We start from the raw sequence: 140,797 nt of genomic DNA, 5'->3' as shown, positions 1-140,797 counted from the left end.
TGTATGTAGATAGAATAAGAAATGTGCAGAATATGACAGTTTAATGGTGGGGGTACACACATATTGATAGATTACATTACATTACATTACATTTAGCTGACGCTTTTATCCAAAGCGACTTACAATAAGTGCGTTCGACCAACAAAATACAAACTTGAAGAAAACAGAATCATATAAGTACATCAGGTTTCATAGAGCAAAAACATTTCAAGTGCTACTCAACTGGCTTTAGATAAGCCAGTCCTTTATTAGTATATAAGTGCTTTGTTAATAGTTCTATTGCTCGAAGTGGAGTCGAAAGAGATTAGTTTTCAGTCTGCGCCGGAAGGTGTGTAAGCTTTCTGCTGTCCTGATTTCAATGGGGAGCTCATTCCACCATTTTGGAGCCAGGATAGCAAATCCACGTGTTTTTGCTGATGGGAACTTGGGTCCCCTTCGCAGCGAGGGTGCAGCGAGCCGTTTGGTTGATGCAGAGCGGAGTGCACGTGCTGGGGTGTACGGTTTAACCATGTCCTGGATGTAGGAAGGGCCAGATCCATTCGCAGCATGGTACGCAAGTACCATTGTCTTGAAGTGGATTCTAGCAGTTACCGGAAGCCAGTGGAGGGAGCGGAGGAGCGGCGTGGTGTGGGAGAATTTAGGAAGGTTGAAGACCATATGAGCCGCTGCATTCTGGATGAGCTGCAGAGGTCGGATGGCACATGCAGGTAGACCAGCCAGGAGGGAATTGCAGTAGTCTAGGCGTGAGATGACGAGAGCCTGGACCAGAACCTGCGTCGCTTTCTGGGTCAGCTGGGGACGTATCTTCCTGATGTTGTAAAGCGTTGATAGATGTCTTGTAATGCACTGTTGAGGAACCTGTGACCCAAGTGTTTCATTCATTGCATAACTACACCGTAGTTGTGTATATGATATGTCAATAAACCTTTGAAAATCTTGAAAGGGATGTGCAAAATAGCCATAATATACAGTCTTTAATTAACTATTAGTAGAGAATAACGAGTAATGAATATACTTTATTACTCGTTTCCATTCACGTCAATTGCAGATAAATGTTTAGTCTTCTCAAGCACCAACTATCAAATATCTCTCCTGATTGTTGGCACTTGATAATCACCTTACCTGAATTTTACTCGGGTGTAACTAAAGTCTGATTTAAGGGTTGTTTATATTTCACATAATTAATCAGAATCTGCAAAGTAACTCAAATAAATGCAGTGGAGTAAAAATACCAGGTTAACCTCTGAATTGTAGTGGAGTAGAATTACAAAGTAACAATGAGCTGTCATGTGGGTATTAATGCTGCGCATTATGGACACAAGCGATTTTCACCCATTTATTAATTATATGTTTTACATTTGATAACACCAATGTGTTTAATACTGGCAACTTCTAATTGTGGGAAAAACGAAAACGTTCAGTAGAGACGTCCCATCGAACATTTTGCCAAACACAATAGCCAGCATGTGTAGTTCTGGGGGGGGCGTTCAATTCCAGTTTTGGATAGTCTGGCTTGGTTTCGTTCCATTTCACACAGCTGTTTGACGCTCTGCGTAACCTTACGGGGACTGTAGTCCTAAACGATAGCTGGGGATTATGGGTAGTGTAGTGTCTTCGGCCATCCTAAACTCAGAAATGTTGACAATCGCAATGATGCTCGAAATGTCCCTTATAGGCCTACGTCTGTTTCCGGTTATTTTTATTTTGAAATTCAGTTCCTGACGGACGCCAAAAAAGCCAGAGATTATGGAATTAAACCAATAAATAAAAGCAAGGATAATTGTGTGTTATTGGTGAGTAAATAACAGTGTGTTATTTTGAAAAGAATATCGAATTAGAAGGAAACAAAATATTTAAAAATACAGATTTCCGTATTCTGAGGCTCTGAGCCCCATTTATTTTCCTCACAGACGGGAACAAAAGTCAGAAATTATACGATTTCAAATAAAAGCAATAATTGTGGCTTGATATTGAGTAAGAACATGTTTTTATGAAACACACAGCTTCCGGTCTTCCACGACCCGACCGGAGAAAAAGACGTGCTGCAGGCAGTAGAAATACATTGCTTTTAAAATCGTGCTGTGCAACACGAAAAAAAGGGGCAAATCGTGTTGGTGAACACGAATCAATAGATTAAAAATCGTGTTGGTGAACACGAAATGCCGTGAGACTGGGTTGGGGAGTGAGGATGTGTTGATTTCAGCTATTGGGATGTCCTTCAACATGGCGTGTCTTAATCGATTTCCGGGTCAAGTCCCGGAGGAGGGGAAGAGAGGAGTCGAGGAGGGGTATTGGGATGAGGCTCGTGTATCCTCCCTTTCGTCTCCTCCCGCACCCCTTTTCCCGCACCTCTCCTCGACTCCTCGGCATTTCAGCTATTGGGACGTCCATCAAAATGGCGTGTCTTGATCAATTTCCGGGTCAAGTCCCGGAGGAGGGGAAGAGAGGAGTCGAGGACAGGTATTGGGATGAGGCTTAGGACTTTGAATGGGACAGGTTTATATGGTCAGATAAGACCAAAATAGAGGTTTTTGGCAACAAACGTCAAAGGTGGGTTTGGTGTAGACCCCAATGTGAAGTATGGTGGTGGAACTTTGATTAGGTGGGGCTGTTTTTCTTCCAAAGGCCCTGGACATCTTGTTAGGATATGGGCCCTTTCTCATTTCACTAATTTCCCCTCCTCGAATCCTCGGTCCTCCGGTAGTGACCCGGAAATGCATTTCAGCGTGCCATGTTGAAGGACATCTAATTTCTCTAAATGCACTTCGAGGATCGAGCATCGAGGAGGCTCTCTGGAGGAGCTATAATCGAGGATACACATGATGGGTCCTCCGCGCCAGTCCGCGGATCCTCCACGGATTTATTTCCGGCAACAGAGAAGTTGTGACGCACGGCCGGACTTATCTCAGCCAATGACAGCTCTGCATGCATCCCCTGGATATTATTTTATTAACTGCTTTCATCGCGACGCGGTGTTTCCAGTGAGAACAGCTGTGAGGTCCGTGCAGAAAGCAGAGCAGTGTGTATAATATATCACTCAGTATAACAGCAGGCATACATTACTCTCTTTATTTGTATGCTTTAGTTTAGTATCTACAAACAAAGAGTCGATATTTTTCTAAAATAATTTAGTGCTTCACATAATAAAATACACAACGGCTGTATCCTGATTATATGCTTTAGGAGCTGTAGGTGTGTGTTGTACAGTGTGTAGCTGTGTGTGTGTGTGTGTGTGTGTGTGTGTGTGTGTGTGTGTGTGTGTGTGTGTGTGTGTGTGTGTGTGTGTGTGTGTGTGTGTGTGTGTGTGTGTGTGTGTGTGTGTGTGTGTGTGTGTGTGTGTGTGTGTGTGTGTGGTACAGTGTGTAGGTGTGTTGTACAGTGTGTAGATGCGGCAGACAGACGGGTCTCAGTTGGTTTGGTGTCCTCTGCTTACTTTTTAATACTGCCCGTAATTTCATTTCCTCATTGTAGCGACCAGAGCGGGTGGGGGGGGGATATATCCAGTCTCTGATAGTGTTATGTTAGGTTTCTCAATACTCTAATTTCCCCTCCTCGACTCCTATCCTCGACTCCTATCCTCGAGACTTAGTCCCGCCCACAGGAGATGCGAGCGGAGGATTGAGGAGGGGAAGCAGCAGGCGGTTAGAGAAATGAGAACTCCTCTCCTCTGAGCGGTCATTTTAAAGAGACGTCCATTAATGATGACAGGAGGCACAGCAGCCCTCTAGAGGTTTCTCAATTCTTAAATGTCCCCTCCTCGACTCCCCTCCTCGACTCCTATCCTCGATACTTACCCCCTGATCCCACCGGAAGCGTCTGCGCTGCGGCTGGGCCGCGCTGCGACCTCCTCCTGCGTCATAACCCACCAGGCGCGTTTCAAAACGTTGCGGAAGCGGAGCGTCGTGTGTGCAGCCTCGCAGTATTCCACCAGACCCGCTGCGCTTCGCCGCGCTGCGCCGCGCTGCGCAGCGTCAAAAATAGGATTCATCCTATATTTTAGAAATTCCTTGCTGCGAGGAGCTTCTGTGACACTTCGAGCCGCGGCGCAGCGCGGCGCCGCGGGTCTGGTGGAATAGCACCCATTGACTAGAGTGGCCGCGATCGCTAAAAACGCCGCAGCCGCAGCGCAGCGCAGACGCTCCTGGTGGGATTATGGGGTTAGTCCCGCCCACAGGAGATGCGAGCGGAGGACTGAGGAGGGGAACCAAGGAGAGAGGAGGGGAAGCAGCAGGCAGTTAAGAAATGAGAACTCCTCTCCTCTGAGTGGTCATTTTAAAGAGACGTCCATTAATGATGACAGGAGGCACAGCAGCCCACTGTCTGATGGACAGATGTGTTCATGATGACTTGTATATTTACTTTGATTCATTGACATTGCGGTATAATGAGACAATAACAGGCTACATATGCGGGGACACACACACACACACACACATATATTTATATAAATATATACAATTTCAGAATCAAACAAGTATGAGAGCACTCTCATAATAACGTAACACAATCAGAGACTGGATATATCCCCCCCTCTGGTCGCTGAAATGGGGAATTGAAGTTATGGGCCAAAAGTTGTATTTACAAGTATTAAAAGTAAGCATGACACCAAACCAACTGAGACCCGTCTGTCCGCCACATCTACACACTGTACCACACACACACACACACACACACACACACACACACACACACACACACACACACACACACACACACACACACACACACACACACACACACACACACACACACACCTCTCCTAAAGCATAATCAGGCTACAGCCGTTGTGTATTTTATTATGTGAAGCACTAAATGGTCTTAGAAAAATATTGACTCTTTGTTTGTAGATATCTACTAAACTACAGCATACAAATACAGAGAGTAATGTAGGCCTGTTGAGTCATATGCTATTATACACACTGCTCTGCTTTCTGCACGGACCTCACAACTGTTCTCACAGTAAACATCGCGTCGCGATGAAAGCAGTTACTAAAATAATATCCAGGGGATGCATGCAGAGCTGTCATTGGCTGAGATAAGTCCGGCCATGCGTAACGCCTCCACCGTTCCCGGAAATGCGTCCTCGGAGGAGCCGTGGAGGACCCATCAGTGTCTCCTCGGTTAGAGCTCCTCCAGAGAGCATCCTCGATTGCTCGATGCTCGGTCCTCCGCTGAAATCCATTTCCGGGTCACTACCGGAGGACCCAGGAGTTGAGGAGTCGAGGAGTCGAGGAGTCGAGGAGGGGAAATTAGAGTATTGAGAAACCTCTATAGAGAACCACGTGTCCTAAAACCCGGAAGTAAGTTAGCATGTTTACCACTTCCGGTTCCTTCGACAAAAAGCAATGCAATTTCTCCATACGATTTTGGAAAATAGCTCCAAATAAGGTTTGTGTTTGACACAAATTGAAGAGACAGATCATGTTTGGTTCTACGACATTAAATACATCAGCAGTGACCCCACTGGTGATTTTTGAAGAGTTTACTGTACGTGTCTGAAAAACGATGGTTGTTAACATGTGGCTGAATAGTCTGTGAAAGCCGCTCTGCAGTTTAATGCAGGGCCGTAGCTACGTTTTTAACGGGCCTAAAATTATATTTAAAATGATTCACTTTTAATTAATGTAATGCTTGTTTCGCTGCTTGAGAAGCTTGTGGACATAGTGTAGATTTGTTTCTACAAGTACAGTTTTAGGGAAACAAAAGTTAGGGGGGCAGCTGGGGGGGCAAGGCTTTACAGTCGGGGAGAAGCTGCCCCCCCTTGCCCCCCCCCGTAGGGAGAGAGCTTTTACCGGGAGAGAGCATACCAGGGGAACCCCCCCCCCCCCCCCCCCCTCTCTCTGCAGTTTGCTCCCTCTCCGCCAGTGTCTTTATGCTCAAAAAACAGGATAGTAAAACCTAAAGACACCTCCTCCATACCCATATTTGTGGAAACTGGGCATGGCCTCTGATGTACAGGACTGGACATGACCAGACATATTCTATGGCTATGTCATAAGACACACCCTCCCAGGCTTATGTAACAAAAGTTCATGACCTCGAGTGTGCAGAACTAAAACATTATTCTCGGCTATGGCAAAAACACCTTTTTGGGGCCTCAGTTTATTTCACCAACAAGTCAGGAGCCCCCCTCCCTGTGTACTGCTGTGAGGGGAGAGGGAAGAAACGGCCTTCTCTCTTATCAGTGACACCCATAAACCATTATAGGCCTTACACTCAACTTAACAAACCACTTTGTTTATACTGTAAATATAGAAAAACCTAAAATATGAATATTTTCATTGTGGGTTATACAAGATTGATTATATATGATTAAAATTAACTTTCGTTTTAAGTATTGTAAGTGCAGCCTTTACATGTTCATAATTTAACTGTAATATGTATTTTCTAAGTGTAATAATAATTATTGTTGTAATATTTCATGCGTGCAATATTTAGTCTTTTATTTTGAAGTCCAAGCTCACGTCTCGTTATGCTGTTCTCGCGTGAGTTAGAGAGCGAGAACATGAGAAGCACCCTCAGAGTAAGATGCACGGATACTTACAGCGCTGTTAGTTTTGTATTCTTATACATAGAAGTTGTTAAGAGAACTGAAGAAAACTTCCCTCTGTTTTCAGAGCATGCAGCCCAACGAGGTATGTTGTTGTGTTTGTATTACTTTTATGTTTATTACCTTGCTAGTCATCTCACATGCTGTGCATGTTATTGTGTGTCTAACACAAAACTATGTTTGTCATTTATACTGTTTGTTTGTGTAGTTTTCATGGTGGATTCAGAGGAATGAACCCGTTATGAGAAAGCCACTTGTGTCTGATGTGCTTCTAGGGAATTACAAGTATTCATCCTAATATGAAGATCTCAACACTTTCCATTAGAGTGAAAGAAAACATGGAAGCAAAATAGACCAAAATTACTAAATACTAAGACCATTGTCTCTGTGTTAACTGATTATTTTGTAGAATTATGTTGAGTATTAAACAATTGTGTGAGTGTATTCAAATACATTGGTCAGTAAGTCAGAGATGTGCAACTATATTTAACTTTTTGTTTTAAATTCTTTTTTTATAAATGATTATGGAAGGTGCCCTTTTTCTCACTTGAGCTCCTGCCCCCCAACATGTCTGTGCACGTCCCTGGCTGAAGCTCATTGGTTGCCGGAGAGCTGGTTTCTGTGGGGGGGGGAGTCTGCTACGAGGGCACATCTGTGGTTGGGAGCAGATATTTACCCACCTTTTATTGGTTTGTTACTGTTATATATTTTTGTCACGATTACTTTCCTGTTAGTCGAGGGGCTCGTGTGTGTGATGTGTGTTCCGGCCGGCAGTGCACACGCGCACAGTTTGAACCCATTTTAACTTTCTCTCCGGGAAAGCCCTCGGGATTACGCGTAGCCAGAACTTTCCACACGAAGATAAGAATGTCTGTGTGCCTGTCACAACGCTGAGAGATGTGAAGGGATTCCGAGAGAAGTAGAGGAGAAGACGCGCTCTCTGGTGTGGAATTTTATTAGCTCTTTTTGGTGCTCATTGCTTGCACATGGACACCTAAACGGGGCGCCTGGATGTTGATGGACACCTGCTGGAATGGAACCCGTAACCTTTTAGCCCAATACATGAATCTGCCACTAAAACAGCCTGTATCACATTTACAATATGGATTATGGTAGGCTACGTTTCAGAAATCAATTAACGAACTTTTCTCGAGGAATGGATTTAATTCGGTGGAAACTGATACCTTTCTTGTTATGACTTTCATCTTTACGCGCGTTGCACACACACATCTGGCTGTTTAGTGTTATTTTTTCTATTAAGATTGTTACATTCTCCGTACATTTAAAGAGTTGTAGCCTGAAATCTCGTCGGCTCTCATGGGACTGAGGCACTCGTCGCGGTGTTTGCTGCTGCGGCGGAAGATGGCGGAGGCGGACAGCTCGGAGGTATGGAGCTCGTGCTGTCCTGCTCCCGGCTATAGCGGGACCGGGACACTCACTATACTTGTTTTAGTAGGGAGCGATATATTTGATATGTTATGTATGCATCTTGTGTTTTTCCTAGCCTATCATTGTCGTATCCACGCTTAGAATCAATGTTGCACCATCGCGTGCGTGCAAAGCAAAGTGCATGGTCCTGCAGATGTTGGGGCGGGGAGGTTTAAGTAGACCACTACTATTGATAGCAATACTAGTGATAATGCACGCAGAGGCTTTGCAGGGGGGATACATGACGGTTTTGGATGCATTGAGTAACTGTCCTTGGTGCTGAAACGGTACCTGCACCCAGGCACGTGCAGCGGATGTTAGAGAGGAACGGGCTCAAATGCATAAAGGACACACCGGTGATTTTTATAACTAATTTAATACAAAATATGTCTGGAATTACAATGTTTGTGACAATGTCAAAGTAATATTAAAATGTAGCTATTTCAAACAAATCCACGATTAAGGTTACACACTGCTGCATGACAGTCGTTTAAAAATTAATCCAGATAAATGAAATAATTTAATTGATTTCAGATCATTTTGACATAAAAGGAAAGCAAACACAATACATACAGTGTAACTTGGCACAATTGTACTGTATGTCTTTTCATTTTAAATCTGATTCACTACACCTGATATTAAATACATAACAAAACACATTTTGATCAGAGTTAAAAATAGGTCAGTTGCTTCAGCTTCATAACACTGCAATTAAACCCTCTATGCAATGATTTTATACTCTCCTAAGTGAAATAAAGGTATCCAACCTTTAAAAGGCTTAGGAACTCCAACCCTTTGTGAACTAGGTAACCTGCACAAACATTATAAATGACATTTGAAAAAGGGCACTTCTCAAATAGCAGGGCAAAGGGCAGGTGCTACCCAATGTCTATCTGAGCACGTGCCTGCCTGCATCTTTTACCGGTCCTATTAGAGTCTCCTATTTGAATGTGAATTATAGACTGCTTATTATAAGAATCCCCCTTTACTTGTAATGCATTAACCCATATTAGCCCATACTGTAGTTTCTAAATCCTGATACAAACTATTTTCTTTCCTTTCTCTTCCTTAACAGAGGCAACAGTCGGTCACGTCCCCCAACTCTGAATCTGCCCAGCCCTCCCCACTGCCTAAACCAGTGCCTACTGCCCACCATGTGCCCTGCGGCCCCCCCGCGCCTCATGTAGCAGCCCTGGCTACTTGTCCTGGTCGAGGCAAGATTGCCAAGTTCCTGAGCCCGGAGGAAATGACATCACGGGACTACTACTTCGACTCCTATGCCCACTTTGGCATCCATGAGGTAGGCTGACAGACGGCAGCTTGGTATGTATGAGCAGGGGAAAATACTGACACCAAATGTCTAACCTGAACTCGCCAAGGAATTTCAACCCCGTTAGTCTGGCTTTCTGTCGGCAGGTGTGGTGTATGTCAAACACCACGGCTGGTTTAATCCCATTGACAGATAGGCAGTAGTATTACTTAAACCAAACACTTTTGTGAATATGACAAAACATATCTCAGAAGTCAACATATGAAGCAGCTTAGAGCACATCCAGTAGAAAATACACACATGTAACTTAATGATTCCCCTAAATAAGACAAAAACTCGAACATGAACCTCAAACGGAGCTGTCCACCTACAATTTTGTGAGGAGAGTGTGTCTTAGCTGACAAAAGACAAGGCTTTTCCACCACCAACTCACATTAAATAAACCAGAAGCAAGATAATAGTCCATGTGAAGTATTCCAGAAATGAAAACAAGCTGTTTACAGCCAGTGAATCGCTGTATATTTGGAAAGCTATACCAGTGGTTCTCAAATGGGGGTACGCGGACCCCTAGGGGTACGTTGGAGTACTGCAGGGGGTACGTGAGATTTATTTTTATGTTAATGACAACAACAAAAAATACCAATTTTAGGAAATGTAACGAAGTTTGAGCAGTGTGGGTTTTATATTAACAGTTACACATATTTCAAAACGCGAAGTGTAATAACTGCAGTGGCCTTCCTGTCACTGAGAATAATAAAGATCCTCAGTGAAGCACAAGCCCATGTTTCTCACTACATTGTAAGTACAACTTATTAAAAAGATCAGTTCAATGCAACTAATGTCGTCTTAGTGTTATTGCATAATGTTAAAAATGGTTTGCCATGAATTTAGTAATAGATTGTAAACATTTGAAATGTAGCATTTAAGTGTTTCTCAGTTACAAGGTTGTTGTTTTAATAAATCAGACACCGATGGTGCAGCGCTGTACTGTACCTCTTTATATAGGCATTTCTTCCATAACAAATTGTTTTTGCGCTGATCAGGGGGTATATGGCTGCATTTTTTTTTCAAAGGGGAAAATAAAAAATAAAAGTTTGAGAATCACTGAGCTATACCAAAGATAACGACCTTGATTTGCAAAAGGAGTGGTGGTGGAAAAGTTTGGGGACGTATAAACCTGTTTAAACTTAGCATGTGGGTCAGCTTTTTGTCGTCTTGCACACAAAGAGAATGTCCTGATTAGAGCAGTGCAGAGCCCGGAAAGTGGGATGTGTGAATGGGTTCAGGGATATGGATATCAGCCGTCCCCAAAGGCTTTGTGTTGTACTCCTGTCTATTTCAAGAACCACTGCCACTGTCACACAGGCTCTTGGCCTAAATACTGCCTCATTTATCTCTTTATACATGTAATAATAACAGCTATTCACATGAGGAAAATATGTATGACACTCTAGCTCATTATGTTCTTTGTATTCCTTTGAGCATTTATGAGTCACACTATTCTTTAGGCAGTCTATACCAGTTCAATATAGAAGGATAGTACTTTGCTTGTTATTAAAGGTCTCCTATCATGGAAAATGCACTTTTATATGTCTTTTATACATATGTGTCCCCGGTGTGTCAGGGAACTCACAAAGTGTCAGAACATAAAACCCTCTCTCTTTTCCTCCGTACCCAAATCTCTAAAAACGGGGCTACAACGGAGCTGATCCAGATTTGCGTCCGATATAACGTAATATCGAAAACGTGGGCTGGCTTTAAGCCCATGGCCCTATCAGAAACGTTGCTATCAGAAACAATGCACAACGTTTTGGAAGTGTTATGGTCTTTGTTTACATTTGCAAGCATCGCTAACACTGCACTGGAGAGTATTTGTAAAAAAGCAGCAAATAAAAAGGAACTCACCTTGTGGTAAACCTGTGAGAGAAAAAGCATTTGAGCTCCATACTGTTTCAGAAATAATCCTTGATGTGGTTTGGAACATGATATGGCATTTAGCTGTATCTGGGTAGAATTCTCCTGATCAGATACTCAGCATAAGCTCCCCCCCTCTTTTTTTTTTTTTTTAAAGCTAAGGACCCAGAATCAGCACTTCTCTAACAGGGCTGAAATAGAGGGGTATGAGGCATGGCTAGGATGGGAGATCTGTTTGGTATTTTGAGCAGAACACTTCATAGACATGTTTCTTATACTTTTTTATATATCAGAGACCTATAATATATGCCTAAAAATAGCTTAACAGGAGACCTTTAAAGACTGCATGTCCTTCATGGCTCTTCATTTGACCTCTAATCTAAACAGGAGATGCTGAAGGACGAGGTGCGGACGCTGACCTACAGGAATGCAATGTACCACAACAAGCATGTGTTCAAAGATAAAATCGTCCTGGATGTGGGTAGCGGAACAGGGATCCTCTGTATGTTTGCCGCTAACGCCGGCGCCAAACACGTCTATGGGGTGAGACAGATACACAGTTTGACCACAGACTCCACAGTTTATATTCTTCATTTAGAATCCTCCAACCGTACTACTCAGGCTTTATGAGAGAGACCCTTTTAGTGTCAAAAATAATAGCCGACTGTCACAGTATCTCTCATCCGTATCCTTTTTTTTTGCATATGAAACAGTAAGACATTTATTTCTAAGGGCCAGTTTCTAGTGTTCCTCTGAGAGACTGTGAATCTGTTTCAAACAATCTTAGGCAAGGAGAGGCATCTGGCTGTAAATCACAGGTTACACATTGCCGGCAGAGTCTCTGACACTTATGTATGATTCATATAGTGTATTACACTTATGGATGGGAGAGAAGAATGATGTATTCATTTTCATGCTGCACAGGGTCTGAGATGAGCGATCAGGGACATTAGTGTGAGGACGGATCGGCATGGTTTGATTACATTTGCCCTTCTGATATCACCCCAAAGGTTACCCCACAGTATATAGGGAATGGGGCGGAAATATGGTAGTTTACACCCCTGACCACGAAATAATCTTTTTCCCAACTAACATATTTTCCCACAAATTAACATAAATGTGTTATTTCTTTGACTAGAAAATGTAGATATTGCAGCAAACATTCAACACTTTCTTGTGTCCTTGTGCCTACAGATTGAATGCTCAAGCATATCAGAATATTCAGAGAAGATCATAAAGTCCAATCACCTACACAATGGTAAGTCAAAGAGGTTTTCCCTTGCTATTATGTTTCCTATATCCATTTGTCTAAATGCAGTGCATATTTCCATCGTGACCGCCACACTCGACACTTTTGGACACAGTTCTGATGGTTAACTCGCCTCTGTCAGAAGTCCCTTACTGGTGGTGATTACCATTGTAAAAGACCACACTCAACTTCACAGAGTGGCAACCCAATCTAGTGGGCTTCATTTCATCAGGCTTTTCTTTTTGATTAATCTTTCCTGTTCTAAAGAATTAAAACCTCATTGTCAGTATTAACTATATAATTAGTTTACTTGCCAGCAGTGTGAACCTGGAGATGTTGAATACGCAAAAGTGTTAATAGCTAAAAAAAAATGGCTTGGCCGATTTGGAAAATGGAAAATGTTGGTGTGGTATTGGAGACGTATTGAGGATGTTGAATTCATTTCTGCCATTATGAGTCCCCTAAAAGTTTAAAATCAACAAAAAAATCCATGGTAATCAGCCCAACAGGACTTGTAAGGCCACCTCTGGCTTAAACTGCCATTTCTTATCCTCTGTAATTGTCCGAATCTGCCAAGCCATTCTTTAGCTTTTGTCTGAATATGCTAATTCATGTAACTCGTGCTAATTGTGCAAATTGCCCAACATATGCAAGTTAGCATCTGGCAGTTTCTATGTGCTGGGGACCCCTACAATACATATCTAACATACAACTTTGGGGTACTCCACATTTCCGGGTTCACAACAGGACCCTCTGTCCTTAGACCCTCACATCGTACAGGGAAAAACTTCCAGAGAAAACCCACAGTTTAAAGGGGAACATGGGAGAAACCTCAGGGAGAGCAACAGAGGAGGGATCCCTCTCCCAGGACGGACAGACGTGCAATAGATGTCGTGTGTAAATCGAAGAGATAATACATTTTACAACATAGGTAGACCAAATGTTTGGAAATGCATGTGTCTGTAATAAGAAGACGAATCCACGAAGATGGCAACAATCCTGTGGGAGCCATCAGGGAAGTAGTATCAAATCAAATCAAGTTTTATTTATATAGCACATTTTTAAAACGATTTTTGGTCGAGCCAAAGTGCTGTACATATAATAATGACCTTACGGTAAGGACACTATACAGTATGATGAGAGTCAGGCAGGACTGTCGGCCATGTTCTCCTTTTAAAAATAGATCTCTTTGCATTAATGTTATAGAGATGCGCTGAAGTCATTTGTTTGTTGCCTGCTGTTTCTGTGTCTCTCTACTCGGCAGTCATCACCATCTTCAAGGGAAAGGTGGAGGAGGTGGAGCTGCCCGTGGAGAAGGTGGACATCATCATCTCCGAGTGGATGGGCTACTGCCTCTTCTACGAGTCCATGCTTAACACCGTCATCTTCGCCAGGGACAAGTGGCTGGTATGATGCTGCTGGGTTGAAGAATAATAAAGCTTTATTTGTACAGCACTTTTCATATAGCAGGTGCAGCTCAAAGTGCTTTAAGAACATGGCACACATCACAAATGAAACAGAACAAGAATTTCACATCAGGCCAGACGTTGAAACCTTTTAGCACATATGCCCCATAGCGATATGATATAACAGTTTAAGAGTTTAACAGACACAGGAGGCAAAATATATTACGTTTAAAAAACACAATAAAACAAATAAATGTGGTGAAATAAATGAAGACAAAAAAAATCTAAAAACCTATAAAATAACAAATAAAACAAAATAAAGTAACAATAATAAAAACAAAAATAAATACTAAGAATAATAAAGGTCGCTCAGAAAATTGTAAAATAAATAAAAAAAGTAAAAAGCTATAAAGAAAATAAAACAATACAAAGATAATACAAATTAAAAGACCATTTATGTCGCTAATAAAAAGCTAATCTAAAAAGAAGTGTCTTTAGCTGTCGTTTAAAAATGTCCACTGAGTTTAGTGTGTGTAGCTGGCTGGAGATATGAAAGGCCTTTGACTCATAAACACAGCAGAGATGAAGTAGAGGATTTACTGCCCAGATGTTGAGGTCGCACATGACTGATGTGGTTCTAACCTCAGGCTTTAAACTTGACACCAGATCTTACAGTACATGCCAGCAGGTGTGTGAACCATAGAGGCGATTAATGGCCTTTCTGTGTGTGTGTGTGTGTGTGTGTGTGTGTGTGTGTGTGTGTGTGTGTGTGTGTGTGTGTGTGTGTGTGTGTGTGTGTGTGTGTGTGTGTGTGTGTGTGTGTGTGTGTGGTGTGTGTGTGTGTGTGTGTGTGTGTGTGTGTGTGTGGTGTGTGTGTTGTGTGTGTGTGTGTGTGTGTGTGTGTGTGTGTGTGTGTGTGTGTGTGTGTGTGTGTGTGTGTGTGTGTGTGTGTGTATTAATACCTTGAGTTTTCTCTCGTTCAGAAACCCGGAGGTCTGATGTTTCCCGACAGGGCGACTCTCTACGTGGTGGCCATCGAAGACCGGCAGTACAAGGACTTCAAGATTCATTGTGAGTAATTATGGAAGATTTGCTCTCAAGTTGTTTCCCTCTCCGCCTCACGCTCAGCGCTGCAGTGCATTATTAATGACCGCTGTGCGAGTGAAATCAAAACAAACTCAAGTTAGATATCCATTTCCTCATAAGGCACTTAAAGCTGTATCTAAAAGATTGGTGAAAAATGAGGCTGCAGACCATGAGGAATGCATAACTCACTGCAAAAAGCTCATAGGTTGATCAATATGCTCAGCCAGGTATTAATGATAACTATGTTTACCTTGTAATTATCAGGTTTGGGTTTGAACTGTTTATAAAATATTGATAATTGGATTTTGGTCTTCAGCACTTTTAAATACTCAAGGTCAACATTTCTGGCTATGTTGACTTAAGTAAGCTGAAGACACAAAGCAAGTTATGCTAGTATATACAATCATTTTGCACAATCTTGCAAAGAAAATTATATATACAACTGCAAATAAACAATACAAACCATTTATGAACCATTAATAAAGCCAGTAGTTTCAAAATGACAAGCCCGGTGACAGATTTGCCGTATTTAGAAGCAGTACTGGCAGTATTTACCCCATCAGGTGTCTTGAGTACAGTACAACCTCTGCTCTGAACTCACTCCATGTGTTCTGATATCTCTCACAGCAGGAGTGGAGGCTTAACATTGCGATCCAGATCAAAGCACCAATATTAAAGGTGCCATGTACTTAGGCATGGAACAAAAACTCCTGCTGAGTTTCCTTTGACTGCACAGGTGGCATCCTTTCTTCTACACACACATTCATGCTTTCACATAAATCCCAAAAGAATTCAGTCTACCCAAACTCTTGCGCTCTTATTTTTAGTCTCTCTGTGCGTCGGTGCCATTTTCCACCTTCTCATTGTTCAGATTTAGCACTGGCCCTGTGACAAGGCAAGGTGGAGTGGAGGGACAGAGGGACTGGGGGAGGGAGAGCCTTCTCAGTCCCAAATTATAATAAAACACAGCCTGCCAGACATGGTGGAGGAGGCGGAAGACGTCTATTTTCAGGCCCTGTCATCTTCCACACAGGGGCCGGACAGAAAGACAGACAGTACTGGGACTGCTTTCTGCTTTGTTTTATTTGTTCTCCTACTTGTTTTGCCCTGACTGCAGGGCCGGCCCTTGGCACAGGCAGTATAGGTGAATGCTAAGGGGGCATCAACCCATCGGGGGTGCCGAAAATTGGGGAGAAAAAAAAAAAAAAGTTAGACATTTAAAAAAAAAAAAATGTTTTGGAAATTTCATAACAAAGCAATTTCCCGATTTTGGATCAACAAAGTACATCTTATTATCTTATACTAACATAACAACGCCTATATTGCGTACAGCACCCATAAACTATGGCACACCTCCCCCCCCAAAATCAAGTTGAACTGCCCCAGCCCCAGTCAAAACCAGAGGTTTTTGTGAAAATGTTATTTTTTTGAAATAATGGTTTTAGTGTGCAATTATACGTTTTAATTTTGTATTTGTGTTCATTTAAAAGAAATCAAACTCCCAAAAAACGTATACAGCTTCTGAGTGCTTTTATTAACATTGGAATTTACTGTGTAAGCGGCCGCGGGGGGGAGAGCTTTAGAGAGCTCTCTCCTGAAAGACTGAGCGGCTCTGATAACCTCAGCTCAGTCAGGTAAAGGTATGATCATTATAGTTATAAAAAAATAAGAGAATAGGTGAAAAACAGGTATAAAATACTATATGACAGTAAAAGTTGTTATAGCCAGCTAAAATCTTGCCTAGGGCAGCAAATTGGTCAGGGCCGGCCCTGCCTGACTGCTTGTCAAGAAGTGGCAAAATAGCTTTGCAAGTGATTTAAAGTTACAAAGTAACAAAATACTGTGTTTTGTACACATAGGGTGGGAAAACGTGTACGGGTTCGACATGAGCTGCATTCGCAACGTGGCCATCAAAGAGCCCCTGGTGGATATGGTAGATTCCAAGCAGGTGGTGACTAACGCCTGCCTCCTGAAGGTTAGTCTACTGTATGTCTCTGTGTGTATAATGCACGGTGACTGAGTGTGAATATTTCTCAAGCATTTGTCCCCCTCATCGTTCGAGTCCTTGCAAAGCCTGTATGTTTGAGACATTTATCGTTTTTTGTTCTGCCACTAACTACATGGATCCTAAATTAAGTCAGAAAAAGCGATCAATCCCGATCAGTCTGCTGAGACTGTTTTCTAGAAGTTTCCAGGGAGCTGTAATAGTCTGCAGATCTGTTTTCCAACAGTTGCTTGTTTTTCATCTCACAAATGAAAAAGTAAATTAGCCTTTTTTTGGTTTGTTTGTCCCTTTTACCTTTCATCTTATTTCTTTCCATCTTTCGCTGTTATTTCTCTCTATGGCTGGGTGTTATGAAGTAAATAAACTTTCAAAAATATTTCTGGTAAAATCCCTTTATCTCGATATAGCAACGATATGGTAGGGTTGATCGTTGGTGCTTTCACAAAATATTTTATAAAAACTATTTTTCAAGTAATAGGCATCACTAATGTGAAGATAATGGCTACATACTGTAGGTAGAAACCAATTATAGAGCAGTTTGAATGGTTTGGTATGTTCAGAAAAATGTCATCCAGTTAATGTAATGAATCCTTTAAAACCAAGAAAAGAGTCTTTACGACATCAACAATCTAAGACCATACTCTCATATCACATAACTGTTGTAATATCTATATATTTCCTCATCCTTTTTCTCTCTGCTTTATATTGCATTATATTTCCATTTTGAGTATATCACATATCTGTATTCCTCTCTCACATCATTTGGTGCGCTTAGTGCTCGCTATACTTTCAGTGCTGTAAAGTCATTCAGTACATTTAATCATGTACTCTACTTAAGTACACATTTGAGTTACTTGTGCTTTACTTGAGTATTTCCATGTTATGCTACTGTGTACTTCTACTCCACTACAATTCAGAGGTAAATGGTGTACTTTTACTCCACTACATTTATTTTAATATCTTTAGTTACTTTACAGATTTGTATTAATGATGTGAAATATAATCAAGTCTTAAATCAGACTTTAGTTACACCTGGATTCAATTCACAATATAGACGCAGTATACAAAGTCATTCAAACTAGCTGCACCTTCACCAGCTGTGATTAGAGGTTAAAGAAGAAGTCCTATATTCAAATTGTGCATAAGTAAAAGTACAAAAGTATTAGCAAATCAAAGATATCAGAATAAACTTAAAGCTCCGAAAGTAAAAGTACTCATTTTGCAGGTTGGGCTGTTAAAGCACCAAATATTTTAATAATTGTATTATAATTGTTGAATTAATATGTTCAACACTGTAATGTTGCACTTACTCAAAGGTGGGGTTTATTTGAATTACTTTATATACTTCTGGATAACTCAACCTATAGCCTAATAATATATAATTATGTATTAGTTGATTTATATTTTGTATTAATAAAGTAGTTAGTAACTATACCTGTCAAATAAATGTATTGGGGTGATAGTATAAAGTAGCGTAATGTGAAAATAAAGTAAAATTACCTAAAAATGTTTACAGTACTTAAACAAATATACTTTGTTACATTACACCGCTGACTTTGATAAGACTATGCATCAATAAGTATAATCAAAACATATCATATTATTCTCGGGCCAATCAGCATAACAATTTTTGGGGGTATTTTAAGTATATGTTGATGCCAATACTCTTGTGCTTTTACTTATAACAGAGTATTCCTACACCCTGGTACTTTGACTTAGTTCACACCTGCCTTGTATAGTCCGGTTGACTCGAACCCTGGTGCGTTTAGCCAACCCAGTCTCACAAAAAAACGTGTAATAACTACGTTGGTCCACAACGTAGGACGTAGTATTTCTACAAAAACGCCTCTGAAATTGTAAGATCCCTACGTTTTTTTTCACAATTAATTCCAATGGCTGGCGTCTACAGTATGTCACGTGATCTTCAAATTTCTCCCTGCAGAAAAAAGAAACATGGCCGAACTTCGTTTTATTCTCGGTGGAAAATGCCTATTTTAAAGTTAGTTTGGCCATTAAAATGCGTTTTGATGTCATTTGATGCGAGAAATATGAGTTTTTATTTCAGATTATGTGTGCAGTGGATGCACATGATCTTTAGTTTGCTAGTTATTATGAAGATTACTTCAGGAAATTGTGTCTATACAACGTTTTCATTGTCACCAAGGTGGTTGCTAGGGATGCTGCTATCAATATTATTTCTGTTATACGTTATTTTCCCCTGTGCAATTCTCCATTTACTCAACAATAACACATAATTATCCTTGTGTTTATTTATTTAACTGTCCTGAGAGTGGAGGTCTGCAGGCACAGGCAGGCTCCCATGGTCAGGACCGAGGGTCGGAGCAGCTCATTTGCTTTACAGAATATTACACCCGGAAATAAGTATTCTCTCCGCTTCGCTTGACAAACCCCGTGATAGTCCTCAAGCTCTGTGATTGGAGAGTGTGCCGAGTGTCGAACAGCACTTGAAATGGGATGGAACCACGGCAGACTGTCCAAAACTGGATTTGAACGGGTCCACCCCGTCCCCCCCCTCCCCCACCCCGTCCCCAGAACTACACATGCTGGCTATTGTGTTTCGCAACCTTCGCAACATGCTCTATGGCACTCCTCTACTGGGAGTTGTAGTTTTAAAAGACGTTTTCGTATTTCCCATAATAAGAAGTGGCCAGTATTAAACTGTGTCCATCCCTGGAGGTTTAGGGGATAGGAAACACTCAAATGTAAAACATATAATTAATAAATGGGTGAAAATTGCTTGTCCATAATGGGCAGCATTACCCACATGCCAGCTAAGGTCAGAAGAGCTTTATTTAACAGCTGGTCTTATGTCTGTGACCCCTCCTGTTGTTTATTGATGAGCCTGAAACATGCACTTGTCAAGGTTCAGAGGCACATTTTGCAAATATGGCAGTAGCCATCAATCATCTTAAGATAAGACATACTTTATTGATCCCAAGTTGGAAACATTTGCGTTACATCAGCATGTGTAACAGTTGTAAATATGCAGTGGTGTTTATTTGTAAATCATTTAGTATAATCACACAAATTCTGTGTTTGATATTTAATAATTCTGTGTTCTATATTTATTGATTGTTCAATACCTGACAAGGCCGGAGATTAAAAACTTTGGTCGCAGATTCCTCAACAGTGCATTACAAGACATCTGATCAATATGTGTGTACCTCTACCATTAAACTGTCGTATTCTGCACATTTCTTATACTATCTATATACATCTTATATAAGAGTATAATACATATGTATAATATCAGTTAAAATAAGTGCTTCAACATAGTTAACATTGCTGGAGGTATACACAAAGTTTTTCATTCACTACACCGTTTGTGTATATGATATGTCAATAAACCTTAGAAAATCTTGAAAGGGATGTGCAAAATAGTCATTATATACAGTGTTTAATTAACTATTAGTAGAGAATAACGAGTAATGAATATACTTTATAGGGATCCTATTAATATCTAATAATAAAAATAATGAAATTCAATAACATGCTTTAACCACTAGGTGTCCCTTTATATCAGCTGTGCACCTTATGGTGTAAATACAGCCTATCTACCAATTGGATCAAATATAAAAGTCAGCCGAATTAGTGTTGATACTGCAAGGAGACGTATTGTGTGAAAAGAAATGTAAGATGTTGTTTAATGGCTGATATATTTATGATCCACGTCACGTTTTCAGTTCCTCATGTTTGTCTAGAAGTCTTCTCATCAGGGCTCTATAAATAGAGAACTACGGCAGATATGTAATATGTAATGCAGCCGAACCGTGTATTACAATGCCGGTATGTGATGACCTCCAAAGAGAAAAGCAAGCACACTCGGAATAAAGTGTTTTCGGTCTGTTTCCGGTATTTGTTTATGACGATGTGCTGTGAGATGTGAGACTGGAATTGCACAGGGGAAAATAACGTATCTATGCCACCATTTTAGATGCGGATTTTGTTCAACTAATACGTTTGCGCTGTGGACCAACACTATACATTGACGGGGAAGGGGGTAGCAATAAAGATTACACCATTAAACTGTTACACAACATAACAGAAATAATATCGATAGCAGCATCCCGAGCAACCACCTTGGTGACAATGAAAACGTTGTATAGACACAATTTCCTGAAGTAATCTTCGTAATAACTACCAAACTAAAGATCATGTACATCCACTGCACACATAATCTGAAATAAAAACTCATATTTCTCGCATCAAATGACATCAAAACGCATTTTAATGGCCAAACTAACTTTAAAATAGGCATTTTACACCGAGAATAAAACGAAGTTCGGCCATGTTTTTTTTTTCTGCAGGGAGAAATGTGAAGATCACGTGACATAGACGCCAGCCATTGGAATGAATGGTGAAAAAAAACGTAGGGATCTTACAATTTCAGAGGCGTTTTTGTAGAAATACTACATCCTACGTTGTGGACCAACGTAAGTATTACACGTTTTTTTATGAGACTGGGTTGGTTTAGCCGCTTGTTGCGGTTCATTTGGGTCGGTGTGAACACAGTCCGAGACCTCTTAAGTGAACTAAACAACCGGACTCTGGTCCGCTAAAATAGGTGGTCTCCGAGCGCTTGCTTGCGAACTCTGGAGCGGTTCATTGCTGGTGTGAACGCAGTCCGCACCAAAACATAGGAAGCGTAGTATTTACGTGTCACAAGAACGCGGGTATCTTCAAAAATCTTTAGCGAATGAGTCTTTCAAGACATCCGCGGTTGTTTAGTTAAAGAGTGAAGCAGAATTAAGTGTTGAACAGTGTCGTGTAAAGTCAAAATTCTCCGTCAGCTACATACAATTAAGAACACCTGTCGTCGGTGAAACGCCCCTCCTTACTGCAGAACGTCTCTCATTATATGTGTTATAATGTTTTTTAACGGACGTTGTCTGATTATATAATCATATGCGCGGGCCGCTAGAGTCTGTTGATCTCCAGATTAACAGCAGCATGAGAATAACCTCCCGAAAGTGCCGATGCTCCATGGCGGAGGCTCCGGTAGAAATTGCCGGGATTTGCGTTTTTACCCCCTTAATGTCTGACCAATGGTTGAACAGCATTTCCGTGCACATGACTTGTGTTTAAAGTTTATAGTCCGTTTGAGTTTTGCCTGTGTGAACCATGGGGTGTGAACCATGTGTGAACGCAAACCGAACCTTCTGAAAAATGAAACAATGTAACAAACTGTCGTCTGGTGCGCACCAGAAAACGGACTATTAGGTGTGAATCATAGGTGTGAATGCACCCTAACAAGATCTGAGTACCTTCCCCACCTGGGTGCTTTACATGTCCGGTTAGAGGGCGGTTAGTTAGTTAATATAATTTCTACTGTTTGTAACTCTTTCACATGAATATATACCCCCCCCACACACACACACCCACCTCCCCACTGCCAGCCACTTCACCCCCTCTTAATTCAAACTGTCACTCATTCCTCACACGCTAAAATTACAGAATCTTTCCCGGAGACTTCTTCTCTCGCCTGCTACAATTTGCTCTGTATGACACGGCCTGGTGTCACTGGAAAGGACGGCGGTGTTAAATCTGTCATGCTGATGCCACATGGCCCAGCGATCTGTGTAACCACCCCCCCTCCCCTTTAATTCAACATCATTACATGCATAAGTCCAATCCTTTTTTTGAGGCCACAATGAAGCCTGCCAGGTAACACCATGGGACTTTACTGTGGGGCAATATTCATGAGGCAGTGCTTGATATAGACACACACACACACACACACACATACACGCACCCACGCAACACATGTCACGCACAGACACAGACAGACATAACACACACACACACCCACACCCTCCCTCCATTGCACACTCGAGGGAGGACACCCACTCAGCATGTATACTGTGAGCAGGCTCAGTTTGCCAGCCGTGATTCAACCTGTGGGCTTTCACACACACAAACATACACACATACTCACACACAAACAATGGTGAATAATCATGAGGGTTTGACATATAAATGTACTACATGTGGGTGAGAGATGGCAAGTGGGGGTGTGTCTGTGCTCGTACCTGAGGAGCGCTGTTTTATTGCGATATAGCATTTCATGAATTGTAAAATACGGACAAAATAAGCAATAATAAATGATTGTTTGCCTTTTTTCTGCAGGAAGTGGACATCTACACCGTGAAGCCCGAGGACCTGTCCTTCACCTCAGCCTTCCGTCTGCAGATCCACCGCAACGATTACGTCCACGCCCTGGTCACCTATTTCAACATCGAGTTCACCAAGTGTCACAAGAAGACCGGCTTCTCCACAGGTGATATCTGTTCACACTGTTCAGAGGAGAGGGAAAGGAGAACAAAGAGAGTCATTGGATTGTGTGAAAGCATCAATGAGAATTTGTCCAATTATAATATTAGAGATAAACTCTTGCCATATCTTACCTTTGGCAGCACTGTCCAAGTCTTTTTAGAGTTTTCCAATAAATAGTCCTAAACAATGCCAGAGCCCGTCTGTCTTCTGCTGGACATTTTTCTAACCTCCCTCTTTCTCTCCCTTGATCCTCCCTAGCAACAGTAATTGTTTTGCTTAGCAGCTGTGTGTTATCGAGTATTAACTATCTGAAATGTCCGAATTGATCAATCAGCATCAAGTATTCATCTAAGCCGTGTTATAATGTTTTTTTCAAAATGCCTAGGTATCAGAAGACTTTGAGGCAGTTAGACAGGCAGCATTATCTTTGCAGAAAATGTCCTAACTCTTGACAATTCACAGAATATGCTTCGGTCAGTTTTTTATCAGAACTACTTTCGACCAAATAAATGGTATAGGAAACTGTTAAAAATGGTAAGGCATAAATCCCAAAACCAATGGACAGACAACATTATAGCTAATTTAAAAATAAATGTTCTTCATCGCACCAGTTAAGCAACGGTGTAAGCTTGACGTCCACATAATTATTTAAGAGTGCCACCAGTACATTCAGTTTTCTCCTCCCCTAGTGAATTATCCGGCCAATATTCCAAATGTCCTTCGAAATATATAAGCATTTTATATTACTTCACAGCATCTTAGCTCTTGGCCACACTGCAGGTGTTACATTTGCACCGCAAAGCGCTCCTGGTGCCATGGCGCCAAGGACACCCATTATAGAGTTGCTAAGCTGTTATGTAAGCTTATACATTTATGCATCCAGTTCTTACATAATATTGTGTAGAGGAGGTTCTATGTTTGGCCGAGTCTGTTGGGCCTGAGGCTGAGCGTTACTGAAGGAGTTCTCTCCTGTCAGCCTCTGTATGTCTCCCACCGGGTGAGCCATTTTCAGCTGCCTTGCCCAAGGGAGCCGAGTGCCCAATGGAACCAGTTTTTTAAAAGTCCTTATATATATAAGCCCTTTATATCTCTTTCTTCTTCTCTCTGCCTCTCCATTCTGCTCTACTTGTTTCCCTCTTTTCTCCTATGCATATATTCCTCCTCCGGTCCTCTCCTCAGCTCCAGATGCTGCCACCACACACTGGAAGCAGACAGTGTTCTACCTAGAGGACTACTTGACTGTCAAGAAGGGAGAGGAGATTTTTGGCAGTATCGCTCTCAGGCCAAATGAGAAGAATGTGGTAAGACTCGGAAAAAACGAAAATCTCAGTCGTAAATACACATTTCTCTACTATCTTTGACTGTATGTGTGGCATCTTCATTATTTGTAACCTAACTAGTACCTACAGTAATAGTCTAGTTGTGAACGCAGAAATGTGGAGTACCCCAACGTTTTATGTTAGAAATGTATAGTAAGGGTCCCCATCACATAGAACTTGCCGGATTCTAATGTGCATAATTATGTTGGGCAATTTGCACAATTAGCATAAATTGTGTTCATTTAAATTATAGCCCATGCAGACAATAGTTACAATTTTGGAGTGGTTTTGAGGGATGCTGAAACCAGGAATGTACAGAATCCAAAATGGCAGTTTTAACTAGAAAGTGGCCATATTTGTACTCCCGGTGGGCTGATTTTGACTACCAGGAGTAGTGTTGCGACCATTGGATATAGAGAGCACAAGATGAAAAATATTTCCTCTACTGTGGAAAATAATTTTTGAAATGAGTCCCCTAAACCCTCCAAATTGACCCAAAATGTATCAAAATCAGCCCACCGGGAATACAAAACTGGCCATTGTTTACCCTATAAATGTCATACATAGATTAAGCTTCCTCAATAACCCCCATAACCACTCACAAATTGTCCAAATATGCCAAGCCATTTTTAAACAATTGTAAACAAAAGATACAATGCTAATTTATATTAACGCAACTTATGCTAATTGCCCAAATATGCAAGTTAGCATGCGGCAATAGGACTCTATGAGCTGGCAAACAGACTGTTAAGTAAAGGTGAGTGCATTTTTTGGTCTTAGGAAATGTTTGTACACTTTTATGGATATTTAAATTGATAATTTCTACATTAATCAACTCAAAATGTTTTTATGTTTGTAGCGTGACCTGGAGTTCACCCTGGAGCTGGACTTCAAAGGGCAGCTCTGCGAGGCGGCCATTTCCCACGACTATAAAATGCGTTGACCAACCGACTACCCTCAGCACCCCCCCTCCTCAAAGACTCGGAGAGGGGGGGACGGCACACGCTCTCCAACAACGATTCCAGTTGGCCAGCCAGGGCGAACACACGCATCTGATTGGATGCCGTATTGCCAGCGCCCAAGTGATGTCATCAGAGCAGTTTCTATCAGCAATAGTGCCGTCGGCTGTACCAACGCGATAAGCTCGGGCACACTGAATGTAACATCCTAACTGAACTTGATCCTTTTTTTGGGTATTATTTTAGCTATAAGATAAAAAAAACATTTGAGTCTTTCTATAGTTAGTGCAGCTTATTGACAAGTTTTGAGGGTAACTGATTTATTATGCCGTGTGAAGTTGTATAGAAGCAGCAAATAATTGTGTTTTATTCTGTTATTCTTGATTTGCAAGTAAAAGATGTTTGCTTCATTCATTTTGGAAAAGGTGCCAAATGTAATTTTCTTTATTTCTTTAATTAAGGATAGTTCAGAGCAAAATGTACTTTGGTGCCAGAATAAAACGGAACAACACAGAAAAAACAAAGATGCAATATGACATGTTCCACTTTGTTTAGATCGGACGAACGAACAAAAAAAACACGACGATGAATAAAGTGTGAAAGAATCTGACTTTTTACGTGATTTTCATTGAAACAGTTATAATGAATTACAAATGATTTACTTCATTTTGATAGTCAACATTAAATAAAACTACATTAATATATTGGGTAAAGATTAAAAGTGATTATTATACAGAATATATTTCCATTTTAAACCTTATAGACAGCACTACTGTGATTAGGCAGCACAGCATTATTTACAGGAAATAGAAGCACCTTATTATCAATTAAGTCTTCCTCTGATCATCATTAAAACAGCAGTTCTTCATGTTTGCACCAAAAAGACTGCTTGTTAGAAGACCTTCTACGATAAAGTCCAACAATGATTTCATTGCTGTCTTACAACACTGCAAAAAGTGATGTAGCACTTGGCAGATTGAGTGTCCCCTTCACTTGCAGCAGGCCTTCTTCTTCACGGGCTGAGCACTCAGAACCACCGTGGTGTCTCTCACCCTGTCCTCCTGCTCCATCAGCACTCTGAGGGAAGACACACACACACACACACACACACACACACAACACACACACACACACACACACACACACACACACACACACACACACACACACACACACACACACACACACACACACACACACACACACACACACACACACACACACACACACACACACACACACACACACACACACACACACACACACACACACACACACACACCGTCTGTTTATCATGAGCAGAGTGGGAAGTAACCAAGTACATTTACTCAACTACAATTTTGAGGTGAATAAAAAAAAAACTGAAATGTTGACTTTAATTAAATGTATTATGTCAACAGATTTCACATAACTGTATTAGGTTAGTTGAAAGCAATACTATTAAGTTGAACCTACATATTGTTTATTTAAACTTAACAGTATTGCTAACCTAATACAGTTATGTGGAATCTGTTGACATAATACATTTAATTAAAGTCAACATTTCAGTTGTTTCAGAGTGTTTCCATTTACTGCTACTTTATGCCTCAGCTCCACTTCATTTAAAAAGGGAAATTATATCATTTTATTCCACCACATGTCATGAGTTTAAAGCTTGAGCTATTTTTAACAAAATGCATCTCTACGCACTCGTGGATACGCGTGGACTCTCTTTAAGTCACAAAAGAGTCAAATTATTTAAATATTTTACTAAAAGTCAATCAGAACTTTGTTTGTCTTCAACAGTTAAATGCTACTAGATGTAACAATATTATCTAGAAATGTCACTTATATAAATATAATTATATATACACATAAAGACTTATACTTGTTATACTTTAAATGATGCTTGCTGGTAATACTTTTGCAGTGGTGGGAAGTAACTAAATTTACTCAAGTACTGTACTTGTGTAAAAATATGAGGTACTTGTACTTTACTTGATTGTTTTCATGTAATGCTACATTATACTTCTACTCCACTACATTTATTAAACAGCTTCAGCTACTTCTAACAAAAAACATCTTTAAAAATTAAACTAGTGGACTAAATCTTTAGGTCACAAAAAACATTATTTAAATATTTTACTCAAAGTCATCAGAACTTTGTTTGTCTCCAACAGTAAAGTGCTACTTGCTGCAGCAATATTATCTAGAAATGTCAAGTATAATTACATACACACATATTGGTACTTTTACTCAAGTAAAGCATCTGAGTACTTCTTCCACCTCTGGTGTATAAGTGATTCACAGTCTGCCTCTTACCTGGCCAGGTGCGTCAGGGACTCTGTCACGTTCTTAGAAGTGTACGCGCTGACCTCAAAGAACATCACCTTGTTTTCCTACGCGGGGATCAAAACAGAAAAATGGTTTTGAGTGAGCACGTAAACTAGAATGATTGACAAGCTTGGAAATAAACTCACGAAGGCCAGTTGCTCGGCTTCTTTGAAGGACACCTCCCTCTCTGCATCCATGTCCATCTTATTGCCCAAAAGGAGGATGGGGATCCCTTCTTCTGCTGCCTCCTGAAAAAAGAGGAGTGCAGTGATTTAGCACAGGAGCCATGTTCAGAATCTTTCTTACATGTATGGATGGTACAATTGTTTAACTACTGGAGACACACGCACGAATAAGGAATAGTACAACCTGCAAATGATAAAAACACTTAAACCAAATCATTTTAGCTCAGGGGCCACACAGCCACATTTGGACAATTAAATCGTAGCATAATAACGACAACTCCAAATGCATCCCTTTGTTTATATTGAAAATGTTCACATTGAATGAACTATCGTTTTAAAAACATTATGAGCAACCTCATTTCTTAAAAAGTGCAATTTCAACAATTGAGTGCCTCAGTTTATCATTTACACACGCGCATTACGACTTACAGGTCACAGTGTTTCGAAAAAAGGCAGACACATTTAGTCACCGGTATCTGGAACTGGACAATATATAAATGTACTTTAGGATCATAACAACTTGTCTAGATCTAGAAATTATTGTTGTGTCTCGTCAAATGTGTTTTGTTTATGTATTTTGTCTGTAATTTCCTGTTTTATTTTGTATTTACCTCTTGTCTTTCATTTCAGGTGTGTTTTCCCGCCTTCATCAGCGTCTGCCCCGCCCCTGATTGTTTCCACCTTTTCTCACTCACCTCTTGTTTAAATAGTCCTGTCTCTCCCCTGTCCTGTGTCAGTTTGTCTTGTTTGTTTCCCCGAATGGTCGTGCCAAGCCTCAGCTCTGAAAGGATCGCTTTTCACTCATGTCAGGTTTTGTTATTTTTTTATTTTGTTGGCTTAATTTTTTATTAAATCCTCTTTTTGTTATGCTAGTTTTTTCCTCCTTGTGAGCGCCTTTTGTTATTTCCACCGCCTACTCTGTTAAGAGGGAGCAATTAAGGAAGAAGGTTAAGTTATCCCCCTGCGATCTACATTTATAAAATGTGTATATACAAAACATTTTAAATTAAGATAAAATGTTCTTTATTGGTCCTAATTTGGGATTATTTTTTCATCACAAAATAGAAACATCTTAATAGAAAATAAAACGGAACTAAAAGTTAAATACATACATGTTGACACTTGACAGTGAGGTCCGCATTTTAAAGTAGGATATTATTAACATTAAGCGTAAGGAATAGCATATTCAATTCAATAAAAACATTATTTCTACTCTTTGCAAGTGCACCCTAGACTTAAACACTGAAAAGAATTAGGTAATATAAATCAGTGTATCATTACTAAACCACCATAATCTTAGCGTTACAGGGGACTGTGCTGGGTCAAGGGTCAAGGGTCAAAGGTCAAAGGTCAAACCTGGACATTGGTGAGCCAGGGTTTGACGGCCTTGAAGCTCTCCTGCACCGTCACGTCGAACATCACCACCACCCCGTCTGCCTTCCTGAAGAACTGCTTGGTGATGCTGCGGTACCTGGGCCAATCACATGGCAGTCACCACACTGATCCACTCAACACATGTATGACTATCTGAAGCTCCCTAGACACGACTACTGGACTGTATTGAAAGTACATCTTGAAATGTGCAACAAAAGTGATTTCCTTCAGTCAATCAATAAAGCATTCTGCATAATAGTACACGAAAATCTACTATAAATTGTGCATATATTTCAACTCATATTTTAAATGTATATACTAATTGTACACTGATATTTGTTGATTTGTACTTTACTAATGAAAAACACACCTAAAGTTTATTCAAATATATTTATTTCTTTAGGTTTACTGTAAGTGAACATCAGTTTACATAATTTTAACCTGGGATTAAAGAAATACTGCCATTTATATGTCCAAAAACTGTCAGGACTTTATAAGTATTTATACTTTTATATAGTATTTGGGTGTGTAGCTACTAGTGAATTATAATAATTGAAATACCATATTGATTATGTTGTGAAATTCACTTTATTTCCTCTATAAACTTCAGGAAAAATGCAAGATATGTTTAAGCTGAACATATTCAAGTTTTTGTTCTCTATTACAACTGTCAGTATTAGCAAGTTATTTGGTTTCTTTTTTTTCTCTTTCTGAGAAACTACAATAAGGGATCACAATAACAAAAATATAAAGAATATTAAAAAAAAGAAAACATCCCATGGCTGCACTTGTTTCCTATCTCAAATATATAAGAATAAACTCACCTCTCCTGCCCTGCCGTGTCCCAAAGCTGCATGGCCACCTGCATGTTGTCCAGAGTCAGGGTCTTCACACTGTAGTCAACCCCTGACCGAGACACAACAAACACCAGAAGGATGTCACACAAAGTCATCCGAGTAGAAGTTTAATACAGAACAGCCACACTTCTAAACTAAGTACATTTACTCAAGTAGTGTAAGCACAATTTTGAGATATTTGTACTTTACTTGAGTATTTCCATTTTACGCTACTTTTTGTGTCTATTCCAATACAGTTCAGAGGTCAATGGTGTACTTTCACTCCACTACATGTATGTAATACCTTTAGTTACTTTTCAGATGTGGATGAATGATGTGAAATCTAATCAAGTGTTAAATCAGACTCTAGTTCCACCTGGAGTAAATTCACAAGCTACCCTGCAGTATACAAAGTCATTCAAACTAGCTGCACCTTTACCAGCTTTGAGAACACTTTAATGATCAATCATTATAAAACACATCATATATATTATTCTGAAATGGACCAATCTGCACAATGACTACTTTTACTGTCGGTAAGTCGGTAAGTATATTTTGATGATAATACTTTATATTTTACTTGTAACAGAGTATTCCTACAGTCTGGTACTTCTACTTTTACTTAAGTACTACAATCTGAGTACTTCTCCCACCTCTGATTTAACTTACATTTGTCAATTTGTATTGTTTTTTGACAGAGCGAAAAACACAGAAATGGCCACTAGGGGGTCTGGAGCGTCGGGATACTTACTGTTCCTCATTCCAGAGAAACTGGGGAGAAGGGGGGTTTTGGGTATGGAGGACGGAACATGACTTAAGTATAAATAAATAAATGTATGAAGAAATACAGGAATAAATAAATAAATACGTAAATACAGGAATAAATAAATAAATACGTAAATAAATAAATAAATACAGGAATAAATAAATGACGAAATAAATACAGAAATAAATAAATGTTGAAATGAATACACAAATAAATAAATAAAAGAATAAATGCATAAATAAATATGGAAATAAATACATCAATGTATAAATAAATAAATGTCGAAAATAAAACAGAACACACGTTATTATTATATATCTTTCATTTATTTCTACATTTACGCGACATACATTTATTTATTTATGTATTTATGTGTCCGTATGCTAATGAGGTGGGCGGTCCTAACCTCAGTCTGAAGCAGGATTCGCCAATTGTTGGAGCCAGGCAGAAGCAATAGATTTGTGGCAAGTCACATCATGTCGAGCTGAGCCAAGTCCTCTATACATCGTTCCACACGAAACTGGACATAGTCTTTTGGTTCTCCGTTCTCTAAATGGTCCGCTAATGATCGTAAATGATCTCCAATGGCTCTTAAATCAATATCCATAAATAAACCTTACAACTGTGGATAAACCATGGATGTATAAAGATAAGGGCTAAACAGTACAGCTCCTGCATTCGAATCAGCGCGGTTATCCAGGCGTTAGTAGTAGAGCCCTCTGCCAGAAATGATCACACACTCCTGTAACCAATCCTGCTTCAGACTGAGGTTAGGACCGCCCACCTCATTAGCATACGGACACATAAATACATAAATAAATAAATGTATGTTGCGTAAATGTAGAAATAAATGAAAGATATATAATAACGTGTGTTCTGTTTTATTTTCGACTTTTATTTATTTATTTATACATTGATGTATTTATTTCCATATTTATTTATGCATTTATTTATGCATTTATTCTTTTATTTATTTATTTGTGTATTAATTTCAACATTTATTTATTTCTGTATTTATTTCGTCATTTATTTATTCCTGTATTTATTTATTCCTGTATTTATTTATTTATTTACGTATTTATTTATTTATTCCTGTATTTCTTCATACATTTATTTATTTATACTTAAGTCATGTTCCGTCCTCCATATTTGGGAGGGCAAAGTGAAGATAACAAGGCTCGAGGGAGGATTTGGGAAACATGAAAGCAAGAGGAAAGATTTATCACAAGTGACATAATCTGCAGTACAATGTGTGCCAGGCAGTGTGACTCTACAAGCCCCTCCATGTGATGCAGGTCAGAGGTCACCCCTCCCCCCATGAACAATATCATCACGATGCTTCTCTTCTCACCCACAGTTGCAGTGGTGGAGGGGTGGAAGCGGCCCTCACAGAAGGAGCGGAGCAGGGACGTCTTGCCAACACTAGAGTTCCCCACCAGGACCACTTTAAACAGGCGGTCCGGGACAAACAGGGGGGCTTCATGGGTATTCTGGAGCAGATAAAAGAGGCAGGGGCAGATACTCAGTGGTGAAGAGTAACTAAGTACATTTGCTGTCTTTTTATGTTCCTTTATACTTCTACTCCAATACATTTATTTGACAACATAAGTTACTTTTGCAGGTTTTTATTATTAATACAAAAATGTAATAAACTAATACACTAAGATGTATTATAATGGAAGTACCTGGCAGTATAACAAGTTATTAATGTTATCTAATAAATTCAATGGACACATGAATGCATCACTAATTATAAACAAGCGAACAACCAACTTTTTTTTCAGAAAATTAAAATGTCACTGTGAGTGCCGTGTGCATAACATAAGATAAGAGGTACTTTATTGATCCACAATTGGGAATTTAAACAAAACAAGGCATTGCATATAAGTAGAATGTATGTGTGACAATTAAAGAGGGTTTCATCCTCCTCTCTGTAATACTATTGTACTTTTACTTAAGTAATATTCTGAATGCAGGACATTTACGGAGTATTTTTAGATTGTGGTACTGTAACATTTACTTAAGTGAAGTATAAGATCTGAGTACTCGTTCCACCTCTGCAGATTCTAATGTTTTATCTGGGTCATTATCTCTGTGGTAATAACAGGGTTGCTGTTTTGTAATCGAATGTAATGCTTTTTAAGACCACAACTGAGAAAATGTCATATTGTCTCCACAGATTTGTCTGTCTCTAACTGAGCTTAATCTGCTCTGTTTCATGTTACTTTCTTTAGTACAGGTCACATACTGTAAGGAGAACCAATTAAAACATTACAGGAAAAAAAAAGAACTGGACGAAGCCCAAAACCTACTATAAATCTAAAGACGAGCCAAAGTATGAGCTTAAATTCAAAAATAGCAACTTTAAGACTTTTCAAGATGTTTAAAGGGGTAAAGTAGTGAAGTGGACATACTTGCTGGGTCTCCTTCCCCACAGGCTGTCCTCTTGGAGACATTGGCGTCTTTTTGGCGCGGATAAAGCGGGATTTCCTCACTGATGCTACTGCTGACACAGGATTTGAGGATGGGCTGGCGGAGAGGTCTTCTCCTATGACAACACTAGTTTCAATGTCACTCTGAGGTTCCTCATCCTCATCCTCCTCGTCCTCTTCCTCACTGAGCTGGTGCAGTAAAGGTTGAGGCCCCCCGAGGAGCAGGTGGGGCAGGTGGTCCTCCTCGATGGAGATGACCCTCCGGAGGGGCCACCCGTCCGGGGGGGCGTCCAAAGCCTCGTCCTCCATCCCCGTCTTCTTCTTGATGTCCACTCTCTTTGCTCTTTCCCTCTCTTTCCCCGTAACTCGCTTTGTGGCGGCCATCTTGCCGGGTGATTTTTTGGCCTTTGCCTTCACGTCGTGTGCTTTGGGTGGAGCGGGGTGGGCGTAACCGTTAGCTAAGCCAACGTTTTTCCTCCCTGCGGGGCGTTGAAATGTTGAGGTGCTTACAGTGGAAGGGGGGGGTGGGGGTGTCGTCCTCGCTACAGGAGGAGGAAGCAACAAACACGATTTGAAGGAGCTCTATAGGCAAGGCCTCCAGAGACTGGTAGGACCCGTCCACAAACAGTGGGGCTCTTCGGAGAACAGAGGAGAAACAGAGGGTATGCTGGGTCAATATACGGAGGCCAAAGCACTCATGTTTCGGATTGTAGTCACAGAACAGTTACTTCAGATGATGAGGTACGGAATCCTCTGTTTTTCCTCTTTAGATTTAGGCATACACAATCAAATAAACACAGATAGATGCATACATTAACAATTTAGAAATTAGGTTAAAAAAACAAAACATAAATAGTAATTAACTTATAAGATATAGCTTAAACATAATGGATACAACATTAATACTCATACGTACATTCATTGGCAGATCTTACCACCTGGTCATTATAAATGTTTTCTAATCATTTCCCCATCTTTCGTCAAAGATATGAACTTGGTTTCTGATTCTCATGGTGATTTTACTAAACTATTCCATAGTGAGTTATTAAGTTATTATCTTTTTGCCAATTCCTTGTAATTTGTTTAATAATTGCCATTGTTATCGTCTTTTTTTAAATTCAAGAATTTCACATCCCACTGAGGCGGGAATTTCTTCTTTGTCCCAGATGATTAGTGTTAGAGTGTTTGGAAGATAAATGAATCACCTTTTGGGCGGCTGGCTGCTGTCATCGAACATATTGTTGAGGCCCGCTCTCTGTTTCTGCTTCTTTCTGAGGGATGTTCGAGGCTTATTGAAACAAATGGGAAATATCTTGGTGTTAGATTTTATCCATCAGGCGTTGCCATGACAGATGAAGCAGCAATGCAATACAATTCCATGAAATGTATACTCACCACGCCTCGGCATATGTCTCGCTCATCTTTTAAATGTTTGTTCATCTCTCTGTGAAGATTGAAAAGAGAAATGAATGAGAACAATTAAACCTGCTGTGCAAAGTATGCATAAACCTTTGTTTCTGAAAAACTTGCTTTAACCAAATGCAACAAAGTGAAAGTAGAACCCAGATGTGTTCATGGGATGAAGTGATTATACCTGAGGAGGTCAAGCTGCTTCATGAGGCTCTGCTTCTCTCTCTGCAGTCCCTCAGTTACTCTGTACATTTCCCTGAAACAAGAAATAACAACAAACTTTATATGTTGTAGAAGTACGTGTGGGTTTATAGACTTAGAAATAAGATGATCTAGGGCAGTGTTTCTCAAACTTTTTCATACCAAGGACCACTTAACCAATAAAAAAAACACTCTCGGACCACCTAACTCCACAAATGTCCAAAATCACATCGTTTTTCTAGAACAGATTACAAATCGCTTGAAAATGGGACAAACAGGTGGCAACATGTGTGACGAAGGTGTTGCGCTGGGCTATATCATGCAATTTAAAGTGCAACTTAAGCTCGCTCCATTCCGAAGATATTCCCGCGAGAGTGCGGAAAACTTAATTAATTAATTTATGTAAAATGTGAAATGTTACCAATATACTCACGGACCACTAGGGGGCGCTCACGGACCACCAGTGGTCCGCGGACCACACTTTGAGAAGCACAGATCTAAGGAAACACTTTTTAAAGCACAATATGACATGTTCTGCCACTAGGGGGCTCAACATCAAAACAATAACAAAAGATAGCATTTGGTAGCGTCGTGAAGTAGCGTGGGATCATGGGAGTTTTTCTCTTTAGACCCATGTTTCCTCAATTTAATAATCTGATAAGTTAAAACACTAAATAGAGCAGTTTTAAGTTAAGAAGAATCAATGTCTCCTGTGCACGCTGCTAGCCATCCGCTAATGTTAGCTCTGCTTGTTTCTCTGATAACTGGTGACCTAAAACCCTTCATCTGGTTATGATGAAAACAACCAAGATCTAAACATCGGTTGTAGAAACGTGGCTTCAAACTGGTTATAAGGGCCATTTTTACTATGTTTGACTGTCCTAACTTTCTCACTTATTTGTATTTTGTTGCTTTAAATTAGCTTTAGAAAAAGTGCTATTTTTTGCTAGGTATTATTCTTTCTGTGTCTTTGTATGCACCATTTAAAGCAAATTCTTCACACGTGTAAAACTAATTGGTAATAAAACCAATTCTGATTTAGATTTGATGACAGCTTCTGGCATTAAAAACCACGAAACTGACACAAGCTCAGAAGGGGATACGATGCCATTGCAGGTGACCAAACATGTGAAAACATAGGTCTAATGTGAACATGCAACATATTAGACCTTTAAATGAATGTTAAAAACGATACTCAGTCATGTGTTGGAGGTGTACCCACATCTCCTTCTCCTGCTGCAGCTGGGCGGCCTGCTCCTGCAGCAGGCCCAGCTGATCCTGGGCCAGCCCCAGCTCCTGGCTGGTGTTCTCTAGCGCTCGGGACAGCTCGTCGTTGGTCATCTTCAGCTTGACGTTCTCCACGTGGCTCTCCTGCTTCTCGCTGTTCAGCTCTCGGCACTGGAGCTCTAACTGAGAGAGGGAGAGGGGAATGTTCACAGGAATAAAATGCACTAATGCCGGGTGAGAGTACTTAGAGAGTGTCTGCAGAGGAGAGGGAACCGTGTGGCGGCTCTTTAAATCCCTCCCTGCAGCACATGTTAGCTGGAGGGAAGGATTAATGCCATTCAGTACACTGTAGCAAAACCACAGACCTGTTTTATGTATTTTATTTCGTTGTATTTGTATTTCACATTCTATCATGTCTTTTATCATTTTCTTGTCATTTTAATTATCTCTCACATAATGTTTGTTATATGAATAAACTTTGTTTTGATTTATGGAAAAATATTTATTTAAAATTCCTTATTTTACAAAGTATCAGAAATATTGGCAGTAAATACACACTGCATCTTGGTCATTTGAAACTAAAAACATGTGCCATATGTTTAATATTAATTTTAAACTTCTTCTCCAGAGGTTTTTCTTTTATATCATTATTTATTAACATTAACATATTTGTTTTCCTCTTTAAGAGAAAATGATAACTTTTCCATGAAACATATTTCATATTATATTTGATATAATCTATCCTTTCATGTTTTTAAGTTTGAAAGTATATGAAATATTTGAAAAAAGTTTGTTTTCGCAAGAATAGAATCCATCTTTTTTTCTCTTAATTATTTATATTGGACATAATTCCAAAGGTCTGTTTAACGAGCCCTTTGAAGAGATGCTATCCTGATCTATCTTGACTCATGGGTTAAAACCATGAACTCACCCTTTTCTGCTTCTGGAAAATATGTTCCAGCTCTTTCTCTTTTGAAGACAGCTGGTGCTCCAGGTCGACGCTGCGCAGCTGAAGACGCTCAGAGTCCTGCTCGACCAGAGGAAGAAAGGTTAAAGGTCATATGGTGATGAGAAGTGACATGAGTAAAATACCCTTCACAAATAAATCATTCCGCAGTGTGAAGGCCAAGGAATCAAGTGAAGAAACAATAAAGAAAACACATTTTTGAGTGGAGTGGGACTTTAAATATCTGCTATTGTGTTCTATTGTTGCTAAAAGAGGTGTGTGTGTGTGTGTGTGTGTGTGTGTGTGTGTGTGTGTGTGTGTGTGTGTGTGTGTGTGTGTGTGTGTGTGTGTGTGTGTGTGTGTGTGTGTGTGTGTGTGTGTGTGTGTGTGTGTGTGTGTGTGTGTGTGTGTGTGTGTGTGTGTGTGTGTGTGTGTGTGTGTGTGTGTGTGTGTGTGTGTGTGTGTGTGGTGTGTGTGTGTGTGTGTGTGTGTGTGGTGTGTGTGTGTGTGTGTCGGAGCTCTGTACCTTCAGTATCAGCCTGTCCTTCTCATTTTTTATCTGCGCCTCCATCTCTTCGTATAAATACCGGATCTCACTGTCATGTGTTGCAGACTTCCTGCACGGGACAGTAAAGACATTACAATTATAACATTGAATAAATGACATAATACAATATCTAGGAACAGAGCGCCATTGTTGTCTCAGGCCGGCTTACGTGTAAATACTCAACACACAAACCTGCAGCAACTTAGCTTCATTTTCAGAAGAACACGGAGAGGTGTTTACTTCACTCTAACAGTTGCTAAGACCCAAACAGCTAATTAGTCTAGAGGAATAACAAGCTGTTGTGCCAGGGGGAAAGTATGCAGGTTGTAGAAATCACATATTCTTAGCACACTGCAGTTTGCAAATGTTGTATAATGCTTTCCAAAATGCTGCTGGTGAATCTATATTAAAAAAATAAAATGCGTATCACTTTAAATTTCCTCTAATGCACAGTCTGAATGGATTTGCCCAGCAGCAGGAGGTGGGGGGACTTCAGAGCGGGCCCCCAGATTACTGGTCATTTGACATGGATAAAAGGGTTGTACTACATTTACCAAGTCCAGGAAAATGTTGCATGCAGGCTGCAGGACCAACGTGGGGTAGGGGTAGGGATACACACACACACACACACACACACACACACACACACACACACACACACACACACACACACACACACACACACACACACACACACACACACACACACACACACACACACACACACACACACACACACACACACACACACACACACACACACACACAGATTATTTTGGCAACTAGAAGAATGTTAGCTTCACATGGTACATAAAGTACAGTACTTAAACACTTAAGAGTGTGGGAACCAATTGAGAAATGTGGACTTTTCAACCCAGAATCCTCACTGCTGCGGTAAATACACTACACAATTGTATCCCAGTGTTTCCATTCTCTCTTTCCTGCATAACCTTTTTCCTTCTGCCCCTCCACAGCTGAAGGGAATTCTCTCTCCTTTTGAGCTACAAGTACAAGTGTGTACTGCCCAGTGGTGTGAGAAGTACTCCAGATTTGACTTAAGTAAAAGTACTTACTGTTCATAATGCCCCATTTTAGAATCAGATATATTAATGATTGGATATTTAATTTTGATGCATTGATGTGATAATCACAGCTGTTAGGTGGAACTAGTTTTAATCAATTTAAATAATTATATATCATAGTTTATTTGTTAATTTATTATTTAGTTTTAGCTAATAATCTAAATCTGTAAAGTAACAAGTAACTCATTTTGTCAAATAAATGTAGTGGAGTAAAAAGTACAATATTGGCTTTCAAATTGTAGTGGAGTATAAGTAGCATAAAATAAAAATACTCAAGTAAAGTACTCCAAATCCTACTCAAGTACAATACTTAAAAAAATGTACACCACTGGCACTACCTCTGCAGGGCGCTCTCCATCTCCTTCTTCTCCTGGTGGGCTTCTTTGATCTGGTGTGTGACCCTGGTCAGGAACTCCTCGAAATTGGACAGAAGGTGAGGCTCGTCCCGCCGGAGCTGAGCCCAGAGACTGCGCACCTCACCTGGACTGGGGGGGGGGATTCATGTGTCAAGAAGGAATTATCTTTGCTGAAACACACCAAAGAAAACCACACAGGGATTGCACTCACTCCTCAAATACGTTACTGGCCCCCAGGCTCTCCAGCAGCATACAGAAGTGTCCCTCCTCCTCACTATCGACCCCCGACAGCTTGGCTTCCCATTGACTCTGATAGAGGGCTTCTTTGGCCCTAATGCCGTGGCCGGGGGCCGGATTCTGCTCATCAGTCACAGAGATCCTCCGGCCATGCAGGAACTGACCTGAGAGAAACCCACAGAGGATGTATTAATGTGTTGCAGCAGTATGGGAAACAGCATGTCTTTTCCTCTGAGAGCGACCTTCTGAGTTACTTTCTGGACTCATATTTGATTGTCATTTGAAAGATAATAATAAAGCTTTATTTGTATAGTATATTTCTCAACATGGCACACAAATCAAAGCAAAACACAAGAAATGAACTTCAGGTCAAACAGTAAAATCTTTTTGCATGCATGCAGCATGACATCATATTATAATAGATAGACAGGGACTTTAGGATTATTTAAAAAGCCATTTGAAGAGGACCTCAGGGCGACCTCATACAACTAGAGTGAATCGGTGAGATATGAGGGTGCCGAAGCATTAAGAGCTCAAATAGTGTAAGATCAAAGTAAGCTGTATACAGATAGAAGCGTTAGAGGGCAGGAGACCTACTGAATCCAGAGGAGAATGCCTCCAGCGTGAGGTAACCCGTGTGGTCCGTATCCAGAGAGTCGAACACGTCCTCCAGCTCCTCTGCAGACAGAGGCAGCTGTCTGTGGAGCCTCTGCAGGAACACACACACACACACACACACACACACACACACACACACACACACACACACACACACACACACACACACACACACACACACACACACACACACACACACACACACACACACACACACACACACACACACACACACACACACACACACACACACACACACACACACACACACACACACACACACACACACACACACACACACACACACACACACACACACACACACACACACACACACACACACACACACACACACACACACACACACACACACACACACACAGGATGTTCAAATGCTGCCATACTAAACTCAGCAGGGAGTATCAGCAGCTCAAATATTGAGTTGGACGTGGTTGGGAGTTAGATTCAATAAATGTCACCTATAAACAGTAGTGTAAAGTAACTAGGTAGACTTACTTAAGTACTGAACTTAGGTACAATTTTGAGGTACATGTGTTTACTTGAGTATTTCCATTTTTCGCTACTTTGTACTTCTACTCCACTACATTTCAGAGGTAAATTGTGTACTTTTACTCCACTACATTTATTTAATACCTTTAGTTACTTCACAGATGTGGATGAATGATGTGAAATATAATCAAGTGTTAAATCAGACTTTAGTTCCACCTGGAGTAAATCCACAAGCTACCCTGCAGTATACAAAGTCATTCAAACTAGCTGCACCTTTACCAGCTTTGAGAACACTTTAATGATCAATCATTATAAAACATATCATATATATTATTCTGAAATGGACCAATCTGCACAACGACTACTTTTACTGTCGCTACTTTAACTATATTATGATGCTAATACTTTTGTACTTTTACTTGAGTAACTGTGAATATAGGACTTTTACTTTTTAACAGAGTATTCCTACACTCTGGTACTTCTACTTTCACTCACAGTAAGTACAAGATCTGAGTGCTTCTCCTGTAAAAGTGATTGCAATCCTCCAGCTCTGTTTTGATATTCCTCATACAGCGAGCGCAGAGTGAACACTGGAGCAGAGTTGTTTTTGACGTGTCACTGAAGAGAGCTCTTCTTAGAAACCCTGAACACAAACAACAGCAACAAAAGGCCTGACGCTAACAAGGGCCCTGTCCTATTCAACTGACAGCTCGGACACTGTTAGCGCTTTGAAGAGGCGCGTGTGTGTTGTTACCACCAGTAAGATGATTTGTGTGTGTGAGAGAGGGAATGAGGTGAACCTAAACATTTCCATCAATGGTGCTTCTCTGCCACTGTTCATGTGTTCGTGGGTGAAGTGCTCCTTTAGCAAAGGTTAGGAACAAAACAACCAGAATTGAGTGAGGACGGCACAGTGAGTGTTTCCTGCTTCCCGTTCACTGTCATTACAGCACCACTGGACACTGAACTAGGCCCAGGTAAATGTCTCCTTGACCTATTGTTCTTCCTAATGGAGGCTTAATGCTAAATGCTTGTAGCACTTCGGGATCTGAACTCAGATATGAAGTGCGTTATAAATTAAACCCATTATTATTATTATGAATGCATTCGCAGAGCAGCATTACATTTTCAAAAAAGAACGAGAGACTTTAAAGGTTGAGTGTGACACTGAAAACAAACTTCCATAAACAAATAGTTTGTGCTTTAAAGGAAATATAAAATCAGTAACGAAAGTGTCCAGCAGATTTATCTTGAAGAATATAATCCTGTGTTGCACCTTGGAAATCATGCCATCAATATCTCTCCTGATGAACTAGAAAGCTTAGACTTGCAATAGCGACGACTAGTAGATTAGTCAGATCAACAGATTTACTATTTGATAATCCTTCACGGAATTCTTCATGTAAAAATGTCAGAAAACACAGTTTTAAGCCTCTGAAATATGTAGAGGTCTTGCTTTTCTGTTTTTGAACAGACAACATTTTGACTTTGATAAACTGGGATGGATTTTTTTGATGTCCTTTTATGGGCATTATAATAATACATTATAATAAAGATTCCTGCATTCCAAATCTTACTTAAGTAAAAGTAAAAAAGTATGATCAGGGCAATGTACGTATTCAAAGTAAAATAACCTCAAAGTTGTACTTAAGTGCAGTACTTGAACAAATGGACTTCCCAACTCTGATTTACATGTTTTAACTTGAGTCTCTCCATCCCAACCTCAAGCTGACACACACACTTTAACAACACACACAGCCTGATCTCTAACCCTCATGTCTGTGCGGCTGATGAAGCCTTTGCCCTCCACGTCGCAGGTCTGGAAGAACTCCTTGGTCTTGTCCAGCAGGGCGATGCTGCCCCAGTCCGAGCGCCTCCTCCCTGGGCTCAGGCCGAAGCCGTTCACCCGGCCCTCCTCCTCCCCCATGTCTGGATCTTTAGGGAGCAGCGCGGGGTGTACGCAGCATGTATTTCACTGGCAGTCACAAGGGGAACCAGACATCAGGCCTCCTCACTGGCCCTGTATACAAAGCTGTGGGGCTTGCACAGTCGCCATGACGACGGAGGCAGGAAGTAGCATCAGATGGTGAGATCACTGATAACTGTGTGGTTTAATCTGAGAACTGGCTCCTGTGAGAGAACAGCAGAAATACAGAAGACATTTTTGAGACACAAGTGATCAGAACAGGAATGCAATAGTACATCACTTGTTACACCTATACGTACTTCCCTTTTCTTATAAACCAGGAACAACTCACAAAGGTATGTAAACACAGTGTAAAGGATTATGTTAAGACCCCGCCATACAGAACACATGACAGCATAATGCCTGCAGGAGCGGCTGAATTTAGAGCTGTAATGTACCACACAACACACGCCATTCTTGTTTTCCCACCACAATTGCACCGCTGTACTCTTTTCTGCAGTGTTAAGAGTCGGGGTAAGAAACAGACATGTTATTTTGAAGGCAAAATATGTTTTCTTAATTGTGGTGATGGGAAAGTGTTTTTTACTTTCTAATAAGACATTGTTTTTCAGCTTTTCGGAGAATAAAAAATAAAGTTAAAGACCTGTAAATTGAACATAAGAACCATACACTCCCCTTTGTATCCTCAAAAGACTTCTTGAAAAATAATAAAGCACAGATCTCAAGTATTTGACCCTCTGCTGTTTAAGATTACCGTTCAAATCTGTTATACTCCGCTAAATATGTCATTTTAAAACATAAAAGGTTGCAACCTTTCTTTAAAACAATACCTGTGGGAAACGCTTTCTGCTCCAAACCTCTCAACTTAACTACATATGCAGCTTTTAAAATACTTAGCGGTTACCTACAAATGGCGTCTTCAAATAAACCAGAAACAGAAGAAGCCTTACCTTTTGACAAATGAGGAGCAGAAGTGAGCTCTGTCTGAGTGTCAACAGAGCAGCGGCTGCGCTCCGTGTTTAGGAAGTCTTGCCTCAGATGAACGTTAGAGAAGTCACTCTGTGACCATGTGATGTCATGAGGAAGCTGCTGGAGGCTTTTCAGCCTGCGTCCCACAGCGAGAGAGAGAGGGGGGGGATCTCTCAGTGGGCTACATGTATGCGACAGGTTTGTGTCTGTAAACATGACAATAGCAGTCTAATAACACTAAGTTTAATTGTTTATACAGGATTTATGACTACTGTAAAAGCAGCCACTTGCAGCTTACTGAAGTTGAGGATGGATTTACATTTTTAAAGGTTAAACCTAAATGACTGATAAGTGAATGATGATTTTACGTCATGGTAAAAGCTACAACTGAAATGTCTTTGCCATATGAAAGTAACAACACGTTACAGAAAGATAAAACATTTATTGTGTAATAATATCTTACATAAGCACATTTCCCCTTCTCCTCAGGTTTCACAATGCCACCTTGTGGTCTGATATTACAAATGAACAGTTTTTCCTGGGGCAAAATACTGAACAAAGAACAGAACACCACTCTAAACATAAATCAGCATTGAAAAGAGATATTTGTGTGAAAAGTTCAATCCAAGTCGTCCACGGGTAATCTCTGGGTTTTTTTTAATCGCGCAATCGAATAGAGGCAGGGTCCCATATATTCTTCGTTGAGACTCATTTCCCAGCTCCTTGAGTGATCTTTTGAAGCAAATACTCCATTTGTAAGTTCAGATTGGGTTGTCCTTTTTTGGTCTTTTTGTTAAGTATCTGAAAAGTCTCCTCCTTTTTCTGTTTGTACTTCTTGATGGCTTCGTCTCTCTGCTGCTTGTCTGTCAGGAACTCCTGGAATACATAGAAAAGAAGAAGAAATGAGAAGAAGAAATGAGAAGAAGAAGAAGACAACCCATCAGTAGAACGTCAGACTGCTTTTGAATTGAAGTCATAAAAAACTAAAATACTTAAACTATGTTGAGTCATTATTAACATAAAACTTCTTTCACCTCTTTCTTCTTTTTACGTTTTTCTTCCACTGACTCAAATTCCTCTTTTGTTTTCTCGTAGGACGTCTTTTTCTGCATTTTCTTCCTCATGCGGTTGCTCATTGGAAGACTGAAACAGATCATAAAGGCACATTTAGTGTCAAATACTGTTAAAGGTCCCATGTCATGGCCATTTCTACTGATCATAACTCCGATGTTGAGGCTAGAATAGATTTACATTGTTCAATGTTCCAAACTCTCATTGCTTTCTCAAACGGCATCTCTGTAAACTACGTGTATTCACTAGGGATGTTAAGATTCACCGATTCGCATCGGTGCACCGGCATAAACGTTCAAGATGCGAGTGCACCGGTTGAGAGAGTGCACATCGGCTACAGTTTGGGTTGAATGCATCGATTGTAGCGTCTTTGCATCGGTAAAAAAAACGATTCATTCATATAATATCCCCTCATCCTGTCAGCACTCACAGAGACGATCTTTGATCTTTGCTTCGCACTACGGAGGCCGAGAGTCTCAGTTATCAACCCACATGGAAGTCGAGGAGAAAGAGAAACACAGCGCACCGAAAAATACCTACAAATCAAACGTTTGGCAACACTTCGGATTTTTCAAGAAAGACGGATAACTTGAAAAATCGCTCGCAAATTGTTAACGATGCCGTGCGGCTTTAAAGTACACAAGTAGTACGAGGAACTTAGCGACGCACATAAAGAGGCGACATGGGGTCTGCGGCTGAAAAGAGAAACCTCAAAGTTAGACGTATGAGTGAAATCACTCAGTGAGGTGTTCTGTCAGAGAGAGTGGTGTTTAGTTTACAGCAGCCTGTGACGGCCAATAATAATTTAAATGTCTTCCTCACTGTAAGCAGTTATGAAAGAGCTGTTTGTGAAAGGTTATTTGTATTATTTATTGTTCATATAGAAACCACTGCTTTCTGCTCACTGGTGAGTTAGCCTATGAATGAGTGTTAAGCACATCAGGCTGGCAGCTGTATGGGCATTGCTCTATGGTAGCTGTTATTTGCACATTGTTAATCATGAGCAATGCATCCTTACATTGTTTAACTGGGAGGTGTTATACAATTGTACTCTGGAGAGCTTTTAAAGGTAAAAAAGAAGCCGCATGATGGGATGTGCAGTACTAGTAGAGAGAACCAAATATGTAAAGCACTTTCTTGTTCATTTATGATTTGCTGCATATAAGGAATAAAACAAAATCCTCTGTCGTACCATATTGAAGTATCATTATTTTGCATCGTGTTGAACCGCATCGTATCGAACTGTATCGCAACAGGGGTGAATCGTATGCATCGCCTGGTGTTTCAAATGTATCGTTAATGTATTGTATTGTATTGCATCGCATCAGCCTCAGTGATGGAGATGCACATCCATATTCACTGGCCGTTTCTCAATCGCGAGGATACTGGCTTCCAAGCCAATATTTCAAGGATACTACGTCATCGAGTGCCGCCGAAGGACTGTTCCAATCTCCAGCATACTTGGAATTGCACCGAGGCCGCGTCCTTGGTTTGGGGGTAATTTCTAGGCTGCACATGGGTAGACTTTGCGTCCTTCAAATCCCAACAATGCTTTACGCGCGGGCCAATTTCCCCAAATCTGTGGTGGCAAATGTAAGGCTGTGACGCACACTTGCTCGCCTGTTCCACTCTTCGTTTTCCGAATGCCAGGAAGGATTCTTGCCTAGCTTCTGAAGGAAGTGACTCGGAAGACATGTGCTACCAAGCAAGCATCCTCACGATTGAGAAACGGCCCCTCTCTCTCCTAAACAGCTTGTTGGAGCTCCTGTGAGCCCACTGTGCTCTGATTGGTCAGCTCGCCCACTCTGTTCTGATGAATCCACCACCGTTACAGTGGAACATCAGTGATTATGTTTTACAATGGAGTTTGTTAGCAACCAGGAAATGACTCCAGTAATGACAAACGGATGAGAATGCTGCGTGGGGTCTGGGTGCCGTGTTGGCGGGACGTTGCGAGGCTCGCTGCTGCGAGGAACGGAAGATGACTGGAGTGGTTTCCTGGTTGCTGCGTGGGGTCGGCGAGACAGCACAGACTCAAAGCCTCGCCGCGTCCCGCCGTCTCGGGCTGAAAAATCCGCGGAGTGTGAGGAAGTCCGCGGATTGGTCCAAATTGGTTCCCGGAAGAAACAAATGGAAAAAGAGAAATCTCCAACGAGGCGTTCTGGGGCAGCATAGACAGGTCTTTTCTGTGTTACGCTGCGTCCACACTACAGCGTCGACAGCTTCAAAAACAGTTTCCAACGCGTCTGCCCATTCACTTTGAATGGGGTGACGTCACGTTGCCTCGCTTTTTGCCGAACTGAATTGTGGGTAGCATAGCGGTCCGTCTCCGCCGTAGCCAGCGCCAGCCAATCAAATCCCGTTTCTGAAAATCTGACAGATCAAGCCGTAGCCAATCAAACCGTGTCTAAGCTGGGAGAGATATCCCGACGTTCATTTCTACATTTCAAAAAAAGATGGAGGAGAAACTAATTATCGCCGTAGCAAATCACCCGGTTTTGTATGACCAGACCCTCTTCACCTACCCGGGATACAAACCGGAGGAACCAGACATGGAGGGAGGTGGCAGAGACAGTGGGTGAAACTGGTAGGTTTTCGCCTGTTTGGGGAGTTTATATATATATTGCTCCCATAAAATCCCCGGGGGTTTTTGCTTTGTATGTCGGGGGCGGGAGATTCATGTGATTGGTTGTTGGTCGCGTTGCTCGAATAAAATCCCCAAGCTTCAGACACGCCCAGCTCCAAGATTTTTTTGAAGCTGTATTGTGGACGCTCCGTTAGAGTTGTACTCGCTACAGGGTGTACTTTGAGGGTCTGTGACTCTGCAGACCGTTTACATGCAGAAAAAGCTACATAACACAAGGGGACGGGTAATAACCGGGACATGGGACCTTTAACTACTTATTACTGCTCACTTCATGTCAGCACTATGCATTAAGAAAAGATAGTACTTTATTGATCCCAATTTGGGAAATGTTTGTGTTGCAGCAGCATAACAAGACATGGCATTGTACAATACAAATGAAAAGACAAGAAATAAACAAGAAAGTAGAAAATACACATGTTGAATTAACAAATGAGCAATAACAAGATATAAAGCAAGGTATTTTATATACATAAGTATGTGACAGATGGAATATTAAATATTAAACTGAAAATATAAATCTAAAATGTACAGTGTGATTTTATTCCAAGAGAAACTATGGAGCAGAGAGTTCTCTGCCAGTCAGAGGTGATGTGTTGTAGAGCTGAGTGGTCAGATGTTTTCTTACCAGTCTTTCTCTGAGGATGCTGCTGGTTCAGAGTTCACAGGTCCAGCATCTGTCTGCTCAGATCCACCAGCATCTGTCTGCTCAGATCCACCAGCATCTGTCTGCTCAGATCCACCAGCATCTGTCTGCTCAGATCCACCAGCATCTGTCTGCTCAGATCCACCAGCATCTTCTGGAACTGGTTCAGCAGCTTCAGCAGGAGCATCATCTTCAGCTGTCTCTTCTCTTTTCTCCTGCCCTAACAGTCTCTGCTTGGTCCTGTTAAGGCGATGGGTCCAGGCCTCGTTCCTCAGTTTCTCTGCCTCGGCCACGTATAGATGCCGGAGGTGTTCGGGGTACTCCTCCTTGTAGAGAGCTTTGGACGCAGGGGTCCTCCTTTTCTCCTTACGCAGCAGTTTGTTGTACTCATGTCTGACTTTTTCCTTTCTTTTTAAAGCAAACCCTTGTCCTGGAGACAAAAGGCATAGCAAGAATTATTAAGATGACAATTTATTTAAATGGGGAGTGGTGAGATTTATTTTAATTCAAATTAAACAATTGAATTTATAATGAATATATTGGACATAATATCCAAACATTTTAAGAATATGAAAGACTATGTTTCTCTAAAAACATATCCATGTGTAGTGTTTGCATTTGGGTGAATTAACTAAACCCCCAATAATGATCTCATTACTGTCTCTTTCTACCTGTAAGTGTACTAGCTAAAAGCGTACCTTCTTTAACACTGCCTTCAAATACTTTGTTGTCGGGGACCCATTTCCTCTTGTTGACACCATGTAGGGTATTTTGTGGTTTCTTCCAGTTACCAGCTTTCGCCACAAACTTATGATCCTTTTTTTTGTTATCAGTCGGTGCCATTTCAGTTAGAACTTGCCAGGAAAAGTAAAATGTTTACAAAACTCATGCGGGTTAAGATTAGGCTGCATGCGATTTGTGTTAAAGACGCGATGTGATGACGTACCCGTGCCAGTCATGAACAATCAATCTCGGAGAATTCGATTTCGATCCAAAATATCTTGATTCTTGAGGTGATTCATTTAATATTAGGACATTTCTATGTTTGTTACATGATGGGAAAATGTACTCAACATGTTTTTACCGAACGGGCTGACATGCTTGAATATAATTAGTTTTAAAGTTAAATCAATAACATTGTGTTAATAACATGCCAATTGAGGGTATTCGTTATTTTAATTTGTATAACGTGCCGCTTGGCTTGACTAAAATTGCAACATATTGTGCAAACGTTAAATGTATTCCCTTTTATGTTTGCTCGTCATATTTTAAAAAGGGTTATAGTTCACATTTTATTATAAAACCATCGAAGAGTATTTTCTACTACTTTTGCCTGTGAGGTACATGCAGGAACACTTCATGCTTCACTCGGGCTATCTTTAGAGAGCTTTTTAACATGTCATCCTCCTCATACTGCCTCACGGAAATACAACGTCGTATAGATGAAGTTAAGCAGTTTCTATCTATAACTCTGAACATCGCTAATGCTCACACTGTGGAGTTTTACACTCAGGACGCGTGGAACCGATTCACGGCCGTGCCACCTCAGGAGGTCCTGTCAACATTTAGCTCCTGTAATGACGGCAGTGACCAGCAGAGGGAGCCACAACACAGAGCAAAGGGTAAACAAATACACTTCTTCATATTAAGCTTGTAGAGAATCATTATGGAGGCCAATATCTCATAAGTCATCATGTATACAGGTTTTGAAAGTTGTAACAAATTAAATCACTAATAGTGGTTGATAAATGATTTACTACTGATTTAACTTAAGTTTTGGGTTGCCAGGTTATTCATCCTATCCTACTGTATAATTTCTCAAATGATGAATTGCATTAGGGGTGTTTCTTAAAACCCTAACTATCCTATAATATTACATTTATTTCTGTGTCTGTCTTCCTTGATAGATCACTCCAAGACCACATTCGGGTTCTGCAATGAAACAGACCGGCTGGTGGATGCTTGTGAACTGTTGCGGGCCGCCAGAGCTCACTCCCTCCCTGGCCTTGGAGTGTGTATGAGCAGGGACGAGCTGCTGCAGGCCCTCAGAGAGAGCAGGGCTGAGTCCAGAGCTCCAGCAGCAGCCATGGGTATGTCTGAACACATTGTTTCATGTCATGACAATTATTTAGGAAACATTTTGGGTATGTATGGCTAAAAAACATTTGTTCTTCCTAACCTAGGTGCTGAGATGGAGACAGATGAGTTTATGAATTCCAAGAAATCTCATGAAGTCCAATCCATGTCTGAGGTGGTGGCCTGTCTGGCCCAGCACTGTGGAGTGAAACAGGTGAAGTTACATTTTAAACGTTTAAATGAATGAATAAAAAAACTTTTTAATGTCTTTTATACATAAATATGTGTCCCCAGTGTGTAAGGGAACTCACAAAGTGAAAATAAAACCTTCTCTCTTTTCCTCCATACCCAAATCTCTAAAAACGGGGGTACAACGGAGCTGATCCAGATTTGCTGCAGATATGACGTAATATCTGAAATATGGGCTGGCTTTACGCCCACGGCCCTATCAGAAACGTTGCTATCAGAAACAATGCGCAACATGTTTTGGACATAATATGGTCTGTGTTTAGGTTAGCAAGCATCGCTAACACTCAGAGCCAACCTGTACTGGAGAGAGTATGTGTAAAAAAGCCATACATTTAAAAAAAGGAACTCACCTTGTGGTAAACCCGCAAGAGAAAAAGCATTTGAGCTCCATACTGTTTCAGAAATAATCCTTGACGTGTTGGATCATGATATGGCGTTTAATCACGGCAGCGTTTAGATGCATCTGAGCAGAGCAGACAGCTCGTCACAAAACTCACAATGTGCCTTGCCGTGCTCAAAACGGGGCGGGGCCAGCAGATAATCAGCCAGGGCTTAAACAGAGGGATTTGAGGGATGTCTAAAACGCATGATCTGTTTGGTATTTTGTGCAAAACACATCATAGATATGTTTTTTATATATTTGTATATATCTGAGACCCATAATATGTGCCTAAAATTAGCATGATAGGAGATCTTTAAGGACAGACTTGAACCCTCAACAGGAAGAAGTTTATCTTAGTAGCCTGAGCTTTGCTCATATTTCTTCTTCCATTGTTCCTCTCCCCCCAGGTGATAGATGTAGGCTCAGGGAAAGGCTACCTGAGCTCCTTCCTCTCCCTGCAGTATGGCTTCCACGTCTACGGCATCGACTCCTCCAGCTCCAACACCCACGGAGCCCAGGAGAGGAACAGGAAGCTGAAGAAGTTCTCCAGGGCGTACCAGAAACACAACAAGGCAGTGAGGGCACAAGGAAAGGCTGCACATTCACCTCAGGAGGAGTCAGAAGAAATAAAACCTGGAGTGGAGGGAGACGATGATTTTTCACACGGGGTAGGGTTGTCACAAGAGGAGGAAAAAGAAAGGGAATCAGAGCCAAACCCAGAACAGGACTTCTTCCTTAGTGCCCCATCAGTGGATGTGATGCAGCCTTCATCCCCCAGAGTTCCCTCCAGCCAGCTCACTGATGAGGAGAGGGAGAGGAGGAAGAGGGAGAGCCTGGAGAGGAAAGCTCAGAACAGAACCAGTGCCAACGAGATGTTTTCCCCTCTCACTTCTTATGTTACTGCGGAAACTGAGCTCCGAGAGCTAATCGACGAGCTGGAGGTGAGCAAATCCAAAGTATAAAAAAAGATCCGAAAATATTTAGTGGTTGCATATAGCTGCACGATTCCCACTGGCGCTCATGAAATTACGAGTCTACCACAGCAGCTGGAATTTGCATTGCTGGAACAAGTGTGGGGCGTTATCTCGGTGCCAAATCCGCAGCGCGTCATCATCAATAAACTTAACCATCGATCACCACCCCTCCCCTCTTTTTCTGTTCTCCCCTTTCCCTGCGTGCTTTCTTCAAATTCCAGGATGCGGTCATGGTCGGCCTGCACACGTGTGGCGACTTGGCTCCCAGCACCCTGAGGATGTTCGTGGCTAAACCGGAGCTGTCCGCAGTCTGTAGCGTGGGCTGCTGCTATCACCTGCTGTCTGAGGAGTTTGACCCTGCCGGACAAGGTAACACACACACACACCACACACACACACACACACCACACACACACACACACACACACACACACACACACACACACACACCACACACACACACACACACACACACACACACACAACCACACACACACACACACACACACACACACACACACACACACACACACACACACACACACACACACACACACACACACACACACACACACACACACACATAGAGGAGAGGGCTGAGCACGCAGCCTTGAGGGGCTCCGGTGTTGAGGATCAGGGTGGAGGATGTGATGTTTCCCACCCGCACTGCCTGAGGTCTGCCCGTCAGGAAGTTCAGGATCCAGTCACAGAGGGCGCTGTTGAGCCGAGGTCTCTGAGCTTGATGACCAGCTTGGAGGGCACAATGGTGTTGAAGGCTGAACTGTAGTCAATGAACAGCATTCTCCCATATGTGTTCCTCTGGTCCAGGTGTGAGAGGGCAGTGTGGATGGTGAGGGCTATGGCGTCGTCTGTGGACCTGTTTGCTCTGTAGGCAAACTGCAGGGGGTCCAGAGAGTCAGGGAGAGAGGAGGTGATGAATGTTTTGACTCACCGCTCAAAGCACTTCATTATGATGGAGGTGAGTGCTACTGGGCTGGTGATTTTTGTCTTTTTGGGGACAGGAACGATGGTGGAGTGTTTAAAAAATCTGGTTTCCATTGTACGTATATCTTAGCCTTTCTCTCTATTTTTCTCTCTTTCTCCCACACATGTCCCATAAACCCATCTCAGACATCTGCAGAGCTCATTCTATATCTCTGATCCAATCTGAAATGAAATATTAGCTTCCCACATAAACACTAATAGCCATATCTTATAGTAAACAAGTCCACTCCACTGAGAGCCTGGAGACTCAGCCAAGTTACACTTCTGGAGATTGAGTTGGGCTCTGTTAAAGCCATTAGTGTGGATTTATGTAATAAGGATGGCTGTTTATGCCTGCTGAAAATTAGCTTTTTTTTAAACTTTGATTTATTCTGAAACCAGCATGTTGTATACTCTTAGTTATTTAACTCCTTTCAAACTGAGGAGATGGTATGTCATCCTCTACACCTGAGGTTAATTCAGGTGACAAAACACAGGATCATACATTGATGTCATCCTCTCTTCTTCACCGCTGAGTTTAACGGGGTATGAAATTGTCTACATGTGTCCTCATGCTGTGACTGCAGCCTCTGTAAATCCTTAGGGAGAGCCGTCACTACAGTGGATACGGTGTCCCGTCATCTCTTGTTAACGGCGTGACCTTCGATCCTCACATCATCTCGGCCCGACGCAGCTTCAGCCAAGAGCCAGCGGAAAATGATATCACGACAGCTGATTGAAAACACTCCCATCCATGCTCGTTTCTCAAGTTACGGCTTTATGCTTTAAAGAAGTGAACAAATGGCAATCACACTGACACACACTTCCTCTCCCCTTACAGTGCAGTCTGGGATGCTGGCCAGCTCCTGTGGTGGCTACCTCACTCTCAAAAAGAGCTGCAGAGCTGAAAAGCTTCATTATAGAAAGCTACAATTATGTGATCTACTCACTTCGGTATCATCAAGTCGCTATTCTAGACCAATTTTACTGGGGGGGGCGCGCTGGGGCCAGTTATTTTATGAGAGGAGCACATTTAACGCGCTATAAAGACAAAATTGCCATGTAACGTTCGAATCGTGATTAAGTATAAAGTCAGAGCCCAAAGAAAAACAATAAATACAATCATGTGTGGGGTTTTTTGTAAGAGAACTTTAGTCAATGTCTAAGTTACATTTTATTTTATTATAACTATCAAAAATTGCATTATCATAATTATTTCTTTTGGAGGGGAGCCACAGGGGGGTCCCAGCTCAGTGTTATAGGGGGCACTGGCCCTTGTTGCCTCCCCCCCCCAGAACCTACCCATGGTATCATCCTTAAATGCATCCTTGTTTAATACCTTATGTGGAATCAGGACTCCAAAAATGATTCTGTTGACATCAACATCTTAAGCACATTCAGGCGTCTACGGTCTGGAGCCAGAATGTCTCTACACAAAGTGTACAATCGAACACAAGGACTTTAGAAATATTTGCCTTTTTGAATGGGGGTGCATGTATGTGGCCACTTCAGATGTGAACACGAGACCAGCTTCTATAAACATCTCTGTGTACGTTCTGTAATCAGCAGGAGGAAAGGCCTGTCCACTTTAATTGCCTCCGAGGGTAAACTCTGTGTCAGCAGGCCATGTGCCGCTGCAGAAGGGAAGCTAACATGATTGCTAACATGTTAGCGTGTCCCAGGCTGTTTGCTAGCAGCTGCACATGTTATTACTGCTTCCTTTGACCGTGTCCCTCTGGATTCACTGCGCCTTGGCCTCAGCCACTGACCCCTTTAGAAATGACATGAAAAGGATGGCTGGCTGTCAATAAGTCACACTCAGTACCCTCCCAAAGGGATTTTGTGTGTGTGTGTGTGTGTGTGTGTGTGTGTGTGTGTGTGTGCAGGGTATATGCAGGAATCCTGAAGTCAAATGTAATACCTTTTAAGACCTTTTTTAAGACCCTTTCCATACATTTTAAGACCTCATCGCAACTTCGAGTTCTAACCGGTTACATTGGCGACACACTTTACCTCACATTTACTATATTGATTGTAAGATAGCACAACTAAACAGAGTGCAGACAGACTACTGACGCCTCCTCTCCACATGAACTTCAACCTCTCTGTGAAGGTCAGGTTTAATGCAGTATGCTGCTTTGTTGCTTCTGTACTCTGTGCTCTTTCATTCCAGTAGAACTCCTCAGAAACCATTAGAAACCAGTATTTGACCAATAAACAAAACAATTGACAAAACTTTGAACTATGAAATATATTAAACTTTGGTGAGCTTCAGCGGGGTAATGCCATATAGGAGCTCCCTCACAAATACCCAGGGGTTAAATTGGGCTGGGGCTGTCCGGGGCTAAGCCCGGCACATAGGACGATGCTCTGACGTCATCACCCTCACACATTTGTCATATGTTTACAAAAAACGATATATATGTTAAGACTTTTCTCGTTCTTAATATAGACTATATTTCAGTGGCGTTTTCTCCTGGAGGCCAAGGGAAGCCAGGCTTCCCCTGTTTTTTCGAATTGTAGTTATAATTTTAATAAATAAATAAAAACACTTAGTTTAGTTTCAGAAATTCTTTGTTGTTTGTTGCTGCCGGCCCGTCTCTCCCCCATTCTCATTGAGTATTTTACAAAGAGTGAAACAGCGCCCCTCTAGATGTTATGGTGAAACAGTAGATTGCACTCACTGTTGCGAGAGGAGGCCAGCCGAAATTGGCTTCCCTTGGTGAAAAAAAATGGAGGGATTGTCCAATCAGACAAGGCTCACGTGATGCCCCTGCCAACCTGTGATTAGTCAGGGCCATGGCAAGGGAAGCCAGAGGCGGCTGGCTTCCCTTGCCTCACAATCCAATCAAATCAACTTAGTGTTTCAGTGACGCGTCCTAAAACCCGGAAGTAAGCTGCGCTTGGTTTCCCTCGACAAAAAAGCAATGGAATTTCTCCATAGGATTTTGGAAAATAGCTCGAAATAAGGTCAGTGGAAAACGAACCTGTTAGATAAATGCACGTGGTGTTCAGTCGGATAATATCCACATGTCTACCCTACTTTTATAATTTTCGAATCATAACTCTAATCGATATAAGATAGATAGCGTCACTGCATCACTCTCACCGCCGTTAGAAAGTAGCAAGCAACTGAAGCAAGTGCAATTATGGAGGGTGGAGATTTGGAGTATTTACTCAAAAATAATTGTACTAAACTTCCGTTACAGCAGCAACAACAAATACAATCTGATGACAGGCCAATGCCCAAACTGGAGCTGTGTACAGCGAGGAAAAAAGGAGCGAATCGGACGTAAAACGTTAAAGGTGTCCTGATTTAGTTTGTGAATGAATGCTTATTAGAGTTTGGGATGGAGAGTGCGTGCGGACCTGTCGGTTAGATAACAGGCGTGTGTAAGTTCTGCATCTGTATGATACAAATGTGTGTAAAATGATACTGGGTGCTGTAATCACACATCTGGTTACGTTATTACATTGACCACCACACCCCGACCCAAAAGAAAGGACGTATTATTGGCTTCCCCTAATTTTCTCCCCACGCCACGCTACTGCTATATTTAGGGTCGATATGTGTTGACCTTACTTTAAAATAGCAGATCTCTGTGACCGGATATAGTTTGCCTTAGACCCCGGCCCCACGAGGACGCATACAGTAAAACGCATACGCAAACGCAAAAAAGTCTTCCGTTCACACGCATTCGATTCATTAACGTGTCCGTTCACACTAGACCGCTGGAAATGCTGGAAACGCTGTAGTACATATGCCAGGCCTGTAAGTGGCGCTTTTGCCGCCACAAAATACACCAAAAGCAGCATGGTTGTCATGGTTGCCCTTCTGTTTATTCTCCGCGGTGGACGGCGTGTTCTCCTGCTGTATATCTCTCAGGTAGTCCACCTAGGGTGGCCATACGTCCGGTTTTAGGTCGGACAGTCCGGTTTTCAATGTCTGTGTCCGTCTGCCGGCGCAGCCTTGAGCCGGACGCTCATTTGTCCTCCTTTTGAGGTCATCCCTATTTTATACTTTTAGGGTATTAAAAAAAATAGACAATTATACAAAGAAATACAAATAATAAGTTATGTGTAAGTATATACCCCCGTAAGACTTGTGGTCTTACAAATTATTGGCTGAATGCGATGTCAAATAAATATCTTGTATTTCATTGGTTCATAAACGTAAACAATTAGCATGTGCTTCTTGACGTCACGTTCACGGCAGGGCACTGTGGCAGAGAGTGACGTTAGCGCTAGCCGACTAGCTCATGAGCCAACTCCACCTAGTTAGCGGTAGGGTTAAACCGCAGAAATGCCGAAACGAAAGACTTAATTTAATCCTGAATGGTCGAAAGAGCATGGATTCCTCACAAAAAGCCGAAAGGACGACTTCCATGCTTTTTGCACGTTGTGTCGTTGCGATGTGGACGTAAGCAGCAAAGGAAAAGGTGCTGTCGACAGACATGCTAACACAGATAAGCACAAAAGCAACGATCAAAGCGCAGGTGCCTCTTCACTTTTATCGTTTTTCCGTGAAGCTTCATCGCCTCAAGATGACAAAATCTCTGCTGCAGAACTTTGTAAAGTTTATCATGCCGTCAAGCATCACCAGTCATACAGGAGTGTAGACTGTGGAATACAAGTTGATCGCACAATCTACAACGACTCATCAATAGCAGAAGGGATGACCTGTGGAAAAACAAAGGCCAAAGCTTTGTGCGAAAATGTCCTAGCACCCTATACTCTGTCCAGACGCATGTGGATTATATAAAATAAAATGAACTGCATTATTCAGTGGCAAGTGATGCATCAAACAAAGGTACGATCAAGTGTTTCCCCATTGTACTGAGATATTTTCACTTTGAGGAGGGCGTGAAACATGCACTGTTGGATTTTTACAGTGATAGCAACGAAAAGTCAGAAGCTACAACAAATCAGCTGCTATCTAAACTGGAGATGTCTGGACTAGATGTGAAAAAAATGTCAGCATATGCAGCAGACAACGCCAGCGTTAACTATGGAAAACACAATGTTTATCAGAAACTGAAACTGGCTCAAAAAGACGTGCTCGCTGCAAACTGTTTAGCCCATATTCTGCACAATGCAACAACATATGCAGCAAGCAACTTGGATATTGACATTGAAAATGTTGTGCTTAAGGTGTATAGCCATTTTAGCATCTCAGCTAGCAGAACGGCGCAGTTGAAGGAATTCTGCGCGTTTGTGGAAGTGGAGGAATGCAATCTGCTACGGCACGTTGTCACGAGATGGTTGTCTCTGCTGCCATCTATTGACAGAATTCTGAAGTGTTGGAGACCCCTGACCAGCTACTTTCAGAGTCTAGGTGAGGAGGAATGCTCCAAGATGTTGTGGAAATGCTTTGGAGAGGATGGTAACGAAGTATCTGAGATGTATTTTCTCTTCCTCAGTCACATTCTGAAAGTGTTTTCAGACTGCATTGAAGCACTTGAGGCCAAATCATTCAGCATAACCTCTGTGTTTAAGGTAATGACTGAACTGAAAGGGAAACTTGAGAGAAGGTTAAAGGACACATTTTTTGGCTTTGCTGTGAACAACAAACTCAAGCAGCTAATCCCTGATCTCGCAAAGAAATGTGAGGCTGATTTTCTTGTTTTCTATGAAAGAGCCAAGAAATACGTGAGTGAAAGGTATGACTTCTCTGAGAACAGCTTTCATAGTAAAGTGTCAAAGCTTGGCCTCACAACTGCTGTGTCCTATGGAGAATACAGTGATGCAGTCCAAGCCTGCAGCCTGAAAAACATTGACATGGATGGACTCTGAGGAATATGGCATGGTGGAAGCTATTCTCAGCTCTTCAGCAATGGAAGGATGCCACAGTGAGGAGCGGTATCTCAAACTGTTTTCCAAAGCAGAAGTCCCACTTGTGAATCTGAGGAAGGTCAGCGCCTATATCTTCTCCATCCCATGTAGCAATGCCCATACAGAACGTGTGTTCTCAATGATGACCTCAGCATGGAGAAATGAGAGAAATCGTCTGGGTGTGGACAGTGTCAAGGCAGAGCTGCAAATTTGTGTCAACTTCACATTTGAGTGCACAGACATGTACCAGAGACTCCTTACAAACAAAAAACTCTTGGAAGCAGCCAGGAAAGGGCAAAAGTATCGAACATAGACATTCAACTTGTGGTTAGTACACTAGTCTCATTGTGTTTTGAGTGTGAAGGATTCTGTGAAGCCAGGATAAAAACTAAAAGATAATCCCAAAGTGTCCTCCTTTTTGGTGTTATGGAAATGGCCACCCTAAATCCACCAGCAGATAACCCCCCTCCCCCCCCCCCCACAGAGCGGAGCAAGGCAACGAAACTTAAAATAAGAAGCAGCATTTTATGGCACGCTATGCATGGGGCCACTTTGAGGGGGTTTCCCGACATGTTGTTTCAGTAAATTAAAGGGTGTTTCATGTTGTCGTTGCTGTGGACCTTCTTAATACCTTGGAAAATGCCGTTTAATACTTTTTAATAGCCTTAATTTTCGCTAAATTGATTTATCAACTTGTAATACTTTTTAAGACCCCGCGGACACCCTGGTGTGTGTGTGTGTGTGTGTGTGTTTTTTGCCTTCAGCTCTGCTATGGTTAGAAAGGTGCTTCACATTTGCTCCTTACAACAGCATTTAGGTATTCAAACTTTTAAAGTGTTTTTAAGGAGAGATGAGTTTTATCCTATAGAGAGGTTCTAACCATAGTACACTTTAAGCATATTAAAGAAGAAACTTGAGATTCTGGGAAAAACGTTAGCCAGGAGACAGTTAGCGTAGCCTAGCACGAATAATATAAACAAGGGGAAACGGCTAGACTGGTGGATTTAGCTAACCGTTTCCCCTGTTGTTCCAAATGTTATGCTAGGCTGCCTAAATCTACTAATTTAGGGATAATCCACTGACATCCTTTAATACACATGTTAATTTGAATCAGATGTACTGATAATATCCGCAATATACATCTTTAAACTTCTTCTTACCTTTAAAAGTCCGTCACGAACGGTCTATTATGCTGCAACTCTATAGCTCTGCTAGCCTTGGCGCTAACTTCCAGGGAACGATTGAGAGGCTCCACGATCCGCCATTGCTGTAAAAAAGTGGTCCATTGGAGTGAACGGAGATGACATAACTCTCAGTCTATATGGCGCTGGGTAACTGTTTCCTGGCTAACAGCAGCTTCAGATTACACAGACAAATATGAAAGTGGTATCAATCTCCTTTTTCATTTACCTCTGCGCAAGAACATTTCCTTTTAAGCGCCTTTTTGACACATAAACAAGTTAAAAACCTCAATAGTTTTGATTCCAGTTTAGAGCCCTTTAAGACAGTCGCAGTGAAAGAAAAGGATAGATAGAAGTCTTTATGAATTAATGTGTTTCCTACTCCTGCTCTCGTTTTCAGTAGCCAGGCAAATATTTAAAATGCAAACCCACTGATTGCTGTTGTTTGATAAGCTGATCTGTCATTTCAGTGCTATTATCTCTGTGTTCCCTCCCAGAGTGTTTGCACGGTGTGTGTGGCTTCCCTCTGAGTCAGTACCTCCGCCAAGGCTCCTGGTTCTGCGGCAGAAACGCCAGGATGTCAGCGTGTTTGGTGAGTTTTGATGACAGCACAAAAAATGTGCACCACAGCAGCTTTCCTAGAGAAACATGTGATCTCCAGACAGTCTTTTTAGTCACTGTAAGGCTTGTGGATTAGAGTTTTTTTCTTTTTATTACTGTGGCTATAGCTCAGTTTTTCCCTATACATATTTTTGTTTTAACGCTTCACAATTGTCTCCGAAAACAGGCCCTCGAAAGAGTTTCACTCGGCCAAGGGGTAAGTAGGACATCCGTATTTATTAAATATATAAAATAAAAGTCATCATCGCACAACAATGAGGCTCAAATCTCTTTCTATTCTCACTCCCCACCCATCAAAACAAATCCATCACATTATTTAAAATATCAAATATGGGTGTTCGCAATCACTCTGTGACTGTGTTATCTTCATAATGATCTAAAACAATCAGCACATTGATTCTGCTGTTATTTTAAGTCTGTGATTGACTGCAGTTTATTTATTTCAAATGGAGCTCAGGGTAAAACGCTTGCTACATGATACCACCACCCATTAATATGGAATGTTTATAAATATTAATGCAATCACTAGATTGATTTCTTGTTGGAACTGGGGTCTGAATCTGGCTTGATTGCCTGCTAGTCTTGCATCAGGCTTGGAAAGTGTCAGGAGTATTTATCAACTGTTCATACACACACTGAGTGAATCGCAAGGGGAATTTAAAGTAAACTGCATGATGTTGAATCAAGTTATCTTTGATCTTGTGTGCAGATTCAGATGGAGTCTCTGTTTTACCGAGCCGTCCTTCATGTTATTCTGAGGGATCACTACAGCTCCTTCAAAAGGTAACAACGGTTTACATCTGCCATCACTTTCATGTGAAAAATGACAGCAAGTGTAAAGCTATTAAACATTGTATGGGTATTATTTCACAGTGTCCACATAGTTTAGTTAATTAGGGTTGTTTTAAACTTATACAGCTAAAATAAACATGATATTGTTCAAATTGTAACAGACCAAAGGAAATGTATTAAGTACGTCACAGATTTATTTTTTATTTTCTCTGAACCAGAAAGGGAATGTTTCTTCTTGGTGTTTTTAAGGTTATAAACCAACCATAAAGGCTCACTTCTTTATATTTTATAGACTGAAAACCAAATAAGGAAAATGGGCACATTATTCGATAATGTAAAAAACATTAATTGCACCCTTTCAAGGCTTTTATATTTATAAAATCTATATTTTTCTGGTAATATAGTACCTTTTTAAAAATAAGAAATAAATGGCAGATGAGGCTCCTTGGTGGTTAACACACAAACATCGTTAGTTGTCGGGTCGTTAGCTTTTATTTTGATTCCTTATTTTCAGGCATTTTAGTTGAATTTGTTGACGGATTATGATCATGCTGTCCTCTTATTAAGTGAAGTGAACTAAAGAAGTATCTCAGATTCCACTTAACCTTTATCGAATGTGCTCAGTGACCACAGTGTAATGACTAGATCAGATCAGGATGGAATATCCATTACTTTTCTCTAATAGTGCTTATTCATCACTGTTCACTCCTTTTAGAAGTGTTACATTCTGATAAAAAAAATGCAAACGACATGTAAAGGAGTGGAAGTTGTTTACTTCACTGAGACGTTCAGGGACTGGTAAATGGTAAATGTACGACTTGTTTGCTCTGCAGTGAAAAGCGAGTTGGGAATGTCTACTCCAAGGCGAAGTCCTTCGTGGACTATGTTCACCGAGCTCTACTCAGACTGGAATTGGATGAATCAAAGGTCAGGACAAAAGTATTTTTGTCTTACAACACCTTCTAGAAACAAATTGTAGAAAAACACTGCACTCCGGGAGAAATGTTCCATATTTTGGCTGGATAGAGAGAATATATTTCCTCATTGGTGTTTACCCATCAATTCATATATATTCATATAAATTGTGTAAACTTAAGGAACTCCACAGGTGGTGGGATTAAGATGTTGCCAGAAACCAGGATGTTGAGCTCATCTGGCAGAGCTGCGTATCCATGGGAATAAGGATGATGTATTTCTGTCTGTGCGCCGTCACATACAACTCCAAAAGTCATAAACCTCTTTCTCTCCTACTTGAACTCCTTTTTCAAATGTTCCCTACATGTCTCACTTTTATTCCCCTTTTTATATGCCCTTATATTCTGACTCACTTGCACAATACTCTCTTTCTCACAGCTCTCAGACAGGGACATCCAGGATTACCACGACACATACAAACCGCGAATGGGCGAAATGCATGCTTTTAATTTGGTAAGTCATCGATAACATTTTAACTGGACTGGTAGGCACGGAAATCAGTTAGTCTTGTGAAATAGGATGAATAATGCCAAGAAGCATTAAGTGAGATCATTGTAGTCTGCGAGGATGATTGTACAGAATGGGACCAGCCTGTGGTTTCAGATGAGATGAGGCCACTAATGGTGGTGTCACCCAACATACCAATTTTCTTTCATGAAATAAAGCAGTAAAACATGTTTTTTGGGGATTGCCCACCAGCTACTGGCAAGACACTCGTCATGGTGGGTTTGTAGTCTCAAATTTGGGAGTATAAAAATAAGCAGTTTTGTAACAGACAGACTTATAACCTTGTCAAAAGCACTGATGTGAAATGAAATCAACCAATTTATATTCAAAGTCATCTCATGTCATTGTTTCTGTGCAGTTGAAGGTGACCCTGGCTCCATGTATTGAAGGTCTGATTCTCCTTGACCGCCTCTGCTACCTGAAAGAACAGGTAAACTCAATCGGGACACTCTCATAAATCATTCAAAAATAATAGGAATTCATTTTAAAGGTGCTCCCATGTTTGACTCTCCTTAAGCACAACCTGGAATTCTAGAGTAAGACTCTAAAAGGAAGTCATACTGAATAAACACAAAGCCAAGAAGAGGCAGGGGAGGTTAGAAATAAAAAAATAAAGGTGTGTCTTCAAAATGCTTGTTTAAAAAAAGGAACTCTTTCCAGCAAATCCAAACAAATCTGGTTTAAAATAACAATTATTTTGATCTCAAAATTGCTTTTATTTAGTGGAAATAGCCAAGCCATAAGTGGAAATCTTTTATTTTGTATACGTTTTATCACTTCAAATCTTAAAGGTCCCATGTCATGCTTTTTTGGTTATTACCCGTCCCCTTGTGTGTTATGTAGCTTTTTATGCATGTAAACTGTCTGCAGAGTCACAAACCCTCAAAGTACACCCTGTAGCGAGTACAACTCTAACACAGAAAATACCTCTCTGTGCTGCCCCAGAACGCCTCGTTGGACATTTTTCTTTTTCCATTTTTTTCTTCCTGGGTACAGTGACGTAACCATACCCAAAATGACCAATCCGCGGAGCCGTTACATTACGTCCGCGGAGCCGTTACATTAAGTCCGCGGATTGGTCCAAATGGACTTCCTCACACACACACACACACACACACACACACACACACACACACACACACACACACACACACACACACACACACACACACACACACACACACACACACACACACACACACACACACACACACACACACTCAATCTTTTCTTAGCTGCAGCTCCGCGGATTTCTCAGCCTGAGACGGCGGGACGCGGCGAGTGAGTCTGTGAGCACACACACAGACTCACAGCCATGGCTGCGGGTGTGTGTGTGTGCTCGGGCTGGTTTCGGGATGGGTTTCGCTGTGTCTCGCTGTCTCGCCGACCCCACGCAGCAACCAGGAAACCACATCTAGTAAGCCAGCTCACACTGTCCGTTCCTCGCAGCAGCGAGCCTCGCAACGTCCCGCCAACACGGCACCCAGACCCCACGCAGCATTCTCATCTGTTTGTCATTACTGGTGTCATTTTCTGGTTGCTAACAAACGCCATTGTAAAACATAATCACTGATGTTCCACTGTAACGGTGGTTGACTCATCAGAACAGAGTGGGCGAGCTGACCAATCAGAGCACAGTGGGCTCATAGGGAGGGGAGGGGGGGGTAGGAGCTCCAACAAGCCGTGTAGGACAGAGAGTGAATACACATATACTTTACAGAGATGCTGTATGAGAAACCAATGTGAGTTTGGAACATTGAACAATGTAAATCTATTCTAGTAGACCTCAACAATGGAATTATGATCAGTAGAAATGGCCATGTCATGGGACCTTTAAACTGACTCTGAGAAAACAAATTAAAATTGAACAAACTAGAAAAAAACAAGTAACATTGAGTCATAATTGAACTAACAGTGATTTTCACAAGCACCCTAGGGACACGCATTCCTCACTCACTCTCTTTGTTCATCTGGAATCATCTTTAAAATGTGCTCGTACAGTTCTTTGATTAGGATTAAAAACTTCTTCAGATGATGAAAGCGAAGACGCAGAAATCTCAGCTGAGATCTCCCAACTTTTTTAAAAATTAAACTCCACCAACAATAATATAGGTGTCGGCTAAATTAAAGCCAGCTTGAAATGTAACGTCTTGTGCATCTGCAGCCAAACTCAACATCCTAATCTGTTGCCTGAGTCACTGTGATGAGATATGTACAAGCTTTGAACCTGTGATTACATGCATGGCTGTGTGTCAGATGGACTTCCTTACTAGGGTCATGTAATCAAATGATATAACGTACAAAGTGCTGGTCAGCCTTGAGGGATCTCCCTCAAGGAGGAGCAGAGGGGGAAAAGGAGGTGATAGATGTATGTGAATATGATCCATGTGATGATAAGTGTGCTGAAGCATGTTCAGCCTTAAAGGATATAAACACACACTGGTTAAGTTCTGAGCCGTGATTATTATCCAGAAACATACTGTATATTTCTGTATGTTTTCATAAAGTCTTCAGGCCCTAGGTGAAGTGTTGAAAGTCAAACACTGATGCACTTATTAAGCAAGTCTTCACTGTGACGGGATGTCTGCTGAAAAGTAAAAGCACCAAACAGTATATATTAAAATAGGGAATATCTTGCAAGGGTATGACACCACTGTGTTGTTTATTTGCTTTACCCTGCCATTGCAACACTGAAAATAAATTGAAACCTTGACTTAAAAAATGTATTATGGCAACACATTAATCATAATTGTATTATTTGAAAGCAATAATATTACATTTGAATACAAAATAATAGGGTTCAACGTAATACTAATGCTTTCAACTAACCTGATACAATTATCTGTTGACATAATACATTTAAGCAAAGTCATTGTTACATTTTTTCAGTGAACTCGGGACAGAACAATGCGTGTTACAACATGGACCGTAATCACAGAGGTCCAAAAAGCACTAGTTTGCCTTTTACAATACAACAATTATGTGGTCAATATACCTGCAGTTAGCATGCTAACAAGCTAGGACAACCGAGATGTGAACATAGTTAACATTATATCTGATAAGCCTGAACAATGTTAGCATACATGTATGTTAAGATAATAAGTTTAACATATAATATAATGCTTTGAATCTTGAAAAATCTTGAATCATTGCCTTTTTTAGCATTATAGTATGCTGATGTTAGCATGCTAACACGCTAGGATAACTAAGATTTTAATCATGCTAAACATCAAAAAGTTAGTATTATCTTGTTAAGCATTTTAGTATACTGATGTTGGCATGCCCAAAAGAAAATGTTCCAAATGTCCCACTTGGTAAACTACCAAAGTTTCAACAAACTGGGACCAATAGCTATAGTTACCCTAAAGATCACCCCTGCTAGCTAGATCTAAATACAATTCAAAATCAATACTAATTCAATTAGAATCAGCTCATCACCAAGCAAAACACTGTTTGTGTCCAGCTTCACTTATTACGGAAGTCAGCCAAATATGTAGTTGCATAAGTAGCATATGGTCTTGTTACCAGGGGCGGACTGGGGGGAAAAAGTGGCCCGGGGATTAATTGACAGACAGGCCCACTTAATGCGCGGCATGTATCGGCCGGCCGGCGACGAAAGTATGTTACTTAACAACAAACCCTATGCATTTTATGTTATTTTGGACAATTATTCATATAGTAATCACATTACCTGAGCCCTTGAGTTGCCTAGAGCAAAATAGTTACGGCATAATATTTAGTGATTTTAATGTTAACAGATCATTGATGCAATAACATTTTGACCCAATTTGCCTGACTTGACACATGGAATAAAACATGGGCGTAGGAGGGCATCCTCAATGTGGGTGAGACAATTTAACAGGGGGTGTGGGAAGGTGGTGGACCTCACCTCCTCTAGGGGGGTCCGGGGGCAAGGTCCCCCGGGAAGATTTTTTTTTTAAATGTTGAAGTTAAATGCATCAATCTGGTCCATTTTGAGAGCAACATTAGGGACTAATTCTATGGCAGTCAGTAGGGGCTTGGACTGTGAGCCGTAGGGTCGCCGGTTCAAGTCCCCGACCAGACCTATTACACCCATATAAAACAGAACTGTAAACAGATTAACTTTTTCTTTCAACATTTATTTGAACAGCAAGTGGAGGCAAAAGTGACTGCACCCAAAACAATAAACCTGCTAGCTAACTAGCCTAAACTCAGTAACAGAATGTGGGCAACACGTTCTTCTCCACAGCCGCGCGACCTCTGAGTCAGACATCACTTCCCCCTTTTCTATCCTACGGGTACAGCCGTACAGCCACTCCCCCTGAACCCTGTTGTAACAACATAATACACTTTTTGGGGATGCAGCTTGGGATGTGAGGACATGGCTTAGAAAGGGCGTGTCGCCTTCTGTCCTGCCAGTGTTGGCAGGACATTAATTAAAATGTCGAACTCGGACTTAATTTTAAGAACATTTCGGCCAGGGGTGTAGAGCTATATTTGTTTAAGCACCGGATTGGCAAAACAGGAGAGTGTGTGCACCAGTCTGCCTTGATCTATGAATTCATGTCTGTGACTCTCACAGTATCTGCTGCCCACAGCTGTTTTATAGAAGGAAAACCTCCTTCACTTCATGAAATCTCTGCAGCACCAGGAGGCAGCGGGAGGGTTAACTCAGCCTCTGAGAAGAGGAGCGCGCAGTGCCTTTCACACACCGCCTTTCACACACCGCCTTCACTGTGTTTACCTTCAGAATCATTAGAAAGGCTAAAGAGCGGTGTGGCTGATGTGTTTTAACCACACACACAATTTAAACGCAGACTTTTGTTCCTCCATGTTACGTTGTTATTGTTTCACTGAGCGGACCCGCACATTTTTTTCAAACGCTCCCCTTTTTGGTCCATCTGCTCGGTTTTGTGCGCTGTGATGATTCGGCTGTACCTTTAGTTATGAATATTAAATGTTGTGAGGAAATCTTTCCACCAATAATTCCAATAAGTAATCCAAAATGTATTCACTTCAGGTTTACGAAAGTAACTGTACCAGATTACCGCGAGCTGAATACAGTTACTTGATTTTTGTATTCTGCTTGTATTCCGTTACAACTCAACCCTGGCCACACCCCACTGGGCTGGGCTGGGCCGGAACACTTACAAATGTGGGCCGGTAGGATTTTTTTATAAACTTTTAAAAAAATTATTTGGCCCTCCGGCCCACACACAGCACCGGCCCACCGGGGAAACTCCCGGTATTCCCAATGGCCAGTCCGCCCCTGCTTGTTACTATTCCAAAATGACCTACAATTTAGGAGCTAGCCATCAAGAAAGACACACTTGTTGTGCACATGAACAGGAGTCCACCTGACACAATATTTGCACAGATGTTTCTTCTCTGGGGATTCAATAGAGACATCTTTTATTGGGAGAACATCATAGAGAGGCAAACTGGGAGGAGAGTCAAGGTTGTGATGTCCATGTGTTTTTTATCATCTTCTTTTGTTTCTTATTGTTTTGTTCTTTGTGTCCTGCAGGAGGATTTATCATTCTCTGCTCTGGTGCAACTCTTTGATCCCCTCCTGTCACCGAGATGCTATGCTGTCGTTGGGCTGAAGAATTAGAAAGACACAATTTCCTCTTGATGATGATTATAAATCGCTGCTGGCGAGGTCATGATTACACGTGATTATATCAGCAATCACACTTGAGTGGCTGTGTTATGTATGTGTTCTTTTCGTGTTCATGCAGCCTCTGTTTTTCTTACAGCAACATCTTGTTTTGTTTTATATTCTTTTACTGTTTTCGATGAAAAATAAATCTTCAGTACTTTTAACGTTTAGTCCTTGACTGTGTGCTTCCTCATGAAAACACATGCTCACAACACCTGGAAAAACTGTCAGTCCAGTCGCATTTGATTGTATCCATCTCAGCCTTTTGTTTTTATGTTTCGGGACTCTTAAGAAAACGCTTGTTTTTTAGGACCGTTCAGGGAGCCAGGGGCATTGTGGGATTTAGGAAAGCTTTGTTGACAGGTCTGGAAACGCCATTTCTAGGCTTCCGAATGAGAGGAAGCAGGGGAAGATAGACAAGGCAAGAGGCGCCCTTGACCCCGTTTTACTTCTGTTTTTCTTTGTGCTGGCTCATTTAATAAATCAGTCTCTGCTTACACGTTGATAACAAATGTTACAGGCTTGAGTACACACATGAACTATGGTAGTTAGGTTTGCACTGAAGGAGGGAAATTGAGTATTTAAGGGACCTATTAGATCAAATTATTTAAAAGTGGTTTGGGTATTTCTTTATAGTTCTCATTGGTCCCTCTTCTTTAGAGAAGACCAGGAAATGATGGATACACGGATCGTGTTCAAATCAATAGGCACGCAATGACTGTAAATAATAATGATCACACCACCAGACACACATTCAAACTAAAGTAACAAACCTGTTTTGAAAATGTAAGAAGTAAAAGTACAGCTATTTGCGTTAAAAATGTAAGAAGTAAAAGTAATTAGAAAAATAGGTAGTGGAGTAAAGTAGCCTACTGACACCAGAAAAATGTATTTAAGTACAGTAACAACATATTTGTACTCCACTACTTCCCACCTCTGTACATTAGCCTATTCAAAAAAAGTGATCTCTTTTATAATAAACATTCATTATGTCATATTGTGTGTCTCTGTCATAGCAGCTGGGCATGTAAAGCGTTTACATTATTAAAGCTCAACATTTTGGACCCCCTTTACAATGAAATAAGCCTGAAACAAAGGGAATACAACGCTTTCCCACTACTGGTACAAAACACTTCCTGCTAACACATCTTCCATGGCTTCTATTATTGCTTACTGTAGCAGCCTGCACATACAGTAGACCTTCCCCAGGTCTGTCAACATTTCCACGGTGAAACTGTCCCACAGTTTTATTTTTGTCTCGATAAAGACAGATGGTGAGTCTCTCGGCTGTGTCTGGACCATGTTTGGATCCGGCTCTGTGGTTCTTACTGACAGCCTGCTTTGGCGGCCTTACTGGACTTACACGAATGCAGGCAATTCAAAATGTGACGCCGCTTGTTGTGGGATACAAATGATGCTCGGTTATGTTGTGGCCGAGTGACTCACGTCCTGCCTACTGGTCCCGTCCTTGATGCTTGCACGCATGCTAGTGCACATATATGTATATATATAAACACACCCTGGCACATCTCTCTTTCATGTGCCCACATGGAAGACAAGAACAATTACATGATTTTTTTTGTCCTGCTGCCAATACACACAAACAAACTGCAGCAAAAACTATCAAGGCAAAGCAATAGGTGAAATACAATTTCCTGATATTGCACTTAAGGCAGGAAAACGGGATGCGGGATGTGATGAAGGACTGGAGACAGAAATAGTGTGCATGGGGAATCATGAAAGCCAATCCCTGCTCAGATGACTTTACATTGCAAGATAGGAATGAGAGGAAGTGGAGGGGAAGTGAAAAGAGTGTGTCAAACACACGGCACTTTGCTGTGATCAACGTTTCTCACGGTGGTGTTTGGATAGGATTCAAGTTCCTGCTACCTTCCTTGGAATGAGAAATCCTCTCAAGGTTCATCCAACTTTAGGAACAGGAAGGGACCTACATTTGCCAGTCTCTCAGCCGGTGGATGTTGAGTGAAAGAATGGCCGTTCTCCTCAATCAAACTCAAAAATAATGAAAGACAACATTTGGAGAAGTAGCAGGCTTTATCAAGATTCCACATTAGAAACAAGTATTAAAATTGAGTTATTAAAAAAATTGGCAATGATGAATAAGTCAATCAAAGCTTACAAACAAAAAACCACCACCATAACTTCTACATCAACTCTCATACACACCATCCTACACTGATAAACTGAAACGTTGACTTGAATAAAATGTATTATCTTAGGTTAGATGAAAGTAATATTATTAAGTTCAAATAAAAAAATATTAGGTTATTAGGTTATTGCTTCCAACTAACCTAATACAGTTGTGTGAAAGCTGTTGACATAATACTTTTAATTAAAATCAACGTTTCATTATTTTCAGTGTAATGTCTTCCATCTGAGCATGATCATCATGGTGTCCAGTTTTAACTATCCCAATGCAAAAACTAGATTTTTTTTTCTATGACGCCAGGCATGCAGCCATCATAAAGAAGGATGTCAGGAAGTGGTCCTGGCCGCCATCGTCGTGCCCCTTCAGTCACCAACAGACTGCCCCTCTGCCAGATGCCCTGCTTGTGTGAAAGAGTGGGATTTGGCTGGACGTGGAGCTGGGCACACACAGCTTGCATCTGATTAAAATCTGCTGTTATCACCTCAACTCACTGATTAATTCTCAGAAGAGACACTTTTACCAAATGCATTTTTACACCTGTCAGAGAGGAATCTGTGGACGTGTAAACAGCCGTGTCAAGATGTATACATGTTTGATTCAGAGCCTCAAACAAAGTCACCCTCAGGAAACACTTGATGGAGAACGGACTTGAAACATTACATTACATTACATAACATTGCATTTAGCTGACGCTTTTATCCAAAGTGACTTACAATAAGTACATTCGACCAGGAAGACACAACCTTGAAGAAAACAGAATCATATAAGTACATCAGGTTTCATAGAGCCAAACATTTCAAGTGCTACTCAACTGGCTTTAGATAAGCCAGTCCTTTATTAGTATATAAGTGCTTTGTTAATAAATCTATCGCTCGAAGTGGAGTCGAAAGAGATGAGTGTGCCCAAGGCACACCAAAGGACAAGTAAAAATCTCAAGGCACACCTATTGTGCAAAATAGCCCTTATAACACGTGTTATCACTCATATCATGTAAAATATCTGTAAATGTGCATAATTATTTACTAATGCCAAATAAAATGTGACAAAGACAACTATATTACTCGTGAAATATTTATTAACGAAATATTTCAGAAATTAATTTGAAACTTTATCAAATTAGGTTTCATCAAAGCAGCAACACACTCATTTAAACCAGACAGGTCACAAAATTAACATTTCAGCAATCAGCATTGAAACATGTGCTATTGGAAATATTTTTGCCGACATACAAATTAGTGAGATACATGTGCCTGTCGGGGCGCGCAGAATTTTGTAATCCTTGGTGGCACTGAGGAGAGGGCCACTCGCAAGTCCTGTTCAACAGAGAGCCGTGAGTCCCGTGACCTCCTGTTGTTCTTCATGTAAATCAGAGTAGAGAACGCCAACTCCAGAGATGGGGTCGTTACAATTTTTTTTTAATATACTACATATTACTTTAAAAAAAAGTAATATATTACACTACTTCGTTACTATCTACATAAAGTAACTCGTTACTTTACTCGCCGAGCACTTACGAACTTGCACATGCCTGAGTGGCAATAACTTTCCTTACCAGCAGCCGCCGGTAGTGTGTATTTGTCATTCAAAACAGGCAACAACCGGAAGACAGAGAAGAAGAACAGACGACGTGATATAAACAAACAATAAATAGCTGTGCGGTAGCTTCACCTTAGCATGTGTTCTTTGCAGGTGTTTGTTGAGGTTTGACGTGGTGTTTACAGCAGTGGATGACAGCTTCTGGCCTGGACACAGTTTGCACCTCACCGTCACATTCCTGTCTATTCTTCGGACGAACTCAAAAATAATGGGCATACCTCCACCCCTCGAAAGTTATCACTGACTCAGCCATGTTTATATGGGCTCAGAACAGTCTCATAATACACACATGCACACAGAAGGATTCAAACTTGTATTTCCGGATACACACTTGTGTTTTTCAATGCACACACAAATGTGTTCCGTTTCATATACATGTAAATAAAATCCAAATACAGAAAAAAGTTTTACATGTGTATTTTTGATTCTCACTTATTAGTTTTGCGTTTAAATCTCCTGAACCTGCAAACACAAACAGCTTTCTGTGCACGGATCGCTTTGCATTCGTGTGTGGGTTTTTTGAGACTCCCCTGACGGTCAGCCGATTCGTACTTGTAATTTTTTCTATCTATAGCCAATCAGATGTCTCCTTCATTCTAAGCCAATCACATGAGCGCGCCCCCACGAGGGTAAGATTACTTCATATACGCATTTTGCGCAGTCTGGTCAGCTCGCTAAACAGAGGGCGGAGCATCAGGTGATCATGCAGAGCAGCGTGTCTCCATCAGACTCAGCAGCTGATCTGATCTCTCGCGTCCGGTTATACTTCACTCGCGTTTATGTCCATATTGATCAGATCCAGCTCTCCTGGTCGGCCTTTATAGAGAGCACCGATCAAACTATTAAGAGTGAATATCGGCCGATAATGACCGGCGGGGCTCCCCCGTGTTAACTGATCGAGTAGGCTAAGCTAACCTGTAGCTGCTCCACACTCACAACAACTTCATACAGACATAAATAAAGCAGCTGTATTCGCCATACATACATACATTTAAAACGGTGTACACAAGCATTCATCAATGGTTTGGAAAGTGGCGCTGTACCTTCCTTAATAATATAAAGGCTTGTATTTGCGTGCATTTCCTGTTCGGAAAGTGGCGCTGTACTGAGAGTGGAGGGTAGCGCCTGCAGGCAAGCTCCATGGAGCTGTCAGCTCCGGACTGCGCAAAATGCGTACATGAAGCGCTACGTCATGAACGCAATAAATCTACCCTCGTGGGGGCGCGCTCATGTGATTGGCTTAGAATTGAGGAGACATCTGATTGGCTATAGATAGAAACAATTACAAGTACGAATCGGCTGACTGTCAGGGGAGTCTCAAAAAACCCACACACGAATGCACAGCGATCCGTGCACAGAAAGCTGTTTGTGTTTGCAGGTGCAGAGGTTTTAAACTGAAAACAAATATGTGAGGATCAAAAATACAAATGTAAAACTTTTTTCTGTATTTGGATTTTATTTACATGTATATGAAACGGAATACATTTGTGTGTGCATTGAAAAACACAAGTGTGGATCCGGAAATACAAGTGTGAATCCTTTTGCGGATCATGAAATACAAGTGTGAATCCTTCTGTGCGCATGTGTGTATTATGAGACTGTTCTGAGCCCATATGTTTATGCAGCACTGCACGTGGAGATGTGGACGCGCAAGTCGCGCAGATTACGTACATATAAACCTACAAAGTACTGATATAGTAAATAAAAACATATTATTTTTGTGTAGTTGTATATTGCAATAATAACGTATGGTTGTCACAAAATCCCACGGCACACCCGGACTTGCCTCACGGCACACCAGTGTGCCGCGGCACACCGTTTGGGAACCACTGATCTAGGGTCACACCCAGATTCCTTGCAGTCTGAGTCGGGGTAACAACTGAGGTGCCGATGTTGATTGTTAGGTCAAGAGTGGGACAATCTTTTCCCGGAGGAAGAGCAGCTCAGTCTTGTCAAGGTTGAGCTTGAGGTGGTGAGCAGACATCCACTGAGAGATGTCAGCTAGACAAGCAGAGATGCGTGCGACAAACAGCGTCATGAAGTATCCAACAACAATACAACTGCATTGCTGATTCATATTTTCCATTAATCCTGCCCATTCTTTGGGAATGTTATCCAGATGAATCTCAAACATCTGTCAAATCTGAGAAAACAGCCAGAGAAAACTAGAAGCACTGTTATGTGTGGCTTGGACGAAGTATTCTTCAACCTATAATGCAATGCTTCATTCCCCGGTCCTAATTTATGTGATTAGAACTTGCTTTGTTTGTATTGCATGTTGCCTAGATCTAACAACCTGTTTGAAGAATTTGAATTCTGAGTCTTGCAATATCCTGTTAGCTGTGATATAAGGTTAGTTGCATAAGTAGAAACAAATATGAGGATGACAACTATTTTAAATACAAATACAAATGTCTTCATTTATTCTTAACACTTATTCCCAATGTATTGCCTTCACGCATTTTAACTTTATGATGAACATTATCACTTCAATCTTCAAATGCGAAATAAATAAAATACCCTTTTGCCTGAAGCTAATGATCTGTCTTACTATTGAGACTCTTACAGTGAATGCTGCAAAATACATTTCTTGTATAGTATTTGGCACAAACTGCAATGTTTAATGGATGTGACGGGGGAAACTGAACTGGAACACCACACAGATTAAGAATTTATAACAATATAATTTTCCTGTCATGTTGAATAAACTAGTATCCTTGACTTTCATTGAGTTTAAAGACTTTTCTGAGGTGGGAAAATGCTTTGAGGTGTGTCAATTTGATTTATTTTACAGAATCGCTGAACTCTATAATAAATAATATGAATAGAAAAGCTTTTAATATACTCAGTTCCGGTTAAGTATCCCTCACTTTATAATCCCCTCTACAGGGCAGCTACAAAACACATCAAATGTAATGCACACAATAATAATAATTATAGCAAATGTTAATGGTTATGATATAGTGTAATATTTAAAGTACATTATTCTTTTTATGCTCCATCTTTTCTCCAACAATGCTGACCCTTTGAACCTCGATTAAAGCCATTATACAGTCCGTCATTAGTGTGGTTTAAAACCTAAAATAACAATCATTATGCTACTTAATTCAGAGCCAAACCATAACAATCATCAAGCCTCAAGGTTTCAAATCTGATTTTGCAAAGTAGAAGAAGAGGTGACAAGTTTTCCACAAACCAGGGTGTGTTTGATTGGCTGTGATGTCTCTTTACGTTGAGGGTTGCCAAGCTCCAATGTTGATATTAATACCATGGGTGTGCTATTTCTGTGAGAGCGAGGTCTTTCCAGCTGTGATTATCTGTTTCCTGCGTGATTTGTATCTGCAGGGGTGAGGAGGCAGTGGTTCCGGAGTAAATGGCACAGGCAAATGACTTGCTTTGTATAATTTAAAGGGAGAGGAAACCTCTTGATAACAGCGTTGACGGAGATACAGTTTGTTGTTTTCCTGTTGGTCAGTGTTGTCTCTTCAATTGGATGTGTGAACTTAACAGGAGCATTATCTTGTAATCTTTAAAACAACATTGCATATAAAACCATGCCATTAGGAAATTCTGCAAAATAACACTAGCACAATGCATAATGGTGCTTTAGGGAATATCTCGACATTTTGAGTGCTTTTCTAACTTTCTAGCCAAAAATGACATAAGCAGATTGATACCACTCCTGTCTGTGTTAAATAAGCTGCTAATTAGCTTAGCATAAAGACTGGTTTTAGAGAATGTTTTTATATATTAAAATAACAAACAAATAGGAAGAACACATTTTTTTAAATACACCCAATGGTTTACAGAAGCCCTTAAATGGCCCTTTAGAATCTTTCCTCCAAAACCAAGAAAGGGTGTTTCATTTGGGACTGTAGCCTGTTTACACCTAAAGAGCAAGCAATGTATTCATTAGGCCACTTCACGGTGAGGTTGGAGCAGGTGATCAGTCAGAGGGAGTAAACACTTTTCTCCCTGTAATGTGTTTGTTTTGCCCTGGGCCTGTTTATACTCTCTGCAGGAACATTTCCCCCTCTATTCCTATAGCTAATCCCTTAATCACTTTGACTGTAATACAGAGCACCCCTTGTCTCCATGGGGCAACACCACAGTGTGCATCTTGTATGCTTTGTGTTTCCCTGTGCGGTTTATTTTTGTTATTTTGTGAAACTCTGCGAAACTAACAAATCCTACAACATGAAGGCTGTGTCTTATAGGTGGCATGTGTCGAAAGGCAGAGGTCTTGTACTTATGAACAAGTAGAAGAACAAGAGTGTAGTAATACTCAAGCAAACGTCCTGCAATCAAAATGTTACTCAAGTAAAAGTAGAAAAGCATTAGTATCAAAATATACTTAAAGTACCAAAAGTAAAATTAGTCATTGTGCAGATTGGTCCATTTCAGAATAATATACAGTGCATCCGGAAAGTATTCACCTTAACCTTTTTCACATTTTGTTATGTTACAGCCTTATTTCAAAATGGATTAAACTCATTTTGTTTCTCAATATTCCACACATAATACCCCATAATGACAAATTGAAAACGTTTTTAAAGAAGTTTTTGCAAACGTGTTAAAAATAATCAGATGAAAATATCACATACATAAGTATTCACACCCTTTGCTATGACACTGACATTTTTTTTTAGCTCAATTTCCACTGATCATCCTTGAAATGTATCTATAACTTGACTGGAGTCCACCTGTGATAAATTAGATAGATTTGACATGACTTGGAAAGGAACACACCTGTCTATATGAAGTCCCACAGCTGACAGTGCACATCAGAGCACAAACCAAGTCATGAGATCCAAGCAATTGACTGTAGACCTCAGAGACGGGATTGTATCAAGGCACAGATCTGGGGAAGTGTACAGAAAAATGTCTGCAGCATTGAAGGTCCCAACGAGCACAGTGGTCTCCATCATTTGCAAATGGAAGATGTTTGAAACCACCACGGCTCTTCCTAGAGCTTGCTGCGCAAACCAAACTGAACATCGGGGGAGAAGGACCTTAGTCAGAGAGGTGACCAAGAACCTGATGGTCACTCTGACAGAGCTCCAGTGTTCCTCTGTGGAGATGGGAGAACCTTCCAGAAGGACAACCATCTCTGCAGCACTCCACCAATCAGGCCTTTATGGTAGAGTGGCCAGAAGGAAGCCACTCCTCAGTAAAAGGCACATGAAAGCCCACATGGAGCACCTAGAGTATTCTCAGACCATGAGAAAAACCAATAGTCTGGTCTGATGAAATCAAAATGGATCTCTTTGGCCTGAATGCCAAGCATCATGTCTGGAGGAACCCAGACACCGCTCATCACCTTGCCAACACCATCCCTACAGTGAAGCGTGGTGGTAGCAGCATCATGCTGTGAGGATGTTTTTCAGTAGCAGGAACTTGGAGACTAGTCAGGATCAAGGGAAAGATGAATGCAGCAATGTACATGGAGATCCTTAATGAAAACCTGCTCCAGAGCGCTCTGGACCTCAGACTGGGGCAAAGGTTTCAACAGGACAATGACCCTAAGCACACAGCCACGATAACAAAGGAGTGGCTTCGGGACAAGTCTGTGAATGTCCTTGAGTGGCCCAGTCAGAGCCCAGACTTGAACCCGATTTTAGTTCATTTGCAAAAATGATTTAAAAACTTTTTTAACTTTGTCATTTTGGGGTATTGTGTCTAGAATGTTGAGAAAACAAATTAATTTAATCCATTTTGAAATATGGCTGTCACATGTGGAAAAAGTGAAGGGGTATGAATACTTTCCGGATGCACTGTATATGATATGTTTTGATTATAATTATTGATGCATTAAAGTGTTATCAAAGCTGGTGTAGCGACAGCAGGAAACAAACTAAGTCGCTGAGAGGCTGAGGCCGGGCCTATTTGCTGTTGTATGACACGCTAAAAAAGTACTTGCTGATATCCAAAGCTCTGTTTCGTAGTTTAATGAAAAAACTCTGTTCTCAGACATATACATTGTTATAATCGAAGCAATTGTAATCTTGCGGTCAACAAAAAAGTACAACGGCCCCCTGTCACCCTCTCTTCCACACACTCACACCTCACACAGGTGAACAGGATTATAATGAGTGCCACCCATACCCATGTGACCCAAGCCAACCAATCAACAGCGATCATGGCTCCTACAGCTGGTAAATGTTCAGCTAGTTTGAATGACTTTGTACACTGAAAAAACTGAACCGTTGATTTTAATCAAATGTATTATGTCAACAGATTTCAAGTAACTGTATTACAGTAGGTTAGATGAAAGCAATACTATTAAGTTCAAATAGGTTCAACTTAATATAATTGCTTTTAACTAACCTAATACAGTTCTGTAAAGTTTGTTCACATAATACATTTAATTAAAGTCAACATTTCAGTTTTTTCAGTGTATACTCCAGGTGTAACTAAAGTCTGATTTAAGAGTTGCTTATATTTCATATCATTAATCAAAATCTGTAAAGTAACTAAAGGTATTAAATAAATGTAGTGGAGTAAAAGTACACCATTTACCTCTGAATTGTAGTGGAGTAAAAGTACAAAGTAGCAAAACTTTGAAATACTAAAGTACAATACCTTAAAATAGTACCCAAAAACAGTACTAAATGTACTTTGTTACTTTGCACCACTGTCAAAAGGACTAAGTGTATTTCTATTTCTACAACCCAAACACACGCTATCATTTGTCACTGCCGGACTTTGATGAATGCTAAAGAAAAGGAAGCAGGTACAAAAACACAGCAGTATGCCTTGCTAAATAATCCAACAGGTTGTTCGAGGTCAAGGTCAAGAGTTTCTCAGAGTCAGGGGCGCTCTGTTACAAATGACTTCTTTCTGCCCTGTAAGGTTCTGTTTCTGTCTCACCCCTCTCCGGCTGATACCCTTCACTCCGCACCATCTGTTTTACTCTTTGCTGCTCTGCACTGCACTTCTTAACCCGGAACCCCGACTGAGAGACAGGCGTTGGTCCAGCTGGTAGTCAGCGGGATGCTCGTTTCCAACCTGACGGCCATATGCACCATCACCATAGGGCGAGGCACAACAGTTCATCCATCACACCCACTCTCTCAGTTCAGACTCTCCATGGAGACAGTGGGGCGGTGTACAGCAAATAAATCAATATTCTTAATTTGGGGTCAGAGGGAGATAATGTGATACCAGGACAGCTCAGCATTTAATGTACTGCCCCCCATTAGTCATTCTGTAACTTCTTTAAATGTACTAACACAATATGTTATATAGGTACAGAGTGAGAGTTTATTACTGAACCAGTCATCACATATTTATCTTCTATCGGAGGTCATTATTGTCTGTAAGATAGGGTTAGAATTAGAAAGCATTTTCCCTTGTGCCCTACAAAAGGTGTTCAATAATCCTATGTTTTATAGGCTACAATTTCCTCATGTGTACTGTCATAATTTGTACACAAATTTAGACATTGTGAATATTTTTATATTTCAGTTAAGGTAAATAATATGTTTTACTCTTTAAATCATTAATGGTTTAGTTATTTTTTGTTTATGAACAAGGCAAGGCAAGGCAAGTTTATTTATATAGCACTTTTCAACACAAGGCAATTCAAAGTGCTTTACAAAAAATGAAAGACATTAAGAAAATGGCATTTAAAATCAGTCATTAAAAAGATAAGCTAATAAAATAAACATTAAAAGAAAAAATACATGGATAAAAGTTACAGTGCAGTCTAAGATATGAATAGTTCAATTAAAAGCAGCGACAAAAAGAAAAGTCTTCAGCCTGGATTTAAAAGTAGTCAGAGTTGCAGCGGACCTGCAGGTTTCTGGGAGTTTGTTCCAGATATTTGGAGCATAATAACTGAACGCTGCTTTACCATGTTTAGTTCTGACTCTGGGGACAGAAAGCTGACCAGTCCCTGAAGACCTGAGAGATCTGGATGGTTCATAATTTAGCAGGAGGTCAGAAATGTATTTTGGGCCTAAACCATTCAGTGCTTTATAAACCAGCAGCAGTATTTTTGAAATCTATTCTTTGACACACAGGAAGCCAGTGTAAAGACTTCAGAACAGGAGTGATGTGATCCACTTTCTTAGTGTTAGTGAGGACTCGAGCAGCAGCGTTCTGAATTAGCTGCAGCTTCCTAATTGATTTTTTAGTGAGACCTGTGAAGACACCATTGCAGTAGTCGAGTCTACTGAAGATAAAAGCATGGACAAGTTTTTCCAAATCCTGCTGTGACATTAGTCTTTTAATCCTAGATATATTCTTTAGGTGATAGTAGGCTGATTTAGTAACTGTTTTAATGTGACTGTTGAAACTCAGGTCAGAGTCCATGACTACACCTAGATTTCTGGCTTTATCTGTTGTTTTGAACATTGCACACTGAAGCTCAGCGCTAACTTTTATACGTTCTGACTTGGCTCCAAAAACCATTACCTCAGTTTTATCTTTGTTTAATTGGAGAAAGTTCTGACACAACAAGACATTTATTTGATTGTAACTTAAGATCTACATAAAGTGACCATTTTGTTCATGTCAATGTATTAATAAAACCTACAAAATAAAACACTATACAAGATATCATTATCAGTGGTGTAAAGTAACTAAGTAAATGTACTCGAGTACTTCACTGGAAGTACCAAAATATTGAAATACTCAAGTAAAGTACCTCAACATTGAATATAAATACAGAACTTGAGTAAATGTACTTAGTTACTTCCTACAGTAGTCGTCAGTGATGCATACACCATCACTTTCCTCCATCACTGCCCACAGTTGTTCCTCCAGTGCGCATGCGCAGCCTCTCTGAAAACCCCATGCGTCTCTCGGCTCGGCTCTCTCCACTGCCGAGGCGGAGAGATGCTCACAGCGGAACACCGCAGCACAGAATGCGGACAGCGAGGAGCCAGACCCGGCTGTAGCGTCCCCTCCCGGCACCTCTCACCCGGCTCTCAGTGCCATGGCTTACAGGGAATATGGCTAACTTTGACACACTTTGCGTGCCACGGGGAAATGCCATGCGAGCGGCTCCATTGAGATCACAATAACAGAGAAGGGGGTGGGGGGGAGGACCCGATTTCAGTCATTTCCAAGGCAGCTCCTCTCCCACTTCGGTCTGGAGAGATGATCACGGAGCTGCTGTGCACCGCCGTGGCTTTGGGTCTCTATCTGAACACGCTGGACGCTGATTTCTGCTACGATGACAGGTAGGTTTCACCGTTGCCATCCATACCCCCCCCACCCCATCAGACCCTCCACTTGTCATCTCCCTCTGTAAGCTCCGCGCGGGAGCGGGGGTGGGGGTCCGCCTGCTCGCATTTCTGCATGTGCTTTTGTCCCTGTCATAAATCACTGATTATTCTAAGGATGTAGTTAAAGCAGGACGGTAGGGATAGGAAGGGTTAGTACTGAGACATGCGTGCAATTGTAGTGATAGAACCAGAACATGGCTGGAATCGTGCTCCTATAACTTGGATTCCTGTTTATTATGAAGTTAATATTGCTCTTAATCGTTTTGTCCCTGAAGTTGAAAGGGTAACATAATTCATTCAGGGAATTTCAGTGCTGTAAAGTAACAATGTGTTGCTGCTTTGCACTTCTGAGGTGAATCGTGTACTTTTACTCCATTACATTTATTTAGCAGATTTGGATTAATGATGTGAAATCTAATCAAGTGTTAAATCAGACTTTAGTTCCACCTGGAGTAAATTCACAAGCTACACAGTCATTCAAACTAGCTGCACATTTACCAGCTTTGAGAACACATGATCAATCATTATAAAACATATCATATATTTTATTCTGAAATGGGCCAATCTGCAGAATTACTAATTTTGGTAACTTAAGTATATTTTGATGCTGCTAATACTTTCGTATTTTTACTTTGCAATGCAGGAAGTTTACTTATAACAGAGTATTCCAGTTTACTTATAACAGAGTATTCCTATACTCTGTTATAAGTAAACTTTACTTGTTACTTCTACTTTTACTTTTACTTGAGTACAAGTACTTCTTCCACCTCTTGGGGTACACGTACTTTACTTAAGTATTTGTATGTTATGCTACTTTATACTTCTACTCCACCACATTTTGGAAGCTCCTTTCCTTTACTCCACTAAATGTATTTGACACAATTAGTTACTTTCCAGATCATGATTATAAGCTAATACCAAATATAAACAAATACATACACTTTGATATATAATTAGAATATATCCAGTAGTACTATATAAAGTAAATTAACTCCACCTTTACCAGCAGTGATGAACACACGCTTGGATGATAATAATCCAGATGAGATAAGTAATATGTATGATTCAACACTACGCACAATAAGTACCTTTTAAATCTGTTACTTGTTTTGATGCAATACCTTTGTACTCCTACTCAAGTAAGATTTTGTATGCAGGACTTTTTCCTGTAACAACGTATTCTGACAATGTAGTATTTCTACTTTTACTTAAGTAACACATCTGTACCTCTTCCACCTCTGCTCTTAATCGCCTTGTCCCTGAAGTTGTGCATGTAGCGTTCAGGGACATGCTTAGAGGTTATTTTGTGTGGGAACGTGATATAAAGCGCCCTCCACATGGTCCATGTCCACAGAGGTGACGTTGAACACGGTGTGTCCTGACAGCAGCCTCGCTCAGTGCTGCAGATGCTCTTTGTGTTGTGATGAAGCACACATGCCTGCAATAACAACGCACCGAACCCCGGGGGAATTGAAGCTAATTTAAAGCGGGAGTTTCATTTTGCAAACAGCTGAATAAACATGTCAACACTCCTCTGTTTGCAGGGGCATTCTGGGTAGGCCTGTCGCGATAATCAATAAATTGACTTATCGTACGATAAATAAAAATGGACTCGATAACTTTTCTGAGCTCGATAAATTGCCGTTTACATGCGTGTTAGTTTACATAAGGATGGGACCAGCCTTTTAGCCAGGCGCGCTGTGAGGCAACGTGTGACTTACTCGAGCGGAATTTGAAGTTAAATGGAAGTGGTTGCAAAACCTACTACCACATCTCTGGTGTGGGAATATTTTGGATTTAAGCCAAATCAATGAGGCGAACCTACGGACTTGAATGAGCCGGGCGGTGTGTCGCATTTGTTTTAAAAAGGTAGCAACAAAAGCTAGCGATACGACCAACCTTAAACTGCACCTGAAACCCAACCTACCCATTCCGTGTTCCCAGCTGGGAGCAAACAAGGCCACCTTCCCGACAGTTTACAATCAAAGATGCATTTGCCTGACAATGCATCTTGGTGGTCTGTTTGAGTGGTCTAAAATGGTCTTACAACGGTGCCGACAATATTATCGTTTATCGCAATAATTTCCGGGAGAATGTATCGTCCCACAAAATAAATGATCGTGACAAGCCTAATTCTGGGGAACACTCTGCTGAACTCATGTACTGCACAGTTAAAACAAAGACCAGCATAAGAAACGTTCACTTACAAAAGCCTGTTTCATTTTAGGTACAAGTGTTTATGCCTCTTAATACGTCTTGAATACAGTATAATAAGCAATATCCTGGCTATTAATACAAATATACATGAGTAAGATTAACCAGTGGTTATATCTGGGGTCAGGAGCAACCATTTCCAAGACAAATCTGAAAGGCTCATGAGAAAAGTTTACAAGTAATGATTCATTTTCATCCATAATTAATTTGCACATTATTTTAGTTTTTTATTCGATAAGTCATTTGGTGGATAATCTGTTTCCAAGGTTTGTCCGACCCACATACAGAGAAGACATTCCGTTTACAATGATATAAAACTGAGAAAAGCTGTGTCAGCAATCAATAATCAATCAATGATAATGTCTGCCCTACAACTCATCATTTAGGTTCATGGATTTTTCTTACACAAAGTAATACTCATTTCCTGATTTAGCTTTCATTTTTTGCCTGTGTTGAAAATCAACAATGAAATGTAACTGAACCAGAAAGTTAAGAAACACTGATATCGATTAATCTCAAAAGAATGCTTTAATCATATTCCTGGCCTTAAGTTCTTTCATATCCACAAAAAAAGAGTGCCACACATTTTAGCTCTTGAGAATAATAATGTAAAAGTTCATCACCACAGCTGTGGAACTGGACAGGTAGTTTATGGCTCCTGCAACAGTTCTGTCAAAACCAATATTAATTACTCGTCCACATGTTGAAATCTGTGATATGCAAGGTATGTGGTAGATATTCTGTGGATTAAAACACTGGACACTGCACAGCTTGCCTCCCTTATTCGTTCTCAGTTGTTGCTGTCTGGTAAGCTTCTCCAGACACCCCTTAAAGGTCAGAGATCCCCCCCACTTTACTTTTCAGCACCACCAGTGACCCCTCTGTGTGTTATTCATAAGCAAGACAGAGTGTGCGTGGAGGTGAAGGAGGAGACATAATGCAGAAACATAGGGTGGTGGTAGAAATGAGCTCCAGTTCCATCACACCTTTGCCAAGTATCCTGTGGAGCACCCAGCTGGGTTATTCATCCATCAACCCCGAGCGTACATGAGACCGTGACACTGCGAGGTTGTCAAAAAAGCCCCTGGGTGACAGATTACCAGCAGCTCTACCCCTGCCTACGCTCGCACTCCATCCCATCAGTGAAAGTTCAGTATCCTCCAGTGTTGTGGATCTATCAAAGTCACCATGGTAATTTACGCTCCTGAGGACACACTCTGGCGTTTTGGTTCAGCGGTCTCAGATGGAGGAGGTTGAATACCAATCAGGGGTCTGACCTTCCCTGGTCGTTCATCAAACGCTGTCCTCTCTCGGGTCAAGAGTCGCGTGGTCCTGGTCTCATCCCTCAGGGATCAGAGCAGAGTTATGAGCTAAAGGTTAAGGCGAGAGAAAGATTGAATCGGAGGAGCGTTCCACTAATCATTCTGGTCTGGAGTGCTCTAAAAAGATTGTCATGGCAAATTTGTTCTTCTACATTTGGCTCTTTAAGATGCCTCGTTTTGAGCTGGGACGATCTTATCTGACATTTACCCTATAATCAAATTCATGTCACATGCAGTGTTTAAAATCGACGATGAGATCATGGCGACACAGATAATTCAAGGCACTCCAACTTGTCGGGACGTTCTGGACGGTTTCTGCTTTTCCAATCATGTCTAGTGTTTTTCCTGCACACTGCTAAGTTCCCAGCAGATCGTTCTTTTGGCCAGAAGTATCCCAATGAAAAACTTGGCTACGTTTAACTGGCGCTGGGCGAAGATTTAAGCAAGGCCGATTTTTTGATTCTGGAAATAATTGAGACATGATATGCTGGTTTACAGGTTCTGGTGTTAAGCCAATTGTAAAGGCAGGCTAGTTTGTAGAATCATATTTTAAACAACCTACCATGGTGCTGATATCTTCATGTTTGTACAGGCTTGTAAGATTGATTGCTTGAGAGTTTTGGCCATAGCTTGGGGAATATATTTACTTTAACCTTTGGGCTCTCCTTTGAATACTGATCATCAAGACTTTTGACAGGTTAACAAATGAGGCTTTGCACGATGCTGACATTTTAATGATATTGGTTTCCAACACCTTTTGACGAATCGACCCGGTAAAATATGTCTTTCCTAAGAAGACTAGGACATTCAGACTGAAGGACAAGAGATAATGAAAGCAACGTTAGGAAATTAAATGCATCTTAAGTGGCTTTCAGCATTTAGAGTCGTGTTTCCGAAAGCATTTGTGACCATAATCACGTTACGGTCGCTCTGGAAATGCATTATGGTCCCCAGTGGGATTGAAGTGAAAACATCTTTCCCCTTTGTTTCTAAATGGCTAAACACTTTAATTTTGTTAGGTTTGGTGGCATTTGGTTAGGTTTGGATTTGACTTACTTACATTCCGCTTTCTAATTTCAGTTTTATTCTCTATTTGAGAAATCCTTCGGGTTGAAACTGCACAAGGTTTAGACGATTAAACATGCCACACAAATAACTCTGAGGTGATACAGAGCTGTGACGGGAGAGAAGCGCCAAAGGAAGACAGAATATCCAAATCTGTCCATTTCAACATCTGTTACTTTTCTAGCTCGGTTTCTGAGGTTGACCGATAAATACATCAATATGGGATTGTCTTTAAAAAGTGCCCTTTCATCTCAGTTCAAACCATAGTGCTTGATTTGAAATGCTGGTTTGCCTGTACGCATGTTAATGGTGCACACATTTGTAAACTCCCTGGAACACTTTTACATATAAAACTGAATTCATAGGGAGAACTGTTTTGCTTCCACTTTTTTCGTTCATGCAACTGCCTGTTGTCCATTGTATACATCTATAATATGTAGATAGTAATAAGTGGAAGTATGCTCAGTTAATAATTAATAGTTAATAATAATTGTTTGGTCAGGAATACGTACTTATACTGAGATAAGAGAAGCAGTACATTCAGTTTCAGCAAGAGGTTAGATTTCATTAGTTGATCTGCAGATTTCTTTGTGACTGGCCTTTAACTTACATGTATTACATTTAAAGTTTCTATGTGTGACACACGTTTTTAATTGAGTTCCAACAAAAGGACCCACGTCATCCCTAAATCCTCTCTGTTTGCTATAAGTGGTTATAATTGTTATCTTTTATAAATGGCGGTCCCAAGGCTCAGTTTGATGGGTTACAGTCCACAGTGGTAAATGTTGCAATGAATCTGGGTGCCTCCAGTGGAATAATGATCTAAAACATGTCCCCTAGTTGTGTTCAGGCTGTTTAAGTTACAGTATGTGCTCGGAGCAGATCAATATTGATGGAAGATGTAGGCTTATAAAACGAGTGAGATAAATCTTTTCGGCGTTGTGCTCTAAGATATGAAAAAGTGTCTGACAGGAGGAATTTCTACTGTTAGCGTTTTTGAGATGAGTAACACCGCCTTAAGACACGTGGAAAATTAAAGTCAGCAATGTGGTGAGTGAAACTGATGAAAAAGTGTTTTAAGTAATTTAAGATGGTTTTGAGGCTTTTAACCAGATTTGGATCCTCTCTTTCGAAGAGAAACAGGATAACCTTATTAAGAGTGTGGTTTGGTAGTGAAAAACGTCTTATAAACTATCCCAATGAATTCAAGCAATTACATGTTTTTTACTTGTTTTGTTGATGTCTGTTTTTTGCTAGTCTCCTTAGATTTGGTGGTGGAGGGATCGATTATTAGTCAACCAATAGGAACTCCCGCCTTCCTAAATAATCTCACTTTGATTACTAGCAGATTTTAGTCATGAAAGAACTTAGTGGTCAACTCTGCAGATGTTGTGGCTTTGAATCTGCTTTAAAGCCACAAATGAAGGCTTGAACCCAACGTGTTGAGCTGGGTGAATGACAATCTCCCTTTGGGTTTATAATTAAGTGGTTTAAGCAAAGAAATGGCAGCACATCTGCCATTTCTGCTGAAGACAGATGAAACATGAAATCCTGTCTTCTTGCACTGGAATGTGCTCCAGCATTTACTTTGCTTAAAAGGGCAGGAAAAACAACAGTCTGGCAAATAGAGAGGCTTGTATAACGTGTTCTTCATAATAAAAGATTATTAAGGCCCGCACAAGGTAGATTTATTTTCGTCAAGATTTAGGGTAAATCTAAATCTCAAATTTTCCTTCATTTTGACCTTTTTGCAACAGTCGGATTATCATAGTATTTTCCATTCCATTACTAATTTAAGATATAGCAAAGCCTGGTAAGTGGTATTGTGAATTGCCGACACAGATGACACCATCACTTATTAGGGCGACTAAATTGTGAGTTGTTGATATAAAGTAATGACAAGGATTCTGGTAATTGAGTATTCGTTAAAGTATATAACAAATTGAAAATGTAACCTTGGGGTTTGGGAAATTGTTATCCCAACACCACGTTTTGGGACATTTTTAAGACCAAGAGGTCCTTAAATCAAATATGATACACAACTGTTTGTTTCCGCTTTGTTTAAATCCTCTGTTCTCTTCACAAAGCAAGCATACATGACGGGCTTAATAATCTTAATACATAATACCACGCTTGCTTTTGGAACCACTTAGACTCCAAGAAGAGTTGGGTTTGTTTATTTTTAGGTTGTTCCTCCTCCCATTAGGTCCCAGGCAGCGATGCATGATCCTGTTTGAGGCCGCTGCTAACCCTTGGCTGCCCCGTGAGCTTCTCAGGCCGCAGTCGACCCGCCCGTCTGCCAGGACAGGACCGCCAAACTTCAGTCCCACGACCCTCACTGTATAAACACCATATGTGCAACCCAAAACACTGGTATCCAAGGACAACACGCCTCGCAATTTTGCCAGGGTGCAAAATATATACATGCCAAAGCCGTAGATTTGTCATGCAACATCCATGCTGGATTTGGGAGGATGACAACCACAAACCAAAGATAAAGGAGTGAGAACTCAAGTTTCTTATCTGGTTCATCATGCTCCTCACTAACTGAGAGCCTTCATCACTGTTCAGCAGCATGGGGTTGAATTTCTACCCCAATGCACTAAACTCACTTTGTAAGCAAAGCTCCTTTTTGTGGCGTTAGATTACACTTAGAGGCTAAACTAGAAGGTGGACTCTAAAGCAACTTAAAGCAGTTGTGGCGAAATACAAAACCAAACCCAAGCCGGGGATCGCACAAATCGCAAGCAGTTACTCTTTCTACCTTTTGTAATCAATAGCCATTGAGTATCACCTTTCAGCGAGTGTGCGAGTTTTTTTTTGTCCGCAGCCAAGAACAGCTGTCGGAACAGAAAATCAAACGAGGGTTTTTTGCAGCTGCACTTGACAAAGCGCTCACATTTCACTACTGCTCATATCAGTTCTGACTCTGAAGTGAGCTCTCACTTTCATCAACCAGCTCTTCAGATTTGCGAAATGTGAAGGTGTTGGTGTTTTTCACGTGCACTGACACATTTCCCTGGTAATTGTGAAGCTGTCAGTAGTTAATGGTGTAAATGAACGTGGAGATGGAGCCAGTGTTGCCAACAATTTTTTTTTCTTCTGCCTGCTTGTTTTTTTATAATCTAATTCAGCAGGTAAGAAAAGCTCTACACACAATGGTTGATAGGTCATTTCAGAATATTAAAACTAACTTGATGATTGTCAGATTCCATACATTTAGTCATCAATAATATAGCAATACAGAATCAGACTTCTAATTCCTTAGATCAGTTCATAAATTACATTTGAAATGAAACGTATATCTAATGGTTTTCTGTTTGCCTTATGATAAAAAAAAATACTGATAAAACAAAAGGCCAAAAAGGAATTGACCTTGATTCCCAAAATATTGAGCACTTCCTTTAATCTTGCTAATGCTTATCATATTCAAATTGTTGCAAATATAGCCCTTACTACTAGCTACAGTAGTAGTTCTTTAAAACTACTTGAGATGAGTCGAGTTTTTTTATGTGCCTGCTATTTTTACAACCCAAAGAATAACCACCCACCAAGTCTCATTCATTAAGCTGAGTAGCAAGAAATGGCTCCTGAGGATAAAGTGAGATATTTGGGTTCCCAAATCAGATTTTTGCGATGAGGTAAAATTGTTCAATGCAAGCTGTGATGAAAGTCCCATTGTTCTCCGCATGACAGTGACACTGCTGTGCCTAATTATAAAATAAGTAGCAGTAGCTTCACAAAGCTAACAAATTCATTAGCTTGGCAACCGTGGCACTGAACCTTAGCTGAGCCTCTTTTCCCTTTTCACGCATGGCTACTCCAGCTAACTCTTGTAAAAATATACTAATATGCATAAAGCTTTCTGGGTCAGAACAGGGCTGACGTTGTGTGAGGGAAAATCGGTTTGTGCTTCTCACATCGTAAAAACCTGAGAGGGGGAGATTGAGAAAAGTTGGTGTGAGGGCTTTAGGGATTTAAGACTCAGAAGGGATCAGATAACAGCCCTGTTACCTTAACTCAAGGGCACAGTTATAGTGTTTGGTATTGAGATGTAGGAGTAAAGTGATTACACTGGAAGCTCTGGGGGTGTAGTGTGCTACAGTTAGTATTGGTTTACCTTCAATGTTTTTGTAGCACGATATCGGAGAAATTTTCCGAAATATAACCTGTAGGGTCAACATGAAAGGGTTGAGAGGGATTTAAGATGGGTATGCACTAGGGGTGTAACGGTTCACAAACATTTCGGTTCGGTACGTACCTCGGTTTTTAGGTCACGGTTCGGTTCGGTACGTTTTCGGTATAGAAGAAAAAATTATCACATAACATATGTTTTTTTATTTTTATTATTATTATTAAACTGTGAATAATGTATTCACTCAAATAAATACAAAATATAATAAAATAAACATTAAGGTGCAGCATTTCGATGAACTGAAATAATCTGTATTTGAACTTTACTGTACTAGTACTCACAAAACATAAACTATTAGTTTTGGGTTTTTAATTATTATTAAACTGTGAATATTCACTCAAATAAATACAAAATATAATAAAATAAACATTAAGATGCAGCATTTCGATGAACTGAAATAATCTGTATTTGAACTGTACTGTCTGCAGTGTAGTCAAGTCACCACTTCACGAGTCCAAGTCACTCTCGAGCAGTGTTGGGACTAACGCGTTACTGTAACGCAATTACCTTTTGTGGTAACTAATAACGTTACTAGTTACCTATTCCGATTCAGTAAGGCCGTTATAGTTACTGTGATTTAAATGGGTGCGTTACTGCGTTACATTATGTGATCCAACTGAACCGAATCTCCCTGCGGATGTAATTTACAGGCGAATACAGCGATGTCCTCTCACAGTACCATGGAAAAGTGAAAGTGACCAGAGAGGAGTGATGATTGTATTATCTCTTCGATTTACACACGGCATCTATTGCACGTCTGTCCGTCCTGGGAGAGGGATCCCTCCTCTGTTGCTCTCCCTGAGGTTTCTCCCATTTTTCCCCCTTAAACTGTGGGTTTTCTCCTTGTACGATGTGAGGGTCTAAGGATAGAGGATGTCGTTTTTCTCATGCTGATATTCTGAACAATCTGTGCTGTTGTATTTGCTGTAAAGTGTCTCTACTGTAGGCTATTTTTATTTTATGTACAGCACTTTGGCTCGACCAAGTTTATAAATGTGCTATATAAATAAAACTTGATTTGATTTGATTGGTTAACGCGGGGTAACATTTCAGGGTAAGCCAATCAGAGACAGAGTTGGGCGGGTCTTGCCTTATGGGGAAAATACACAGACACACAAACACTTGCTAACACACACACATACACGGCAACGCCCACCACCAGCACACGCGCACACACACACACACACACACACACACACACACACACACACACACACACACACACACACACACACACACACACACACACACACACACACACACAGGACAGAAAGCATTGTCCACATCGAATAACAGCAATGCTAATCTCCTGAAGCACCTAACTAATATACATGTGGGGAGTTGTCTTTTCTCTTACGGTGCCACAGAACAACACAAACATTTGTATTTGTATTGTTATTATTTTTTAAAGTAAAGTAACTTGTTACTAGTTACTTTTATAATCTAGTAAATAACAAAGTATCTAGTTACTTTTTTGAGAGCATTAACTATAACTATTACTAGTTACTTTTCAAAAGTAACTTGCCCAACACTGCTCTCGAGTCACCACTCTTCGAGTCCAAGTCCGAGTCACCAAGGGAGAGTCGTAGTCGAGTCCGAGTCATCATTACCTGTGTTCGAGTCCGAGTCCAAGTCCGAGTCACCCAAGGAGTGTCCGAGTCAAGTCCGAGTCATCATTACCTGTGTTCGAGTCCAAGTCCGAGTCACCTAAGAAGAGTCCAAGTCAAGTCCGAGTCACAAGTCTTCATGTATTAATCTTCGTGGATATATGTGTTGAAATGTAGCTGCTCCTCTACATTGCTTTTATCCTGTCATGTTATACTAATCTGTCTATTGAACTGCTGTGAAGCGAGTTTGGCGACAATTCTTGTAATAGGTGCTATACAAATATAAAGCTTATTACTAATATTAATATTATTATTGTAAATGACCTTTAATTTGTCTAACTATATTTAAAATGAGTTACCTTTTAGAGAAGTGATTATATTTGTATGCCAATATTTTTCCTATATGGTAAAGTTTTCGTTTTGCACTTTTATTTTGATAGTAATAAGATCGGGACTCTTATTTTGAAGGAACTTTTATCGGTCAAATCGGTTTACCAATAAAGATTAAGCCCCAGAAAGCACATCGCTACTTAGCATGCAAAATGACATTCTGCATGTTAAGTAGCCATGTGCTTTCGTGTCATCGGCTGAATCTTTATTTATTGATTAGATCAAGTTACTCTGATGATAGTGTTCAAGACAGCCTGCTATATGTCTGAACTCGATCCTTAGAGTAATGTGTTACGGAGCCTTCTCTTCAATATTGGTTCCACATAACGAGCATTTTGCGCTGCTCTTTTCCAATGTGGAAGCAGAATGTTTGAAAGCATACAGCACGATGCGGGGTGTGTCTCTCTAGACATCTTTAGACTGGAATAGCGGGGCCCAGTACGTGAACTCCCCTCACAGGTACACACGCCAGGATAGAGGACATCAGACTCCAGAGAAAACTTGCTCCAGTCCGAGTCCAAGTCGGAGCGTCAATGTACAAGTCGAGTCCGAGTCATCGTGGGGGGAAATATTCACGAGTCCGAGTCCAAGTCAGTGTACGCGATAATTCACGAGTCCGAGTCCAAGTCATCGTGCGCGAGAATTCACGAGTCCAAGTCCGAGTCGCGTCAATCAGTGCGCGAGTCCGAGTCGAGTCACGAGTCCCGAAAATCGGCACTCGAGTCCGACTCGAGTCTGACTCGAGTCCGTGTCCAGGACTCAAGTACTCCATCTCTGCTGTACTGTACTAGTACCTAAGCAGCCAGTTTGACATTATGACTTGCTTGTCATTGTATTTTCATGTTTTTTAAAGAAAAATTAACTTGTCCACATTGCTTGCCGAAAGGGCAGATCTGCTGGCACTAACAATGTCTCCTGCTGTGGAGAACACCCTCTCGCTAGGGACAGAGCAGGTAGCAGATACAGCCAGGTAGCGCTTTGGTAACATGGCAACATAAGGATATTTGGCGTTTGTAATAGCTTTGTCTCGGTCTGAACTTTTTGCGAGTGGTGGAGGCTTACATGCTAGCGGGAGTTGGGTTTGCACTTCAGTATTTTGGTACCGGTGATATTCACGTTCGGGTGATGCCTTTTCAAATGAGTGTGCAAGTTCGATGTATTGCCAGCCGCGTAACCAATGTTAGTTGAACAATGCCGACAAACCGCTTTGGTTCGGTCCACCTGTCTTTGTCCGTCATCCTTGTACGTAACTGCGAAACCAAAATGTGCCCAAACCGGAGACTTCAATGATGCTGGAGGATTTTCGAGCTCAACTTTATCTGCGTTCGCCATTTCGCCAGTTCCTCAAATTACAGACTAAATTTGAACGCATCCTTCTGACCAGCTCTCATAGCATGCCTCTCGTCCAATGAAATGACTTGCTCGCTCTATGACGCGTTGAACCCAATGTGAGCAAATTACACTGAACGCTGCGACGCAGCACCTGAGATTACTTCCAAAAAGTTGTTCACGTTCTCAATTTTTTACGTTTAACGTTATATTTGTTCGGTGCACTTCAGTTCACACGTGTACCGAACCGAAGGGCCGTACCAAATAATTTCGGTACGTATACCGTTACACCCCTAGTATGCAGTAATTTGTCTGTAAACGTATGATTATATATTCATGAATATATAAAATGTATTATAAAGGTTCACATTTCTTTAAAAACATAAATTGTTTGATTCTGTGAACACATACATGTTTAGAAGGGATACTTATGTTCATATTTCAGTCACATCCACATGATTTATTCTGCGGAGCGATAGCCTTTCTCCCTTTCCTGTTTCCTCCTGATAAGCGCTTAAAAGAGCAGAACTTCACTAGATAATACAGATAGAGGAAGTGTGGAGGTCTCAGGGCTGCTGTGTTGTTTGGAGGCTCATTGTAGCACAATAGGCTTTTTAGAGAAGAGATGACACGAGTTGTGCTATGAAAGGAAATGATGGTGATTATTATAGACCGTTGGAAACTGAAGGAAGTGGATACGAAGCTTGGAACTGGGATTTCCTGCTTCTTCATAAAGCCCTAGACTTTGGTTTTGTATCATTTCCAGCCAAATTGCAATGCACCAATTCATTCAGGTTTGGCTCAGTAGCAAGGTAATTATTCTGTGTTTAGAACCGTAAAGCACACCATCCTTCAATTTAACTATCCTCTTTCATTATCTATGCAAGGTCAGGAAACATTAAAGCCAATTTTCCGATTCTGATGGCCTGCCCATTTATGCTCAATAGTCCGTTCATCCATCCGACCGACGGGAACTGATCTCATTTCTGCAGTTAGTCTCAGTAGCTTGCTGGAGATAAGGTGAATCACTGTTTAAGTAAAAATAACAGTGCTGACTGTAAGCAATGGAAGTCAGCCTTGATAAATGGAAGGAATCTGGATTTAATAGTAGCTGTTTTCCTGTCTCAGTCAGACTGAGATCAACCAGCCACAATATTTATCTTTCTACAGAATGTAATTTGTCTTTTACCATTGTTTTGATATTCATGGATCAATGGACTGGGAGAGGCTGGGGTTATAGGACTTTCATGATGAGCTATGACAACACTGTAATTTATTTTTTATGTATTTCTAGGGGAAATATTGCACCCCACTCACACTTTCAATTTATTATTTTCATCTTTTAATCCAGGATTGTACTGAAGGTCACTGAATTATTCATGGTTCTCTTTTGATAAGAACATGGCCAGTGTATTGGAGCTCATTTTCACTTTCATTTTGAGAAATATGCAACAGAGAGCTTGGATTATGTCAATACTTTAATTGTTTGCCCTCCCGCCTAAAATACATTCTGCAACCTAGACGATCAGACATTCTTTTTCATGTGAATTTGAGCTGAGGAAACACACAAAGGCCGTCCTGCGTGTAGATTTGTATCTCGCTCTGTAGACATGGCGAGACATATTAAAGGTCACCACTGAGAGCGACAGTGCCAGCTCATCCACCAAGCTGGGTGCATTTCATCTAAAAATCCCCACAGACAATCCATTGCCGAGGCTGCTGACTTGAAGATTTAATCTACAGTCTGTGGCCTCCCTGTTTTTTTTCCAGCATGTACTCACTGATATTGTTATCAGCACAAGAAACAGACCATGTGACGTCCCTGTAGCAGACAGGAAAGATGATGTCCGTAAATTGCACTCTTTTTCCCTGTTTCACACAGACATGTGACATGAAAATTGGGCTATCTTTTATTGGAGAGATCACCTATTATATTGCAGTCCTGTTAATAGATTCCCTTTAATAATACACACTGTCCTTCTAATCAGTGAGGTTGCAGTGGTCTGGTAGTCTATGCTAAGCTAACTGTCTGTTGAATCTTTCCTTTCCAGCTTAATGTCCATCCTTGTTTTATTGTAGAGGAAATATTCTTCCCATCAGTGTTTTCTAGGAATATATAAAATAAGAATGATTTTGCTACAATCATTTGTAAAACATAAAAAAGTCATGAAGTTTTAGCACTAGCATGACATCATGTCTGCTTGTCCCCCTAGTCCTTCTTAGAGGGGAATATAATACTGTTATGATGCTACACAATGCGTTTTATAGTTTTTATTATGGTGTTTCCTGCCGCATTTAAACAGTGCCATATATTTCGGAACCCCTGCTGATAGCATGACAAACTTGGATTATATTAAACCTCCTGCAGAGAATTGCATCTAACATATTTTATTATTTAACTAGCTGCTGTTGGTCTCATAATTCATAAGCTATATCAATTTGCGCTTGCTTTTGTACCATTGACAGAATTTGAATTGTTAAGGTTTTTTCAGAGCTGAGTGAAAACGATGCTCGAGTTAAACTACCTTTAAACCACTTTAGTCGTCTTTTGCTTTGTCCTAAGTTAAGGGTCAAATGGATGGGGTTTGACTTCATTGGTTCCAATGTGAGAGTTGAGTTCAGGCAAATGGTTTCGTTGTACCAGCCGTGTTGAACAGATCACAGATCAGACTTGAAAAGATCTGAGATAATTAGCACGGATCCTTGAAAAGAAGACTGATTTGGTTTGGGTTGGCCCTTGTGGTACCCCTCTATTGCTACAGTTTCTCTCTGGCTAATGCTGGAATGTGACAACTGGTCACGGCAGAAGAAAGGAGGGCCTATTCTGGATTGGTTACAGTGCTGGACAGCCTGTTAGTGCAGCATACTGGGCCATTACCAATGCTTCATTTGAATGTGACCATTGAAAGCTATCTAAGCAGGAATAGGCTTCGCTCTTCCTGAGTGTGACACTGCGTCTTTTTCTGAACTCGTTCTTTACATGCAGGCACAAATCCTCAACATTCTCATAGTAGCTGCATTTTTTAATTTCTGATCAGATTACAAACCAATTTTGGAGGAGAATTAAAGTTTTTTTCCTAATCAGAGACAGAAGGCTTTCCAGCAGGAACAGAATGCAGCTTTGTTTCTCCAGCTGCTCCCTTGGCCGTGCGGCAAAATTCAGATCCTCCACTGGCTCGGTGAATTGCCATCAGCAATTAAAGTTCTCCTCATTATAATCCCTGCAGAAGATATGAAATGATCTGCTTTCTCAAGGAGCACCGAAGTCTGAACAAAAGTTTGTCTCCCGCAGAACAGACAACAATATATAAACTCCTCATATACAATACCCTTCAGCAAAAGTACTCTTTACTAATTAATCCTGTGTGCTACTTTTATAGAAAAACTAGGGTCAGGGGAACTTAAAAGTACTTGAAGTTTCAATGGTTTGCAGAGTCTTATAAACAGATTTGTGGTGCAGAATAGAGAGAAAGAACTCTCTTTCCTTGGCAAGAACCCCAGTTGGACATTGCCAAGGTCTGCCATGCTTTTGATTCCATTGAAGCAAGTAGGCCGGCAACACTCTGGAGAGAGTATCGGTGGGTATTGTCAATGCACTGTGGGCACACCTGGTGCTCTGTAAGTGTGTTAGTAAATCGGAACATATCATACAAATTATTATATTGGCCGTCCTTTTTGAGCCGTGACTCCCCACGACCCATCAACCTTTCCCTCTATTCCCTGTAGAGAAGAATCAATGCCAGACAACGTGTTTTCGCTCGGTCCCCCCCCTTTCAATTCAGGTGGGGAAGTGGGGCTTCCATAATGATGAGTGTAGGTGACTGGAGGGGCACGTTTATATAGGTCACTGTGCCAACACCCGCTGCTTCTCTGGAACTAGGCCAAAGGAATTGATTGTTGAAGCAGAAGGTGATGAATTAAGGAGGTGAGAGAAAAGGGAATAGGAGTTGTCTTATCACATAATGGTGATAGAGAAATAGTCACGCTACTGAAGGGGCAACACTCAGGAAAAGGATTAAATAAACGAGGTAATACAGCATTGTTTTTCAATTAAAAGCATGTAACTGCCTACAATTTACTGTCATCTATTTTATTCAAGTCTCCAATTTTCTAAATGTAAAACGTATGCATCACAGTTTATGAATCTGAAATAAGCACTAAATGCGTCCAGAAAAAGTCAACTGGATTTCCACCAGTTAAATACATATTCAATATTCAATTTCCCCTCATTCAAATTGAAGGTGGACATTTAAGTATAAAGTAACAGTCCTGTTGCTCCTTTTTTGCATATATTAGAGAGTAAAATCCCCATTAAGACCCCCAGAAAAATGTCATACATTTGCATACATTTCTGGAGATGCAACAATGTTGTATGAGCAACATATGTCTGCTATTTTAAATCCTCATCAGCCTGCACACAGCTGTGATTTATGTATTGTCTGGTAGAGACGGAGAACAGCACTCAATCCGTTTTTAATCAAGCGTCACATTTATCACTGTGGATGCAGGCGACTCGGGGAGCCCACCCTAATTACCCGTCTGCAGGCAGACACTGTAATCAAACTGGATGCAGAATTTGGACAGACTGATTGGCTGCTCATTTGTTTTCTCGTAACATGCTGGAGGTTGTTTTCCTTTCTGGATCCCGCTGTTGGGATGTGGATGGATGGTGTAAAAGTTGGCCTCTGTTACCGTGATAAGAGCTGGATGTGTAGGAAAGCATATAAAACTCTAAGCATCAAATGCTCCTGGCTATTGGCTCATTTAAATGTGTTTCTCACTATGAATGCTGTTGGGCACGTTACCATACTGTAGGCATATGGCATATTTATTAGGTGCAACTTTGTTTTAGATATGAATTCTACAGTAAAAGCTCCTATCTTAATGTGAAAGGCAGAAACAAAACTTGTGTATTGGAGCCTTTTTCCAAAGACGTTCCTGGTGGTCTTAGGGGTGTTCATGGAGTTGTGAAACTATAATTTAATGTTGAACTGAAAATTAAAGTCCCCCAAACCTGAGTCTCAATTGTTTTCCAATTATCTTGCACTCTCATACATATGTCTTTTTTTAATAGTATGAATACTGCACATTTGCTGCACAGACCTCTTGTGAATCTGCAAATGTACACTAAAGTGGACCTATTATGCTATATTTGAAAAATATATTGTAGGGCCATATACCTATACAAAACATGTCTGTGAAGTTTTTTGTTTAAAATACCAAACAGATCACCCATTGTAGCCATGCCTCATACTGCTCATACCCCTCTTTTGCAGCCCTGTTAGAGAAACGCGGATTTTAGGTCCTTAGCTTAAAAAAATAAAAATAGGGGGCGGAGCTAATGCCTGATAGGAATTCTACCGGAGATAAAGTTAAATTCTGCTGTGATAAAACGCCTTCCTGTTCTAAACCACATCAAGGATTATTTCTGAAACAGTATGGATCTCAAATACTTTTTCTCTTGCAGGTTTATCACAAGGTGAGTTCCTTTTTTTATTTCCTGCTTTTTAAACACAAGTGCTCTACAGTACAGGTTAGCTCTGAGTGTTAGCGAGGCTTGCTAATGTAAACAAAGACTAGATTACGTCCAAAACAGGCATTGTTTATGATAGCAATTTTCTGTGGGTCCGCTGCCGATTTGACGTCAGATCGGCAGCAAATCTGTATCCGCTCGTTGTACCCCTGTTTTTAAAAGATTTAAGTACGGAGGAAGAGGGAGAGGGTTTTATTTTCTGACGCTGCGTGAGTTCCCCGACGCACCGGGGACACATATTTATGTATAAAAGACACCACAAAGTGCATTTTGCATGATAGGTCCCCTTTAAGTTTCCTTGTTAAAGGTCCCCTATAATACTGTTTTTCATCAATATATTATAGGTCTCAGATATATACAAAACATGTCTCTGAAGTGTTTGGCTCCAAATACTAAACAGATCACCCATTGTAGCATCCCATAATCCCCTCTGTTTCAGCCCTGTTTCAAAAGTGCTGATTCTCTGTCTGTTACTTTAGATGAAAATAAGGAGCCACTCCCCATGCCCCTGTGAGAGATATTTGGTTAAAAATAACACAATAGGCGCTTTCACACCGCAGTACTTTTCCCACAAAGGTTCATCAGAACTTAGTTCATGAGAACTCTTTAGTTCTCATGAACTAAGTACAAATGGCGTTCACACCGGAATAAATCCCTGGGGGTGGATTAGGCAAATGAAGCCGCTGACGTCACTTCTTCTTCTTCTGCTTTGGGTTTACTGGCAGGCCGCAAACAACTTCACGGCATATACTGCCTCCGGAAGTCCCCGGAGTTGGGGACTGGCTTCAGTAGAAGCTGCTGGGAGTCCCAGCAGCTTCTACTGAAGCCTTCCGAGTAAATCGCCAGAACGCCGACACCTCCTCATCTCCACCGCTCCGATGTTTTCTTTTGTGTTGCCATAAGTTAGTCTCTCTGCGTTTGTGCGCTGGGCTAATGCTAATAATGCTAATGTCAGGGTAATAAAATGGCGGCTTCACAAAACCTTTTGGGAGTTTTACGGGGCGTGGTTTGCATTCCGCCCAGCCAATCAGACATAGGAACCTTTTTCTCCCACGAAAGTCCCTGCTCTCTAGCAGGGACGGAAAAGGGGGTAAAAAGGTTCTCATGAACTAATTTTTGTTCCGGATTTTTTGGTGTGAACGCAACATTTCGGAACTATATCGGAACTAAAGTGGGAAAAGTACTGCGGTGTGAAAGCGCCTAATTGTGCTCTAGGAGGAGATTCAGGTGATAAGGTGGGCGGGGGTTACCTTGGTTGGTTATTGGCTAATTGTTACACAAGCCAAAAAATCGTTATGACATCATAAAGTGGCCAAAATCTGATCAGCTCATTTTCACAGGTTTTTATATAAATGGATCAGGACAAAAAGTGAGTGAATCTTTTTTCCTGAAACTTTCAGAAACTGTTTACACAGAGGGGACACATACTTAAAAGACATGAAAAAGTGGATTTTGCATAATAGGTGACCTTTAAACATTTAAAAATTGAATCAATTCTGCTGCTTTGTTACGGCGTGAGTTTTCAACCCTTCGAATCCCAACTCTGTCTTTCTTTTCACTGCCTCTGATATATTTCTGTCCTGAGGGGAGCAGAGCATTAGTTTTTATTAGCCATTGATTTCCTATAGCGTCCCCACCTGCTGTGGGCAGAGGATCCATCACAGCCTTTTATTGACAACATCACTCAGGGGACGTGAGGTGGCCTCGGCCTTCCTCTCAGCTGAAGTGGCGGCATTGTTGTAAGATCACCTCTATTTTGTGCTACCGGCTAATGGGAAGTGATCAATCAATCACTTAGATGGAGATAAGGACTGAGCAATCAATCTGCTGAAAAATAGATGAAGGAGTTGCACTCTCAATGATTGGTTTCATAATGTCTAACCACAAAGAAATTGAGTGTATTAGGAACTATCTGTGTAAAATGTTCTAATGAGATTGAACTTGTTTCCACACTTGTAGGGCAATTACTCATGTTTAATATGAGTTGATCAGAAACAATATTGAATTGTTCATTATGAAAGTTACAGTTTTTCTAAGTAAAGAACAAGAGCGAAAAGGATGTTGGCTTAGCTTAGCATAAAGACTAGTAGCAGGCAGAAAGTATATCCTGGCCAAAAGCTAACTATTTGTTTGTGCCTTTCTGTTCGTACACGGATTAAACATTTCTTAAATACTGAGTTGTCGTTAGGTTTATTTGTGAATTTTGGACAGACCTACGGGTAACTGCTTTTAGCCTTTTTAAGATAAGCTAATTTGCTTCCCTGCTCTTGCTTTATACCAAAGTGAGACATACAACTGGTATCCATCATTTTTGCTCAGAAAGCAAATACGTTTATTTCCAAAAATGTTAAGTATTTTATCATTTTACAACAGTTTATACATTTTGCTTTGCATAATGAGGTTACTTGGTTATAATCCGTCATCAATGGGCATAGAATCAAATTAATTTGCATCTCAGACTTGAACCAATCAATAAATGATTGCTTTTCTTTGTTGAAACTTCAGCACAAGCCTTTCTTTTGTACATGACAACATAAACTTGCAAATTGATATGCTGTCATGTTTTTTAAAAATGTTTGTAGAAGTTGAACCTTGCCATTTTTAGATTTACAATGTGTATGCAGCTGTCAGGATATTTGGAAGTACAGAGATGCGAGTCAACAATATTTACAAATTCAAATCACGGCACTGCGTCACCACTCTTCATTTACTGATTTTGTTGGCGTCCAACTGGCTCCAATCTCCTAGCAACAGCTTGTGTGCGAGACATTGTTTGATCTGCACTGGAAAATCAAAACAGACACAAACATTTAGTACTTATCAACTAGTATCTTCAAGTCATGCTCTATATTATTTAGGTCAAGTACAATGAGTTGAACTTGGCCTTGGCTTATTTGGAGCTTGTTGTTCTGCCGATCAGGAAACCGGCTTTACAGGGGACATGAAAGCGAGTTCTTGGCCTGACAGAAGAGAAACAGCCAACTTCCTGACTGTTTCAGCCTCTTTGAAGCGCCCGGAAGAAATCCGTTTCTCCTGATTGGTTGCTGGGACAGTCTGAGGATGTAGAGGAGACTTTATCTTAATCAGGTATGAGTCGGCTGCTGGGCTGTGCGTAATGATGAAGCTGAAACAGCTGGACTCCGGTGATGAGTAGCAACTATTCTATAAGTGTGTTCTTATATTACTTAGTTGGACTTAAGCCAACCGTTGATCTGTGTGAAATCTAACCATGTTTTATCAAGTTGAAAAATGTGGCCTGTGGATCTGTGAGCTACATATAAATGTTAATCAATGCCATGCTTTTTAGCAAAAAATAAATATATGCATTTTTTTGTCGTTCTTGTTGTGTTAACTCTTTGCTTGAAGTGTTAAAAGTAAGTTATTTGACTGGCCTTTTTATTTCCTCAAACTTCTAGCTAGTTATTCTGCACCCTTGGGGAAAAGGCTGGGAGCTGCAGGATGGGCTATTTTTAATCAATGAAAAGAAAGATCCAGTGAACTGTGCAGGAGAGATAAAATGTAGGTTAGTGCCTTGAATACAAAGTAGCTTGCATCCTTTGTCTCAGGTTTATTCTCAGAAATACATGTATGAAAAGATTAAAATGATGCAGGTTTTGTCCTTTTTCTAAGTCGCCAGTGCCAAGCTATGTTGAACACTATCCAGCAGCAGTTCAAATAATGGAAAATAAACAGTATTTGCACCTGAGCTGGGCATTAAATCTGTCAAATCGATGTCAAATTTCATTTTAAGCACTAGGAAAGGGAAGAGCTTCTGCAAGGCGGAGGATACATCTTTCCTCAATAGGCCACTAGCAGTATGAGAGAGTTTTATGAATGCTATCTGGACATTTATGGATTTTCCTCTCCTCCCATATTCGTGCCAGTTTGGCGTGGGAGGGAGTGTGGGAATGCAGCGGTGCCACTTCTGGTCGGGTATTGTTCTGCCGCATGTGGCGCTGACGTGTGATGTTTGAACACACCCAGATATACAGATATACAAGCTAAACAGAAATAAAGAAAAGGAAATATTTTATTGACGTCTTGTAATGTCTTTGTCCGCAGCAGAGCTATTTAGTGAGGAGAAATGGAAATCAAATCTTTATTAAGGTCGGACGAATACTGATGAGGATATAAGATCCTGCAGCCAGAGCTCATCTTATTCTTTCATCTACCTCACCATCTCCTCATCGCCCGCTGTCACTCTGTGGCTACATACTGGAAGGATTATAGCAGCTGAAAATCAGCCAATGAATGAATCACTCAAGCCGAGTGTAACGTCTTCGCGCTTTTTGCGCCGTGATGGATGGTAAGGTACTTTAAGATTAAAAAAAGATCAGATCTCCACGTGTTCAGCCGCCTCATGTGGTGCAATACAATACGCTCCCCACTGCAGTGACCATTGAGCTGAAATGTATGGGATTTGTTATCCTCAACCAGCTGTGGCGTTCACTGGGAACAAAGCCATGAACATTGTTTTCCTTCCAACTCCAACACCACATGGAATTAGAACACTGCTTCATATGGATTATGTACTTTGTCGATGTGCAGCGTGAGTGTGGAGCCCTGAGCGCATATACACACCACCTTTAAATCAGATTACTCTTGACCCCCGACCCCGGTGCATGTCTCAGGAACTCAATGCACTCTTTCTAATCCTGTTGGCATTGGATTAAGACAGATGTGATCTGGACCCTGACACTCAACCACACACACACTCTGGCTCCATCTCTCGAATACACTGCCCCCTATCACTATGCAAAGGCAGAATCATAATGATGATGATGGATTAAATAGTCGGTCTTGGATGTTTGTTCCTGAATTAAACAAGAAGAGTCATTGAAAACTTTATTAATGCAGGCGAACAACCATGAGTGAGTTCAAAACAGACACATTTTTCCTATTGGTTGAGGTTGCCACTTGGCCAATCAAAGCCAACCCCAGTTAAACTCATGGTGGTTTTTTAGCAACCAGAAGCAACTGTATTATTCACTCCTTCACATGCGTAGAATGGAAGTAAATGGGAAGAAAATATTGGCCAATGTTATGACAAAGTGTCTGCCAAAGCCTTTAAAATAATATATTTTTGCATAACCAATGAAGGGTTGCCAATTCTTATGGAAAACCTCATTAGAACCAATCACATTTTCTAAAGGCTAGAGTAGATGTCCAATGTTTTGTCCAACATAAATCAAATATATTAACTTTTCAATGATATAAGACCCCAAAAAAAATACTGAATCCTTGCTTTGGAGAGGCTGAGGCCAAAGAAAATGTGGTGTTCTTATACCTAAAATTGACTTCACTTGATCTATTTGACCTTTTTCATTTTGCAATACATTATATTGATAGTAACTGTAGAGTTAATAATCAAACTGGAGACATTGCAGTTAAGGTGTATGGCCCTTTAAGTCTGTTCTTGAGAAGACATTTGTGAGTCTTGTTTTTTTCACTATTTCAGTACAAAATGGGTGTCAATACACAGTGATCCAGGCAGATTTCTCTTGTTTATATAGGTGGCAGCTCCTTAATCATAGCGCTGTTTGGTGGCAACACCTCAACACATTTTCCACTGCTCTGATTGTTTATTCCTCTCCAGTACGGAGGATTTTTTGTAATCATCTGCGTTCCTGTTACTGGCGCACAAAGCCAACAGCATCAGTGTTGTGTTTACTTCAGCGTGCGTCAGCCCGACATTAGCATTGTGTGAATGGGCCTGCCTGTGTGCGTAATTAGCACTCAGATTGCTCAGTGAGGAGACGGAAATCTAATAGGTCTTGGACAAGAGGCACTGAAAAGAGCTGGGTTCCAGAGAAGACCAGTTCAGATGAGTTACATTATGAAGGGAGAGCAGAAGATAAAAAGGCAGCGATAAAAGTAATGATGACAAATGAGGGAGATAAAATGGAGGGATGAAATCTTATTAACTTCACATACTTTTAATCAAGAAAGGATGGAGTTGGTGGGTAGAAATAAATACATAATGGTAGCAAATGGAAGATACACAAATGACTGTCGTGATGATTGGCTAATCTGTGTTATTACTGCTGTTAGGGAGCAGGAGGATGCACTCTGCCACATCAGGTTGTGATTCAGCCGCTCCTGATGACGTTAAGTGAAGGCAGTTTACACTAATGATGTTTATTAGAGGCAGCCAACGGACAGGCTAAATATTTAAGATGGACTCAAGTGCAGAGTTTTGCAATGCAGTTAACATGAGTGTTATTTTGTTAGAGCACACATAAACATTTAAAGGAAAGGTAGGTTTATTGAGTCAGACCACATAGAGTGATCTACTTTTGTGTATTGCAGTATGTTTGTACATACACTGATATCTGTAAACTGAATTTTACAAGGACGCAATTACAGAAACGTCTTTTTGTAGGATGCAGTCTGCATATCCATGATACATACATACATACATACATTGGTTGGAAATGAGTTATTTAGAATAATGAATATAGCTTACATTACACATTTTCAGTAAATAGGTTATGCTTATCTGTGGATATGAGTTGTGTATAGACACACCAAATTGGCTTTGCAAATGCTCTATGGTGAAAATGCATTCAAGGAGTTTGTAACACTGCAAGGATGAATGCAATGCATTTCAACAGAAATCCAACCCACCTTTTAATATAAAGAAGATTTACAGAAGGGAAACTAAAGACCATTTTTTTAACAGGAGTAGCTCTAACATGCATGTTGATTAAGAGCAATTGTTGGTGACAGGTTGAAAATACTGAAAAAGTTCCATGACTATTGTACTCTAAGAAGGGCAACATTGAAAATCTGTGCCTTTCATTAACTTGAGACTGAAACATTTAGTTACAAGAGTATCCAGACAGATTAGGGTGTGTCAACTCTTTGTACTGCTGCTGCACAAAGGGTTGGAATATCTGACAGTAGATTCTGCTCCACCTTAGCTGTATTAATGGGAGATGCAGTGATTTCCTTTCCACCCAAACTAAATCATCTTTAAAAGAAAACACCTCTTCGGCCCCATTCGATGTGTATTTGCCTACTGTCCCTAAAAGAAAGAAGGCCTAGACTAGAGTGTGTCTTTAGGCAGCCACAGCATATGGAAAAGCAAAGTGGTGAGATCACCATTGGGGAGGAGGTGGAGTGCTTCATTTGCATATTGAAAAGAAACATACTCCAACACTGAAAGACGGCCAATTTTCTCCTCACTGAAAGCAGTGGACAGGTGAAAGAAGACCTCACCCTATTACAAATGGACCACAAAAAAAAGGAGTTTCTTTTCAGCCTTGAATAGAAATCCCTTCGATTTTACCTCCCCCCACGAAAAAAAAGGAGAAAATTGAAAAGAGCGAACCCGTCCTGTACTTTGAGGATTGTGAATAGAGCGCAGCCCGCCTGCCTGCCCCACATACGGCGGCTGAATACAAAAGACCCCCCTCTGTAAGAGCAATCACTACGGGAGACCACTCTATCTGCACCGCTGCAGCGACAGGACTCAATGAAGCCGTCAGCACAGGCTCTGCTGTCACACACACACATACTCACAAACACGGACACCTTGCATGTAGCACACACACACACACACACACACACACACCACACCACACACACACACACACACACACACACACACAACACACACACCACACACACACACACACCACACACACACACACACACACCCACACACACACACACACCACACACCACACACACACACACATCACCACACACACACCACACACACACACCCACACACACACACACACACACACACACACACACACACACACACACACACACAACACACACACACACACACACACACACACACACACACACACACTCATGGCTCATGCTCTCTCTCTTCATCCTACAGATCAGCAGTGCCGGGCAGGAAAAGGGAGGGAGATGAGTGGTTGGCGCAGATTTGAATATTTAAATTATTTATCACCAGAGAGTATTGAGATCCAAGGCATGCCAGGGGACCCGAGGGAGCAGGGTGAGGGTGAATCTAGCCTTGTTTGGATTTGATAGCGTGCTGTTTATTGCCTGAAGGGACACTGGAAAGAGGAAAACATTGCAGATTTTGTGATATGCAGATATGTTATTTATTCTGTCTCCGTTATACATCTTTTATGTGGGGTTTCAGTGATGTAATGTGTAGTCTCAGGTCTTTCATGTAAATACAGCATTAATAAAAATGTCAATCATAATATTTCAATATGTCCACTGCTCATATATCCCGCTATGATTTCAAGCTGTATTGGGACTGTAAAAGGTTTTATAAATACTAGCTCACTGTGGAACAACATTAAAAAATTGAGGTTTGTAAACCGGATGATGTAATGCATTAGTTCCAAAGAAATATTGGACAAGGGAGAGTTCCACTTTGGCTTGTGAGAAACACATTTTCCTTTTTGTGACGGAAAACAATCCTGGGAAATGGAGGAATTTACTGTAGCTCAAGCGATGACAGGGCTTCCCAAGGAAGACATATTTAAATTTGGATTAACACATTGAGCAGTTGGATTCATCTGCTTTCTTTTCTCCACCTCACTGTCGTTGGTTCCTTATAACTTTCCTGCTCTCATGCTGGGTACAGGCTGGTCTGTGCTGATCTCCCCCTCCCTCTGCTTTATGCACTCAGCACTAAGTTACAATCTGGAGACAAAGGAAGTCCTCGGCTGGCCCCCTGTCGCTGTCCTTTTCCCCTCTCTGGTGCGCCATGAGCAAGCACAGAAACAACACTGATCCTAATCAACCCTGAGAAAAGAAGACTGCCACTTGGCAATTGTAATCAAATCTGAGAAACTGCAATTTGTTTTCACTCCACACTTATTTTGGTTGTCCTCAGGTGACAGCTTGCGTTCATTTAAACATTCACTATAGTGATTTGAAATCCGTTTTTCTTTGTTGGCTCCAGTACTTGAGTCAGCTTGGTGCTCGTTAGGAGGCATTGTCCACAGCCGAATGTATTTTCAAACGTCCTTTTTCATCAAGTTACTATTCTGTTCTGTCAATGTGATTGTGAAGCTTATGTTCTGACGTTTATTAAGTTTTGTTTTGTCAAGTAGCTTTCCTATTTTCTTCAAAGAGGCTGATATAACTAATCAATCATATTTGTCATCTTTTAATTGATGCATTCCTAATGTTTTCTGAGTTGCTTTGTGCTTAGTACATGCTTTTTGCTATAAGTGTCTGGTTTGTCCACACTTGGGTTAAAGGCTCAAGCACATCCAATACTTTCAGTACCATTGGCCCACAATTTAAATTAGTTAAAGAAAATGTTTCTTTATTTGGCAGATTCTCCCTGCTCTGAGTGCTTGTAGCTGCCATCCATCTCCCTTGAATCCCCGTGGTGAACCTCATTTGTTTCAGCCTGTGAGTGCACACCAGTGTGGATCGTGTCCCCAGTAATGATCCGCTAATTATGAGAATCCACAGCAGCCGTGGAGGTGTGTGTGTGTGTGTGTGTCCTGTGACATATGTCCATGCTGTGTGTCAGAGAGAGCAACAATGTGTTTAATCACACTCTGAGGCCTGTTTCTTACATTTGGGTCCTCATTCTATTCGTCTATTAACCTTCACTTATGACTGGTTTATTGGCAACGTGAAAAACACATTTTATTAGGAGGCTATGCTGTAATACCTAAATGATTTAATAATACCGCCATTAAAATGCTTAGTTTCATAGGATTTTATTGAGCTTGAAGCTGCTACATATTTGTATACATTAACATTGGATCACATGACTGCCTTTCTGTGAAAGGAGCTGCTGGTAGTGACGGAATAAAGAAGAAATTCACCCTGCAGTTCCTTTGAGCTTAAAGGTCCTTACACACCAAGCCGATTTTCGGCGTTGATAGATGTCGGGCCGTCAATGAGCGTTGTGTCGACCCTACTCAGATTGGTGTGTCTTGGTGTGTACTGCACTGTTGTGTCTTTTCGGCCGTGCCGACACCTTCCGCCGCCGATTTGACATGTTGAACCTGGAGGCTGTCGGCTAAAGAAATCACTCTGATTGGCTGTTCAGCTTAGCGAATCAGTGCATGAGAAGCGAAACGGAAGTGAGGGACCCAAACAAAAATATTTCATTTAACTCCAGCTCTCGACACAGGTTCGGGAAAGCCCCATGAGCTTCTCGCTGTAGAGTGAAAATGGAACGCACACGCTATTTGTTGTTTGTTTATATCACGCAGTCTGTTCTTCTTCTCTCGGTTATCACGCAGTCTGTCTTCCGGTTGTTGCCTATTTTGAATGACGAATACACACTACCGCCACCTGCAGGTAAGGAGAGTTATTGCCACTCACGCATGCGCAGTGCGTACATGCTACTTGGCCGTCGACTGAAGTCTTTGCGGTGTGTTCCAGTGCGACACATGGCCAAGACGCAGAGACGTGAGGCAACGTTCCGTCGGGACCTGTTCTTTGGTGTTCTTTGGTGTCAGTTTGGTGTGTTAGGATCTTTACAAAGCTTTCAGCTCATTGTTTTGGTTTTACGGCCCACAATTCTACTGTTCAGTCTCGTTGCTCTTAGCAACGTTGTTCTGGACCACAGGAACAAGACTTCAAACTCATGCAAATGTGGCATTGTGTCTGCTGTGTGAAAAAGCAATTTACTAACAGTTTCACACTGACGACTTTAAAGATGATAATAAGGTTGTCTTGTTCTCTGTAGGTCTGTACCAAGTGCAATCTTTTGGGCTGATTGTTCATATTTCCACATTTTAACATTCTAATTAAAAGTAGACTAATAGTACAGTGTGCTGCTGACAGAAGTGCTTTGCATTCGGATCACATATCCAACAAACATCGAAGATCCCGAACATTCATTCCAAGTTCAAAGCTTGCTTACACCTTCAATAAGAGACAAAACTATGGATTAAATTAAGGTTCAAAATATGAAATAAACAAAATATGTAATACTAGTGCGTTCCAGTTGTACTGGTAAGTGAAATCTCTGAGTTCCCAGTCAGAGATTTCTAATGAAAGGCCTCCTGAGGTTGGACTTCCTAAACTCGGAGAAACCATTTTGTATACCACCATCAACTGTACATATGGTACTGCTCATTTGAGATCTGTGGATATGTTGCTATAATGTTTGTATTCACAAAATGGCTAACCAGAGGTGACTGCTAAAGCTGTAAACAAGGCGAATAACGTTCCTGCCGGCGGCCATTTTTTTTCGGACTTGTGCTGCTGTCAACTTTGATGTGATGTCAGTCCCAATTCCGACCTGCGACTTTCAATATAAATGAATGAATTCATAAAAGCTTCATTTTCTCTAACACTCATCCTATCAATATTCGGTAAACACAACCTGGTATAACAAGAAAAACAATAATAAGAAAAGCCTATCTAAGTGCAGTTTATTTGATGAACTTACAAAATTGTTTTTTTTTCTGCTCCTTTAGTCGAGCCATCAAGACCAACCAGGACCTTCTCCCTGAGACTCCGTGGACCAACGTCCTGTACGATGACTTCTGGGGCACCCTGCTGACTCACAGCGGCAGCCACAAGTCCTACCGGCCCCTCTGCACCCTCTCCTTCCGCCTGAACTACGCCCTGCATGCCCTGCGGCCCTGGGGCTTCCACCTGCTGAACGTGGTGCTGCACGGCCTGGTCACCGCGCTCTTCACGGCCTTCAGTCGACAGCTCCTGGGCGGGGGGCTGTGGAGCCTGCTGGCTGGCCTTCTCTTCGCTTCTCATCCGGTCCACACTGAAGCAGTGTCAGGTGTGGTTGGCAGGGCGGACGTTGGCGCCGCGTTGTTTTTCCTGCTGTCTCTTCTCTGCTATGTGAGGCACTGTGGACTTCGTAGGGACTTCCAGAGCAGATGTGGAGGCTCCTGGTGCTGGGGCTGGATGCTGGGCAGCCTTGGGTGCGCAGCAGCCAGCATGCTGTGGAAGGAGCAGGGGGTGACGGTGCTGGCCGTGTCGGCGGTGTACGACCTCTTCGTGTTCCAGAGACTCCGCTTTCGCCAGGCGCTTCTCCTCCTGCTTGGAAAGGTAACTTAATGCCTGCCTCCTGGCGTCTAAACCAGTTTCCTCTTCCTTCCCCTCAGAGACATTCCTTATCCCGCCAGCTGTTAATGATTCCTGTATGGTGGATTACGTTTTGTGTGTGTTTGCTTTTCATTGGGGGTGTAATTAAGAAAGCTGTTTGCCGGTGCAAACCGCACAGTTGGTGCATAGAAAGTAAGCTGTTCTCATTTGTCATCTCCTAAACAGGAAGAAACATATATGTACAGGGGAAGTTTCCCACTTCCTCACATTGCTGCCCCCTTTTTCAGTTGGCGGCAGCAAATAGATGCACACTAACGCAAGGAAATCAGCCTCATTGTGTGCGACTGTGTGTTTTGGGGAAAAAAAGAGCACAAGCAGGAAAAGCTATTTTTAGGGTGAGTTTTCTTTTTTAAATCTACAGTAAGGTGACAAAAGGTATGTGCAAAAAACCTACTCTGGTAAATGATCTGTTCCATCCAATTTAGCTTTTAAAACACGAATGTAAACACGCATACACACACACACACTATGCTTCCTCTGTTCTCCTGTAGCTTGAAGTTATCTGACGAGGACAACCTTGACTTATCTTATCTGCACTCTACATCTGATCTGATTAAACTCCTCAGCCAACATGATGGACCCTCGTAAAAGGTATAACTGGCATAATAAAAAGTCCCCTTGGGTTTACTGAGCAAGGACAGTCTGGCTCTAAATGTGTCTTTTTATAGTTGTTCTCAAGGAAACATCTATAAATACCTCTGTTTGTTTGTGATGTACCCTGCATAATACATCACTAATGTCCTTTCTGGTGTAAAAACTGCAGCCCTGTACAAACTTTAGTGTGACTATCTTATCCACACTGCCAGCCTGGAAAGGAAGGTGTTCTTTCCTGAAGTGTGTGAGGCTTTAGCGTACCTGTGGGGCCGCATCTGTAGTAGTCCTTTCTGGAATGATGATAACCTGCAACCGTTATTAAAAGGGCCCTGCGGTGAGATCAGAGGGGAGAAGAAGGAGGGAGGGGTTTTTCTTCTCTGCTGGGCGGGAGTGAATCACGGCGTGGTGTGTGTGTGTGTGGTGTGTGTGTGTGTGTGTGTGTGTGTGTGTGTGTGTGTGTGTGTGTGTGTGTGTGTGTGTGTGTGTGTGTGTGTGTGTGTGTGTGTGTGTGTGTGTGTGTGTGTGGTGTGTGTGTGTGTGTGTGTGTGTGTGTGTGTGTGTGTGTGTGTGTGTGTGTGTGTGTGTGTGTGTGTGTGTGTGTGTGTGTTTGAGTGTGAGCACTTTCAAGAGTGGTTGACAGATTCAAAACACCTGTCTTTCAAATTGTTCCCGGTAGTTGATTAGATTTGCTAAATTAGAGTATCAGCAGGAGCAAAGCACACGTCTTTAGCACAGGGATGTCAAACATACGGCCCGCAGACCAAAACCGGCCCGCTAGAGCGTCCAATCCAACCCGCGGGATGACTTTGCAAAGTGTAAACATTACAGTACAGGTGTCAGTTGTCAGTTCAGGTGGTCTGGATTACTACACAGATGTGGACGTTAATGTAAAATAACATCTAGATTTTGAAAAGTTGTTTTGATCAAAGTCAAATACTAAATTGTTCAGTTCCAGATACCGGAGACTAAATGTTTCCGCCTTTGTAGAAACACTGTGATCTGTACGTTGTAATGCACATGTTTAGATGATAAACTGAGGCTTTAAATTGTTGAAATTGCACCTATTTTTCTTTAAAAATGTCAGGTTGTTCATAATAGTTTGTAAAAGATAGTTTATTAAATGTGAACATTTTCAGAATGTACTTTTTTTTGCACTAAAACAAAAAAGGGAACAATTTGGAGTTGTCGTTATTTATTGGTTATCATGCTAGGATTTTACTCGTCCGGCCCACTTGATCAGATTCAGCTATATGTGGCCCCTGAACTAAAATAAGTTTAACAACCCTGCTTTAGCAGATGGTAAGGCAGAACATATTATTAATTAAAAACATTACTGAGAAATGTCAATCCTTCATAAAATCCTTTCTTTGTATAGTACCATCAGGCGTTCCTGTTTTTTCGTCCGCCCGTTTATAAACAAAGGCAGTAGCAACTGGTTGTCTTTCACAACCTGAACATCCAGCTCCAGTGAGATGCATTACCGTCTGAAAAATGTCATCACCCTCAGTGCTTGTCAGAAGTCGTTATGAAAAATCCCAATTCCCCGTATCTTCCTCACCCAGGAGAGCTCCTCCTCTCTGCCCGGACACAGCAGCTCTGACCAGCCTCCCTCTGCCAGCCTGTCAGGTCCCACTGCCAACCCCCTCCCCCGCCGCCTCCAGCACATCTGGCTCGTTTATCACTCTGGCACTGCCCTCCTCTCCTGCCCCGGTCACAGTTATCTTGGCGGGGAGCTCATTATGTTCCGGGCCCGGCCACGGGGGCAATCACTTCCTCGATTATGAGCCAGACGTCTCGGGATGCATGGGAACACAAAGGGAGGGAGAAGTGAGGGAGAGAGAGAGAGATAGAGGTAGAGAGTGAGCGAGACAGAGGGAAACTATGCCCTCACTTCCTGTCCTGTATCTGTTCTCCGTCTCTCTCACCTACTGTGCCCTAAAAGCACTTTGAGAATGGACCACTTGGGTCTGTCACATCGAGGAGTCAGTAGCAATTGAATTTGATGGAAGACGAAGAGGTTGCAAATATATATGTATATAGTATATGTCCTATTTTATTATATTTTTATCTCAGTTTCTCACATATAACATAACAGCTTTTATATATTAGAAAAACAAATGTTTTCTTCTTTCTGTGTCTTATATGCACCATTTAAACCAAAGCAATTTCCTCGTATGTGTAAACCTACTCGGTAATAAAAGCTATTCTGATATCTTGGCAGAGAATAATGCAGCTATTTTCCATTATATTTCACAATGAAGCAGAAGATTGAAAAACCTCACAGCAGCCACAAACAATAAGGAAATGCAAATCAGCCGCAGAGCAGAGGAGGAGACAGATGTGCCTCGGCCAGCACTCCATTTCTCATCCTATTGAGTCCCTAATCAGACTGAGATGAGATCTGAGACGAGACAGGACGGAGGGAGAGCTGGAGAGTGTTAGGAGACAACAAAGGAAGGTGTGGTGTTGTTAGCACTGCAGCCATAGAGGAGGCAGAATGAGTCTGATATGCCAGGGTCATATAAATATATTGTCTTTGTTCTTCCACTCAGTTTGTCAAGAGGTAAAACACACAGGTTGATGAAGGAGCCTCTAAGCTTTAGACAGGGTCCAGGGAATAGAAGGTAGGGGTACACATACGAGGAATTTGCTGTGGTATAAATGGTGCATACAAAGACATAGAAAGAATATGTTTTTGAAAAGAAAGGGGCAAACAAATTGTACTATTATAAAAGCTATGTAAGACTCTTTTAACAAATATAAAGACAATATTTACACAAAAGAAACAGAGTACAGTAAAATATAATATAAAATACTATATTCAAATAGTTTGCTTTGTTAGTATTAGGGAAAGTCAGATAGCTAAGCTTGAGGTGAACATTTAGCAGTGAAGGTTGATTTCATTAATTGCATTTGTTTATTTGAGCAAATAATTCAAGCATTTACTTAATGACAAAGACGTGAATGATTTTGTTAAAAGCTCTAGTTCTACTAATGAACATGAGACTGGATTAGAGTGCTTTATATTCACTACCTGTGGATTGTCTTAATTCAACTTAAATGTTGGATACAAACTAAAGATGACATTCATGCATTTTACCAGAGGGTTTTATTGTGTTCTTAAAGTGTTACGGACTCCTCCTCCTCGTTTGTCTCAATGAGCGCTGGAGGCACGAGAATTAAGTTCAGTGTAAGCAGCTGAGGGATGTTGTGCCAATTATCTCCTCGCAGGAGCGTTGAGCTGTGAAACGAGGCTGCTGCACGTCCTGCTGCACGTCCTGCTGCACGCTCCTCATTTAGGGATTCCAGAAGTAGGGCATGGTCACACTTTCTGGCAACATCATCGTCTTATCCTCATTCTTATCATTACTCACACAGAAACAGTCAAACTCTGCACAAACTTGTAAAAAAACCGCTTGTGTGATCCAAACATGTGGTAGTCTATCAGTAGATAGTTGTTAGCTAGCTAGCTGTTATGGCTAAGTAAGCAAACTACTCATAAAAGTTGGTACAATTCTCAATGGAACATTTAAAGGAGCTTGTTTTGTTTTATGCTGCTGCAATACAAAAAATCCCAAATTGGGATTAAGTCATTATTTTCTTATCTCCTTTAGCACAGGGTACACTGAAATATCATTTAACAAAGGAAAGGAGATAATGCCATCCCACAATTCCTTGTCAAAAGTCAAAGAAAAGCTGCACCATTTAACTGTCAATGCATTCACTAAAGCTTTGACTTTGATACGTTTAAAAGTAGGTCTGATTCTGCCATATAAGAACTACAATACTGTGAGTGTATTTTGCGTAACGACCCATTGTCTCGCTGTACCTTAAACACACATTCAAAATGTTCAATATCTTCAATTGCCTAAACTATTTGATTAAAGTCTACCAAGTAACCACATCAAAGCCAACAAAGCTAAGTCAGATGCTTGACATTTGATTAAGAGATCCCTCTGTTGTCTTAACCCCCCTTAGGACACTGGTGTCCCTAAATTACTCAAACAGGAAGCTCTTTTAATGTCATGTTAACCCCCCCTTGTTTTATCAGCTGTCTGGGTAGACACGCGCGAGGCGTCAACCTGTGACCCATCTCCTCACAGGTCTCTGTGCCAGCGGCAGCACGGCTTTCAAGGAGAGAAGCGTGGGGTAATTAGGTCACTCTATCAAAGTCACCCTCTCAATGCCAGCCTGCTGCTGTCTGATGACTTGGGCGAGTTGTGCCAAGTCAGCAGAATCCAGTACACATTAGAGAGCGGGAAAAAGAAGTGGATGCATGCCTCATTGTATCTTTCATCACAATTTAGCAGGTCACTGGTAATGCATCAAATATGAGCGCTGTCACAATCTTATGAAGGACCCAAATGCAGCACACGAGAAACCACGGAGTATTGGTAATGTACTTTATTGGTAATAACACCAGAGCAGAGGAATACCAGATGATGTACAGGCAAACGAACCGGAGGACAGCGGGCAGAAGGTGAGTCAGGGCCGGGCAGAGGGTCAGGGAGCAGACGAGGCGGTCAGCGTAGGTACAGGCAGGGTCAGACAGCAGGCAAGGCAGGATAGTCCAAGGACAGGCAGGATCAGGGATCAGGCAGAGCAGGCAGGTCGGGGACAGGCAGGGTCGTAACCGGGTAGGCAATCTGATGACAAACGCGTGAAAGACTAGCATGAAGGCATAGTACGATCTGGCAACGGGTGTGTGTCTGGTGAGGGTTTAAATACTGGCAGTGAAGCTAATGGGTGCAGAAGAGAAAGAGAGTGAGCAAAAACGTGGGTGTGGTTAACAGGTGAGACAGGTGAATGGAAAACTACTGGTGAAAGATGGAGCAGACTGTGACAAGCGCTGCTGGATGTGTTTGATCCAAACAGTGGAACCAGGACCATACACATGTCACTGACAAAGAATGACTCCACAATGGAGTGATGTAGCTCCTCCCACCTCAACTTTATTGCAAGGTTTTACCCAAATTATATTCGGAGAATCTCATAAAGAATAGAGTGTATGGTTGTACAAATATCGACATTTTCTACAATATATTTTTTTCGAGGATAACATTTTGAATTTCATTTCTCAAACAAGTAGTGGGAATGAAATGCATGGTCGGCCCCGGTATGCTGGAAAGAGTTACGAGCAGTATAAATTGGACTCGACTTTCACAAGAAAAGTCCGGAAGATTGATCCCCTGCTGTCTCGAGTCAGTCCGCAGCAGCTCTAAATGGTCTGCGTATGAAGTCAGCTGCAGTTTCTTCAGACATGTTAAAAACACATGCTGTAGTGTCAGTGGGCAGACCTCACATTACTAAAGCTAATAATGAACAGCAGCGTTAAAAGATGAAGGCTCTGGAGCTTCATAATGAACTGTATGTTCATGTGCGGAAACATAGGGACAGGACGAGGGCCAATCAATTTCAATTCAAGAAAAGATTGGAATTAAGAGAGTTAGAGGAAAACCCACAGAAACTGAAGTTGAATTCCCAAACTGGGATTCTACAGTAGAGGAGATATGTGGAAGGTTGAAAGGCTTGGAGCGAGAGATATTACGTCTGACAGTTGGTTGGGGATTACGCCAGCCTGCCTCCTTCGAAACATACAGATCGCATGAAGGCCAATCAATTAAAGCTAGAACATGTTCCCAGGAATGTAAGTTAGACAGTAGTAAAGCTGAACAGTAATATCAAAGAAAAGTACAAATTAAATTCAGAAATAAGCCCTCTAGATTAGCTATTGAGGAACTGCCAATATTCCTTAAATGTACTATTCTGACAAGATAATGACCTACTGCAAAGTTAGAAAATGAAAAACATCAAATGATGTTTTTAAAGTAAAATGCCCATTGATTCTGTTGATGCAGGGGGGAGCGTTTTTTTATTAAAAGTATTTTCGGAAAATGGACATGCATTCCTACAGTATGAGGAAAAGACTGGGAACCTTTCTGAATTTGATGTAAATGTAATCTCCTGCAAGAGTTGCTAAGGCAACTTTTTTACAAAAGATAAGGTTTTTTTCTTTCTTGCAGTACTAAGATACTCTATAGCAGCAGAGCTTCATCATTCATTTGTCAGATATTCTTTTTACTCACAAGGTGATGAAGAGGAAGGTCCCTTCTTGTTGCAGTAGTCCGGCTCATCAAACACAGGTGTGATCATCTTAATGAGGTCTCTGCAGCTCACTGAAACACTTGCATGTGAGTCATCGGTCATGTGATCAGTCACACCTGTGCTTCTTCTGCCAGGAAGCCGTGACACGTGTACGAGGAACGTCTAGAGTTTAGGTCCTTTTTAATTGACCTCATCCTTGAGGAGATTCAGAGATACCCATGGAAGCTGCAGGTGCCCATTTCATGAAGTATTTTAGGCAATAAAATACTAAAGCACAAAACCAGCTAATTTTGGGGCTGTATTACTCACACTACTGCCCTGTCAGTATTCCTTTAACCATAGAATGACCATGGAAGAGGGAATCAATTATCTGAGTGGAGAGCTTAAATGACTTTTGTGAGCAATTAAAAGCTGAGTAGCAGATAATTCAATTGTTGGAAGGGGATGTTGGGTTATTGAAGGTCTATTTTCAACCGACAACAGATGACTACTGAGTGCAGTGGGAAGGTCATTCCAGACTTCAGCAAAACAGGAAATAAAACTAGTGATCCTTTTTACATCAACCTGATGCTCCTAAAAGCTGGCTAGAATACTACTTATATTTACTGCTGAGTTTGGGAATTCACGTTCATATATCATTAAAAAGGCCAGCCTCCGCTCTAGCATGCAGTTGGTGATCGATCGGGAAGTCAATTAAGGAGCGATTTAGATAGAGACAAGGCAACGCGGGGTAAAATGAAGCTCATTCATCTAAATAACACAAATGACTCTGATACCAAGCAGAATTGGATTTCTCCGACAGTTTCCTCCCTTGACAGGCATTATGGGCTCATCAATCAATAATCAAAGGCACTCTTATTCTTGTGTACCACCTTTCAGCATCCAAATCAATACCCCATTTGTTCTCCACTCTCACTTCCTCACTGCTCATTGGAAATGGTGTACTCCTTGAACTGATCCTTTTCTATCTCACTATTGACAGGTGGCTGTAACTACCTCTGTCTTTACATTTTCTCCCTCAGCTGACTTAATAATAATAATAATATATAATATTTTTATAGCGCCTTTCAGGAAACCCAAGGTCGCTTTACAAGTCGGGTAGGGGGGGGGGGAGTAGGGGAAAAAAGGCAGACAGGTTAAGGGGGTGGGGGGGGGAAGTAGCGGAAAAATAAACCTATTAAACTAACTATACAGTGGCGAAAGCCTTGTTGTTGGGGCAACATGCTTTTCCATATCAGATGTTGAGAAACCAAGTTAGGTCAAGCGAGTCAAGGCTAAACTTCTTAATGTAATCCTGGCATGGGTTTGTTATGGATAACTTGTGTTTTCCATCTGAAGTGGAGACAAGCGAACTCAAGCATGCAAGAGAGGGATCATTTCTGTCCGAGGTTTATACATTACATTACATTACATTACATTGCATTTAGCTGACGCTTTTATCCAAAGCGACTTACAATAAGTACATTCGACCAGGAAGACACAACCTTGAAGAAAACAGAATCATATAAGTACATCAGGTTTCATAGAGCCAAACATTTCAAGTGCTACTCAACTGGCTTTAGGTAATCCAGTCCTTTATTAGTATAAAAGTGCTTCGTTAATAGTTCTAACGCTCGAAGTGGAGTCGAAAGAGATGAGTTTTCAGTTTGCGCCGGAAGATGTGCAAGCTATCTGCCGTCCTGATGTCAATGGGGAGCTCATTCCACCATCTTGGAGCCAGGACCGCAAACCCACGTGTTTTTGCTGATGGGAACTTGGGTCCCCCTCGCAGCGAGGGCGCAACGAGTCGTTTGGCTGATGCAGAGCGTAGTGCACGCGCTGGGGTGTACGGTTTAACCGGTTTAATACATGAGAACCTTCTTTGTATAGTGAAGCTTTCATCTGCCTATTGTGCAATTCATTTAGAGCATTACACAGAGAGACTAAATTATTACTGAAGAAGAGTAAACTCGGTTAGAGATGAAAGGAAAAGTAGTTGGATCAACACTCTGATGGTGATGATCAGAACGTATTAAAGCCAATATTGACATTGCGACTCTGTCCAAACAGTATTATTTACATTATAGAAGCATGCAATTGAGTTCGCACACACACAGATGCAAAAAGAGTTCATTTTCCATATCAGCGCTGCTCAGAAAGTAGGAAGGGAGCAGCATCTCTGTCATCAATCATGATGTTATTTAGTATTCAATTTGGAAAACTCTGTTAAGAACATGAATTACAGGCACTTTTTGGTCAGGAATGCGCCAGGCTGTCTCTGTCAAGAAGCCTACATGACATTTCAGTTTATTAAATGAAAGAAATTCAATCAGATTTACAGAGTGTTGGCATAAACACACACTAAATGATTCAAGCAGTAATTGATTTCAGAAAGCTCCATATAAAAATGTGGTATTTAAGGAACATCAGAGCATCTGACAGCCAAAAAATGTCCCGCTCTCATCGCGCCTTTCTATTTCTCTCCCTACTGTCACTGATGAATGGAACTTTATAACCAAGTAATGAAAGGTGGAGGGGTCACGGGTGTGATGGCATAACCTTTCCTTGCAACTCAAACTGCAGACGTCTAAACAGCTCATTATGAAGCAGCTGAAATTGGCAACATAGTTCCTGAATCTAATGTATGCCTCGAAGACAGATTTTCCTCAAGAGTCACCAACCAAATGTCAGGTCAAAGGTGTTGCGTGACAGAGGAGCTAATGGTGATCATGCTGCAGAATGAATGCTCTTATGAGATGTAAACACAGCATCATACATACCAACACAATGAGCCCTAAGCTGATTAGCAGTCACACTCACTGCAATCTGACAGGCAACAAGCAAATGCTTAGAGGAAAGCCTCTCGTGCTTCAAATGATTTCAAAGTTGACCTCAATAAGGTCAGAACAGAGGGGAGTGTGGTTTGCTCTTATGATAGAAATAGTGTTGAGTACTCTGTACACTGTTTTTAAATGCCATCCTGCACTATTTCCTAATGTTTCTCATTTCTGTAAAGCGCTTTGAATTGCCTTGTGTTAAAAGGTACTATATAGATAAATGTGCCTTGCCTTGACATTAGCCTAAATAAAAGACATTTGAAAATATTTGTGCATGTAAATCCAAGTGAATGCGTCTTCCTCTAGTTTAATATGACACATCCCATCATTACAAGATTATCCCTCAATGTCAACAGTCTTGTTGGTGCTTACCAGAAGTGACATCGATTAGAGCGCCCATCTGTCCAAATCCCAAAGTGTCTGCCACCAGTTTGAATTTGTCATATTTCACTATATTCATGTAAACAGAGCTGTGTTGTTTCTGGCTATGGTGCATTTTAATTTGAAGAAGTATGCTTGTGTTACAAAGAACTGTATGATTTTACACGAATGCGGTTTATGCCCCAGGCAGCTACCAAAAACATTCCAGCCATCGCTTTGCATAGTTTATCTTTCTATATGGGATAGTGGGAAAATAGATTTGTAAGCTTTTTCCAATGGTTGCTTTACAAGTCAAACCCTTATAGCTCATGCCGAAAGACTGGAAACATGAGGAGACATTTGATTTAAGGCTGTTCAATGTAAAGATGTCATTGAATTACAGACTTCTTTCGTTATAAATAAAGCAGAATACTACCAGAAAATATACAAAACGAATTTGTTTTAAATCAAGAGGATGAGCATCATAGAAGGAAATGTAACTTTAAGCATCCGTTTGCATTGAATACTTTAAAACTGATCTCTGTAGTTGGAGTTGAACTGTGGAATTGTTTACTAAATGATTCAAAGAGATCTATGTATGACATCTTAAAGAACATGTATAAAGAGAGAATAATTAGACAGTATGAAGATGTCAGGTAACCTGTTTCACTGACCGTAGATTGTTATGTTTGATTTTGTTTTTGGTTTCATGTTACTGTAAGTATTGGTTGTAAGCAGCTGTGATTGACAAACCATCTATTTTTGGTTAAGAGGCAGGTAAAATAAGACTTTCTTCTCCCTGCTCTTTTCCATCATCGGCTACTACAAACTGCTTAAAAAACGTTTGATCCCGACTGATAACTTGGTATTAAAATAGCGTTCTGAAATGTTGAATTAATTCAGTAGGAAAATAGTGTGTCTTTGACTGAGCTTTTCTGGACTGACCGGTTAATTTAGGTGTTGTCCTGTAGCATGACTCTTTTCCGCTCCTCTCTTCCAGAAGAAGAACGTCAGTGTGTTGCTGAGCCTCTGCGTGCTTGCTTCCTGGGGAGTCATCCTGCTGTCGGCTCGCCTCTACTGGATGGGCAACAAGCCTCCCAACTTCTCCAACTCTGACAACCCGGCCGCTGACTCGCCACATTTCCTCACTCGAACCCTGACGTTCCTCCACCTGCCGGTCGCCAACGCCTGGCTGCTGCTCTGCCCCGACAGGCTAAGTTTTGATTGGTCCATGGACGCTGTGCCCTTGGTCAGGTCCTTGGCTGACTGGAGGAACCTTCACACTGTTGCCTTTTATGGTGGATTCGTCCTCCTGGGTTTGTTTGGCCTTCAGGGCCCCACCTCTAAAGCCAAGGAGACCAATGGGAAAGCCTATGTGACTAATGGGAAATCAATCACTAATGGGAATGGCTGCCATGCCCCCGACACAAACCATAACACAGACCAGGGGCCGCCAAAGACCACCCTGAACGGGTCAGCAGGACTCCACCAATGCCCCCCACGGATGACCCTCCCCCCCACACAACACCTAGTCCTGTTTTCATTAAGCATGCTCTCATTGCCTTTCCTCCCCGCCACAAACCTCTTCTTTTATGTAGGTTTTGTGATTGCAGAGAGGGTGCTGTATATCCCCAGTATGGGCTTCTGTTTACTGGTTGCTGCTGGTGCACGGACATTACACATCAGACTGAGGACTAAAGGCTGCAGGGCCTTACTGATGGGTCTCTGTATGGGACTAGTGCTGCTGAACGGACTCAGGATGGTTCAGAGAAACAGGGACTGGAGCAACGAGGAGAATCTCTACAGGTCAGGGATCGGTGCCAACCCCGCTAAAGGTAGGTTAGGAAACTCAGATTAGGGATGTGTATCCAATGCCAATATGTGTCAGTGGTATATTTCAATATATTTCTTTAGCTTAGTCGGATTCTATATTGTAGGGTATTCAATTTATTAAATATTTTCTTTATAGTATGTATTATTCAGACACTCTAGTGCAGCAGTTCCCAACCTGTGGGCGGCGAACAAATTGCAAGTGGGTCGCCAAATAATTTGCAAAACATTATGATTTGTGTTCATTATTCGATTTTGATTTTGATTTTAACCTCTTTTCCTTTCTCTTTCTTGATCCTCCTTTGCAACGGTCATTACAGTCCTTGACAGCGGTCTGTACTACTGGATTAACAACGTGTCACATGTTCTGAATTGACCAATCAGAATTTGATTTAGCCTCCGTATTGTTTATCATTGAATATGGTCCGCGAACATCTTTTAGATTCTTAAGTCGGCCCTCAGTTGAAAACGGTTGGGAACCGCTGCCCTAGTGATATACTGTATGTCCTTTTTACTGTGCATTTGTATATACTTGCTGCTAATGTAAAAAATTGTTTTAATATTTCTATCTTTTAAATATTTTTAAGTCGTGAAATGCTTGACAACATTGCTGCTGTGACAATTATTTCCCAATTTGGGATGAATAAAGTACTTATCTAACATCAATATTAGTACCAACTGAAATCTCAGCGCAGCACAGAGTATGGAAAGCTGATTTAAAGACATAACATTGAATGAGGAGATGGCACCTTCTTCGAATCCACTGATTCAAAGTTCATTTTATGTTATTTATTTATTTTAAATCAATACCAAAAGTGTGTTTACCTGAAAGTGCAACCCTTTCACTGACACATGTCTCCTGCAGCCTGGGGAAACTTGGGGAACGTTCTGAAGAACCAGGGCAAGATGGCGGAGGCGGAGAAGGCGTACAGAAACGCTCTGCACCACCGAGGGAACATGGCTGACATGCTGTATAACCTGTGAGTGTTAAAGAGCCCCCCCCCCCCCCACCTCCCTCCTGTTCGCAAAAGCGTGACACAAACAGATTCAGATTCCTGCCATCCATCACTTGAGATCGCAGAGGCAGAACAAAAGGGAAAAAAGGAGCACTGACAGACAGGAAGAACTTAAAGAAAATAGATCCAAACCATGAGAGAGGAGAGTGAAACTCAGAGCTAAGCGTGATGCAAGAGTGTGACAAAGAGGAAATAACTTCCCAGGTGGCTCTTTGTACCTTCTGCCTCTGATTTGATTGGTCTTGGTTTGTGGGGCCTGGGGGAGGACACAAAGCCACTTCCAATCCTGCAGCACAGAGTGAAAGGTGGCAGACCCTCACAGCTGACTCTCTCCCCTCTGCTCCTCTCAAGTTTCAGCTGTCAGGAAGCTGGCAGAGCAACATAGGGAGCAGGGAGACCAAAGGAAGGTGTTCCTGCACTCTGTGAAGCTGAGGTTCTATCTGAATGTGATGGATGGTTGGCAGTGATGGATAGTAACAAAGTACATGTACTCAAGTAAAAGGTTGAGGTACTTGTACTTTACCTGAGTATCCGCAGTTTATGCTGCTTTATACTTCTACTCCACTCGATTTTAGAACCCAATATTGTACTTTTGAATCTACTACATTTATTTGACAGATTTGTAGTTCCTCTTAAGGTTCAGGTTAATAGCTAATACAACATTTAAATCAATTATTTAATAAACTTTGACATTATAGGTTAAGATAACCAGCAGCATTATTCAAATTAGCTCTATATTGACAAGTTTTGATAAAAACATATAATGGTAACCCAGTAACTCTATATACAGTACACCATTTTTAATTCTGGGCCATTACGCATAATGAGTACTTTTACTTTTGTTTCTTAGAGTATATTTGGTTGCCGATACTTTTGTACTTTTACTTGAGTAACATTTTGAATGCAAGACTTTTACTTGTAACAAAGTACTTTTTAAACTTGCTACTTTGACTCAAGTAACAAATCGGAGTTCTTCCTCCGCCACTGACGGTTTGGTATATTGCAGTTCATGTATTGATATGTTTGATAAGGGAAATAGATGCTGCTCCAGTGTTGTTGATTTATTTCTCAGCTTCATTCATCACTTTGCAATTATTTTGGGTAAACCTTCACTGATTTAAAAAAACAATGCACATCCTTGTTTATGCAGCTGTTGGTGTACTATGTCTCAGATTGTTGATTTTCTCTGGTCTATCAGTGGCTTGCTGCTGCAGGAGAACGAACGTCTTTCTGAAGCGCTGCAGTATTACAAACTGGCCATTGGGAGTCGGCCAACACTGGCATGTAAGTAAACCTAAAATAAGAGTCTCTTTTTGTAGCAGTGGTTGTCTATGGTGCCATTCATTATTAAATATAAGTGAGATGAAGTTCCGTAATCGGATTAGCATCTTGGCCCAATTTCAAAGCTGAATGAGACATGGCTCATTTGGAGGGCCATATTCAGGCTATTTCAGCCTGACGGTGAAACCATGAGATTCAATCTCACAGTCGAGTGCTTGCATGTGAGATGAGGGACCGTCTTTTACTGTACCAAGGACACTTTATGAGGGAGGGAAGGGCAGATTCTAGACTTTTCAAGTTAATACGTTATCTTCAAATGTCCTTTTAGCCTAATTTATTTCGATTTCTTACCTACTATTATTTGAGTAGTCTAATCTGCCTTTGACCTCTGCTGTCTTCTTTTTGCTTCATTATTGCAGCGCCATCTTACAGTACTTTATTGGTAGATCCCCCTCATCTTTCCAATATAAAATACTCAACCAATGATGGTTATATCACATATATCAAAACAGATCTAAAAAAGTTGGCGTTATATAGAATCAACAATTTTGGTTTTCCTAACAGAAATGTAGTTGTTGTCTTTTGTTAGTCTGCGTATTAAAATATAATTTGGACGGCAGATTATAATGAGTTTCCCCCCCTCCTCACAGCAGCCTACTTGAACACGGGGATCATCCTGATGAACCAGGGCAGCCTGGAGGAGGCCAAGCGCACCTTTCTGACCTGTGCCGACATCCCTGATGAGAACTTAAAGGACCCCCACGCCCACAAGAGCTCTGTCACCAGCTGCCTGTACAACCTGGGAAAACTGCTCCACGAACAGGGCCATCAGGAGGTCAGTGCATCTAGGTTTTCCTTTCAGCTTCTGCTTTAAAACCTAACTTTTAATTGTTGTGCTATGTGAAACTAGGAAAGTCTGTTTTGCCCAAAGTAATCAACCCTCATCAATTACAAAAGGGTATTATGCTGATGCAATGCAAACAATGGACTTGCTAACTTTGTTCTTCCATCCCAGGAGGCCCTGTCTATTTATAGGGAAGCGGTACAGAAAATGCCCAAACAGTTTGCACCACACAGTCTTTTCAACATGATGGGTAAGTCCCCGTTTAGTTTTAAATGCAGAAACTGAAATAGCAGGATTAAAAATTTGGTGCGATTTGCTTTAAAATGTATTTTACATTTATTTTAATTAGGGAACATAAGTATTTCATATCGTAAAACAATGTAGACCTCGGACATGCTTGGCTTGAGTTTCAGTGATGAATTTCATATGTTTGTTCCTTTTCTAAATGTTGGTCTTCCATATTATCTGAGCTTACAATATACCCTTGAGAGGACTTGAAGCACCTGTTTGAATCCAACACTGCAGACTCAGGCTGGAGCCAGACGAGGACGATAACGCAAACGGACCGCAATCGTTATCAAAAAAGTCTACCGTCCATACGCAACAGGCACCAGAAACGTGTCCGTTCACACGAGACCGCTCGAAAGCGCTAGAGACGCTGTAGTACATATGCCAGGCCTGTAAGTGGCGCTGTAGTCCTGCCACAAAAGCAGCGAAGAAGACTTCCCTTGCATGGTTGCCATGGTTGCCCTTCTGTTTATTCTCCGCTGTGGACGCTCTGGCTCTTTTTCTCCCTCCCCGAGGCAAGCGTTTGCTCCTGCTGTATATCTCTCCGGTTGGTAGTCCACCAGCAGATGACAAACACCCACCTCTCCGCCTCTTCCAAGGGACGAGGGGACCGTGCGGAAGAGTTGCAGTTCGCCAGTCAACATGTCCGTTAAAGTTGAAATCTTCCGGACAAAATTAGAAAAGTGCCGGTCAAAGGTCTTCTTTGTTATTTATTGAGCTTTAAAACAAATTAATAACGACTCTATATAATAATAAAAAACGGAGCCTCTCTTTTCCTCCCCCTCTTCTGACAGCCCAGCAGCTGATCTCTGAGCAGGAGAGGTGGGGAGAGGCGGGGCTATTGCTTCAACGTTATCAGGAAATGATCGTATAGGCGTAAACACGGAGCTGTTTGCCCCCCCCCCCCCAGAGCGTTTCGTTTGCAGATCTACCCACCTTGGGACCCGTTATCGTTTTCTGCGTTTCCATGTCGGCCTCGTGTGGCCGAACCGTCTATCTGATAGTGAACTGTAGCAGATACGACCGTTATCGTCCTCGTGTGGCCGGGGCTTCAGTGTCCTGGTGCAGAGCATTGAAGCTAATCCGCGCAATACATCACATCCCTCTGTTATTGTAACACTAGTGACATTATTGGAAGCTCATCCTGACGGCATAGCTGAGATTACAAATAGATGTCTTCCAGTATTCCTTCAACGAGTGAAATGAGAAAGGGAAGTGTGTTTTGTCAGGTGCGGGGGGGGGGTGAAGTGTGCTTTAGTGCACACTTAGTGTGATGTCCAGGGGATTCTTTGTTTAAACTGCTGTCATTTTACCCCAGGGGCCAACAGCATGTCCTCAGATCAAACAATCTCAGTTTTAAAACAACAATTGTTCTTTTAGAGGAAGAACGTACATTGTTTCATAATTCAATGCATCTCTGACTCTTACAAATTAAACTACAATGCTGACCAACATCCGTTTCCATGCATTTATGCAGATATCTGTTTATAGAGATAAATGTCCTTTTTGTTATTCTATACAAATTATTACTCATTTATTCTTATTTAATTGTATTATCCCTTGTGTACTATTTGGGTCTCTGTCTTTTTCTGTTGTTGCTATAACTCTTCAATTGATCTAAAGGTCCATCTAATCGTATCTTAAACCCAGAGGAAACTGTGCACCAATAACGCAACACTTGTGCATATTGTGCCTAAGGCTATTCATTTAATGTCCTACGTAAAACACTAATCTTTCCTCCTGCTCTGTGTTGTTTTCAGGAGAGGCGTACATGAGGCTGAGCCGGCTGGAGGAAGCAGGCCACTGGTACAGAGAGTCCCTCAGGGTGAAGCCGGACCACATCCCTGCCCACCTGACGTACGGCAAATTGCTGTCCATCATGGTGAACACACACACACACACACACACACACACACACACACACACACACACACACACACACACACACACACACACACACACACACACACACACACACACACACACACACACACACACACACACACACACCACACACACATACACACACACACCACACACACACACACAGGGAGAATCATGAGGTGAGCCCAGGCTTTGTCTCTGAAATGACTGCAGTGGTTAACTACTTGGCAGAGTTTAATTAAACGGGACCTGAAGAGTAATGAATAATTCATATTAGCGAGGCGAACCCACGCTATCGATTGTTCTGCAGAGCCTGGAGAACTGTGATAATTGTTATGAGGTGTGAGCTCCCCACTCTGAGAGCTGCATGCTTAACAAGCTCTCCCCCCCGATCAGAAGTCAGCTAGAGGAGTTGTGATGCATTCATGAATATAGTGTTTGACCTCTAGACTAGTTGCATGAAAAGAGGATTACACAGTGAGAAAGAAGAAATGAAAGAAGCGATTAATACCTTTTCGGTGGCCTTGGATCGACCCTGATCTAGGACTGATGCTAAATAGCTTTAAAAAAATATATATATAGCTCCATAATTTCTCTTCTGAAGGTCGCAAACGTGGAGAGTGCGTCTGGATGAAAGCTATCCCTCTGTGTTTGGATGAGTTCCAGATTTGTCTGTGTTTTCCATCCCTCCCAGGAGACATCAAGGGCACAAAAGTTTGCCCAACTTCTCCCAAACGTTACCTCCCCCCCCCCCCCCCCTCCGATGTTTGTTCTGTGCAGGAAAAGCTCCCACTTCCAACCACCTCGACCACTCCACAAAAACAGAGTCAAGTTTAGATGTGGGAGTTGAACTGTCCCCCCCCCCCCAGATATGTTGGCCCCCTTCCCTTCCTCAGGCCTGGGTGCTGAGGAAACCTTCAGGGTCTGACAGTGCTGCAGCTGCAACTTCTGATCATTTCCTATCTTTGTTGAAAGATTTGAGGATACACACATTCACGTTAAGAACAGGTTCAGATGAGAGTGGCCCGGTGTGGCTGGACATCTGCTGCCCCCCCCCCCTCAGGCTCAGCACTGCTGATCCATGCAGGGCCCCGACTCTCAGAGGCCCCCTTCCAGTACTACAGGGCTTAAGGAACAGGAGATTGGATGGACCCCGGACAATGGGCCAGTGGACAGGCTTATAATGCAATTACTCTCCTTCCTTATTGAATCACTCCACCAGCTACATTTTTGCCGAAGTCAATCGACTATACAGACATGGTCAAACTGAAGTCTTGTACTTTGGTTTACCCCGACGTGTAATGTAATGCTGTACTTTTGAGCAGTACACATTAACTTTCAAAGTCCCCATTCTTAAATCCACAATATTTAAAGTTGCAACCTGATAGTGTTGAGCACGTCCACATCCTTCAGCAAATAACAAGTGCATTTTAAGCCATTAATGTAGCCTCATTACTCCCCAAGGTCAAAGTGATTCATAATAAGTCCAGTGTAACATTAGAGCCCTGCTGTCTGTCAGAAAGCTGCAGTCAGATGGGTGAGGCGTGTTGAAGGGAGAGCTGTGGTCTGTCCACACTAAGCTGAGTTATGAATTTGAACTCAGCTGTGCATTTAGATATATTCAGCACTGTTGCTCAATTATGCAGAAACAAAGACTTACACAGCAATACATCAGTTGAAAAAAGAGCACACCACAAAATTGTCTTTTGATAGTATTTCAAAATAACATGATTAACATTGACCTTATACCTTTCATACATGGACTACAGTTCAGTTCTGATGGATGTCTGGGGGAAAAGGGTTCATTTAATTTAAAGAGAAAAGTGCCAAAGAAAATGTGAAATAAGCCATCGAGGCCTGATCCTCGCTCATTCATTTGGAGCGATTGGGATTGTATGGGGAAAAAGTAATGAAGCAAAGCTTATAGGTCCAGTCCTCTCATTTCTTGTTCCATTGGCAATATGGCACACACACAAACCTTTTGAAGGTATGGCTAGGCATGTGAAGTGGTGTACTGTATTCTTTATGAGCAGCAGTTTCCTGCCATTACCTGTGTGTAGCTGTGTGTGCCTGTGAACAGTTGATGCACAAGATGTCCAGCTGTATTCATGATATACACTTGTGTTGCATACACTGATGATATTCAACTTATGTCTTTTTAACATTGTATCCCGCCCACTATCATTTCTAACTAGAGATACACAAGATATATGTTATGGTCATTGTGATGTATTGGGCGATAAACACATTGTGAAAGACTGAGATATTGCAGTTAGATCATTGAAAGAAGTGGAACTAGTGTGGGTAGAAAATAAACTATAAAATATAACTGCTATTCTATATTTTATTGGGTGTTTTGTTAAATGTATTTAATAATAATACTGTCATAGTGTTTTATTCTATCTTGGCAGTTTACTGCAATCAGCAGAAAGGCAGAACTAAGCTCTTTAATATCTGCGTAAATATTACAGGTGACAAAACAATGTTTTTGCAAGGAACTAATTATGAACTTGAATATCAGTTGTAATCAATTATTTCCTTCCTTTTCCTTTTAGGGGCAGAAGACCGAAGCAGAGAGGTACTATCTGAGAGCTATTCAGCTGGACCCAACTAAAGGAAACGGCTACATGCACTACGGTGAGAACAGATATCAAAGGTTTCCCTTGCAAAACAATTCCAGCAAAGCCTGTTGGACACATTCAATCATAAATATACAGTATGCATGACCTCAAAATGTTTTTGGTTGTCAGAGCTATGTGAATACAATCCTCCTTTTCTAACAACTTGCCTGATTGCCTGATCCAAACATCTGTGCAGCCTTTGAGCTTTACTGTAATGCCCAGGCTTTGCTGCAGTAAGCCGTACTCAGGTAATCATTAGGGTCTTTAGACTCTTATCCCAGACCTATACTTTGTAATGTCAGACGCAGGGTCATTAAACGCACCAGGTCCTCTTAAAACTTAAAACCACCCTGGTCTCATAGCTCATGTAACCTGATAAGGGTTTTTGAAAATAATCAAATCAGTGTGGTCATTATTTGGAAGTGTCAAATACCGTGCTGTTTTTATACATTTTCTCAAATATATTATCTTTCATACAATCCTATCCTTAGTGTTGGTATCAGTGCTAGGAGTGTTTGAGATATTGCAGATGGTGCAAACACGCAAACATGCATGTATGCTATCTGAGTGTGAGGACAGGATCAGAGTACACTGTTTACCATTGGGGAGATAGAGTACAACATGATACTGAGTTCTGCTTGTGCTGCTGTTAATGCAGTTCTTCATATCATCCTGCAGCTCCATGTGGCTATCATCAGGATCTTCATTCACAGGAAATGAAATCTGTCCCAAAGCACCATTCTGCGTCTCCTCTTCCTTATCTCTCTCCGTCCCTCCTGGTGCTTTCTCTGGATATCTCTGCGTTCTAGTTCAGCCTGGTCCCTGGTGAGGCATTGCTTGCTGTCTATGGACCAAGCTGTTTCCCCTTAAACTATTTTTCTCCCTCTCTGGCTATTTTTCTTTTTTCAATGTTATCTTGTAGCTTCATGCTATAGGTGATGTTTGTTTGGGCCGGTCCCCTCCTTTATCGCACATCTGGCTGCTCTAGCTATCCTGGGTTCACTGGATGAGCTCCAGGTGTGAGTGTGTAAGGAGTGATGCTATCTGTCCACATTATAACACAGCGGATGCACACAAAACACACACGTGAGAGAGAGTGCGAGGAAGCGAGGACACAGAGGGTGATAGCTAAGAAGCGGCCCCCCTTTCCTGCCATTGTTCACACTAATGAATACTCCCCTAATTCCCCTTCCACTTCCTACACTCGGTAACATCTGCAGCTGAGATCTGCTGTTCATTTATATCAGTGAGGAGGCAGAGTATTGTGGGTGCAGCACCAGGTGGCCGGACTCCCACAGGAGAGCACATGAAATACCTCCATCTCATCTGTGCTCTCAAACATCATCCAGCAAGACAAAGAATCCTTCCACATTTCTCTCACTGTCTCTCCTTGTTGCATTTCCTGTATTACTCAACATACTGTTTATTTCACCCCATTCATCTTCCTTTGCCTCTCAGCAGATGTCCACCTGTCTGTCAGAGCTTCTCTGAACGCTTTTCCAATCGTTCTTATATCCTTGCCTTGTTTGTTGAGCGTGTTAGCATGCTTACATTTTCTGATTATGAATTGATTCATTGTCAAGGGATCCCCAATATATTGCAGTGATGGATAGCTTGCTATGAAATGGGATACTGACATTAAAAAGTGGTTCAAATGTCAATTATAACCAAAAGAGTGGCCCGTTATGGTGGCCCAGGAAATCAATTCATGTGATAACCAAAACCAGGAGTCACCTAGGAACCATGAAAATCTGTAAAAACCTTTGTGGCCATTCATCCAAAAGATGTAAACATACTTTACTGGTTAATTGACCTGCTTGTGATGCTCCAAAAAAGTTATTACTTCATTCATATGTGTTCCCCTTCTTGGCACCCTGGATATGGATGCCAAATTGAATGGCAATCCATACAAACGTTATCAAGATATTTTAATTAAAGAAACATGAATGTTAACCTGTTGTTGGCCATAGCGGATCAATTGGGGTTCACCCTCTGGGGAACATGAATATCTTTACAAAAATCAACATTAAGTGATCCAATAGTTGGACAAACCAACCAATAGAACGACACTGCCTTTCATAACGACATACCATGGGTACAAATCATGAAAAATATGTTTTTTTTTCTACCCAAAAATATAAATGCTCTTTCTCCGTCGTCCCCTCTCTGCAGGTCAGTTCCTCCTGGAGCAGTCTCGTCTCAGCGAGGCGGCGGAGATGGCAGAGCGAGCGGCGGAGCTGGACCAATCAGAGTTTGATGTGGTCTTCAGCGCGGCTCACATGCTCAGGTTGGCTAAACTGCTGACTTATAAAAACACCCTCTGCAAGTGGAGTTTCCCCTCTTGGGAAAAAAGCATACAGTACAGAAAGTCTAATGATCGTGTATGTCAAGACATGTTGAGGTTTTTACAGACTTTGTGGCTTTATTCTTAACCACTGCCATTTAATAGGCATCCTTGAAATATGAATTATACTGATGTTATAGAATAGTAAATGTCCTCTCTATGAAAATTGTTGCCATAAAAGCTGTTATGTATTACATATATAAACAGCAGTACCATTTCAGTCCATCATAGTGATGTCTGAGTCCAAGTCTTGTAAAGATGCCATCAGAGAATTTTCCGTAAAAAATTGGCAAGCACTTGCATAAGTGTTAAAACGTGTTATTCCCAGCAACTCAAGGAAATATTGGCGCGATGTGACTTCATTCCTTTTTGCTCTATATATCTGGAAAAGTCATTACTACTCTCGCATTCATCTCAATGCAGCAGCACAGAGGATTTGTTCAAGTTGAAAGTCTCAGGGTTTGGCTAGAGTTTCGTTTAGTAAGTGAAAATCGAAATGACAGATCATTCTGCTCTAAGTGGTTATTTTCATGTGGGTTAGAGTTTGATGGATGAGACACACTGTCAGCAGCTGGAAACTGAAACTGTTGATAATAAATGTGACCAACAGATATTGACTGACTATGAGAAGGAATAAAATAAAGATCAGGGGATCAGTATGAGGAATCATTTTACTTTAATGTGTGTTTACCAAGTCACTAGCAAAGCATTTGTTATGTAATTGTTTTGGATAAAACCCTAATGCCTATTTTTCTCACCTATTCTACTTTCTTAAAACATTACTTTTTATGACATGTTCCAAAACTGTCACTATATCCTGCCAGTAGTGCAGGAGACAGATCATCTATATAAAAAGCATTTGCCTCACTCTTTTCTATAAATAGGACAAACAATAACATCATCTTGATGAATCTGGGATCAGTGCTGCCAAGTTGGACAGTTGAATCGTTTTTTAACATGCAGTGATTGCCACTGAGACTCCTCATCTCTGATTGGTTGTTCTCCTTGTGTGTGCTGTATTTTTAAACAGGCTCCAGGAGCACGAGGATGAGGCAGAGGAACCCGATTGTCAGTCTCATGAACTGCTGTCAGGATGTAGTAACAGTTTAAGCAAACATGAGAACATTTCATCTTTTATCTAAAAGGTAGCTGCAGCTTAAAACCAGACTTCCTGAATCTTCATTTACATTTCCTAAAGAAACAAAGACAAAGGAAGCATACTAAGATGATGACTGATAGCTGGTCATCAACTCCAGTGAACCCCTGATAAAGTGTTGCATGAGGGTTCTTAAGGCATCATTTACTTGAGTCACAGTCTTATAAATATGAATCACCATGTCGGGAAAGAATGGTTTCCTTGGCTTTATTAACTTTGGCACTGCAAAGTCCGGTTCTTGTACTATTTGGATCAAATGTAATGTATGGATCAGATTAACTGTTGAATCCTCATGAAACCACCTGCACGATGCAAGGACAGACTCTCTTGGTTAAGTAGTTCTTGCATTATGAAAACGTCTCTCCTCATGATACACTGATAAATAATAAGTAAAGCATCGGCAGTAAGCTGGTCGTAGTAGTAAAGTAAGTCCTAGCCGTGAAGTCAATGCCCCAATATGAAATCTTACCGACATTATCACAGTTAAGTAAAGAAATCACTGATGGCCACTGGTGAAAAGCAGAAAGGATCGTGAACTGCTCTTGTATATTTTAAATAAAGTTGATTCATCTGTATTGTGCAAGAGATTGGGCATATTAGATTTTTTGTAATCCAAATGTTCCAAGTTGAAGATGCAGTATATTATATTATCCATTAACCCTCCTGTCGCGTTCGTTTTTCTCCTTTACTTTGGTGTTCCCGGTCAAATCTGACCCGTCGGTTTTATCTGCCCCTACATTAACATAAGAAGCATTTATCATCACCACATTTCCTTTAACACCATTTTAAGCTGTAAACAATGTCTGAGACTACTGGTTCACATGAATAACTGCAGTGAATATACAAAGAGTAGACACTGAAAATCTATTCCAAAATTAACATGTTTATCAATCTGGGTGTGTCCTATCTGACGGATGAACATAATCTATGGTTACTCATTAATTTACTAGTGAGGTCCTTTTTGACCGGGTACATCATGGCCGTTACATACTTGAATAAACCATGGAGAATTCACTGAAAGTGGTGATCAACAATTTGATATGTTCAAATGCCTGGATGGTATCATAAGGTCTTGAAGCAATCTGATGTAAATTGCAATATTTATGACTGATCAAAGTAGTAAATTGGTCAGATCAACCAGAACACGACAGGTGGCTCACCACTGAGGCATTTTTAGAGCAAATACAGAGTCATGTATACAGTTTGATGAGCTCAGTGTAATAATGTGTATTAATCTAATCTGTGTTCTGACTCTTTGTTTCTCCATGTTTCCTCCCTATAGACAGGCCAGTCTGAATGAGGCAGCAGAGAGACAGTACGAGCGAGCAGCAGGCCTCAGACCAGATGTGAGTACCTGGGCTGGTGGGCCTGTCAGCGCATATCATGGAAACACACACACACACACACACACACACACACACACACACACACACACACACACACACACACACACACACACACGCGCCTGCACTGTAAATTCAATTTACAACATGCTACGTGTTACTCATCATTCTGACATTATTTGATAGTACTGTTGTTCCTGGGAATATGAAGTGGAAACTATGCTCTGTTCACCGCTGTGAACCGGTGCCTGGATGCTCTCATGCAAACACAGAGATCCCAGAGAGAGAAGAGAGAAGAGCTCTGTGTTACCGTCGCTGTTTTTCAGTTCACACATTCAGCTTCAGAGTAAATACTTGATCATCACAGTATAGTGTAACAGAGCCTTGAGGGGTATCATGTCTCTCAGAGTCAGCACATGTGGTGGAGGAAGGTATGGCTATTGTATCTTGTTGAAGTATCAGTCAGTCCTTCAGAGGGACAGGGTCTGGGAGGGGGAGTCATAGCGACCCCTGTGCTTTCTGACAGGACTTCCTGCAGTCATCTGTCATGTTAGTGTGCTCAGCGAGGGTCTGCTCTGTGACTACTGATACCATGCATTCAGGAGGGAGCGTTACACTTCCATCTTCATGCCCTTCACTAACGTATAATGTTATTTCACCACACCCTTTATAGCTACTTTTATTGTCTAATGTAGATTTGTAAATGTCAAATCACGATTTTTCTGGTCACTATACCGCAATTAACCATATTATCCTGATAACCATCAAGATATGCTTACAAGTCTTAAGATGGCACTAACACATAGTGGATTCAATGTATATTACATTTTCTACAACATTCTTATTGCATAACATGCAGTAAAATAAAACAAAGCACATTTAAACAAGTTGCATTTGTACTACTACTACTACTACTACTACTACTACTACTACTACTACTACTACTACTACTCATTATGAGATATTCTCTATTCCAACTACCATGATGTTAGCAAACATGTACTGCTATTTCATATTTGTTACTTTTAGATAACTATGTTCTTTATTATTGTATCCATAATTTGAACCATTTATCCTTGGCTTCTGTTTCTAATCTATTACTTACTGTAGCTATTTCAACAATCCATTATAGGACTTTTATTTAACAGTTTCAATTGTTTAACTTTACTCCCTGTTGGCTTGCTTTCTTGGTTTCACACACTGTCAATGGCAACACATAGAGTTCAAGTGTATTTATTTATTTTTAAATGTGCTCCTTTCAAATGTTTCCTCACACCTACTGACAACAGCTGAATAGTACTGGCTGAGAATCACTGCTTTAAAACATCTGCCTTTTTTTGGATTAGGTCTGCCTGTCTTTTTATATCCTGTTCAAGCCCTGAATCTGAGTAAATCCATAGAAGAATACTGGTTGTCCATTTCAATTTGGTTAGCCATGTGTATATATTTATTTCTGTAAGAAAATCTCCAAGTCAGTCATTATCATTCACAGTCTAGAAGCATTCATGTGCACATTCAGACACGCTAAGGGCTCCTCTTGTCATTTGTCTCAAAGTAAAGCACCTCTTGACATTTCCCTGCCCACGTAGTGACCTTCAGTCTCTCAAACATCAACTTAATCCAGAAGCATTCGAGTCATGGAAGATTCAGCTCTTACTCTGCGTGTTAGGAAAGGCAACGATTGTGTGCCTACAGGAAAAGGTGCAAGTATAGTTTTAATTTTGCACACATTGACTGAAATGCTTATTTGCACCACTATATTTACTGACAATGGTTTGGGAAATGGTCATTCTAGGGGTCCTCATGCAACAGTATACACCATACGGTACTTGCATCTAAAAAGGATGACATATTCTGGTTATTTTTCCTTTAATATCAAGTTCTTATTCTTAAAATGTGAGTCTTTTTTTTATTTAGCAATAGCTGTGGTTACCGTGTTAACAGAAAGCATAAAGTATTGTAACATCAAACACTCCTGAGCAGCTACACTGGCAGAAATACGAGAGAAGAGAATGTATCTGTTTACAGAGCAGCAAAACAAAAGCACACATTGTTTAGTCAAAAGATAATTACATCCACAATCTTATTTCATGCTACAGGTTTTTTTTTAGAGCAAGGCACGCAAGTGATTTGTTATATTGCCGGGGAGTGGGTGTGCAACCTTTTGCCTGAAACTATCAACACAAAGAATATTTGCATAGTTTTTCACAGCGTAATTCAACTTTGTCGAAAAACAACAACAAATCAGAAAGAAATGATTCAAATCAGATGTTTCATAGGGGTGGATGGGATCTTTAAGGATTATATAACTTTTAGGACAATATGATAAAGGTTTACAGTAGTGCAGGGTGCATCTCTAGAGCTACCACAGGCAGATGCTACCTTAAAAAATACTGTATATCCAACATGTGTAATAACTTAGATCACTGTGTATTAATGCAACCCAATGTTGTATATAGTCGTTTCAGTCAAAAGAAAGTAAAAAATGGCCTTACTCAATGACTCTGTCTGCCTTCCCGTACACAGAGCAGAGGCAAGGCTCTGTTTCTGATGATGGAGCCCGGTTTGTGTATTGCATATCAGCTCATTGTTTAGAATGGCAAAGGGACGCTCATTTATCTAGCTTAGTACAATATGTTTCGGCTGCTCTCTCACTGGTACAAAAAGCAGAGCAAGGGATTTGGAGCACTTTGTTGCACTAGGTGAAAAAAACAACCCGACTGGATGAAAAGAGAGCGTTGGTACTGCACTGCAGCTCCTCTCTGCATTCATTACGGAACTCTCCAGCGTGTTCTTGAAATATTCCAGCTCCTCAAGCATTCATTTGTTACATGAGGTGAGAAAAACAGGCACTTTTGAGTAGTGGAATGTAAATAAGGGAACAATCAATGTTGAGAAGAGACTCACAGTTGTGTTTGGGAAGAGAACATCTGTGAAGCAGTTGCTAAGAATATGTCAGGCACCGAGGACGCTGATGAGCTGCCCACTGCTTTATGAAGGGGTCTGTGTAGAGTCATGTCTGTGACCTGGGTTTTTTTGGTGAACTGGTACACTATTGATGGTCAAATGGTCTAATTTGGCAACTAGTTGATGTGGTATTTTTTTTTCTTTTTTTAAAGGACTCCAGAAAGACACATGTATCACAAAAACTACTCCCAGCCATAGACAATCTGTACCCGTTTGTCCCCTGTGGCACTATCAAAGGATGTCCTTTTGTCTTTGGTCATGCCTTAGGTGTAATTTAATGCATATTAGATTTTCTAAGCCTTAAACTAATTTCACCAGAGACCTTTCCTTAATCCACTCTCCATTTAAATAAAAACTGGCAAGCTTCCTAAAACATGTTTATGACTTACATAACTGTCTGTGTCCAATGTGGAGCTGAGAAGGGCAAGTTTGAAATAGTTTGCCCGGACAGATGATTCAAAGGTGGACACAGTTGCGGTATTCCTGTACAATAACCCTGAACGTCCTCACAACTGACTGTAATGTAATCATGCAGCACTCTGCCCCTGTTCTCATGGTGTCTTTTCCCTCTCTTAGTACCCCGGCTGCTCTGATGAACCTCGGGGCCATCCTCCACCTGAACGGGAAGCTTCCGGAAGCGGAGGCCAACTACCTGCGTGCTCTCCAGCTGAAACCTGATGATGTCATCACCCAGACCAACCTGCGCAAGCTGTGGAACATCATGGAGCGGCAGGGGCTCCGGGTCAGGGTGGGGGCCCGGGGAGCAGGGGAGAGACCTTCTAACTGAGAGCTGCTCTGTTCTCTCTGTGATGACAGTGTGTCCTCCAGGCATTTACAGGACAATATATGAAAGAGTTGGAGGCTAAACTCTACAAGACGGGAGAAACTAATCTTTTATGAGATCTGACCTGTGATGGTTGTGGAAGACAGCTTAAGGCTTGGCATGTTTGAGATTCAAGTGTGAAGCGCTGAATGGTCAACAGCAGTCCTGATTGGTGGATCAAACCACTGATATTACTTAGTGATGTTAAGTCGGCAAATAACTGCAAAGTCCAAAAGAAAAAGTTTTGAGAAGGAGCGTCTCAAAAAGCAGCTGAATATTACTTTAATATGATAAAAGAAAATCTTGCTTTTGTTTTAAAGCACTTAATTTGAAGGAGGATGGAGCAAACTATTTGAATAATTTCCGTGGAATGGGTTTGGAAGTGGTCAGCACTGATGAGTGAGTGATGCCAGCTGGTTGTGTTAAAAGTGAAATCCAACAATTTCAAGCATCAAGTCTTATTACAGGTAATTGTGAATACTTTCGCATAAATGAAAATAATATGTAAAAGCCTGCAGCTTCAGAGGGAGATGTCTAACAAATTGAAAGTGATGTCACTTTCTGTACAAGTTTCAAAAAGGCAAAAAAAAGGAGTTGGAAACTGATCTGTAGCCCACTCCTCATCTCAGCCCAATGCTAGCTGCTAATACTCTAACACGCCTGAATCTCTGACGTGTTGCATGGAGGTTGATGTAGGCACCGGGTTGGAAATCGATTTGAAACTGTGCATCGTGAGTTTCACAACTTTAGAGTGCAATGCTAAATCTGTTGATAAATCTTGAAAATAATCAAACCCTGATTGATACCCTCAGGGTGCTCTTGCCATAAACATATACTATTCAAACAGTAAATGCATAACAATAAACGCATGCTAACGCTAAGGCTTGTTCAGGTACCTCCCTCTGATACAGTGCTGTGTAGTCACTCGCTTAAACCAATAAAACACCAGGTTAAAACATGAAGCATAGCCAATTCCCATTGTGTTGTCCGAGTCACTGAAGATTGTTTGCACCTGGTGCATTGTAGATGCTTGTGACTGTAAACATGTAAACAGGTCATGAGGAAACTCCTCAGAGGTGCCAAAGCTTGAACTGAGTCTCTACGCCTCTCGTGCCAAGCAAGAACTGAAACGTGTCGTGTTCCTCGTGTCGATGTTTCATTTCCTGTGATCAAATGATCAGACTTAATTTATTAATACATGTTATTTTATGTGAAAAAGCCAACACTGTGCCGTGGCTGTCACAGTAGCCCACCCTCTCGTATGTCCCCATGTAGATAGGCTACATGACATTTACAATAAAACGTGTTATTTTCCTCTCTGCTCAGGGACATCAGGTTGTGGTTCCTGTCCCAGAATGCCTCTGTGACACAGAGAGAGCTTCTTAAAATGATGTACAGTGTGTTTTGATGATTGTGATATTTGGTTGAATTATAGAACATGTGTAGCTGGAAATGTGTTGTGTTTTGTAAAGAAGAGTTTTCTGTAATAAAAACATGACTTTTGCCGTCAGCAGTGTGATGTCCTCAGGGAAGCCTTTGCCTCTCAACAATGTCAATTCAGTCCACAAACCCACATGTTTATTCATGTGAATACAGAGTCTGCACTGAGTGTGTATCTGTCCTTTAATCCTGTCATGGCATGCAGGCGTACCCCTCCAGCAGACACTGGGGAGTGACCAAATCAAAGCGTAGATTTCCCATGAGGCCAAAATACCATGAAAATATTTCAGTGGGCTCTGTTCCAGACAGCAGTTTACTACGAAGCCCTATAGGGGACATGGAGAAGAAGAAAGAAAAAAAAAGTTTTAAACTTTTCATTTAGCTCAATGCAC

At 41.2% G+C, this 140,797-nt stretch overlaps 5 protein-coding genes across 10 annotated transcripts; 3 read left to right on the top strand and 2 right to left on the bottom strand.

The window, feature by feature from the left end:
- Positions 1-7,211: 7,211 nt before the first annotated feature.
- On the top strand, positions 7,212-26,087 carry prmt8b (protein arginine methyltransferase 8b). The gene is made up of 10 exons (XM_034218843.1): positions 7,212-7,936; positions 9,054-9,278; positions 11,550-11,705; positions 12,357-12,420; positions 13,676-13,818; positions 14,801-14,888; positions 16,763-16,878; positions 23,056-23,206; positions 24,382-24,503; positions 25,381-26,087. The coding sequence occupies exons 1-10, from the start codon at positions 7,868-7,870 to the stop codon at positions 25,462-25,464; spliced, it is 1,218 nt and encodes a 405-aa protein (XP_034074734.1). The 5' UTR covers positions 7,212-7,867; the 3' UTR covers positions 25,465-26,087.
- On the bottom strand, positions 25,909-43,511 carry cracr2ab (calcium release activated channel regulator 2Ab). Its single transcript, XM_034218844.1, is given in 19 exon segments — positions 25,909-26,557; positions 27,782-27,858; positions 27,940-28,041; positions 29,335-29,449; positions 30,177-30,258; positions 32,306-32,444; positions 33,369-33,875; positions 33,877-34,021; positions 34,592-34,674; positions 34,782-34,830; positions 34,981-35,052; positions 36,220-36,407; positions 37,156-37,251; positions 37,697-37,787; positions 39,138-39,284; positions 39,367-39,556; positions 39,990-40,101; positions 42,292-42,650; positions 43,398-43,511. Coding segments are annotated over 18 exon segments (2,439 nt in total). The 5' UTR covers positions 42,448-42,650; positions 43,398-43,511; the 3' UTR covers positions 25,909-26,469.
- A 327-nt stretch (positions 43,512-43,838) lies between these two features.
- ccdc59 (coiled-coil domain containing 59) lies at positions 43,839-48,745 on the bottom strand. Of its 4 annotated transcripts, none has more exons than XM_034218854.1 (5): positions 48,476-48,745; positions 47,923-48,207; positions 47,760-47,874; positions 44,451-44,559; positions 44,003-44,292 (listed from the first exon to the last, which is right to left on the bottom strand). In XM_034218854.1, exons 1-5 carry the CDS (start codon positions 48,618-48,620, stop codon positions 44,125-44,127), a joined length of 822 nt encoding a protein of 273 aa, XP_034074745.1. In that variant the 5' UTR covers positions 48,621-48,745; the 3' UTR covers positions 44,003-44,124. The 4 variants fall into 4 exon arrangements, with proteins under 4 accessions (XP_034074744.1, XP_034074745.1, XP_034074746.1 ...); XM_034218855.1 differs by having other exon boundaries at positions 47,760-47,850; XM_034218856.1 differs by having other exon boundaries at positions 47,760-47,826.
- A 296-nt stretch (positions 48,746-49,041) lies between these two features.
- Positions 49,042-68,164, top strand: mettl25 (methyltransferase like 25). Its single transcript, XM_034218852.1, has 12 exons — positions 49,042-49,399; positions 49,685-49,867; positions 49,961-50,067; positions 50,892-51,425; positions 51,680-51,827; positions 59,953-60,047; positions 60,243-60,272; positions 60,786-60,859; positions 61,702-61,795; positions 62,222-62,296; positions 62,709-62,780; positions 67,860-68,164. Exons 1-12 carry the CDS (start codon positions 49,174-49,176, stop codon positions 67,944-67,946), a joined length of 1,725 nt encoding a protein of 574 aa, XP_034074743.1. The 5' UTR covers positions 49,042-49,173; the 3' UTR covers positions 67,947-68,164.
- Positions 68,165-80,566: 12,402 nt separating this feature from the next.
- LOC117547925 (protein O-mannosyl-transferase TMTC2-like) lies at positions 80,567-140,475 on the top strand. 3 transcript variants are annotated; one of them, XM_034218831.1, is made up of 12 exons: positions 80,567-80,948; positions 110,045-110,636; positions 121,569-122,403; positions 123,264-123,378; positions 124,613-124,698; positions 125,346-125,530; positions 125,711-125,789; positions 127,588-127,709; positions 130,267-130,348; positions 132,505-132,619; positions 135,115-135,178; positions 138,719-140,475. In XM_034218831.1, the coding sequence occupies exons 1-12, from the start codon at positions 80,866-80,868 to the stop codon at positions 138,818-138,820; spliced, it is 2,460 nt and encodes an 819-aa protein (XP_034074722.1). In that variant the 5' UTR covers positions 80,567-80,865; the 3' UTR covers positions 138,821-140,475. The 3 variants fall into 3 exon arrangements, with proteins under 3 accessions (XP_034074722.1, XP_034074723.1, XP_034074724.1); XM_034218832.1 differs by lacking the exon at positions 80,567-80,948 and adding an exon at positions 103,461-103,519; XM_034218833.1 differs by lacking the exon at positions 80,567-80,948 and adding an exon at positions 108,489-108,550.
- Positions 140,476-140,797: the final 322 nt, after the last annotated feature.

Source organism: Gymnodraco acuticeps, unplaced genomic scaffold, assembly GCF_902827175.1.
Source record: "Gymnodraco acuticeps unplaced genomic scaffold, fGymAcu1.1, whole genome shotgun sequence".
Classification (NCBI taxonomy): Eukaryota; Metazoa; Chordata; class Actinopteri; order Perciformes; family Bathydraconidae; genus Gymnodraco; species Gymnodraco acuticeps.
The sequence above is the reverse complement of the archived record's forward strand: the minus strand, read 5'-3'. Positions and strand labels throughout refer to the sequence as shown.

Coding starts and splice junctions, on each gene's coding strand:
- LOC117547925 (XM_034218831.1), top strand. CDS start 80,866: ATGATCACGGAGCTGCTGTGCACCGCCGTGGCTTTGGGTCTCTATCTG. Junction 124,699..125,345: donor GAGTCGGCCAACACTGGCAT/GTAAGTAAACCT, acceptor CCCTCCTCACAG/CAGCCTACTTGAACACGGGG. Junction 127,710..130,266: donor GCAAATTGCTGTCCATCATG/GTGAACACACAC, acceptor TTTTCCTTTTAG/GGGCAGAAGACCGAAGCAGA.
- ccdc59 (XM_034218853.1), bottom strand. CDS start 48,620: ATGGCACCGACTGATAACAAAAAAAAGGATCATAAGTTTGTGGCGAAA. Junction 48,208..48,475: donor TGAAGGCAGTGTTAAAGAAG/GTACGCTTTTAG, acceptor TTTTGTCTCCAG/GACAAGGGTTTGCTTTAAAA. Junction 44,560..47,759: donor GCATCCTCAGAGAAAGACTG/GTAAGAAAACAT, acceptor GATCTGTTTCAG/TCTTCCAATGAGCAACCGCA.
- prmt8b (XM_034218843.1), top strand. CDS start 7,868: ATGGGACTGAGGCACTCGTCGCGGTGTTTGCTGCTGCGGCGGAAGATG. Junction 12,421..13,675: donor GTCCAATCACCTACACAATG/GTAAGTCAAAGA, acceptor TCTACTCGGCAG/TCATCACCATCTTCAAGGGA. Junction 16,879..23,055: donor CTAACGCCTGCCTCCTGAAG/GTTAGTCTACTG, acceptor TTTTTTCTGCAG/GAAGTGGACATCTACACCGT.
- mettl25 (XM_034218852.1), top strand. CDS start 49,174: ATGTCATCCTCCTCATACTGCCTCACGGAAATACAACGTCGTATAGAT. Junction 49,400..49,684: donor GCCACAACACAGAGCAAAGG/GTAAACAAATAC, acceptor CTTCCTTGATAG/ATCACTCCAAGACCACATTC. Junction 50,068..50,891: donor AGCACTGTGGAGTGAAACAG/GTGAAGTTACAT, acceptor CTCTCCCCCCAG/GTGATAGATGTAGGCTCAGG.